This window comes from Salvia splendens, chromosome 22 (genome assembly GCF_004379255.2).
Source record: "Salvia splendens isolate huo1 chromosome 22, SspV2, whole genome shotgun sequence".
Taxonomy (NCBI): Eukaryota; Viridiplantae; Streptophyta; class Magnoliopsida; order Lamiales; family Lamiaceae; genus Salvia; species Salvia splendens.
Window position 1 is genome coordinate 21,694,646 of NC_056053.1, and position 139,282 is coordinate 21,833,927.

Sequence of the window (139,282 nt, forward strand, 5' to 3'; positions counted from 1 at the left end):
AGAGAAATCCTCACCCTCGGCCTCTTCGTCCGAAGACGAGATGTCGAACACGACGTCGCCCTTGACGAGCTCAGACTCCGTGTATTGTTTCCTAACTATGGGAATCTTGTTGAGCTCGTCATCGAGCTCGGCCAATGGTTCTAACCGAGGGTGAGGAATCACGGACTTCGGCCCTCTCCAGGGGAAGCCCGGAGCCGCTGTCCTATTATAAAAAAAGAAGCGGTTTTGCCATTTCGGCCACTTGGTTTTGCAGAATGCCCTAAAAGGCTGTAAAGGGATCAAGTAAAACCAAGATCCTTTTCTTTTAAACTGGAAAAAATTAAGGATTGCCCGCAGAGACAGATCTTTATCTAACCTACGGAGTTCGGCAGCAAAAGCCGATAAGTGCCTCCAAGAATTCGGAGTCACCTGACCTAAAGGGAGTTGAAAAAAATCAAGAAGCTCTACAAAAGGTGGGGGAAGAGGGAAACGAAGCCCGCATTCTAAGCAGGCTTCGTAAACGGTGGCATAACCCTCCGGCGGGTCGTTAGCCCTGTGATCACCGTCAGGTACCACCGCCTTCCCCCCAGGAAAAGAGTATTTTTCGTAAAGGGATATCACAGTATCCTTACTCAAGATACTGTGAAAATACTCTACGGTCTTCTCCCCGGATTCTTTCCGGCTAGAAGACCCCTTACCCCCTATTCTACCGCTACCAGACTCAGACGAAGAAGAAGCAGACATGGTTCTTACTCTTTGAAAGTTTGAAGAAATCCTGAGGAAATTTTTGAAAGCGGAAGGAAATTTTTCACGCAAAAGATAGAGAGTGCAGAAGAAGCCAATAGCAAAGGTGTTCAAATGATGAAGAAAGGCGGAATTTATCAGATTTGGAAAAGATTTCAAATCATCGCACCGTTTCATATCCCACCTTTTCAGGATTCGACGGCCGGATTTTACTGTCGCATTTAATGCCGCATTTAATGCAGTCACGCGCAGGGCACGTCCCCTGACTTCAGCCTCCCCCGTACCCTTTTCCAGAATGCCGAAGTGACTCGCTTCGCCGAAGTGATTCACTTCGCTTTTCGGGGGGGTAGTGATGGGGTGCGTACTAAACAAGCCCAACAGCAATGACGGCCCATCAGCCCAAAGCCCAAGCAGGAGTATGAGTTCGGCATTACCAAAGAGTTCGGCCTCAGCCTACAGCTCGGTAAAAGCCAACCTATCAAGCTCTGCTCTCAGGTCGGCATCAAGCTCTACTCTCAGATCGGCAACCAAAGCAGGAGTATGAGTTCGGCATTACCAAAGAGTTCGGCCTCAGCCTACAGCTCGGTAAAAGCCAACCAATCAAGCTCTGCTCTCAGGTCGGCATCAAGCTCTACTCTCAGATCGGCAACCAAAGCAGTTCGGTCTCAGTATTCGACCGAACAAGGAGTTAGTGGACCCATACAGGATGTCCAACACACCCACTACCACGTGGTGTCAACTCAGGCCACGATCGTAGGCCATGACCTACGCTACATCCACGATCTTAGGCCATGACCTACACGACATCCACGACTTAGGGTGGTGATGCAAGCCACGATCTTAGTTCAAGATATAAATAGAACTTAGATCAGATAGAAGAGGGTTAAGCTCTCTAGAGATAAAAGACCATATAGCAAATAGCAAGTTTGTATTTGTAAGCTGTAGAAAACAGATCAAGCAATACAACTCTGCCCCCTTTTCTTCCCGTGGACGTAGATTTACCTCAGTAAATCGAACCACGTAATTTCTTTGTGTCATAATCTTCATTCTCTACCAGCTTTTACTAACATCAGAAATTCGCGGAGCCATCAAAGATCTTGTTATATAATTATCATTTTGAATTACCACGTACGTGCACGTGAATCAAATTCGATCGGCTATTTATGAACCTAATTAAACCATTATAAATTAAAGAAAATTATGTACTACTCTTTTTATTTGGTGGAAACGTTTTAAAAAGTGTGTTGTAATTGCAAATTATAAAAACCGATGTGTTTTACAACAGTTGACAAATGAATTGGATACATATTAAAGTTCAGAAAGAAAAAAAAAATTGAAAATAGATTATCCGCTGTGTGATATTTTATTGATATATTTCATCATAAAAGTACTAGTATATAGTTTGGTTAGAATAAGACTAAAGTCAAAGATGAGTTAAATTTGTTGTGACCAAGTGATGAGTGTGGTGAGATCAGTGAAGAAGTGTTCAATTCAAATGAGAATTTTGTAGATAATGTTTTAAAACCATGTGTCATTCTTGGAGGCTTTCAAATAACTCTCTATTTTGGCTATTTCTTCCTTATTCTTCTATTTTATCGCATTTTCACACTATATCTTTCAACTAAATTATTTCAATATAGATAGGATGTGTTCTTTTATTAATATAAAGCGACGTATATAGTTTATTGTGTCGAATGTAATTCTTAAATAATTATATTTTGTGGGGCGTGTGTCGACCATTTTATAACATCTGAAACGCAATTGATATATATTGTTAAACCCTCTGACGCATACATTTTTAGCTATCTACATAATTGTTACGATAAATTATTGTCAAACCGTGTGACGTCAAATTTGGTACTATTGAAGAAGAACTAATATATACAACCATAAATAGCTTAGATTAATTTAAAATAATACTAACTGATCAATTAGTGTATATTTACAAGAAATTAATAATTGTGTGAAAATGCTTAACAACGCCTTAAGTCAAATTGACAAATAGGAGACAACCACATCATCATGCCACGTGGTGTGATGTGACTAGATCACTGAATATTTTCTCCTTTTTAATGGTAAAAACTTTCCAAATCCGAATGCAAGTAAAATAAGGCTTATATCTTCTTCAAGTGTATGCCATAATTATATTAATGTTTACACTTCTTTTAGTCTAATTTGTTCCGTGGAGAAATCATTCAAACGACAAAATCTTTCGATAACCAAGTTCAAATTTGAACTTATAATATTTTGATGATTAATATAGTGTAGCAGTAAAAAGTTTTATTATGACACGCCATTAAATAATTTTATAATGGACATTCTTTTTTTTTTCTTTGAGACAGAAAAACAGTAAGTTGAAAGGGATAGTACAGTGTGACAATGAAGCATATTTGTATATCTCATACTATGAATTAAAATGGGATTTGCGGTGCCCCGAATGTCAAGAAAGTAGGCCCATTGGGCTCAGCAGTACTACATGTGAGGCTGAGGGTACACCACGTGGACGCACATTTAATGTCCATTAACACGTAGACAAGAAGACAAATGGTTGGGCTAACATCTGTTGAAGGCCCACAAATAAAAAAAAGATTTATCTTAATTATTATGGGCCTTCTTGTAATTTAAGCATGGTTTCAATCAATTAAATAAAAATTGAATTAAATAAATTTTACGTCTGAATTCAAATAAATAGAAATTTGTGAGCTTTATGGTGAGAACCATTATAGATGCTAATGTTTAAAAATAAGTATCACAATATAAAGAAATTAATGAAGATTATTATATGGATATATAAATGGTATATGGATAGTAAAATCACTTTTCATAGTGTGAGACGTGTGCAAATGTATAATTCTTAACGGGTTTCAAGAAGTTAAGACATGTATTAGCACACTTGACACGTGTCGACTTAGTACTGATACTATCTTATTTGTATCTTCTAAGAAAACCCTTTCAGGTTCAAGTCAATGTTGATTTTTTTTTGTTGCACGTGTGGAAGTCCGATGTGCATTCCATCACCCAAACTGTCAAATTACATGAATTAAGGAGAGGAGATTAGGGAATCATTGATTTGATATCAATACCCTAAAATAGATTGATATGTAATTAATTGTTTTTCCTTAGTTAGGAATTATATTGTTCTATATATTGGGAGATTGTAATACATACAAATCAAGCAATAAGAATTACCGATTCATTCTCTCAAATATTTTCCTCTCTTCATTATGCGTTGCCACAACATCGCCTCTCTCGATTACCATCGATAAGATGGTATCAGAGCAGGTTTTGTCTGGTTTGAGACTCAGAAAATTATCATCATAGTCTCGACCTTTCCCGACCTTTTAGATCCTGCAAAACAACAAGGAGAAGAGGATGTCAGAATCCGATTCCGAGACCAATAGCCGTGTGAACTTCACACCCGAATTTGCGGCGCAATTCGCCGAATTCATGAGACTGAGTATGTCTCAAAAACCACCAAATCAACCACCAAATCAACCACCGTCAACCCAGCCAGAATCACTGGGCGACGTACATGTATCAACCAAGCTCGACGGAGATAATTACTCCCTGTGGGCGAAGCTAATGACACGGGCAATCACTGGGAAGGGTCTGAAGTCTCACATTACTGGAGTTTCAGACCCCCCAGCACCCACCGATCCAAACTACCCGAAGTGGGAGCAACGAGACAACTGCTGCTTCAACTGGATCATCAACAACATCCAGGCAAGCCTGGTGAACGAGGTTTCACAGTACGAGACTGCCAGAGACCTATGGGAAGGCCTAGCAATCACGTATGGAAGTGGAGCGGACTCATTCCAAATCTCAGATCTGCACAGACAAGCATATGGAATGAAACAAGGTAATATGACATTAGAAGCTCTATGGAATAAATTTCAAGATCTGTGGATTTCCATAGATAGCCGAGATCCAAATCCAATGGATTCACCGAGGAGCATCGAGAGATACAATCAGAATACCCAGAGGCACCGATTGTATCAATTTATATGGGCTCTCGATGAGAAATACGACAAGGTCAAGAGGGAAATCTTGAACATGGAGCCAATTCCAACAGCAAGGAAGGCGTACAGCCTGGTCAGACGAGAATCCGTGAACGAGAAATTGATGAATCCAGAGCCAACAGCCCCCACCGATATTGGAGTTGGATTAGGGGCTTTCGACCGAAATCGAGCACAGAACCCTCCACCGCCACCACCACCGTCCCGAAACTCAAATTATCGAAGGGATGAAGATAAAAGCAAGCTAGTGTGTACCCATTGTGGAGGCAAAAAGCATACGAAAGATACATGCTTTCATATTCACGGTTTTCCGGAGTGGTACGAGGATATGAAGAAGGCCTGACAGGCCCGGAATGCCAATCGGAACAGCAGTGGAGGTGGACGAGCAGCGGCGGCGACCACAGTCGGCAACCAAGCTACCTACACCGAAAGTCCGGCGGGCAGCAGAGGCCTACCGACCGCGAGCGGCGAGAATAGATCGGAGGACAAGGCTATAGCCTCGGTTTCGATGGCTAGGACATGGTCCGAAGGTGAGACAACGGAATCGAACACCACCGGCGACGATTTACCGATGGCGACGGTTCCCATGGCGGCGAGGGATTGTAGGATAGTGGAGGCGGCGGATGAATCCTCACCAAATGAGGGTTTACCTGTTATCAATCCTTCTATTCTTTGGAAATTTCAAACTAACCCCAAAAAACACCCCAAATCACCTAAAGCACCACAGCCCCAAAAAGCCTCCGATAAAACACCCCCAGACTCCAGAAAATTTCAAACCGACCCCTACCCTACCTACAAATCCGAAATTGGGCCCAAACTTCCCAAAAATAACCAAAACAGTCCCCAAACTGCTAAGACCTTGCAAATTGCACCCCATTATCCTATATCTTTCCAAACTCAGATCCCGACTCAAAATTCATTTGACGCCTTAGCCTGTTCATCCACTTCCACATCCGGACCAAAAGATCCACATTGGATTTTTGACTGTGGGGCTACAGACACAATGTCGTTCGACGCCTCTGATTTCATAACCATATCCAAATCAAATAAAACCTTTGTCCAAACCGCCGGTGGGGACCTCGCTCCAGTTCAGGGGGCAGGCACAATCAATATTTCGCCAACTCTGCGCCTATCTAACTGTCTTTTTGTTCCTTCATTATCCCATAAGCTTTTGTCCATTAGTCATGTAACCAAAGAGCTTAACTGTAAACTACTAATGCAACCCCAATTTTGCATGTTACAGGATATCAAGACGGGGACGATAGTTGGCCGTGGCACTGAGCGAAGCGGACTGTATTATGTGGACGAGATAGCCCAACAGAGTGTTGCGATGCTTTCTCACGGACTGGCAGACAGACAGGCTTGGCTTTGGCATCGTCGGTTAGGACATCCATCCATAGGATATTTTCGTCTTCTTTATCCTAAATTAGCTATATCTATGCAATCTTTTCATTGTGAGACTTGTTTACTGGCCAAAAGCCACAGACACTCTTTTAAGTTGAACAATACTCGTATGAAATCTCCTTTTGCTTTGATCCATTCTGATGTTTGGGGTCCTGCCCCGGTTACTGGGGGTCAGGGTTTTCGCTATTTTCTCCTATTCATTGATGATTATTCTCGTATGACTTGGGTTTATTTTTTGAAAAATAAGTCTGATGTTTTTGAAAAATTCACTGAATTTTATAGCCTAATCCAAACTCAGTATAATCACTCCATCCAAATTCTGAGGTCAGATAATGGGGGGGAATTTGTCAATACAAAAATGCAAGATTTCTTTCGGGATAAAGGCTTAGTTCACCAAACCTCTTGTGTCTACACTCCGGAGCAAAATGGGGTAGCAGAAAGGAAAAACAGGTATATCCTAGAAATAACCCGAGCCCTTCTAATTGAATCCAACGTACCAAAAACTTTTTGGCCTGAAGCTATAGCTACTGCAGTATACTTGATAAACCGATTACCCACTGGAATTCTTGAGTTTAAAACTCCTTTTGACGTTTTCTCCAAACATTTTGAACTGCCATCATCTTTGTCTCTTGAACCCAAGGTGTTTGGCTGTTCGGTCTTTGTCCACATCCCCAAACAGGAACGTACCAAATTTTCACCATGTGCCCTCAAATGTGTCTTTCTTGGCTATGGAAAAAACCAAAAAGGTTACAGATGTTATGATCCAGCCACTCTCCGTATGCATACCACCATGAACTGCGACTTTGTTGAGGGGGAGTACTTTTATAGCCAATCTAGTGCTCAGGGGGAGAACCAACCAGACAATAGTCCCGATAGTGAACTACTAAATTGGCTACCTTTACCCACTCAAGGGAGAAACCGGATAGGGGGAGAGCAGCCAGAGCCAATCCCTGTCATAGACGCTGGTCCTACAGAGGACGTTAGCAGCACCGCCGGGCCGTCAAACCCCACTAGTCAGAACGTGGAGTTAGGTGACACTAATCAACCGTCAACCCCGTCTTCGATTCCTGAGGTAAACATTTCCGATATGGATTTTGTACTTCCTGAGAATACTAATGAAACCAGGAACAATGGAGACGACGGTGAAACTAGCGGGAGAGATAGAGAGTCATATGACTTGCCCATGCGAAGCACTAGGGGAATTCCTCCCCGACGGTATTCACCGGATTGGAAGGGAAGAAAGGCCAAATATGCAATAACCAATGTTGCACAGGGACAACTCTCCGAAATGGCTAGGGCATTCGAAGCAGCACTGTATGAGGAAGAAGAAATCCCACAGAAGTTCAAGGAAGCTGTGAAACATAAACATTGGAGGGAAGCCATGAAGAAGGAGATAGATGCTCTCAAAAAAAATGGAACATGGGAGAAGTGTACATTGCCTCAAGGAAAAAAGACAGTAGGATGTCGATGGGTATTTACGATCAAAAGAAGAGCTGATGGTTCAATCGAGAGGTACAAGGCGAGACTTGTGGCCAAAGGATATTCACAAGTATATGGGGTAGACTATGAAGAAACTTTTTCACCAGTGGCAAAATTGGATACCGTTCGGACTTTACTGTCTGTAGCAGCATGCAAGGATTGGCCCCTACACCAGTTCGACGTTACAAATGCCTTCCTTCATGGAGAACTCGAGGCAGACAAAGAAGTATATATGGAAGTCCCTCCAGGATGTTCAGCTGAATTTGGAATCGGACAAGTATGCCGTTTGAGGAAGACGTTGTATGGGCTAAAACAGTCCCCAAGGATTTGGTTTGGAAGATTCTGCCAAGCAATGTTCAAACTAGGATTTAAGCAGAGTCTGTCAGATCACACACTCTTCACAAAGAAGAGAGATGATAAGGTGACATGTCTGATCATCTACGTTGATGACATGATCATCACTGGAGATGATGTTGAAGAAATCCAGAGTCTAAAAGAGAACTTGTTCAGAGAATTCGAGATGAAGGACCTAGGAGCACTGAAGTACTTCCTTGGAATTGAAGTGTTAAGGTCCCGACGCGGAATTTTCTTGAGGCAGAAAAAATATGTCTTGGACTTGTTGGCAGAAACAGGCTTATTGGAGTGTAAGCCCGCAGAAACTCCCATGATTTCAAACCATGGATTGAAAATAGAAGAAGGAGCTGACCTAGCTGACAGAGAAAGGTATCAACGACTAGTAGGGAGGCTTATCTACCTTTCACATACTCGGCCGGATATCACATATGCAGTTGGCGTGATTAGTCAGTTCATGCACAAGCCACAGGTCGATCATATGGAAGCTGCCTTAAGGATCGTTCGATATTTGAAAGGAACTGTGGGATATGGAGTGTTTCTAGAAAAAGGAGAAGATCTGGAGATCCATGGATACACTGATGCTGACTGGGCAAGCAATCCAGTCGATAGAAGGTCGACAGGGGGATATTTCACATTCGTTGGGGGTAACCTCGTTACTTGGAGGAGCAAGAAGCAAAAGGTAGTAGCTCTATCTAGTGCTGAAGCCGAGTTTCGAGGAATCAAGAGCGGACTCACGGAAATAATATGGTTGAGGAGATTATTGACAGAAATTGGCTTCCCACCTACACGGAAAAGTCGACTATTCTGTGACAACAAAGCAGCAATCAGCATTTCAGAGAATCCAGTACAACACGACAGAACCAAACACGTGGAAGTCGATCGCCACTTCATCAAAGAAAAACTCGAAATGGGTATCATAGAGTTCCCATTTGTTAGATCTGAAGAACAGTTGGCTGACATACTAACCAAAGCAGTCCATCCAAAGATTTTCAAGGGAATACTGAGCAAGTTGAATATCGGAGATACCGTTACTCAACTTGAGGGGGAGTGTCAAATTACATGAATTAAGGAGAGGAGATTAGGGAATCATTGATTTGATATCAATACCCTAAAATAGATTGATATGTAATTAATTGTTTTTCCTTAGTTAGGAATTATATTGTTCTATATATTGGGAGATTGTAATACATACAAATCAAGCAATAAGAATTACCGATTCATTCTCTCAAATATTTTCCTCTCTTCATTATGCGTTGCCACAACATCGCCTCTCTCGATTACCATCGATAAGACAAACATGCTAAAGCATGTTAAAACTTGCACTTTTGTCCCACATAAACTTGATAATGATTAATCTTGTATCTTATAAGTCCTGCTAGGAGAATAAATTACGCATTTCTACAATTAAGTATTTAAATGTTTTTATTTTAATAATATAGACGGTATATTAGTCATGAATACATCTCTCTCCATTCCATTATTGTGACACATTTCTTTTTGGCACGTCCAATAAAGTTGGTCCAATTTTTGTAGTAAGTGATCTTAATTGGGAAAAAAATTGATCATCTTCAATGCAATTGAGGTGTTTTCATTTTCCTAAAACACGTGCGAAAAAAATGTGTCGTATATAGTGAGAAAAATGAAATATATGAATTAGATTTATAGTAATCGACATACGCTACGGTGCAAGCAGGGGTTGACTTGGTCATTTAATCAATGTCGATAATTGTGTTTACAAAGTCAAACCCACTAAGTCCTCATGTTTGGTTTATTGTCGTTGTGAGTATAATTCTCCTGTTTTTTTAGTATATGTATTTAAGAGCAATAGCAAATAGGCCGGATTTTGGCAAACGAATAGGCGACACGTGTACATAGATCTTACATCAAATTTAAACATGCACACTTGTATAATTGATGAATGATTTTGATTGGGATTGGATGCCATTTATTTTTCCCATATATTCAATTGTATTCACTAAAGATGTCGCAACTGGCCATACAAGTGTCCATATTTGTATACTAATTTATTTGCCTAGAAATAAAATAACTATATGTAGTTGTACTTATATGAACATAATCGAGTCATATCAACACATATCACACAATGTAGACGCAGTAAAAAAGTTATAAATTAATAGTGATGGATTAAATAACTAATGTTGTGCTAACGAAATGAGCAATATTGATTAGAAACGTGCAAATATTCAAAAATTAAAAATAATACTACCACTATGAAGTGAACATATAGTAAAAAACAAATAAATAATGTCAAGAGTGGGATTTGAACCCACGCCCTTTCGGACCAGTACCTGAAACTGGCGCCTTAGACCGCTCGGCCATCTTGACTGATTGCTGTATTTTGTGAATAACTTCATTTTAACCTATGTTTTATTTCATATTCTGTCAACAGCCGAAAACTGAGAGTCTGAAACTAATGGCGCTATCAATCCAATTTCCCACCATCAACCACGAGAGATCATCATGCTCAGCAAGAAAATATCGTGTCTATTCCGCAAATACAGATCCTCCGCCGCTCTACTGGAAGGCCGGAACGTTAGTGGTCGAATCGAGCTTGACACTCGTCTCTTGCTCAGCAACCCAGCAAATTTGAAGGGCCTAACACTCGCACAAACCAAAGCAGCACACGCCCTTCTCTTCAAAACCAACGATTTATGCTCCAATATCTACGCCTCCAACAATCTGGTCATTTCCTACTCGGACTGCAGTCGCATGGACTGTGCATTCAAGCTGTTCGATGAAATTCCTCTGAGGAACTCGGTCACATGGAATATGATGATTTTGGGGTGTAATAAGAATTCTCTTTACGGTTATTCTTGGAGGCTTTTTTGTCAAATTCAAAACGTCGGAGCGGATATGGATGAGTTCACTTATGGCAGTGTTCTTTCTGCTTGTGGCTATGTGGGAAATGCAGCTTTTGGTTTACAGGTTTACGGCCTCGTTTGGAAAAACGGGTTCGTTGCTAACGGGTACGTGAGGGCTGCAACGATAGATTTGTTCGCCAAGTGTGGTTACATTGATGATGCTTTGAGGGTGTTACATGATGTTGATAACTGTGAGAATGTCGTTTGTTGGAATCATGTCATGTCTGGCGCAGTCAAGAGCAATGATCATTTGGTTGCGTTGGATGTTTTCGCGGAGATGTGTCGTTGTAGCAGTATTTCCCCGAACTCTTTTACGTTTTCAAGTGCTTTGACTGCTTGTGCTGCAGTAGAGGAGCTAGAGTTGGGGAAATGCATTCATGGATGCATAATCAAGAGTGGTGTTGGTGGTGATGTTTATGTTGGAACTGCCATTGTCGATCTTTATGCCAAATCCGGGGCTATGCTTGATGCTGTGAAGCAGTTTAAACTAATGAAAACGCTCAATGTAGTTTCTTGGAATGTGATCATCTCCGGCTTTGCTAAGCAGGGTGATTGCTTTTCTGCTTTTTCTGTCCTAAACGAAATGAGGAAATCGGGAAAGGAACTAAGCAGCTTCACTGTATCGAATGTGCTTTCAGCTTGTACAAAACCCGATATGTTTAAAGAAGCATTACAGATCCATTGTTGGACTTTTAAGGTTGGGCTGAATATCGATCCAATAGTCGAATCATCTCTTATAAATGCGTATTCGAGAATAGGAGCAGTTGATTTATCTGAGAAAGTTTTTGTGGAGAATGGGAAGATGAAGGAAGTAGGTGTTTGGGCTAACATGATATCTGTGTTTGTTCAAAGTGGGAGTTATGAAAAAGCAATCATTTTTTTTCAAGAGATGTTAGGAAATGGTATTAATCCTAATATGTACATTGTTTGTAACATCATGAGCATGATAGGTAGTTTAGCGTCGGGGAGACAAGTTCATTGTTATTCTTTAAAACTCGGAATGTTGTCTGAAATTAGCGTAGGCAGTTCGATTCTGACAATGTATTCGAAATGTGGCAAATTGGAGGACTCTCTAAAGGCTTTTGAGCAACTTGAGAGGAAAGATACTGTTTCGTGGACTTCTATGCTTGTCGGCCTAGCTGAAAATGGATGTGCAGATAAGGCTCTTTGGTTGTTTCGACAGATAGGATTCGAACCCGATGACAGGATTTTAGCTGCTGTTCTGAATTCATGCTCTGCTCTTCGTACGTTGAAGTTGGGTAGAGAAGTTCACGCCTTTGCTCTTCGGTTTTGGTCTGGTGGTGAGCAGGCCATCGTTGATTCTGCACTAGTGAACATGTACTCGAAATGTGGTGATCTCGATTCAGCTAGGATTGTTTTTGACCGGACGCTTATCAAAGATCAATCATTGTGGTTGTCCTTGATTTCAGGATACTCTCGTTGTGGACAAGTTGAGGAGGCTGTTGAGATTTTCTGCGACTTGCTTATGTCCGGTGTGAATACTGAGGCCTACACATGTTCGTTGATTTTGGGGGCTGTTGCTATTTCAAGTGAATTAGGCGAACAGCTTCACGGATATACCATTAAAGCTGGTTTTGAAACAGATGCATCCGTGGGAAGTTCACTTGTGATGATGTATTCAAAATCCGGGAGCATCAGCGACTGTCACAAGGTGTTTCAGCAGATTACAGACCTCGATTTGGTTAGCTGGACGACAATGATAGCAAGCTACGCTAACAATGGAAAAGGATCAGAGGCATTAGAGCTCTTTGAGCGTATGAAGAGATCAGGAGTAGAGCCCGATGGTGTCACCTTCATTGGTGTGCTTTCAGCTTGTAGCCACGCTGGTTTGGTAGACGAAGGGTATTTCCATCTGCTATCAATGATCAGAGACCACGGGATCAAGCCTGGTCAGAAGCATTACGCGTGCATGGTGGATCTTCTTGGCCGAGCAGGGAGGCTAGAAGAGGCCAAGAAGTTTATCGACAGCATGCCTGTGGAACCGGCTGTTTTAGTGTGGGAGACTTTGCTCGCTGCTTGCAAAGTGCACGGTGATCACGAGCTCGGGAAGGTGGCTGCTGAGAAGATTCTGGAATCACAGCCTAATAATGTCGGAACGTACATTTCAGTTTCGAACATCTATGCAGAGGCGGGCGAATGGGATCACGCGTTGAAGATTAGAGAAGCGACGGGAGTGAGGAGGAAGGAAGCCGGTTGGAGCTACGTGTGAAATATGCTCGTGATGTGATCGGGCGTGGATGGTTGAGACGGAGCGAATCTGAGAAGGAGCCGAGACATGCTCATGAAGCGAAGTATAGGCTACTGATCTTGTGCTTAAAAATTACTATTGGAATTGAAATATATAATTTTTTTTATTTGAAAAAGGTTAAATACAAAAATTAGTACTCCCGACTTCTTTTTTTCCCCATAATTTGATTAAAAAAAGTGATTAATACACTTCCGATTACAAATACAGATATCCAAACAAGCCCTTAGACCGTAAAACCCAGAGAAAAAAAGCTTCCCTTATTCGAGAGAGAGAGAGAGAGAGAGAGAGCGAGAGAGAGAGAGAGCGGAGAAAATGGGGGTGGAGACGTCGGGGCAGTGGTTGGAGAAGGCGTTGACGGAGCTGTGCCAGAAAATTGAGACCGGTATTCAATTAGATGGCGAAATCATATCAGGTCTCGTTTCCTACTGTGAGATGGCCCCTCCACTCGATGCAAAGGAATACCTTGATGTACGCCCAATTTCACTTCGATCATCGATCCTCATCTTTCCTTTTTCTGATTATGCTTACCAATTCCTGTGTTGATGCGGATTCTTCTTCTTTGTTGCTAGGGATTTAGTATTTTCTGATTTTTGTGTGATTATTTTCTCTTGGTTTCAGTAATATGGTGGCTGTGTAAGCGTATATAGATGTTTGATGAGTTCTATGCAAAATTGGATTGAAATAGTATTGGGCAATCAGATGTGTCCTATTGGTTCGTCTATTACTCCTTGATTATGCTAGTGGTAAACGTTGAATTATGTTGCTTTATGTAGATTTTGTCAAGAGGTTGCATTCAATTGCATAATTATATTTGTTTCTCCTTATTTAGATCATGCATCTTTACAGGCTATGTGCATTAGGTGTTCCATATGATGAGATTGAGAGTAGTGGTTGGATACTTGCAGAAGTGCCTAGTTTCATTTAATTTAGAATGATGCCATAGTGGCATGAGTACTACAGCTTTATCATCTATGGTGTCGTTCAGCTTGTTAGATAAGATACTAGTGAGATACAATATGTGGTAAACCCAAGACGGGGTTTGTCTAGGATTACATTAGTAACAGGGGTGGAGGTGAGATGAATAATCGTTAGATACAATGTAATCTTGGCACTGGGATGGCGGGAAGGTACAGGTTGAGCTATTGAGAAAAAGCCAACAGAACAAGAGATAAGAATAGACATGACAACCCGAACCGCCTTATGAATATCTGTTATCCTTGATTTCGATTCAAAGGGGTCGTGGTTTGAATATTACTATCCAGTACATGCTCCCTTACAACTACATTTGTTTATCAGAATAGTATAAATTGTTTGTTTTGCACCAGAGTAGTCGCTTTTACAATGTTTCCATTGTCTCTTATCACAATATAACCTTCATGTTTCCATTTGTTGCTTTCCAAGTTATAGTAGGAGTATTATTTTAATTGCTACATTCGTAGGCTGTAGCTGTAGTTCAACATTTTCGTAATCGATAATTTTTTTTGCAGAATATCATTGGAGAGGAAGCTGGGAAGAGTGTAACCGATGAGTACTTAAAACGAAGAGGTCACAAAAATGTGTACGATACAAGCAAAGACACTCCAACTTCCAGTTTACATGCCTATGTCAAACCACGTTCAGATGAAAGTCCATCTGTCACCTCTAAGAAAGTACAAAGAACACCAAAAGAGGTGAAGCCTTCCACAAGTCAGGACAATCAATCTAAATATGTGCCAGCGCAGTCCACAAATGAAAAACCTGTGAATCAAGGTAGTTCGAGAAAGAAAAAATCTGGAAAAGTTATTTCTCTGGCTGAGGCTGCGAAAGGATCTATTGTATTTCAGAAGGGGAAGCCATGCACATGCCAAGCCCGCCGTCATGGGTTGGTCAGCAATTGTATATCTTGCGGAAAGATAGTCTGTGAGCAGGAGGGCGAGGGGCCTTGCAATTTTTGTGGTGCCCTTGTGCTGAGGGAGGGAAGCACATATGCTGGTTTGGATGAAGGACTTATGGTTTTAACCGATGCTGAGGCAGCTGCAGAAGCATATGCTAAAAGGCTAGTTGAATATGACCGAAATGCAGCAGCTCGTACAACGGTAATAGATGACCAGAGTGACTACTACGAGATGGAAGGAAATACCTGGCTCTCGAATGAGGTTTCTATCTAGAGAATTTACCTAGAGACATATTGGAATGACTTAATTAATTTTAATTAACATTTTTAATGTTGTATGCTACTACTTTACTCTCAGGAGAAGGAACTTCTGAGAAAGAAAAGGGAGGAGATAGAAGAAGCTGAACGATCCAAGCGAAGTAAAGTAATCATGACCTTTGATCTGCTCGGTCGCAAGGTTTGCATATCCTTTATTTTTTATTGTGTTATCCATTCATGGTGCTGCATATCCATTAGCTCCTAAGCTCACATCAATACGAAAAACACAAAGCACACATGTTGAAGTGCAACTTCTTTGACTGCAGGTACTTATGAATGAAGATGAAGCTTCTGAAGAAATGCAAAACAGTATATTACTTCGGCCGCATGAAAAAGAAGATATCCGGATCAAACCAAATCCGCATCTCAAAGTTCAACCAATATTCATCGACCCAGGTCCTAGAAAAACTCCCAAGGAAAGAACTTTGAGCAAAGGCGTCAGCACCGGGTTGTGCTTGGAGATAAGTGGGAGGGTACAGCATGGACCAAATGAACTAAATGTTCTGTGAAGATCCGTGTTTCGTGGATATCGTGCTTTGGAAGAAATAGTCGAAGAGAAATTAGCTACAAGAAGCTATAGCTTTCTTTGCACTTGCTAGTTTCCCAAAGTGAACTGAAGAAAAAAGAAGGCATGTCCCCTGTTTTCTCTGAAATCAACTGCAATATTTTATTTAAAGATTTGAATATGTTTTGTCGATTTAGTTTGGTCTCCTTTCACACACACACACACACAATATCGTAGTATTAAGTGGAGGATTAGGTAGCGTCTGCATAATTAGTACAATTGGCTAATAACGAAATGCATCTACTTTTGCGATTTATGTATTAGCTTCGTATTTGGTGCATCACTCAATTACATTATGCAACAAGAATCAAACAAAGACGTGTGGAGTCACACGACACTAGCCATGAAAAATCAAATCAAGGACCATTTCACAGCTCCAATTAAATAAAGTATGGAATTATAGTTGGGTCTCGTAATCAATAACCCCAATCAATTATCGTATATGTGACAGTACTTTGATAGTCATAGTCGACAAGAATCGTCCCCACAATTTAATTAAGCCTCTTTAATAATACCCAATTCGAAAAAAATGAGAGTAAGAAAGTGACAAAGATAGTGAAAAGCTGAGTAAATATGAAGTGATGAAAGCATGTTGGGGTGCACGTGGATAGTTGAATAAATTAAGAATGATTGGATGTTTTGTTTTTTGTTAAGGAAATGACTCAACTTAATTGGAACATCCCAAAGAGTAATATGACTCAACTTAGTTGAGACGGAGGGAGTATTATATTATAAATATGAAAAACAGCAATCGTGCAAAAAAAAATCAATAACTATAAAAGGCATAAATATTTTATACATGAAACTAAACCAATGCATAAATTAAAATATTACAACGCAATAGCTATAGACGCAGACAAATAGCATGGAAAACAAATTCAGCTATTTAACTCAAACAGTTCAAACTCAAAGTTCAATAAAAAAAATTCTCTACTCCAAATATCTTAAACTCAAATGGAGTTGACAAAATTCAATTATTTTATCACAAAATCCTACATATATTTAACAATACAAACCGGTTTTTTTTCATATTTACAATTTCTCAACACAACGAATTGTAAACAAAAATTAAGATTTTGCATTATTGAACTAAAGAGAAAAGAATAATAAGTAGCGAAAACTTATCTTACGCATTAATACGCTGCAAAATAGACTAAGTTATTGAGATTCTTTTTAGAAAATTAAGTTATGAATTTAATTTTGCCGACGCAAATTACATGCCTCTATTAGTGCAGCACTTAATATAATCAATGCAATTCTATTTTGAAATAATAAAAGGGTCTTGGCACGCTTTTTAAAGTATAAATACTCCGCACTTTTGTGAGTATTTATAATATAATAATGTTATATAAGTAACATTTTCTAAGTCGTCTTCTTCCTGAGCAGCATGACAGTCATGGTTTTTTATTTTGCTCTGTAAATTTTTAATTTTAGCCCCTCTATTCATTCAACTTTTAGTAATTTGATCTTCAAAAGCAATCACGGGCTTCAAAAGCCAGATATGGAGTCGGCTCGTTTTCGTATCCCAACAACGTTGGTCGCGAACCCAAAAGGCCCATCGATCGTTGGAAGAAGAATGTTTTTCAGTTTCATTTGTTTCGACAAGAAAGCATCATCGGAGGAGAGTAGTGAGAAAGATGTAGAAGAATCCGGAAACTCCTTCCAAATTTATGCAACAACAACCAAGAAGGCCAAGGGAGAAACAGGCTGCAAGAATATGGAGAGGAAACTGCAGGCGATCCTAACGTGGGACGCCATGACGACGATGACGTGGCGAGTTATGCCACCTCGGATTTGTCCGAGATCGACAAAAACATCCCCCCACTGAATTTATACTCTCTTGAATTTACCAACTTCATATGCTTCATTTCTTTTTTTTATTTAATTGATTATAATAAGCTATATATATCCAGTGATTCGACCTCCACATCAACAACAATAAACTCGTTTGTCATTATGAATTGAGGGTGTAATTCACAACCAAGATTATACTAGTATATTATAAAACATTTAAATAGTACTATTTGGTTAGTTAAATTTGAATTTGTTCTATATCAAAACTTTAAATCTACGACTACTTCATTTTTATACTTTTGTTATTGTCTTTCTTGTAAGATTAGTACTATAAAGAAATTATATGATTTTCTATATTTTTGTTTTGATTTTGATTTAATAAGGAATATTGTTAAGATGAAATGTCTTCTTACACCCCCAACATAAATTGTCTAGCTTTGCCACTACTCTTATGGTTATAATAGTTAAGAGCTTGATAATAGAAAATTATTTTTCTAAGAAGTTCAATTCCGAAATATTGCTGTAATAAAGATAATCATAGTACATACAATAATATTATTGATGCATAGTTCCATGTACCGTAATACTTTAGTTATTAAGGTTAATAGTATTTGTTTTAAACGAGAGTAAATTCAAACATTGCATCGAAATGACGTATTAGTATTTATTCCCTCCTACTATAATTGATTAGATTTTGTAAATTTACTAAATAGAGTTGGGGTTCTGGATTTGTTTTCACATGTTAATTTTGCTTTGTGGCTTACGGATTTTGCTGTATGCTCAGATTATCTCATTAATGGAATTTATTTCCCTACGCAATTTCATTAATATAATAGAAAAGTAACCAAAACTGTACAATTACTAGCCCTAGATTTTATGATTGTTAAAAGAAATAAAACATAGTACAAGTAAAAAATTAAAAACAATGACATATAGAAAAATAAATAAAATATAACTACAGTAATTAACCCTCTAATTGTAATAAGGGAGTGGATCCCCTACTGTGTTTAAAAACACAGCATATTGTGCTGTGGATGATACGCAAGATTTTTGGCATCAAACGCAGCCATCCATTTCTCTCTCTTCTTTCTTTAATTGTTTTATATCTTCTCTTTCTTTCTCTATTTTTACTATTCAGCTATTCTCATTCTTTGTTTCTATATTATAAAATAGTAAAAAATATTGTATAATCTTAAAATATTAATTATAGTTTTCATTCTTGAGAATATTTAAAATGATAACTACTCAAATCATCAAATATATATTTAACAACGAAAGAAAGATATTATGGATGTGAAATGATAACTATCCAAATCATCAAAAGCATATAACATAGTTAAGGACAACATATTTCAGCTAATTTTTCTATTTCAAGAATGATAACTTTAATTTATTAATATTTTCAGATTTACAACATTTTTCAGTATGTTATAGTATAGTAGTATAAAGACAAAGAATGAAAATATTAATAGAAGGGAGAGAAATAGATGGCTGCGTTTCGTCAAATATTTATTTGATGATTTGAATAGTTATTATTTTAAATATTCTCAAGAATGAAAACTATAATTAATATTTTAAGATTATACAATATTTTTACTACTGTATACTTATATAGAAACAAATATTGAGAGAAAGAAAGAGAAGATATAAAACAATTAAAGAAAGAAGAGAGAGAAATAGATGGCTGCGTTTGATGCCTAAAATCTTGCGTATCATCCACAGCATAATATGCTGTGTTTTTAAGTACAGTAGGGGATCCATTCCCTTGTAATAAAGAACCCATCTTATAACCGAATCTTTTCCGAATGCTGTTTAACTAAAAAAACATAGTACAAGTAAAAAATTAAAAACAATGACATATAGAAAAATAAATAAAATATAACTACAGTAATTAACCCTCTTATAGTAATACAGAACCCATCTTATAACCGAATCTTTTCCGAATGCTGTTTAAATAAAAAAACATAAGAAGATAATCTTTAATATTGTAATTAGAGCATCCGCAATAGCGGACGTCCCGACGGACATCCCTTGCGGACGAGAGGTCGTCCGGGGGTGTGAGCGGACGTCCGTCGTGACGTCCGCTATTGCGGTGACACGACGGGCGTCCCATTTTTTGATTAAAAAAAAAACTCTATATATACGGCTCGTTGAACTTCATTTCATTCGCATCACTTGTATTAACGAGTTTCTCTCTCACTAATTTCATTTTTTGTGAAGATAAATGGAGAATGACAATGATTCTCCCGCCACGAGCACAAACGCCGACGTTCCCCGTTGGAGGTGGGGGAAACGCCGACGGAACTACAGGGATGCCCGGGTTGATGATGGCGGCGATGATGCCCCAAATGCCGGCGATGATAGGCGGGTACTATAATATGTGCCCTTGGATGGTGTCCCAAATGCCCGGGGGGAGTGGAGGGATGGTGCCCCAAATGATGCCCGGTATGATGCAGGACATGCCTGCTATTGCGGGGGGTGGTAGAGTGGGAGTCCCCCAATCACCTGAGGACAATGTGTATCGCCCCTACATGGATTTATTGTTTAGTGATTCCCAGAGTACTCTACTTGAGACTTAGTTCACCGGCATTGAGACTTTTTCTTTGGAGGAGTTGGGGATATCTCCGGTCAGGGAGTCTCCCACTGAGATACCATCGGTGGTAGTAAAGTCGAAGAAGAAGGGCAAAGGGCAAAGGGCACTAGTGAGTCCTCGCGTGTCCTCATCAACGAGGGGGGCGGAGGAGGCCAGCGAGGGAAAGAGGACCGTCTGGAGTGAGGCGGAGTGCGTCGCCCTGGCAAAGGCCTGGATGAGTATAGTCGAGGATTCCTACATCGGGGCTAACCAGACTATCGACAGGATGTGGTGGCGCATTAGCCAGAACTACATCAAATTCAGCCCAGCAAGTGGAAAGCCTCACAATGGAGAGCAATGCCGGAAACAGTGGGAGCGGCTGAAGAGATCGCTCACCTAATTTTTCGGCATCTACGAAAACAATGTTCGTACGGCAACCAGTGGCATGTCCATGGAGGATGTGAAGAGTTTGTCCATGCAGCAGTTCATCGACAAGAAGAAGAAGAAGTTCGACGTCTTCAAATATTGAGATGTCTATCTTGTGCTGCAGGATTCCGCCAAGTTTCGTGTGGGTGTTGAAGCTGGCTGGCCGAAGTGGACGAAGCTCAACGCCTCCGGCGAGTACAGCAGCAGTACTGGTTTTCACGACCTCCTCGAAGCCGCCGCAGAGATCCTGACCCCTTCATTGTTCTCCCGCCGCTGTCGTCCGGTTGGGCAAAAGACCGCGATGCGGACAGCTAGGGGAAGCGCCAGCGGGTCCCACGAGGTCCAATCGGCAGCTCCTAGCCAAGACAATGCCGAACTCACCAACCTCGCGTGCATGCAGCACAATCATACTTTACTCGACACCATAGAAAAGTGGCGGGAGGCGACTAACCCCTTATACAAGGAGATTTTGAAGGGTGTCATCGATAGTATGAGGCGCGAGTTGGGTCTCGCACCCCTGCCCGGGAGTGAGGCGGGGGCTAAGTGTGTCGAAGCTTTGGGATGTTTTTAAAATTTGAACTATGTATTTTTTTTAATTTAATTATGTATGTTTTTTTTTAAATAAAATGATTAAATTTTTCCCGTATTCGTGTCGAAATTTTAAATCCGTAAAATTGCATATTTGTGAATTTGTGAATTTTGATTATTGGGATGTCCGCTGGGATGTCCTTGGGGATATCCTTATGACGTGCCAGTGCTGTGGGATGTCCTTATAACGTGGCAGGAGGTGTTTTGGGATGTCCGTCGGGACATGCGTTGGATGCTCTTAGTTTTGTTATACCCCTAACTTCAATATTATTACACATCTTGGCCCCCAAACCCTAGGCAAATTGAGGCACAGCTTAACCCTTTTATTGCTGTGGGCAGCAGCGAAGGGTTTATTTAGGGTTTAAGCGAAGGTCCCATACAGCAGTCGAAAACACCGAAAAGATCAAATTTTGAGGTGTATTCCTCTGAATTTGAACAAAAATGGGAGCAGAGAAGGGAAAGAAGCAGAGATCGGGAGAGGTGGAGGAAGAAAGGAACGGGGTGGAGGTCATTGATGAAAAGCTCGTTCAATGTGTTGAAAAGCTTCAGTCAATTCAAGAGGATCTCGAAAAGGTATTTCTACTTTCTTTGATGTTTACTTCAAGTTGCAAATTTATTTTTCTGTTACTCATGCCTGAAAGTTGGAGTCCTTTATAGAATTTTTTACTCATTAAATTTTCTTGATTTACTCTTGAATTTTTCTTCGAAGGGCTCAAGAATTATATTCATGGGCTTAAGTAATTGTTTGAGAAGCGAAGAGAATGTAAATGTTTTTGACAGTTCAAAATTAAGTAATTGTAGTTGATGCAAATCCTTAACATATAATTTGATGAATTGTTCACTTAGTTTTAGATAATGAATGAATAAAATTGGCTTTGAACCTGCATTGTCTCTATATGTGTTTTTTCACAAATATTTAGCTACAAAGCATAGTTATTTGCTAATAATTAGGTTCACAAAGTAAGTTTTTTTATTTGCCTCTTGTTCTGTAAGTAACCTTGCACCCTTGTCATGATGAAAGTTGTATAGTGGGGCAGAGTGTTTGGTGGGGAATATTTCGCTCTTTCACGGTTGATCCAAAATGATAATAACGATTAGTGTACGATTAGAGCTGGATGTGATGCTAATGAAGCAAGTTTTTTTTTCCTGTTATTCTGCTTTCAGATTAATGAAGAAGCAAGTGAAAAGGTATTGGAGCTGGAGCAGCAGTTCAACGCCATTCGAAAACCTATCTATGATAAGCGAAATGATGTCATAAAGTCGATTCCTGATTTCTGGTTGACTGCAGTAAGTACTTATAACTTACTTGTATTAGCTAATTATCGTAGAGATTTTTAGTGGTACTAGCAGGCTTGCAGCTACTTACTTTTGATCTGACTTACGTTTATATCTTTCAGTTTATGAGTCATCCTGCCCTCACTGAACTCTTGACTGAAGAAGACCAAAAGGTTCCAATTTCTCTACCTTTGCTTTGTCGTTGAAGAAGATAGCATTATATTTATCCCCTGTCCACATCTAAATGTTTCACTCCATGTTTTGAGATTTCCCTGAATAATCTTACATTTCCTAAATTGGAATTTTTTTGAAAGCTCCTCTCGGTTTAAGCTTTAAACTCGACAACATATATTTATTCATTTAGAAATGTGATAAAGAAAAGCCATTTTTATTATGATTTGAACTCTGTCTCTATGGTGACTCAAACATGGATGAGATTGTCAATAGAGAAGATTGTTATTTCAACTTCCGATGTATTCTTCTTTCACAGGGGATATGTTTCTTAAGCATTAGCTATACTTAATAAATACAAATATTTGATATGATCTTTCTCACTGTTATGACCTATTGTGTTAGATTTTCAAATATCTGGATAATCTTGAAGTGGAAGACTTCAAAGATGTGAAATCTGGTTACTCCATCACATTCGTGAGCATTTCTTTTTTCTCCCACCTTAGAAGAGAGTTTAGTGTGGAAGCAAAGCTGAAATCTAATAAATAAATATGCTCAGATGTTCAAACCCAATCCACATTTTGAAGATACCAAGCTCACAAAGACCTTCAGTTTCCTAGAGGAGGGGGTGACGAAAATCACCGCAACTAATATAAAATGGAAAGAAGGCATGGTGAGTTTTACTCAATGGTTGTTTGAGGTAATTGTATTTCTGTATAGTGTGTTGAATATTCCCTATGCATGTCTGGATTTTTTAGGGCATGCCTAATGGTACTTCTGAGGAGAATAAAGGAAACAAGCGATCTCTTGCTGAGGAAAGGTTTGTTTCCCTCCGTCCCTCCACCCCTTCTCCCCTCTCTCACGTACAATATATATGGTAAACGAGCATGGTCTCTATTGCCACATATTTGATTAGTATTTTAGTTTGCACTTGACAAGGAGGCCAATGGTTGTGTATTACCTTACTGCCATGGGAAGGTGCTTTGCATCTTAGTTTAGCTCATTGCTTTTGCCATCTCAATAATGATACTGATACATACTCTTCTGTGAATAAGTTGCTCTTGTACTTTAGTCCTCGATTTAACTGTTGTAGGTTATAGAAGCAATTGTCTGGCATTATCTCTCACTGATCTATTGAAGCAATGATTACTTACTTCAGTTCTATTTAATGCAGCTTCTTTTCCTGGTTTACTGAGTCCGAGTTTAAAGGTGACATGTACGAAATAAGCGATGAGGTACATTATTCCAAAGCATGGTTAATGTTTAAATAAGTACTTCAACTTAAGGTTTTTTTTGTAAACCTGATAACCTTTTTTTTTACTTTGCTGTTCATAATAGGTGGCAGATATCATCAAGGATGATTTGTGGCCCAATCCTCTTGCATACTTTAATAATGTAAATTTTGCCACTGATTATCTGTTTTTTTCTCGCTTTCCATGTATTACTAGAAATTCAGTTTCCTATGATGTTGAAATGTAGACTATTACGAGTATTATTTTATTCATATATAAATATATAGTTATTCAATATTAGCTTATTTCTATTTTATGTAGGAGGCTGAAGAGGATCTTGAAATGGATGATGACGAAGATGATGAGGTAAATGAATGCATAAACTACTCCACATTTGTGTAAGCTTTTATTTTACAATGCAATGTGAGAAATTGAAACTTACTATAAAGTGATACCTCAATTACGGATAATTCTCTTGTTTGAGTAGAGTTTCATATAATTGAACCTTTTCTCATTCTAGAACAATCTTTGATATTCCTGCAGGGCAGTGATGGTTCTGAAGATGATGACGAAGAGGTAGATGCTGAACCCTGAGACAGTGTGGGGAGACGACAAAATTCAAGGCCATGGTAGTTTTTCTTGTTTCTATAATAGTTTCCCGAGTAGTAGATAGATAGTAGAAGTTCGGCTTTATCACCATACGTTTTCTGTTGGTACCTCGACAGTTCTTCCTTGTATAAGCTCGAAGTTATTTTATGTCGTTAGAGGTCGTCGACTATGGCATGATGTAGCCCTATGATTGGTGGATTTGGTTGCTGTTATTGACAATATGAAAATATAGCTAGTTTTTGTTGAAGTTTGAAGCTGTGCTGTGCTTTGTGTGTATGATGATTTAGTGTTTGCTTTTAAAAATAAATGTATGAATTTTATTTTAGAGAACTTATACAAATGAACTTTTATAAATTGCTTCAATAGATGCATATTTGAACATGATATGAATCAAACTAGCTCTAAGATCTTTGGTTCTTAGAGAAGAAACGCAGAACAATATAGAAAAGCACCCTATAAACAACAGCCCACCCTGCCATCCAATACACCTTCTGCCACTTCAAACCATCGTCGGTTTTGATCCCGAGCGACTTCAAGATCGTGTCACCGGGAATCCCACCGAATGCGTTGCTGGTCCGGTACTCGTTCATGAGCAGACCCTCGTAGGGGTATGTCATGGTGGAGACGTAGTGCATCCACTTCCAGTAGCCCGGGATGGCGTCGCTGTCGAGGAAGTAGCCACAGAAGAGGAAGAAGAGCGCCGTGAACGCGATGACGGCCGCGTACCCGAGGATGTAGTTTGGCACGACGGAGCTGACGAAGACGACGAACGAGTTGGTGGACAGCAGCGACATGTAGAGCACGAGGAGGAAGTAGACGAACTGACCGTCGAGCCTGAGTGGGAACCAGACGATGGCCGCGTAGACGCCGGCCTGCAGGGCGAGGAAGGGAAGGTAGGTGATGAGGCCGGCAACTGTGTAGGAGGAGGCACGGTAGGCGTTGTGGGAGCTCTCCCGGACGACGATGAAACGCTCCTGGATGAAGGCCGGGACTGCGTCGTTCGAGGAGAAGAAGAAGAGGCAGACAGTGAAGATGAAGAAGCTCAGGGTGTTGGTGATGCCCTGCTGGTCTTCCTTCGGTTTCCAGAACATCGTCGCCATCATGATCCCCATCACCGTCAGGACGACGAGCCGGGAAAGGAACAGCTCTGGCGTGCGACGGATGCTGATGAAGTTGCGCCGCATCAGTATCCACGTCTCCGGGATTAACGAGTTGGCGAACTTGGGGCCGAGGAGGGGGCCGCCCCCTCCTTGCCCTTCCGGGTGGATGCTACTGTGGGTTATGTAGTCGTCCTCGTTGACAGTGTAGTCGCTGCTGCGCGGCGTTGGTGTGCGTTGTAGGACGTCGCTCGAGCTCGTGTAGTATCCGCCCGGAGATGCACTGTGGTATTTTTGTTAGTCTCGTAAAATTTGAAAATGGAATATTAAATCACGAAGTTTACCTGGCTCGATTTCTATCAGCATAATTTCTGGTGGGTGTGTAAATCATTGATTGGCTATTACTCCATGATCTTGATGTGTTATTATTCCAAGGGCTATTCCAAGGGCTTCTCACACTATGATCAAAACTCTCATTTGTTCCTGTTTGCAAATGAAGGCGTTTGTTATTAGTCCTCTTTCCGTGCCCCTCGGACAGTGGCGGGGCCCGGGTCGTAGCTGGGGGCGCATAAGCTCCGTGCCCCCCGGAAAGTGGCGGCGGCTTAACTCCGGTAAGCGCGAACTCTGCCACGGCCTCGACACCAAAGGCCGACTGATCGTACTCCTGCACCACGTCGATGAAGCACTCGATGGGGTTTTCTCCCTTGGGGAGCTGGCGGTCCATCCGTTCGAGATGGAGCGCGACGTCTTTAGGCGGGCCCTGGTACACGAGCTGCCCTCGGGCCAGGATGATCATGTGGTCCAAGAAGAGCTGAATACGCGACGACGGCTGGTGGATTGTCAGGATCACAGTGCTCCCCGACCGCGCTATGTCGTGCACCTTCTCGATCACGCTATGCGCGCTCGTCGAGTCGAGCCCCGAAGTCGGCTCGTCCAGGAAAAGCAGAGAAGGCTTGTGGATGATGTCGACCCCGATCGAGACGCGCCGCCTCTCCCCGCCCGAAACCCCCCTCGTCCCCTCGTCGCCTATGTAGGTATTCCTCGACGACTGCACCAAAGCAAACATATCAATCAGTACAATAATAATACCATATATACTGTTGAGTCAGTTAAAGTTTCAGAAAAAGGTAATTACAGATAAACCAAGTTGTTGTATCAAATCTTCCACGCGCTGCCGCTTTACGTCTCGGGAAATGGACCCGAGGCGGAAGTCGGCAGCGAACATGAGCGTCTCGTAGACCGTGAGCATCGGGAAGAGGCGGTCCTCCTGCATGATGTAAGCAGACGTCCGCTTGATCAAGCTAGGGCTAACGTCGGCGCCATCCAACGAGACCCTCCCGATCAGGCTCCCGCTCGCGATCCTCCCGGCCAGGGCGTCGAGGAAGGTGGACTTACCGGCGCCGCTGGGGCCCATGACGGCGGTGATGCAGCCTTTGGGAGCGTAGCCGGTGATCTCGTGGAGGAGATCAACCTCCTTCGTCTCCCACTGGCCGGAGAGGTCCTTCGCCTTCTTGATCACCGTGTACGTAAGGGCGGAGAACTCCAGCCCGCCGGTGAGCTTCACCGGCTTCCCGATGTCGATCACCATGTCGGGACGGCGGCCGTCTCCGTTCCTCATCGGAGTTGAGTTAGAAAAGTTGGGTTTTTCCGAAAAGTTGAGGTGGTTTTCGGGAACTCCCATGGATGGTGGCCTGCAGCGGGAGTTAAAAAGGGAGTGGAGTTGCTTCCTAAGCTGCTGAGAAGCTCTTGCTGCATTGTACACTCCGTGATGCTTCGTCCATTCATGGTTGATTGTCTGGATTTTTTATGCCCAAACTGCGTCGTTTTGCGGTGTGAGTTTTGTTGTTTCAATCGATAATTACTCGGATTCCTTAAATTATTCGGATTCCATCGCGTCTCTTACGCAGCTGTTATTAATGTTTGTACTCATATGGAGTAGTTTGCAAATTATACAAGAACAAGTTTTATGAATTCATATCTGTTGTCACTTTGTTAGTGCATAGTGGCATTCTAAGTTTCTAATCCAAGACATAAATACAAAATAGAAAACATCTTTTTTAGTACATCAACTATCCCAAATGAGCAAATTTGGTCCGTAACATTTCATAATATCTTTTACGGTCCATCAACTATAAGTTAATATCAATTCAATACTTTTTAGCTATTTCCAATATTTTCATGACCAAAATACCCTTTAGGCCATTGAGGGCAATTCAATCTATTTACCCTCTCGTTTTCATTAAAGTATATAATTGGGATAGTTGATGTACCAAAAAATATATTCCCTCTTATTTTAATTTCAAAATAAAAATATCTTAATGATATTAATATTCTATTACTATTAATTATTTACATTTAGTTTTACTTATTCGTAATATTTTAAATCATTGTACTATATTTAATATTAATAGTGAAATAACTTAGATATAAATAAATGTAAACATTATACTTATACAATATGTGTATATAAAAGTAGTTCAATTTATTAGATGGAATATTAATTTTTCAATCTTAAAGCTATACATAAACTATGATATTTTTAAGTTCAATACAAAATTGATGATTAAAAATAAATTAAAATTTATTAACATACATAGAATCTTAAATAATTCAAAGAGCTAAGTTTTATTTTATCTACTCTTAAGTGGTAATTGTAGTCTAAAAAATGGTTGAAATTATCATCAATCAATTTAATAAAAAAGACAGTAACATTCTTAGTTGAATACATTATTAATTTAAATCTATGATTGTTTAATTAAATAAAAAATCAATAGTTGTTATCAATTGTTTAGTATCACAATGTCGCGTCTTAATATTATCATTAGGGCATTTACAACATCATAAAAATTGTTCATAGTTCTCTATTCCCTTGACTATTCATAAATCATATTTTTTTTACTTTATTAAATTTTTATAGTGTAGTATATATTACTATATATTATGATTAACTTAAATTTTCAGCTTAATAAAATTATGAGAATCATTAAAATAAAATATTTATCTTAGGTTTATCTAAATAATTGAGAATGTAACCATATAAAAGTATTAACTAGCACTAGAAAGGAGTAATGCTTATCATAATATTCAAATAATGTATGGTACATATTAATAATAACAGTATAAGATCTATTAAACTTAATCCCAAATAAATTAGAAGAAAGAAAAAAGTGGATGAATAAATAGATGAATTGCCCTTCATAGCCTTAAGGGTACTTTGGTCATGAAAATATTGGAAATAGTCAAAAAGTAGTTGAATTGATATTAACTTATAGTAAATGGACCTCAAAAGATATTATGAAATGTTACGTACCAAATTAGCTCATTTGAGATAATTGTTGTACTAAAAAAGAGGTTCTCTCGATACTAAACATACAAAAAGCACTCGTGATTCATTTGTTAATAGTACCTCACATCTAGTAAAACTTTTAAGTGTAAATTCACAAATAAATAAAGATAGATTAAATTCCGATCTATTTCACACTTTTTAAAAACTACAAAATCAATTACGAGGTTTAAGATTTTCGCAATTATCCTAACCTTTCATTTTCCGATGAATTGTAAGTTGATGTGGCAGCCAAAGCCAGTTTAAGATACGTAGGCAAAGCGTTGTTCGCTCTAATTGAGTTCGAAATGATATTTTGTCAATCTATTTAACCAGCTACCACATCAATACATATTTTTGCCAAAATAGAGACAGATGGAATAGTAAAAATTTTAAATTTTACTATTTATTTTTCAAACAAAAAGTGTGATCTGGATTAGAATTGAAGCTATCTTTCGCTATTCTTTTTTTTTTACAATTTATCCTTTTACGAATACAATTCAAGAATATCAAATTTCGTTGAATATGGAGTAATTTTTTGTGTTTTATTAACACACGTAATAATTGTAATTTATAGTAATATAAGTGTCGTAATCTTTGGTGAGGTGGGCAGTGAGCGACCTCCTCCCTCCTCCGTGGCTTGGCTTCCCACGGATAGATATGCCCAAGGTTTACTGAACCGGCAGTTAAAACCAAAACTTTCGTAACCGCCGGTTACGGTTCTGAACCGAAACCGTGAGAATTTATCCGAATCGAAACCGTCGATTTTTGAAAAGTTGTTCGGTTCAGGTTCAAAAATTTTTGAACCGAAACAGTGCCGGAACTGCCGGTTCCGAGCGGTTCCAAACCGGAACCGCGAAAAACCGTGAAACCAAGCCGGAACTGCAAAAACCGACGGTTTGGAACCATAAAAAACCCTCGAAAAACCGTCAGTTCGGAACAGAAACCGAAACCGACGATTTTGAAACCGTAACCGCGAAACACCCTGGCGGTTCGGTTCCGGTTCGACAATTTCCAAAACCTCAGAAAACGCCGATTCCGGAACCGTGGGTACCTCTACCCACAAACACTTGTCCATCGACTTTTGTCGCTCTCTCTTCACTCTTTAACTCACTTTATAATATTCTCTCTCTCTTTTAGGTGTTATTTCAGGCCCAACATTTCAATATTCAATACGCAACGAAGCTTCATCACCACACTCCCCTTTCCCAATCATCTTTTCTCTGTCGTTTCAGCTACATCAATGGGTGGATCTGGAGGATCTGGCGCCGCTAGCCTCTTCAAATTGTTCATCACTAATATCGACATCCTTGCTGGGTACCATCTTCTTCCCCAGTTTTATGCCTTTCCTTTTTTTCCATCTGTTTTTGGGTTTTTACTGTGTGTAGAAAAGGTGATTATTTGCGTGTTGATTCTCGATTTTAATCCGGTGGGTTTCGATTATGACAGTCGAATTTAAGTTTTTATTTATTGGAATAAATTAATATTTTTGTTTCTGATGATTTTGCAGGCCTGTGGTTACTCTGCTGTATCCTCTGTAAGTTGGCTTCTTTTTATTTAGTTAATTAATGTTGTTTGCTATTTCTGTAAAATGTTCATTTTTCTGTATTTTGGATTGTGTTTTATTTCGCATTGTGCTGATTAATTCTCGATTTTGAGCAGATATGCGTCTATTAGGGCAATTGAGACGAAATCGGCTATTGACGATCAACAATGGCTAACTTATTGGGTTCTTTACTCTATGATTACTCTTTTTGAGCTCACGTTTGCTAAAGTTATTGAATGGTGAGTCTTTTAAAACATGATTTAGTTTTCGTATGATTTCTAGGTTAGCTATATGTTGGCTTGGATCGACATAGCTTGACCTCCTACTGTTATTACGATATGCTCGTTTCGAAACTCCCTCTTTGAGATTATTGTGGAGGAAGTCAATGTCTTTTGATGGCCTAAATTAGATATGGGAGATCGTATTTCAAATGCTGTTGGAATAGTTTTAGCTCCGAGATTAATACTTTGAAGCTAGTTAAATGTGAGCTTGAGCTCTCTCAACGAATCATGTAGGTGTTTAATGTTTCCGCAGTGATGTGGAGGATGTCAATGTCTTTTGATTGTGTGAGATTACGATAGATGTTCATGGGAGATCGTATTTTGAATGCCGTTGGACTAGTTTTAGCTCCAAGATCAATAGTTAGATGTGAGCTTGAGGTCTGTCAACAAATCATGTAGAAGTATAATGTTTCCTGAGATAGTGAATAAGAAATTGCTATGTGCATTATCTCCATCGTCAATTTTCATCTTCCTAGTATTTGGACTAAAATCCGGTCCAGATGTGAATAGCTTTAGATTAGGTTAATACAGTGAAAGTGATGATAGAACCGTGGTTGCTTTTTCTAATCATCCGTGTTTGTTCATTCTAGGTTCCCATTCTGGTCATACGCAAAGCTAATCTTCACCTGCTGGCTGGTGATTCCCTACTTCAGCGGAGCTGCCTACGTATACGAACACTATGTAAGGCCTTACCTTGTCACTCGGCAGAAGTCAGTTAACATCTGGTACGTTCCAAGAAAGAAAGACGTCTTCAGCAAGCCCGATGACATCCTCACTGCAGCAGAGAAGTATATCAGTGAAAATGGATCCGATGCATTTGAAAAGATGATGCAAAAGGTATATGTGACTTCTACTCCATTTGCTTACATCTTTGTCTGTGATTACGAACATTCTTGGTCGTAAGTTTCCCAATTTTATGACATCACTCATGGTTTTCCGCTTTGGGGGCAGGCTAGGGAAACCACGCCAAGGACTAATAACTACGCTTTCCATAGCGAAAGCTACGAAGATGATTACAGGTACTGAGATGGCCGGGGTTGATAGTTTCGTTGTCTTGTTTTCCCGAGAGGAGGAGGAGATGGTTATTTTGTTATGGCTTGTGAAATACTATATCTGTAATATCCTGACTGTATGTTACTCTTCTAATGTAGCTACTTAGTTGTTGATAATTCAGAAGGCTCTGTTTTATTGTTGGTGTGTACTATAATTTGGTCTCTATTTTTAGTTTCTTAAGGATTTCCATAAATATGTTCATTCGTGTAGAAAAGTTGGTTGGAGTAAATAAGTAATTTTGATTATTTGATGCTATAATTATCGATTTGTATTGATAAATATATTTGATATTTGATATTTGATATTTGATATTTGATATTTGATATTTGATATTTGATATTTGATATTTGATATTTGATATTTGATATTTGATATTTGATATTTGATATTTGATGCTATAATTATTGATTTGTATTGATAAATATAGAGAGCAAAAATGGGCCATTCCGAGAATTGATACCACTAGACCAAATGCCCTTTTGATACAGACGAATACACAATTGTTTATTATTACTCTCCTTGAGAATTTTGGAACAAAAATTAGGAATTTAGGATTGTAAATGAATCCAAAAACTTTTACTCGATTTTAATTCGAAAAGATATTTTTATTAATTTAGTACAAAAATTTATGAAGTTATAGTATAAAATAGTTTATAGTATGTTTTATACAAAAATGACAATATTTTTTTTTAAAAGGCAGAAAATTTGAAAAATTAGACGATGAAATGTTAAATGTAGGTTAATTAGTAGTGATACTTTAGATCATCCAATAAGTCAAGGGTAAATGAGAAATCATTTTTGATTATTTTTTATAAAACCACTGCTTTTAACTAACAAGTCAAATTCCTCAACAAGTTGAACAATTTGCATATGAAATACACATTTGAATAATATTCCTAACAGTTGAATGTTATATTTTCTTTTTAAGTTTTTTTTAACAATCCTCCCAGATGTTTTAAGCGCAAATACATTGTAAGGGCATCCACTATAGCGGCGGCGCGCCGGCCGCCCCCATTCCGCCGTCGCCCCACAGGCTTATAGTGCAGGCAGCGTCCGCCCGAGGCGGACGCCATTTCTGGAGATGAAAGCCCTCCGGCGAGAAGAGTGCGAGGACGCGTCGGGCACGCCTCACCGCACCTATAGGCGCCGGTCATCGGCGCGCCGGCTGCCCCCGGAAATTATTATATAATTTTTTTTATTTTCGAAAATTGTATTATAAATACCACTCCTCCACCACCCATTTTACACCCATTTCAAACTCTCTCCATTAATTCACTCGGTACGTTTTCACTCTCAATACTTTTTTTACATTTTAGTATTACCTCGGTTTCTAATTATTTACATTCCGATATTTTAATTACAATTGATTTAAAATAAACGAAAAATGAAATAAAATGAAAAGTGACTAAAAAAGTGGCGGGGCTATTGGAAGCGTCCGGCTTATAGCTGCGGACACTTTTTATTGTGGACGCAGACAAATAAACTGGGGCTGTGGACAAAAAAGGTGGTGGGGCTATTGGAAGTGTCCGGCTTATAGTAAACACCCTAATTTTTGTAATATCATGTTTATAAGGTAAAATATTGCTTTTACTAGATTATTCTGTACCCATGTATTAAATTATATATTTATATGATATATGTACACCTACATTCAATTAAACTAATTAACTATGTACTTTAAATGAAAATTTTCTATTTATCTTTGTTACGATTCTACGATAAATATTTACATATACTATACAAAAACATAAAAGACTGCAATATATTTGGTTTTCCATATTTGCAATTAATTGATTCAATATTTTAAGGTACAAAAATGAAATATTCTCATGTAAAGTATAAAAATCTAAGTAGCAAGTATTGATTTAGCAAGACAAACTCTAGATTCTGAAGAGAGTTGCAGATGAGATATTGAGTTGGAAATGAGTGATCACTCAAAATCAATTTGCTGGTGATTGTTGATTGAATGGGACACAATTTGTTGAGCTTCAGCAAGGGCCGTATCGTTCTGATCCGCGGAATATAGTATCTTCTTCACCGCCACGACCATCTGCAACAGTTCATGTTCAAAACACTTGTCACAATCCACAACTTAAAACAAATTAAAAATCAAGTGATAGAAAAAAGTTCTTACTGGAAAATTATCCAACTCTGGTGTCTGGCAAAGCAATTCAATGTCCCTCAATTTCGCAAAGTAAAAATCCCTTTCCTTCTCCAACGAATCGACAGACAGCTTCAGATCTGTAACCTGGACATCATGCATGCATCAAACTACGTTCCAGCTCACAAGTAATGCTGCGTTTCTTAGAAATGTTACCTCGTTTTTCAATCTCTGAAGCTCTAATGAAGCATCAGCCGCACCACCCTGTTTCCCTTGTTTCGTGCCTGAAACTGAAAACGAGAAGAATGTCATGAAAACACTGCACAACTGAAGAAATGTTCGAAACGAGGAGGTCCAAAACATACCGGAAATCTTATTGCCAATCACTCCATTGGATGATGCAGGAGAACTCAGAGAATTATTTGTTTGCAAAGACTTGGAGTTCTTTTGAGAAGCCTTGGAATTTCTTTCCTTTCCGCCTTTGCTTCTGCGCTCTACCGGGTCATAATTCCTGCATGATTTGTGCGTTTATGATATAAAATTATACTACCAAGATACCAAAAAACAAATTAGTTCAGTTACCAAGTATGTAAAAGAGTATTTACTCATTCATCAGTCCACCGTTGATAGAATCACAGTAACGTTTTAGCCATTGCAGGCACTCCAAGTTGTCCAGCGGCCTCCCCTTGACAAGTTTGTTGACCTCGATATGCTGCGCCAACCATAGATGACCGTATTTTGATTTGTTTACAAAACTAAAAAACTCTCAAAGAAAACCATCTGAAACACATTTTTGTGGGGTTTATCCGGAATATTTGCAAGAACAGACAGCAACATCAAAGTAGCATTTTGGGCAAGCACATTTAAGTGGTGTAGGAGAGCATAATTTTAAAAGAGGCAAGTAAAATTTAGTTGGAATGGTATATCTCAGCATGCTAAAGAGATAGAAAGAATTGAATGTGATATGAAGATTCACCTTGGTAATTTTGAGTTTGTTAAAAACATCTTGAAGTACTTTGTAGTTTTGGATCATATCATATTCGGTCTTAGCATCAAAATTGACCTACAAAACACAGATGTTAGTAATGCAAGAATGATTACATTATTTAACAAGAAAATATGCACAGCTAAGTAATCACCACCTTGTGCATGGGAACTACTCCAGGATGTGCCATATCCATCATCTGACATTGCACCGCCCCAGATGCTGCCTATATTAAAAATGTCAACACAAATGAGCGAATCTGTAATGCCCAGGAAACAAAGAAAGGAATGAAATGACAGAGGGTGTGCGATGTTGGCCTTGAACAGCATAAAAAAATCATCACAAACAAGAAATGAAGCGAAACTGGAAAGAAAATGAAAACGAGAAGAGGGCAATCAAGTGGGGAACATACTACAGAAGCTAAATCCTCATGATCACTAAAATTACTGCCTGAAGAACTCAGGTTTACTTATCCGGACACAGATCACTCTTGGTTCTCGAGGAAACAAGAAGTTCACGAAAGCGTAAAAGGGGAGGAATGGAAGCACCAATTTACACCTTCCGGTAACTCCAACTCTTGCAGTCATGTTGCTCTAAACCCAATATCTGACACTACATCTTCATTGACTATTTTCACAAAATCAAAAGGCATCACTATTATATAATTTGTATTATCACCGATACAATTTCCCAGTTCCTATTCTAACAAATCATCAAATTCATTTGAACATTTGATATGCTAAAAGGTCCTTCTTCTCCACTTACAAGGTTTTTTTAACTCACCATCCACACATATAGCCACCCAGAAACTTACAATGAAGATCAAATAGTTATGATTTTTTTGGTATGCTACAAAACATAAGGAAACATCAGGAAAGTTTGACCTAAGCACTTCATACACATCAGCAGTTGAGTTCATATTTTCTTGAATTCTTTCTATCTTACAAAATTCAGAGGAAACTACCAGATAACTCGCTTCAGATAATTTTTCACAACGATCTCTCATTTCACGCATAAAAGATGAAATTCTCAGTTTATACTCTTCAAAAAGTTGAAGAATCACACAGAGCTAAGCATAAAACAAGAACACATGCAAGATTTTGAAATTCCAAAAGGGGGAAAAAGTTATCAAAATTGGATTAATTTTTTTTGTTACCTCTTCAACACGAGAGAGACTGAGGTGAAGCCTAGCGTTGATCCACGCAAGAATCTCATTCCTCCCCACGAAATATGCACCATCCATAATCCCAATACTCGTCGCCATCAAACTGCAACAAAATTGTCAAGAATCAAGACCGAATTCTCCGCCAATTGTTTCAAAATTTATGCCTCACTCACTTGTGTTGTTGATATCTGCGATAGCAAAAAGGCGTGAGAGGAATAGGAGAGAGTGAAGGAAAAAAAAACAATGGAGCGAAAAGCTTTCACCTTTGGCAATTCAAAATATTTTTATTTTGTCACTGTTTTGCTTAGTTGTCGAATTGAGGTCGCCAATTAATGGATGAATTATATAATTCTTATTCATAATTATTTCACCTGACAAATTAACACTCTTAAATTTTTGCAAAGATTCTTGCTTTATTTTCCACAAAACTTAATTCAAAGAGTTTCGGCAAGTCTTGTGAGTTTTTAATAATCTGACAAAAATAAAATACTAGCCCGATATAGAAATTTCAATATTAATTCGCATTATTTAAAGAAAGAAAGCGATCCTTGCAGTTATAATAAAATAATGAAAATGACGTTTTATTACAAAACAAATTTAGAAAATTAGGATAAGACAATAACAAGATAATGTAAAGCAGCTGGCTATGGCCAGCAGAGTGTGAAGCTTCTGTCCGTCGTTCTCCATGATTTGTTAATTCATACAGTTTACTTTCACATTGTTTTGTTTAATTATAAGAATCCCAGAAATACATATCACGTAGTAGATCGTATTCGTTTATATGTATAAAAATACGAGACAAAATATAATACTCCACATAAAAAATCATTAATAAATACGGTTTATTAAATGTTACACAAATGCTGGTTTGTTTGGATAGGAAATGTAAATAAAAAAGTAAGGTAAATTGTCGAAAAAATTAAGAATTTTGGTCACATTAATTAAGATTCTTCCTATAGCTATAAAAATTATGAAATTTTAAATTATTCTCAAATTTTTCTGACTTTTGAAATGAGAATATATATAATTTGATTTAAAATTTATGGGGTGAACCATTTAACCAAAATTCATAATGTCTATCTATTGAATCTGAAAAGTATTGGGTCGACCTTATCTATTAGTATCAATTTACCCTGAAAAAATACTAGCATCATTTCATCCTAAAAAGTACTGTACTAGTATTGCATTGATCTTATCTCTATTAGTATCAATTTACCTTAAAAAGTTTTGTATTGGCCTCATCTATTGCATTAGCCTTATCTATTTCTCCCATCTTTAAGATTGGATTGGAATCTATACACTTGTATGTTTGTGGTTGTTTTATGTTGAGAAGAGGAGTATTAGGACAGTACTTTTGTTCATTGTATACATATTTTCACCTCTTCCTATCAAATTCTGTTTATGTTTGTTTAATGTACATATTTTAAAAGAATCTTTTAATTGAAAATTGAATGTTTTCATTATTAATACAATATTAAAACCTACCGAATTATTTTGATGGGTTCAACTCATTGGCGAAGAATTACCTCAATAAAAATGAAATATCAAATGGATTTAAGGAATCCCAAAGCATTAATTTCTTTGCCATACCTCTGCGCATTCTCTTCGCTATTATGCTTCTTTTATTTCTCATTATAATTTTTCAAAAGCTTAAATAAATTTTGATTATAATGTTTTTTTTGAAATACTACTCCATATTATTCGTGCCATAATATAGTACAATACAAATTCATTTGCATATAAAATTCAAAATGTACGTGATGATCAGTGAATAAAAATACATTCACAAATGAAAATATAAAAAAGCAGGAAAAAGACGAATTGCCAGTGTCAATAAACGAATCAAGGCATCTTGAGGCCGAATTTCTGAAAAAGACTTGGTATATTGTTGAGAATCGCTAAGGTGTTGCTGATGTACTCCATAGTCCTCTGAACCTTCACTCTCCACTCCCCAACAGCCGTCGATCCCATCTCCGCTAGCTCATCAAGACACGTGTCGAGATCAGTTAACGACGCGCTAATCCACGTCTGCAAATCGCTTACCCTCATCTCCGTCAGCACCTCCTCCCCGGGCCCCACGCAGATCGAGTCGGCCGAGTTCCCGAGTTGACTCGCCGCGTCGTCGAACATCTCGGCGCAGACCTTCATCGCCGCCCCGGATTCAGGGAGCTGAGATTTGAGGCTCGTGACCTCGAGCAGGCTAGCGTGGAGGGAGAGATTGAAGAAGCGGAGGGGGTTGCTCGACGGCGGCGAATTGAGGGGAGAGAGCGAGGAGAGGCATGAGTCGGGGTAGCGAGTTACGGAGCAGACGGTTTTGAGGGAATCGGCCGAGTTGGAGGCGAGTTGTGAAGAGTTGGATTTGGAGGCAGAGCGGCGGATGAGGACGGTGGTGAGAGAGGCGATGAGGAGGGTGAGGAGGAGGAGGACGAGGGAGAGGGCGATGATGATGCGGCGGCCGCGGCGGTTTGGTGGGGGGATGGGGTTGGACTTGGATTCTTCTGTGGGGTTGACTTTGCCGTAGCCTTTGGCGAAGTTGATCGACTCCATGATTATGGTTTCGAGAGGAGAGGGAGAGGAGAGGAGAGTTCGTTTAAAGGCGGAGTTTTTGCAAATGGGGGATTTTTGAAGACGTGTTACCTGCTAAGTAATTTTGTTATGTATTAATAATTTAATATAGAAATTTTTACTAATTCAACAGGTTAATAATTTCATATGGAAATATAGAAATTAAACACTCGGATTTGTGATATCTACATAAACAATTGAACATTGTGATTTGATTCATAATTTCGATTGTGCATAAGGGATATCTATATATGTATGTTGTGTGATGAAGCGGCGAATTTTTGATGTTTGTAAATGCAGGAAATAAATGAAGATCAACACAGAGATTTTACGTGGTTCGATTTACTGAGGTAAATCTACGTCCACGGGGAGAAACGGGGGCAGGTTTGTATTGCTTGATCTGCGAATTACAGCTTACAACACTGGCCTGTTTTATGATATTCTCTCTAGAGAGCTTTTTAGAATTTAACCGAAGAAGAAGACCTTATCTATCTGACCTAGGTTCTATTTATACAGTGAACCAAGATCGTGGCATGCAGCATTTATTAGGTAGTGGATGTCGTGGAGATCGTGGCGACCTTGCATGGGTCCACTATCCTGCATGAGTTAATGACTGCTTGACACCACTAAATAGATCGTCGGTGTAGTGGAGGTGGAAATCTTGCATGAGTCCACTATCTCCTAGTTCGGTCGAATACTGAGACCGAACTGCTGAATTATTGCCGAGCAGCTTTTGCCGATCTGAGAGTAGAGCTTGATGCCGACCTGAGAGCAGAGCTTGATGAGTTTGGCTTTCACCGAGTTGTAGGCTGGGGCCGAACTCTTTGGTTGTGCCGAACTGAACTCTTTAGTCACGCCGGACTGATACTCTTTAGTCATGCCGAACTGATACTCTGTCTTGGGCTTTACTGCTGTTGGGCTTGTTTAGTACGTACTCCATCACTACCCCCCCCGAAAAGCGAAGTGAATCACTTCGGCATTCTGGATAAAAGTATGGGGTAAGTTGATGTTTGTCCACGGTCTCATGAAGTGAACTCTTCTTTGACCGGACTTGGTCTGTGTCCTAATTTGGCGAGTTTTATCGCTCGGATCGGACTTTCCGTTGTCCTAATTTGGGGATCGGACTTTCCCTTGTCCTAATTTGGGGATCGGACTTTCCCTTGTCCTAATTCGGCGAGTTTTATCGCGTGGATCGGACTTTCCCTAGTCCTAATTCAGGCAAGTTTTATCGCGAGAATTGGACTTTTGTTGCAGTTCGTTTCAGACGAAGTGCTTGTTTAAGCTGAATTGTGGTCTTGTATCCTCTTTAGAAGCTTTGACGCACAATCGTGGGCTTGTTGCAGCTCGTTTCGGACGAACTGCTTGTTTAAGCTGAATTGTGGTCTTGTATCTTCTGTAGAAGCTTTGACTCACAATCGTTTAGCTTGTATATGTTCTAAGAAGGGGATCAGCCTTCGAAGAACAAGATACCTCAGTTACATTTGTAAGAGACGACACTTACATAGACAGACACAACGCACGTAAGACAAACAAAAACGCACATAGGCAAAGAGAGCAAATAAAAAACAAGGAAAGCACATAAGACTGACTGACTGGACTGTCTCTTACAAATGGAACTTCTTGAGGTTGGAAATGTGCCATGTTCGGGGTACCTGTTCTCCTGACATGTGAGCCAATTTGTAAGACCCTTTGCCGAGGACTTCTGACACCCGATACGGACCTTCCCATGTGGGTTCGAGCTTGCCCAGCTTTTCTGCTCGGCTTACTTCGTTGTTTCTCAAGACGAGATCTCCCACTTGAAATTGCAGCTTCTTCACCCTTTGGTTGTAATACCGGGTTACTTGCTCCTTGTACTTGGCTGCTTTTATGCACGCCAATTCTCTTCTTTCTTCGGCTAGATCTAATTCGGCTCGCAGTCCATCATCATTCATTTCTAAGGAGAAATGTAGTGTTCGTGGACTGGGTACGCCGATCTCAACCGGAATCACGGCTTCAGTGCCGTACACCAGACTGTACGGAGTTTCACCGTTGGAGGTTGTGGGTGTAGTTCGGTAGGACCATAGGACTTGAGGGAGATTTTCTACCCATTGTCCTTTGGCTTGTTCTAACCGAGCTTTTAACCCTTTCACCAGGATACGATTTGTTACCTCCGTTTGTCCGTTTGCTTGTGGATGAGAGACCGAAGTGAACCGCTGTTGAATATTCAGCTCTTGGCACCAATTCTTGAACGTCTTATCGGTGAACTGAGTCCCGTTATCCGAGATGAGGATGTGGGGTATGCCAAATCGGCACACTATGTTCTTCCAGACGAAATCCAATGCCTTCGAGCTCGTTATCGTAGCTAATGGTTCAGCTTCCACCCACTTCGTAAAGTAGTCCACGGCAACGATTAGGAATTTCATTTGCCGAGGAGCTTGAGAAAGTGGTCCCACTATGTCTATGCCCCATTGCATGAAAGGCCAAGGGCTTTGCATAGTGGATAGATCGGTCTGCGGCATCCTTGGGATATTTGCATGGATTTGGCACTTCGGGCATGTCTTGACGAGCTGCACTGCTTCTTGTACCAAGGTTGGCCAATAATATCCCCATCTTAGAACTTTTTTAGCTAAAGCTCTAGCTCCGATGTGGCTGCCGCACGATCCTTCATGAACTTCTCTGAGGATGTAGTCCGTCTCTTCTGGTCCTACGCACCGCAATAACGGCTGGAGGTAAGACTTTCTAAAGAGGACTCCTTCATGAAGTTCATACCGAAGTGCTCGGCACGTGATTTTCCGAGCTTCTCTCTTATCCTCGGGCAATTGTCCCTGATCCAGATACTGCAAGATCGGCGTCATCCAGTTCGGCGAGTTAGATACTGAATGTACCTCGGCTTCATCAATGCTTCGATGCATTAATTCTTCCGCCTTTGAGCTCGGATCTGAGGCCAACTTACTTAAGGTATCTGCTCGGCTATTTTCCGCTCTGGGAACGCGGATTATCCGAAAATAGGAGAAACTTCGGCTGATGCTTTGCGCTTTGTCCAAATACTTCTTCATTCTCTCGTCACGGGCTTCACTTGTACCCAACATGTGATTCACTATGACTTGTGAATCACAATGGACTTTGAGAGATTTGACGAGCAGACTTTGCGCTAACTGGAGTCCGGCAAGGAGGGCTTCGTACTCGGCTTCATTATTAGTAGTGGGGAATAGGAACCGAAGTGAGTAGGTTACCTCGTGTCCGTCGGGATCGACGAGTAAAATACCAGCTCCACTTCCCATCTTGTTTGAAGCTCCATCTACGAATTCGCTCCAGCAGTCTGGCGGCTCTACTTCGGATTCCAAGGGCTGTGCTAGTTCGGCATCAGCAGACTTTTTCTGTTCGGCAATGACAGGGATTGCTTGATCGAACTTGGCCTCTGTAAGAAAATCTGCCAAGGCTTGTCCCTTGATGGCTTTCCGAGGTAGGTACTCGATCGAGTGTTCTCCCAGCTCTATGGCCCATTTGGCGATTCTGCCTGATGCTTCTGGCTTGGTCAAAACTTGCCGAAGAGGCAGATCGGTTAAGACGCATACCTTGTGAGCATAGAAGTATGGCCGCAGTCTCCTTGCTGCATTTACTAACGCCAGAGCAATTTTTTCCAGAGGTTGATACCTTGTTTCTGGACCTCTTAATGCTCGGCTTGTAAAGTAGATGGGAAACTGCTTTAGGCCTTCTTCTCGTACAAGCACCGCGCTGATGGTTTGATCTGAAGCCGCTAAGTATAAGAATATTACTTCGGCTTCGGTTGGAGCAGAGAGAATTGGAAGCTCGGCTAGATAACTTTTGAGCTCGTCAAAGGCCTTTTTCTGCTCGGCTCCCCACTCGAACTTTGGTGCTTTTTTCAACACTTTGAAGAACGGTAGTTGCTTTTCGGCTGCTTGGGAAAGGAATCGATTCAGTGCGGCTAGACATCCGGTTAGCCTTTGCACATCATGTATGGACTTCGGCATTGCCATGTTTTGAATGATTTGAACTTTTGAAGGGTTTGCCTTGAGTCCGTCCTTTGAAACCCAACAACCCAGAAATTTTCCTGAATCTACCAAAAAGGTACATTTTTGGGGGTTGAGTTTGAGGTTGGCTTTTCGGAGCACGTCGAGAGTGGATTTGAGGTTGTCTTCGTACTCCGAAGTGCTTTTGCTTTTGACAACTATGTCGTCGACATACACTTCAACCTGTTTCCCGATGAGGTGCCGAAAAAGCTTGTCTACCATCCTTTGATAAGTGGCTCCGGCATTCTTTAAACCGAATGGCATCTTTTTATAAGCGAAAATGCCGAAATCGGTGATGAAAGCTGTTTTCGGAGCGTCACTCTCATCCATCAACACTTGGTGATATCCTTTGTATAAATCAAGAAAACAGAAAATTTCGAAACCGATCAAAGCTTCTACTTTTTTATCTATATTCGGAAGGGGATAGCAATCTTTTGGACAGTGCTTGTTTAGATCGGTAAAATCTATGCACATCCGCCATCCTCCTCCTTTTTTCTTGATCATCACAGGATTGGCCACCCAAGAAGGATATTTCACCTCGAATAGTACATCCGCTTTTAGTAATTGGCGGACTTCGTCATGGATGACTTGGCTTCTTTCTGCCGCAAAGAGTCTTTGCTTCTGTTTTACCGGCCGGATTGAAGGATCAATATTTAACCGATGAGTGATTACCTCAGGGGGCACTCCGGTCATGTCCAACGGAGACCATGCAAAGACATCTTTGTACTCCTTGAGGAGCTGAATGGTCTTTTCCCGGAGTAGAGGCGTTCCGGCGAAGCCGACTTTGACCGTTTTGGATGGATCATCTTCGTATAACTGAACGGTCATTGAGTTCGGCCCTGAAGTGACTTCGGTCATCTCGCTAGCCTCCGACTCCGGTTGCTGTGATTGCTATGCTTGATGGTGCCGAACTGATTTCTCGGCACTTTTAAGCGCAATCTGCAGACATTCTTTTGCTCTTTTTTGATCACCTCGGATGACCGCTATCCCACCTTTAGTGGGGATCTTGATGGTGAGGTGATAAGTAGAGCAAACGGCCCGAACTGTGTTGAGCCAGTCCCTCCCCAGGATGATGTTGTACGGAGACCGAGCTTTCACCACAAAGAACTCGATCATCGTATTGGAGCTTGTAGGCGCTTTTCCCACCGTGATCGGAAGGCTGATAATACCTTCAGGGCGGGTGTCCTCCTGGGCGAAACTTTTCAGAGGAAGTGGAGCCGGACTGAGCCGAGCTGGATCCACTTCCATTTTATCGAAACATTCTTTAAAAAGAATGCTGACTGACGCTCCTGTATCCACAAATACTCTGTGGATCAGTTTGTTTGCCACTCCGGCTTGAATGACAATAGCGTCTTGGTGAGGAGAGATGGCTGGGACGGGATCGGCATCTGAAAATGTAATCACTTCGTCTTTCTTCAGCCTTTTGTGTGTTGGCTCCTCTTGATTGGAACCTCTGCGTTCTGCTTTTAGGGACGACTTAGTCTTCCCGGCAGGGAGAGCATCAATAGTCAGGATTACTCCATCGTATTGCGGCTCGTCGTCGTCTTCGGGATCCTCATGCCTTTTCGGATCCTGAGGATTACAGTTCGCACTTCTCTGCCTTTTGTTCTTTTTCGGCTGCTTGCTTTGGTATTTTTTTAACGTTCCTGTTTTCACAAGAACATCAATACCTGCAGCCAAATCTCGGCACTCCTCGGTATCATGACCGTGGGTTTGATGGAAGGAGCAATATTGATCCTGAGGTCGCCGCGCGGCTGATTTCGTCATCCGCTTTGGTCTTTCGAACATATCGGAATGTAGTTCGAAAATTTCCGCTCTTGACTTGTTCAGTGGTACGAACTGAGCGGGCGGCTTCTCAGGATTGAGACGTGGCCCCAATCTGCCTTGTACCGGTGCCCTTTGAATTCTTTCAAAAGGAGTTCGGCGAGGAAGCACCTGGTCGCTTTGATCGGGCTTCCTTTTGTCTCCTTGGGATGAGCTGTCTAACGACCGTTTTCGACGGTCTGCCTCATCCGCACGAGAAAACTGGTCCGCAATGTCCCACATTTCTTGAGCTGTTTGCGGACCGCACTCCACGAGCTTTCTGTAGAGAGCTCCGGGCAGGATTCCATTTTGGAATGCCGAGATGATAAGTAGATCATTGAGATTATCTACTTGTAGGCATTCCTTATGGAATCTCGTCAGGAAGTCGCTGATCTTTTCGTCGCGACCTTGACGTATAGAAAGCAGCTGAGCCGAAGTGATTCGGGCTTCCGCTTTCTGAAAGAACCTCCTGTGGAAAGCATCCATGAGATCTCGGTAGGATCTGATGCTGCCTTGAGGAAGGCTGTCGAACCACCTTCTGGCGTTCCCGATGAGCAGCTCGGGGAACAGCTTGCACATGTGGACCTCATTGAGACCCTGGTTCGCCATATTATATTGATAGCGTCCCAGGAAGTCATGAGGATCCTCCAGCCCGTCATAAGTCATTGACGGTGTCCGGTAGTTCCGCGGCAAAGGAGTTCGGGTGATATCGTCCGAGAACGGAGTCTTTAATGCTCCGTACATGGCGAACCCGACATCTCTTCGGTACGGAGGAGATGGAGTTCTCCTGTGGTTCCGGTACCGAGGAGGAGCAGGAGCATGTTGAGGTTGAGGATTCTTTCTCCTGGAAGACACGTCACTACTGCGGTAGTGACTTTCATGTCTGGATGAGGAGGGAGAATCCGCTGTTGTCTTCTCCGACTGTTGGCTCTTCTGCAGGAAGGTTAAGAACTCCTCCTGCTTCTCGGCCAAGAACAGCTTGACAGCCTCGTTCAAATCAGGCTGCTGGGAAGACTCGGTGTGTGGACCTTTTGAGCGGCTTGCTCCTTCTCCGTGAGAACTGGAAGTAGATTTTTCACGAGGCTGCTTTCCAGGCCTATGGGCTGCTGGATTAGCTTCCTCATGGTTATCACGGACGGAGGCACGGGTGTTATGTGATCTGGTATGCATTTTTTTGGTAGAAGAGGATCAAAAACTCGCTTTATCACAAATTTGGTTCTCTGTTTCCCACAGACGGCGCCAGTGATGAAGCGGCGAATTTTTGATGTTTGTAAATGCAGGAAATAAATGAAGATCAACACAGAGAATTTTACGTGGTTCGATTTACTGAGGTAAATCTACGTCCACGGGGAGAAACGGGGGCAGGTTTGTATTGCTTGATCTGCGAATTACAGCTTACAACACTGGCCTGTTTTATGATATTCTCTCTAGAGAGCTTTTTAGAATTTAACCGAAGAAGAAGACCTTATCTATCTGACCTAGGTTCTATTTATACAGTGAACCAAGATCGTGGCATGCAGCATTTATTAGGTAGTGGATGTCGTGGAGATCGTGGCGACCTTGCATGGGTCCACTATCCTGCATGAGTTAATGACTGCTTGACACCACTAAATAGATCGTCGGTGTAGTGGAGGTGGAAATCTTGCATGAGTCCACTATCTCCTAGTTCGGTCGAATACTGAGACCGAACTGCTGAATTATTGCCGAGCAGCTTTTGCCGATCTGAGAGTAGAGCTTGATGCCGACCTGAGAGCAGAGCTTGATGAGTTTGGCTTTCACCGAGTTGTAGGCTGGGGCCGAACTCTTTGGTTGTGCCGAACTGAACTCTTTAGTCACGCCGGACTGATACTCTTTAGTCATGCCGAACTGATACTCTGTCTTGGGCTTTACTGCTGTTGGGCTTGTTTAGTACGTACTCCATCATTGTGAGAAAATGAAATTTCAATTGTGTGCATAAGGAAGGGGGATATCATAGTTTTGCTTTGGTATTGGGGTGGATGTTGAGAAAGGTTGTAGGAAGGCTGGGATTGCTATGTCTAGCTTTTGTCAATTGAGTATCAAATTATTGATATTACTTGGTTAACCAGTCTCATTTAAATTGACTCATTTTTTTAAAATATAACACTTAAAATGATAGTAACATTTTTAAAAATAAAAACATCACATACATAAAATCTAAATGTCAAAAAAAAATTGTTTTATACAATACTCCATTTGATTTGGCTGCTTGAGATACCAATTAAATACACATCGAAGCGGCCATAGTCATTTTTCTAGTTTCTGCCTTATTTTTTATTTTACTTTATTCTTTCTTATTTTATTTTTTTATTATTTATTTATTTAACACACTAAATATTCATTTTTTAAAACTTCGTGTTAAGAAGAAGTGTTCAACTATGAAAGAAGAAAAGAAATATTCCCTCCGTCACATAAAAATCGACAACATTTGCTATTTTAGGATGTCCCCTAAAAATATACCAGTTCTATATAAGGAAACTTTTTATCTCTAATAAGGTGAGTCTCATTCTCTGCTTTCAATATTTCAATAATTTTTTTCTATCTCTCTTACTTTGCTAATCGTGCGTTAAAACCCGTGATGTTTCAAATGTCATCTATTTTTTAAGAGATGGATGCAGTATTAGTTTTGATATGTATTTGGACAATGGTAAGAAGGTGAAAAATAAAAAAGAAAAGTGATTGAAGTATTATCACTGAAAAATAAAATTAAAAATAAAATAGACTATTTTTATAGAATAGACAAAATTAGAATACTCCTTATGTCTCAATAAAAATGAAATGTTTTCCTTTTTGAATTGTCTCATTAAAAATAAAACATTTTCTAAAATAGAAATAACTATATTTATACTTTTTCATCTCTTACTTTACTTTCTATTATTAACTCAAAAAAATAACGCTAAAATTTCTAAATATTTCAGACTTAATGGATGGAGGAAGAATAATTTAGTAACCCTATAATTATAACATAAACAGAGTAACGCCGGTAAAAAGCGAAGGGCTTTTTCTCCAAAATCAAAATATACTCGTACAACGTGTATTCAAAGATCAGGGGGATTTAACTATAGTCCAATACAAGAAAAATATGAATAGCATCTGCAAACCACAAGCACACAAAACGATCATATTCTCCAGAATCACATCACCCACGCTTTTCCACAACCCCCTCCACATTTTGGCGCGGCGCCTCACGAGAAAATCGCCTCTGTCTCTCAGATCCGCCGCCGCTCTGATCAGCGCCGCCCTCACTTTGTCGTCCGATTGATCATCATCAAGGCACGAATCTATGCTTTCCTCAACCGCGACGATCCAATTCTCCATCTGAGCGCGCTGCTTTCCGCTCGGCTTCGGCGAAATCCGGATTGCCTCCCGGAGATTGAGCGTTCCGATCTTCAGCCTTTGGCGGCACGAGGCGGAATTGGTTAAGGAAGCGGCGCGTCCTAGCTGTTGAGCGGCGCTTTGGAGGCTGAGACTGAACGCTTCGGATTCGTTAGCGGCGATGGGATTGTAGATTTGATGTGAGGAGGAGGAGGAGGAGGAGGAGGACTCTGATTTGATTAAGTAGGTGATTATGGCGAGTGTGATTAGGGTTAGGGAGATGAAGAACAATTTGAATGCGAGGAGGAGTCTATTGTATCTATTGCGGTATGCTGCTAAGTCCAATTGCATTTGAGTGCTTTTCCCCGCTTCCATTGATGAGTGAGAGTGTGAGACTGAGAGAGAGAGAGAGTTGGGAAGAATGCATGAGAGAGAATGAGAGAAGTAACAAGGAGATGCGGATTTAAGAATTTTGTATGGTCATCATTCCTCGTCAACCATTAGGCCACCACCCGCAACGCGTCACGCGGGTGGCCCATATTCCGTCACTAAGGGACGAGACTCCGGCGTGACACGTTGCAGCGCCCCATCTCGTCCCCAGCCCGCTCCGCGTTCCGTCCCTCCATGTCGACGAATGACGAGATGTCTCGCCATGCGTGACGCCCACTCGCCGGCCAGCGAGTGGACATCGTCACGTTGACGCAATAAATTATTTTTTTTAAATTAGAATTAAATAAAAAATAAAAATAAAAAGTGAAAAACGGTGATATTACCGTTATATCACCGTTTTTCCTTTTTTTATTTTTTACTCTATAAATACTCCTAATTCATCCTCATTTCACACACAAATACACATCTATTCTTCTCAAATCATCTTCATTTCCTCTCCAATTTTCATCTAACCTCTCATCACAAAATGTCTGGCGACGGAAACGCTGGCGGTGGCGGCTCTGGCGGGTTCGACATCAACGCGTTCGGCGACTGGGGGCATGTACAATGTCCTAGGTGGTGGTTCCGGTTCGTCGACGCCGGGCACCCAGGGTTCGTCAACGCCGGGCACCCAGGGTTCGTCGACGCCGGGGGTACCAACCACCCCATTTTGATGTGGATGCATACGCCCGTCCCTCCGCCCCGAGGTATTCGCAGGGATTATCCCAGATTCAGGAGGATTATTCCATTGAACCCACTCCGAAAGAAGGCCGAGGCGTTGGAGGAGGCCGAGGCGGTGGAAGCTCCAGGGCGGAGGCAGACGAGGAGGAGGATCTAGGTCGGCATCCGTACGGCCCCAAAGAAACGCTGGCGGTGTACAACGCCTGGATCAGCGTATCGTACGATCCCATTGTCGGGAATCAACAACCCCGGAAGTGCTTCTAGGAAAAGGTCACTGAGGCCTACCACGAGATTAAGCCGAAGGGGTCCCGCCGCCGCACATATAAGATGCTCCGCGCTCACTTTGACTGAGTCGACGGAGAGGTCAAAAAATTCTACGTCATCTACAAGAATGAAACGGCTCATTACCAAAGCGGAGCCACGGGAGCCGACATTCTGTGGTCGGCTTTGCGAGTCTACTTTGACGACACCAAAAAACAATTCAAATATGTCGATGTTTGGGAGGTCGTCAAAGACGACGAAAGGTGGGCCGGCGGTGTGAGGTCCAGCTCGGGCTCGACCTCGAAGCGCATGAAGCACACGGCGGGTGGCCAATACTCGTCTAGGGAGGGCGGTTCGGGCAGCGTCGCAGGCGAGTTTGCCTCGCAGGAGGTTGAGGGCACGACAAACGATGCTGGGGGGTCCTCCCGTGGGCGCCGTCGGCAGCAAAGGAGAAATGTGACGAAGGCGGCTAGAGGGAGAAGAGGCCGAGCCGAATCAAGCCAGGCTGGCTCTGGCTCGGGGGCACCCTCGAACTCCGTAATGTCCATGTACATGACTGCCACAACGGCAGGCACTTCCCGCATGACGCCTCCCCAATACCAAGCCTATCTTGCCGGAATTGAGTTTATGGCAAGACAACTTGGTATTCCGCCTCCAGGTTGCTTCAGTGCACCTCCGCCGCCTTCGGGGGATGATTCGCTGACGGGGTAGTTTTTTTATTTTCTATAAAATTGTATTTTAAATTATGTAATTTTTATTTTTTTATGATTTTAATTATGTGTTTTTTATTTTTTTAAATTCTAAGTTGTATTTTTATTTTATGTTGTAATTTTATTTTATTTTTAATGAAATGTGTTTTTATTAATTGAATTTGTTGGAAATAAAAATAAAAAATAAAATTGAATGAATAGAATTTAAGGAACGGATAAGAGATGGAGGGTTGCAGGTTACGTCCCTTAGTTAAGAGATTGAGTAAAAAAGTACAGTTGGGCCCATGAATAGTAATTTAAGGACGGATAAGTGACATCGTTGCGAATGACCTTAGGATTTTTTATTGTATTTTGAATTCTCCATTTATAAAAATCTTTTTCAAATTTATACTTTGGATGTCTAATTTTATGTCTAAGGGCATCATTAACCCGTCCCCATTTCCGGCCCCAAGTCCCCTCCACGTCATCATTCCTCTATAGTTGCGGCCCAGGCCCCAACTGCTGTAACCCTGCAGGTTGCGGCCCGGGCCGCAACTAATAAATGACACTATTCACAACCCCAACCTATTTAACTCGTAAACGCAATTCGTTGAACAATTGAAACCGGGAAAATGCATTGTTCATTAGAAATTAACATTACATTACTAGACGAAGCAAATTTGAAATACAAGACGTTGTAATGTCGACGTTGCTACCGACTCCCGGACTAGGTTGTGTCTGCGATGGTTGCGACGACGGTAACGAACTCCTCCATCTCACGTTGATCGCTGTTGAACCAATCCATTGGCGCCGAAACAAAGTGTATAATAGAGTATTGAAATGGAACGCGGGATTGAAATGGATGGAACGCAAGCTCGTATTTATAGACATCGAATTAAAAAAAATTGGATTTGCGGCCCGGCCCGAAGAGAGTGTAACGCTGGGCCGGGCCGCGGGACATGCGGCCCGTCACCGTGGAACCCTGTCCCGGGCCGGGACGCGGGATGCTCACCAGGCCGGGAATGCGGCCCCGGGACCGGCCTGGGCCGTGACTCGCCTCCGTGTAACGCATGGGACGGGCCGGGACTAGCGATTTGCGGCCCAGCCCGACGCGTTACAGATGCTCTAATATATCACCATCACCATCACCATCACCATCACCATCTAATATAGAGACTGCACTGTTAATGTGGTATTTTTTCTGAAATTGGCACAAATTTATCTGTATCGTACTCTTCCCTATCTTTCTCCTCTCTTTCTCTTTCTCTTTCTCTTTCTCTTTCGTATGGTTTTCTCTCTTCTATTTTCCTATATGAATAGTTAATGCCGAGTATAACTTTTGTGGTAAGTATATTTTTTATATATTCATACGGAATACTCCACTATCTTATGGAGTAGTACTATAACTCAAAATATATTAAAAGAAAATATATTTGTAAAGTGGGTCAACGTCAACCATTTACCAATAACCAATTAATTAGGAATGCATAAAAGTCAAGTATTGCAGTGTGGACCCCGTCACTCAAAATTATACTGTCCCATTCACTTTGTTATTTTCATATTTTCCACAACTACGTGTATAAATGAGATAATGGGTTGACTGGGCCTTTTGGCTACATACTCTACTCTAACCCCAACGTCTGTTTACTTTGCAGGTTAGGTCAAGAAAAAAATTTAACATAGATTTTAAATGTGTTTATTTTGTAAATTACAATTTTTTATGAGTCTTTAAAATGACCTCATGTAGTAATAATAAAACGGCAAATCAAACAACCTATATAAAATTTGGTTATAAAACCTAACTCTATATTGACTTGTCGTATCTATCATCATTCATCAAAGTAAAAGAAATTTAAAATTCTAAAAATAGTTTTTTCAATGAAAAATTACAAAAGTTATTGAGCTATTTTAGCATTCCCTTAATTTCAGATTGAAATAACCTTTCTTTACACGAGTCAAGACACATATCTAATTTCCAACTGTACAATAGAGGCAAATACTCAGAGAATTTTCATTAATTGGAACTTACAGCCAGATCTGGTTACATATACTCCATTTTGGAATAATCTAGAATCTCTCCTTAATCTACATAGTACAAGACTAATCATACTTTAACAACATTAATCAAAACTAACTCTGACACACTCCCTTCTTCTTTAATCCACGCATCACCATGTCTCTCCAAATACAAATGTGGTCCTCCATCTTAGCTGTCTTGTTTGGCTTGTCCTCGGCTTCAGCTCGTGTGAGGTTAACCATTGGCTCTTCTCGCACAACACGTGCTTTAATCCTATTTGTCTAATTCACATCCAAGCAACGCACAGTGAGGCCCAGTGGCTTGAGACCATGATCCACAGCTTGATCAACTTGGCCATTACGGCCATGATCTACAGCTAGATCAACTTGGCCATTACGGCCATGATCCGCAGCTTGATCAACTTGGCCATTACGACTGTGATCCGCAGCTTGATCAACTTGGCGATTACTTCTAACACTGCCTCCTTTGGAAAAGCGAGATGTAATTTACCAAGAGCTTTCTTCCTTTCTCCACTCCCATTCTCACTTGCTCCACTCCATCAATTTCACTCAATGCCAATAAACATTCACCACTATTGTTCTTGATCACAATTTCAACTTCATCGGTGATCGCTAGGCGCTCCTCGTAAAGGAACGGTTCGAGCATATAGACCCGAACGAAGCATTGAGACGACTCAACGAGCTGCCTATCAGAGTTTGGCACGTGGAGAGCCCGGGGCCAGCCAGGGAAGCGTTGGATGCCTCCCGGGCTCTGGCTATGGAAGCGGCGGTGTGGTTGAGCTGGGTGGTGAGGGACGTGGCGAAGAGGAGGGCCGGGTCGGGTCGGGTCGGGCTGTGGCATTGGTGACGAAGGACATGGAGTCGTTGCATAGTTTGGGGTGGGGAGTGAGGTGGCAGTAGTAATCAGAGAGGCCCCAAGCATAAAGGCTGGGCGGTTCGGGTTTTTTCCGGTTCTTGCTGTAGGTGTAGTAGAGGATGAGGATGGCGAGGATGAGGATGGCGAGGATGCGTAAAAGGAAGAACATTTTGGCGAGTTATAGCATAGTAACGACAATATTACGTAATTCTAAAAAAGTTACTCTATGTTTAAAAATGAAATAGTCATCTTAATTATAGAAAATTTTCGAAATTATATTTAATTTAATTTTCGTAAGCATATTTAGGCAACATGTGTATGCGTTGACGAAGTCAAAGAGTATTTTCTCTAGTTTGTGCCAGCCTGGGGGTAGTTGTTAATTGAAAAATTTAATGTAACCAGGCACCAAAAATGGATCTTTAATCTTTATGAATAGAAAGGAATTAGGAGCTCACTTCCGAGATTAATTTAGTTGTATTGTCCCCCTATTATACAAGCACTAATCACTAGTTAGCATCTTAGTATGAAATTAAGCTCCTTGAAAAATGAAATGGACATGAACATTAACTAGAAAATAAGTACCCGTATAGTAGGAGTAATATTAATTTCTTCCCACCTCAAAAGCCACGACTTGAAGCTGACATGAATTGCTATTGCCAGAACAAGAAGTATAGCAACGCTATGAACAAGTACATGACGCTATACAAACCAACCAAAAACCCATAATCAATACCGTACCAGTAGAACCTATTATAACCAAAAAAGTAACTAAAAATAAAATTATAGCCCTCATCCTCGACATAAATCAAACGAGTGTAAAAATCATTAATGACAACCATTCTCTTATGGAAAAGCGAGATGAAGTTGTCGCACAGCTTCCTTCCTTGCTCCACTCCCAATTTCACTTCCTCCACTCCCTCAACCCCACGCAACGCCAATAAACACTTACCAATATTACTCCTCATCACGCCTTGGACTTCATCCTTGACCAATCCGTAAGAGAAAAAATCAAGCCCTGCCGATCCATTGAGTCGGCTCAGCGAGTCTCGTATCAGAGTCTCACACGTGGACAGGCCCGGCCCGGGTCGTGAAGCGTTGGCTATGGAAGCGGTGGTGTGGTTGAGCTGGGTGATGGCGAGTTGAAGGGACGTGGCGAAGAGGAGGGCCGGGTCGGGCTGGAGGGCCGTGGCATTGGTAACGGAGGACATGGAGGCGTTGCATAGTTTGGGGTGGGGAGTGAGGTGGCAGTAGTAATCGGAGAGGCCCGATTCGTAGGGGCTGAGGGGTTCGGGCCTTTTCCGGTTCTTGCTGTAGATGAAGTAGAGGATGAGGATGCCTGCGATTAGAACGATTAAGATGCGCAAAAGGAACACGATTTTGGCTTTGAGGTTCTTGATTTTGGGATATGGTTGTTGTGAATCTTGGGATGGATTGTTTTGGAGAAGAGGGGTTTCTTGTGTGGAGATGCTCAACCTTGTTTCATCAGTCATGTTTTTGGGGATAATTTTCTTTTTTTTCTTATTCAGGGTTCTTGTTTGGGTTTATAAATGGATTTTTTTTTTTGGTAAATCATGTGGAAAGTTTGTTTGGCTACTTTTAAGTCAACTGTCGGACGGTCGGACCCGCACCGCCAATAAATGTACGTATACAATAATTAATACTCCCTCCGTCCGTCCCAAGCTACTCGCACTTATTTCCTTTTTGGGCGTCCCAAGTTACTTGCACTCTTTCCATTTTTAGTAAAAAATTTCACCTACAGCCGTCATTTTTTACTTTCCTATACACGCATTCCTTAATCTCCGTGCCGAAAAGGAAAGGAGCGAGTAGCCCGGGACGGAGGGAGTAGTACAATTACTACCTCCATCTCACTTAAAGTGTCTTATTTTTGCCATTTTTTATATGTCCTATAATAATAGTTACGCTTTATTTTTAAAGTAGACCACACATTTCACCAACTAATTTCATTCACATTTTATTGTAAACTAATATATATAAGTGAGACTCATAACTCACTAACTTATTCAATTCATTTTTTTTTACATTTTTTAACATCTGCATCCATGTTAAATATGACCTTTAATGTGGCCTGGTAGTAGATTAGAAGACTTATGTAAGACGTTGGACTTGGAGGCAATTTCGTGTCACAAGGTATCATTTGATTGTCAAGAATGGCTGCCTGCTTCTGGACAATTTCTTTAATGCAGTTATTATTTTCAATTTAGAATAATGCTTATTCCATTAATTTTGCTGAGGACCGTGTTTGGTTGGAGTATTTCACAATAAGAATCCGTTTTTATTTTCATTATAAATGAGAAATAAGTCTCACATTATATTAAGTCATTAAATCAAATTTTATTAGTACAGGCTAAAATTAATATTCATATTTATTAATTATTTTTCCATCTACTTATTTTTATATTTCTTAAAATATGTGTTAAGTCAAATGAAGATCATATTTAAGAGCGAAGCGAGTATCTTTCAATCAAGTCTTGTAAGTGTCACTTTAACGCCACATAAATGGAAATGGGAGAGGCGAAGGTCTCGAACTCCCATGCAAGAAGAGTCTAGGTATACCATGGCATTATATATAGTCAACATTTAATTTGATAGATGAGATAATAATGAGATATTGTAATACATATTGCCTCTGCGAAGATGATCCATTTTCTTTCTTAGCTTGTCTCGTATGAGATGACTATTGCTAGAAATAAAACCCCTTATACAATATAATCTTGATATAATAGATACGAAATGTTTCAAATAAAAGATAAAATTAGTTCTATGTATGATTTATAATCACAAATATACTAATATATGATTTACTGACAGCAAGTTTTTAATAGTATAGTGCACATCCTTGACAACATGATTACGTATATATGCACTCTCCCTGCTTAATTTCCAAGAATTTGAAGAGAACAATTAAAATTCACATACTAAAACGAATTCACATTTCAAAATACTAAATACAATCAAAATTTTGGGCGAGGCTTAATTCTAAACAGAGCGCAAAACAATCCAACAACAAAAACCCACTGGATTACACCCAGAAACACATAATCATTCATGATTATCCTCCTCCACCGATCATCGTTATACGCCTCAAACATCTGCAATCGCGCGGCCGTCCGCACCGCCCTCGCGTAGTCGATCAGAAAATCTCCGGCGCCGTTCAAGTACACCTTCACCTTCACCAGCTCCGCCGCCTCTCCAATTTTCCCCAAATCATCCAGACACGTGTCCACATCCTCCTCCGCCGCCGCGATCCGCTTCATCATCTCCGCCCTCTGCTCGTCGGTCCTCGTCTGCACGAACGGATCGGCCTCGATCGCTGCCAGCGGGGACCGGATCTGGTCCAGCGCATCGCGCAGCGATTCGGAGCAGTTGTTGAACGCAATTGAACCGATCAAGCGCTGGAGATCGTCGGCTGCTGCTTGGAGAGAGAGACCGAAGATCTGATTCGGATCTGTGACTAATTTGTGGCGGATGAGGGGTTGAACGGCGCGAATACACGCCGGAGCGTCGGAGGAGTAGCAAAACGCTCTCAGCGCTTGATTGATGTGAGGCTTGTCGCGAGGGGAGGAACCGTTAGAGCATCCACTATAACACGCCCGGCCGCGTTTGGGGCGGAAGCGGGGCGCCTTATAGCGGCGGAGTTGTCCGCCCCGGAGGTGGACGCGGCGAGGGGGGAGGGAGGCGGCAGACGCGGGATAGCCGCGTGCGGGGCGAGGACGCGGCGATGGAGCTATAGCCGCGCCTATAGTGTAACGAGGAAGAAGCTGCGGCTATTCGGCGCGAAATTTTTATTTTTTTTTATATTTCAATTCACCTATAAATACACCTCACTCCATTCATTATTTTCACACCATTCAAACACAACATCTATACAAATTTCTCTCACTACAATTTGGGGTCGGAAATGAACAATTTGTGGAGAGACAACTGGAATGCTCTGATTCAACAGGTGCAACAGGATGTAGCGGCCCGTTTGGCGGAGGAGGCGGAGGATGCGGAGGATCCGATCCCTCGCACCATTACTCATCGGCGGACAATCCCACGAGACCACGTCGGTGCTCACCAACGTTTAATGTATGATTACTTCGTGGATAACCCCCGTTATCCACCCGAGATATTCCGCCGGAGATTCAGGATGTCGCAGCGGCTGTTCAACTATATAGCGACGAATTTGGCGGAGCGTTACTGGTGCTTCACCCTCCGGCGTGATGCGTTTGGCCGGATCGGGCTGTCCACACAACAGAAGTGCACCGCTGCAATCCGACAGCTTGCCTACGCTGGACCAGCGGACATGTTCGATGAATACCTACAGATGGGTGAGACGACTAGCCTCACGGTGCTTAGGCAGTTCTGTAAGGGGATCCGAGAAATTTTCGGTGGGGAGTTTCTACGGAAGCCCAACCCGGATGAGTGTCAGCGCCTACTTGATATGCACGGGTCGGTGCACGGCTTCCCCGGAATGTTAGGAAGCATCGATTGCATGCATTGGGAGTGGAGGAACTGCCCTGTGGCATGGAAAGGCCAGTTCACTACTGGATTCAAAAGCAAACATCCAACGATGATACTGGAAGTCGTGGCAGACTACCGTCTGAAGATCTGGCATGCGTATTTCGGCGTGGCAGGTTCGAACAACGACATCAATGTTCTTCAGTCGTCGCCTCTCTTCAACGAGGAGTGCCGGGGGAGGGGCCAGAAATCAGCTTCGTAGCCAACAGTACGCAGTATAGTAGGGGCTACTATTTGGCAGGTGGAATATATCCGCGGTGGCCCGTATTCGTGAAGACTGTCCGCCAACCGATAGGACCGAAGAAACAATATTTTGCGCGCAAACAAGAGAGTGCTAGGAAGGACGTTGAGCGGGCTTTTGGTGTCCTCCAATCGTGGTGGGCTATTATACGGTGTCCGGCACGAGTTTGGCACGAAGATGATGTCGCGAATATTATGTTAGCATGTATCATATTGCATAATATGATAATAGAAGATGAAGGATTTGCGGCAGAGCGATGGGCGCCGGAAGAGGGTGCAAGTACAAGTCACGGTGTCGCCTCCGCGCCGATCCAGATGGGCGTACCACGGAGCAATGAATATTTGATCCAACGCTTCGCTGATATGCGCAGGACCACATCACATAACACACTGCAGGCCGATTTGATTGAAGAAGTATGGGCACGTAGGGGAGGTAGTGGCGTTGTGTAAACTTGGTAGTGATTTGTACTAGATTCAATGTAGTGTGTGATTTTAATTTTAATTTAGTGTGTAATTCTAATTTTAATTTGTATTGTATTGTATTTGTATTTGTATTTTTATTTTTATTTTTATTTTTATTTTTAATTCGTATAGTCGGCCTTTCTTAATCCACTAATTAGAGCCCGATAAATTTGTTAATAATTACTTGATATATTATAAAATGAAAGTTGATTATAAAATTTTGGGGCTATTGGAGTTGTCCACTATAGTGGCGGAAATAGAATTTTGGGGCTATAGATAAAAAATTGGGGCTATGGACAAATAACTGGGGCGGGGCTATTGGGCGTGTCCACCGCCGCCCACCGCCCCCAAGACGCGGCTATAGCCGCGTCCTACTATAGTGGACGCTCTTAGGGCGCAGGCGCATGAGGTGGATGATTAAGGCGGATAAGGTTAGTGCTAATAAGATTATTAAGAAGAGCAGTGAGAGGATTAGAATCTTGTTTCTTCGGCGGAATGATAATATGTTTGCGTCTTCTTCATGCGAGATAAGGCTGCTCTTTGAATTTGAAGTGTTAGGGCTTGAGGATTCCATCGAAATCGATCACCTGCGATATACTAGTAATCTGTGAGTCTCCATATATGTAGGAGTATATACTAATCAGCTTGTTGACGCAGACTTTTTCCTTACACTTTCCATGAGCTATTCACAACTACTTTCACGCTAAAATATAGACCACACTTCTTCCTTTAAAATTGCCATTTTTATTTTTTAAAAGACGGAACATCTTTTCTCTTTTTACAGTACATTAACTATTATTATTAATATATACCATACCTTATTTGAATATTATGATATTACTTTCTAGTGCTAGTTAATACTTTTATATGGTTACATTCTCAATTATTTAGATAAAACTAAGATAAATATTTTATTTTAATGAATCTCATAATTTTATTAAACTGAAAATTTAAGTTAATCATAATTAATATATACTACATTGAAATAAAAATTTAATAAAATAGAAAAAATATGATTCACGAATAGTCAAGGGAATATATATGAGAACTATGAACAGTTTTCATGATGTTGTAAATGGTCTGATGATAATATTAAGACATACATTGTGATATTAAACAATTGATAGCAACCATTGATTTTTTATTTAAGTAAATAATCATAATTTAAATTAATCATATATTCAACTAAGATTGTCTTTTTTATTAAATTGATTATTGATAATTTCAACTAATTTTTTTAAGACTATAATTACTACATAAGAGTAGATAAAATAAAACTTAGCTCTTTGAATTATTTAAGATTCTATGTATGTTAATAAATTTTAATTTATTTTTAATCATCAATTTTGTATTGCACTTAAAAATAACATATTCTATGTATAGTTGTAAGATTGAAAAATTAATATTCCATCTAATAAATTGAACTCTTTTATATACAAATATTGTATAAGTATAATGTTTACATATATTTATATCTAAGTTATTTCACTATTAATATTAAATATAGTACAATGATTTAAAATATTACAAATAAGTAAAACTAAACATAAATAATTAATACCAATAAAATATTAATATCATTAAGATATTTTTATTTTGAAATTAAAATTAGAGGGAACATCTTTTTTGGTACATCAACTACCACAAATTACATACTTTAATGAAAATGAGAGGGTAAATATATTGAATTGCCCTTCATGGCCTTAAGGGTACTTTGGTCATGAAAATATTGGAAATAGCCAAAAAGTAGTTGAATTGATATTAACTTATAGTTGATGTACCTTAAAAGATATTATGAAATGTTAAGGACCAAATTTACTCATTTGAGATAGTTGATGTACTAAAAAAGATGTTCCCTCTTTTTAAAAAAATTATTGTTATGTTATACTCCCTCCATCCCCAATAAGAGTCCCGCCTTTCTATTCAATCCGTCCGTAAATATGATTTCCGATTCATTTGTACTATATAAACAATAAAATACATTTAAATAACGAAAACTATATAATTAAAGCCGACAAATGACATAGTCACATATGTGTGATATGGAGTACTCTATATTACTCTCTTCATCCAATAAAAATAAGGATTTTAGAGACGACACGAGTTTTAGTATAAGATTAGTAAAATATTTGAGAAAAAAAAGAGTAATGATAATATTGTTAGTAGAAGAGAATGTAGGAGAGAAAACCTTATAAAAAATAAAAGTGAACAAATTTTGTAGGATAGATCAAATAGAAAAAAATTTATTTTTATGGAACTGAAAATATTAATGCAGTTGAGTTCATACATGTGTTAAGTCAATTATGTGATTGAGTAGGTGTTAAGTATTTTCTGAAACAACGGGTGAAGATTAGGTTGGAGATATAAATTTAACTTGTTGACTCTCACACTGATAAGATTTTACGTGATTCAAAGAGCATGGTGAAATTGTGAGAATCAGAATCGGCCATTGGTATAGTAATAAGCATAAGAAAGAAATCATGAATGAAGGATATTATTCCCTTGGCCTTGGATCAATCAACCAAATGCTATTAATGGCCATAAATTTTCTTAGTTTCTACAATCATCGTAGTCATCAATCTCATCCAATCACAAGAATGTCATTGGATAGGATTCAACCAATGCAATGCTGGGATGAGAGATGATGTAAGAGGCCCAGCCCATTCTACACAGGCCCAACCATCTATGAGAAAAGCCCAATAATTATTTTCAAATTTCATTAATTTAAAATTACTTTTATGATTTCTTTCTGGATCTAAAGTAATAAAATAATGAAAAATAGAGCGAATTCGAATTAGTAGTACCGCCGCCGCCGCCTTCTGTAGTCGAATTTCAATTCCGTGCACCAGAAAAATGAACGTCAATGAACCTCAATCTATGGTAAATTCACACGCAGAAAATCTCCACACCTCACTTATTCTGAGCTATATACTATCTGAAATTGATATCTCGATGAGCAGGAAAAGGTGTACGATCATAGATTCCAGCGAACTGACCAGTGGAAGCCGGTTTACTCATGGCTGGAATCGCTCGACACAGATGAGCTGATTAAGTCCAAGGACGTCGTCGATTGGCTCACGGCGAACCCTGAAATCCGAGATGATTTGTACGCTAGGCATTCGCGCTACCATTTGATGCACTACATTAAGAAATGCCATGTCAAAATCCTCAAGCGCAACGAGAAACAGGTTACTATTTTTCTGCATTTCTTCTTTAAAATTATCAGTTTTCCCCAAGTGTAATTGTGCGATATGAGGTTTGTGGCTTATCTATGTAAAATTTGTGTAAATTGGTGAAGTATGCAGTTATAAATTGGATAAAACTCAATTTAAAGAGTTTTAAAAGTTTGCACAAATTAATTCATATGTAAATGGATGCTGTGAAAGTATAACCAAAAATAATTCTCAAGATAATCATTTCTTTGTATTTTAGTTCTACTGTTTGAATGGTTCTCTCATCTAGGGATAATTATTATTCATCGTCTTGAATGAAAGTTCCTATGTTTCTTATTCGATATTGTTAGGATTGGTTGTTACTTGTGCAAGGCTTGTCATTGTGGTTATCACCTGCACTCTGATGCTGTTATAGGATACTACATATAGGAAATAGAAATAAAGGCACTAAACTGAAGATCAAATGTAGGAGAAAAATCTATTGAATGGCTTAGCTGCATATTGTTGGTTCTACCACAACAGTTTAGTTCAAATTCTACATTGAGGATTAACATGCAAAGAGAGGCCTGGTTTAAGCAATGTTGAACTTTTCTTTCTCCTTGTTTGATTGTTTTTCCTAAAGACTCTGCTTTTGGCTGTATGTCACAGTAAGGATTGTGGTTAATGGAGCCTAACTGCATAGGCTAACAATGCCAGTTTAATGTTTGGATATTTCACAGTAAGGATTGTGGTTAATGTTACTGGAACACAAATTTGACCTGAGAAAGTTAGGCACTGTACTGAAGGATGATGCGTGTAGAATACTGTTGCGATGTATAGTTCTTTTAGAAGAAGTATATTGTATTTTGACACCAGTTGCCTGCTTTCTTTGCTTCAGATGATCATATGACTAACTCTTTGGATATCTGCTCTTGATCCTGATTTACGTTTTATTTGGTTTTCTTCTGAGATTCACTTGCTCAGCTGTATGAATCTATAAATAACAATATATCTGGAAGTGAGATTTACTCTTTGTTTAAAAAGCAGGGACTTATTGTTGCTAAACTACCTCCTTCAAATGTTGATCAGAATTCTGAATTCAAAACTCCTTCTTCACCTCATTTTACTGGTAATCTATTTACTTTACATTAAAAAAACAAACTTGTCATGAATTTATGCATTGATTTGTATAGCCAGCAGCCATTTAGGTAGATCTCTCATCATTGCTGTTATATAATACTCCCTCCGTCCCATAAAAATATGTGCACTTTCCATTTTCGTCCGTCCCACAAAAATATGTGCATTCCATTTTTGAAAAGTTATATCATTTAAATATGTAGGTCCCACTATCCACTAACTCTACTTTAACTACCATTCTCCTCTTCTCTCTTACTTTACCAATTTTATCTTAATTCCCGTGCCACACCCAATGCCCATATTTTTATGGGACGGAGGGAGTATTAGAACCTTTTAAACTCCGGTGCTCTACTTCCTTCCTACTTCAAGCAATCTGCTATAATTTTTGGGACCCATATCTTATGCTACTGCATTTGCCCAAGTTTGTACGTGATAATACATAGGTACCTTTTTTTACATGTTCACTTTCCTTCAGTTTAGCTTCGTGTGCTATTTACTCTTGGACATCTTATGCATTATCTATAATCTTTGTTTTTTTTGTTTGTTCATGATCCAATTCCACTTTTGTTTGTTCATAATCCAACTAATAACTTCCTCACATAGGTGCAGTTGATCTTTTTATTTCCTTGAATGATGTTCATGGTTGAAATGACATTCTAGTTTAACAGGAAATAACTTGAGCAATATTCCTAAAGACAGCGAGCTTTACAAAGCGAAACGCAGTGAGGCTCTCCACAAATATGAGATGTAAGTAAATCACCGAGTTCTTTACCTGGATATGGAACACGCTATCTTTTTCTGTTACTAACACCTATACTTGATTGCATGTGTTTCTGATTCAGTTTAATTGAGCTGGAGAAACAACTAATACCACTCTTTGGGAAACAAGAAAACCAGTAAGCATCTCACACTTATGGCTTTATGATGATGAACGCTTGTCTGTCTACCTACAACACAGATCCTGTTTTGCTGTTCATGACTTCGTGCTAATTCGTAGTAGTACTAGTTTAGGGTCTTAACAACTTCAATGCAGTTAGAGTTTGATCATAGGCTTCTAACTATAATCCATGGCTGCTTCTAGAATTAAGTAGTCTAAACTTTTTGCTTTTGAAGAAATGCAAATTATTGTAGTTGAGGGGTGATTTTTATTGTATAGTAGTATTCATTTATAAAGCTGTAGTCTCTGGAGTAAAAAAAAAATTCAATGGTCCAAAAATATAGTGTCTTACCAATGACAATTGTAGAAACAGAAAAAAATGAGAGAAGTGGTTTTTGCAACTGTGATTGGTTCGACACACCATCCTTCCATGAGACAATATGCCTGGGCCATTGAGTATTGCATTAATTGCTGATTATTGCTTATTAAAAAGACGATTTGAATATGTTTGGTCAGTTTATGAGAGGGGAGCCCCTCTCATTTCTTCCACGTACATCAGTTGCTTTTTTGGTATAATAAATATTCAGGCTTCTTTTGTCCTATGTTCAATCCGCCTGCAACTTTATGAAAGCCAAGAAAGCTTACCATTTGCTTTTAATCGTATTATAGTTATTTAACACTCATATTTATTTAATTCGGTACTAACAAGTTAAAAATATACTATCTATGTTACCATTGTCTTGCCAATTGAGTTGTGTTTGATCGTCAAATACGATACTATCATTGCATCCACATCATATCCAAGGCTACTACAAGTCTACAATAGTACTAGTATTATTTATTACTACTAGAAAGTAGTAGTTTTATCTATCAATCATAAAATTGCGAGTCTAGGAGTAGGAATATATATAGGTAAAATATTAATTTAAAAGATGATTAGAGTTGTAGAAGTGTGGCAATGAGTTCTGCATCAGCGGCATTGATATCTCCAGAAGCCAAACGTTTAGAAAGGACATCACTTAGATCATCCACCTCTTTCTGTAGTTTCTTTATATAAATGCATGTCCTTTCCAATATCTTTGATGCCGATCTCTGAAATTTCACCAAATCACTCCCAAACTAATATTAACATTAAATATATGCTCTGCATGCAGAGCTTATGTTTAAGTTAATTTGTGTCAAAATAGACCCACATCATGTTTATTACTCCCCATGTCCTTGTTAAGATGACCCCTTTCTTTTTCGTACGTGTTTTAGAAAAATGATAAGTAATAAATAGTTAAAGTGGAGAGAAAGTAAAGTAAGAGAGAGAATAATATAGAGGAGAGTCTCTTCTATATTATTATCTCTTATTTTAATTTCTCTTCAATTTTGAGGGCATAGTGCTCTTTTTTAGTTTACGTAAATACACATTGGTGCTGTGTGTGTATACAATGAGTGATTGGGTGTTTGTTGTATTGTAGTAGTATATGTATACAATGAGTGTGTATGTGCAGTGTGTGTTATGTATGCCAGTGGGTGTGTATTGTGTGTGCATGTAGTTTGTATTTTGTGTGCACAAGCGCAATGTGTGTATTAAGTGAGTATGTGCACGTGCACAATTCTTTAAATTCAATTTCATATTCATTTTACCAAATAAAGATTTGTACTAATTGATTTAGAATTTAAGTGAGTATGTCCCATTTTTATGCAAGACAAGATTTCAATGCGTCTTCCAAAGAGGAACAATGTTTTAAAGAAGTCCTACTTTTATATAAATTTCTGATAATAATAAAAATAAATCAAACAAACACAGAAACAACCAAATAGTGATACTAGTAGATAAGTAAACTCACCTTTTTATTAGATGTTGAGTTAGATTCATGTGGCAAAGATGCCTGTAGTTTGAAGATGAGGTCATTCACCTCATCTTCTGTGAGTTTTGAAGCACTTCCTCTTCTGCTCGACATCACTCTTTCTCACACATACAACACGCACTAAGTGTTACTGTTGAAGCTTGAGGAGAACACCACCTCCTTATATAGGAAACAAATTAATTAATTGGCTTTCAACAAAATAAATTACATAAAATTTATTAGCACCCGGGGCCCATCTCTCTAACTAACCATTGCTACAATGATTCATTGCATCCTTTTTTTGCCCCTCGACATAGAATTTTATTATTTTAATCATCAAACTAATTCTATACATGTATGTATTGGTAAATAAAAGAAAAATAAATACTCCGTATAACAATATTTCAGACTGATGCAAAGAAAGAATTGAAACTATTATATAAATCTCTTGTACTCTTCCTATTATCAATTGATTTTATGATTAAATCCTATAAATTTTTACCAGCTTGGTCAATTGACCCATATAAATTCGTTTTAGGGTTTGAGGCACATATAATTTGCACTATTTTTTAAAATTGAATAAAAGTTAGGTCAATTGACATCATTTGCATTTTTCTTTTAACTTGCAAAACATGCACTCTATAATTTTACTAGAAATATTAATGTTGTATTAAATGAAAACCCTAGGTTAAACTACAAAATTTGGGAGGGAGATGTAAGAGCATCTATAATAGGGACGGATGTCCCGGCGGACATCCCAAAACACCTCCTGCCACATCATAAGGGCATCCTACAGCACTGCCACGTCATAAGGACATCCCACTGCATAATAGCGGACATCCTCACGGACATCCACAATAATCAAAATTCACAAATATGCAATTTTACGGAATTAAAATTTTGACACGAATATGAGAAAAATGCAACCATTTTATTTAAAAAAAACATACATATTTAAATTAAAAAAATACATAGTTAAAAAAAAAACTCATCCCAAACCAAAAAACGATTCAAACAAAGTACATGTTATGCCTTGATATGTTTTTGTTTTTGGTCTTCATTTTCGACGATAATACATGCGTTAGAGTTTTAAAAAAAACCGTATATATAGAGTTTGCAACGAGCCGTATATATAGAGTTTTTTTAAAAAAAATCAAAAATTCGGACGTCCGCGGAAATCGACGGGCGACCTCTCGTCCGTCGCCGACGTCCACGTCCGTCGTTTTTGACGCAATAGCGGACATCTGCCCTGACGTCCGCTATTGCGGATGCTCTAAAATAAACGTGCACAAATTAGAAGAGGGGTGGGACACGTGCTGGCTTGTGGTTGGCTACATGGGATTAGCAGAAGAGGTTTCTAGTTTCTACTTGCCACCAGAAAGATACCATGTCCCTCATTTTCATTAGGCTGTTGGGAATTAATTGTCTGATTATGGGAAATGTGTTTTTGGAGTTGATCAGGTTGCCTCATATTAGTAGATTATTAATTGACATTTGAGTTTTGTCTACTTTAAATATGGTTATAATCTTCCAGTCAAGGGTATGAATAGAATAATATGCTCTCATCATCAAATTATTTGGATGTTTGTGATCACTATTGTGAAACATTGACGTACAAAATATTTAAGAAATCACTATGTTTGCATTGTAGTTGCATGTATTTTATGTGAAGTTTAGAGATAGGGGGAATAGGGGAGATTGATCCAAATAAGAATACATCTAAATCCAGAAATGCAACCCAAATCTTGGCCCCAGGATTATATGATTTAAAGGTCAACAATTAACCAAAACCACAGAAGGTCATTATTAAGCAGTTTTGGGTCATATTATAAAATTTGAGCTTGATGTCATGTTAAGACCATTTTATGTCATCCTTTGTTAGAATGACCTAAAAATAGATTAACAATGACCTAAAAATATCCTACGTATGATTTTGTTCTGCGTTTCTGTATTTAAATGTAGTTTTGCATAGATCAAAACCCGGTGGGGGAATATACTCAAATATTTGTAGAATTTTTTATTTTCTTGATTTCTAGCTAGAGTTTTCGAACAATGTATTGTTGTATTTATGATTTTGGGTGACGTTTAATTATGATCCATCTGAATATAAAAAAAACACTAAAAGCTTCAATTAATTTACAAATGAAAGGTAGATAATCTAATGCAGCATTAAGCCATTATAATCGCATGTAATTTGAGAAATTTATTACTATTATGTATGATTAGTTTAGACACACTATATAGCAATATATCCGAACCATTGGATTTTTATTTGTACAAAATTTGGAAGACTCAATAAAATTGCCAGCTGCGTAAATGAGAAGGAACGGCTGTGGTGTGGTGGAATGTATCAATCATGGTTTAATTACAAATACGTGAAAATGGCTGTGTACGTGTTGCATTTTTCTTCTTTTGGATTAGTACTGTAGAAGTTGACATAAATCGAATAACTATACCAACACTGTACCCTTTTAGAGGGAAATTGGAGATTCAATTTTTCAAGAAAAAGATGAAACGATAATGAAGCCAATAGATTTGAAAAAGAGTCGTGATATTTTACAACTAATTAGGTGCAACTACTTATGTAATCCCTCTAAAGTCATATAGTCATAAAGCCACTAATTAATTTGCGTAATTAATTTAATGTGTTGTTGTTAAGGGCCGACTCGTGGAAAATGAGTTAGAAGTGCTCTCTACGTCCCAGTGAAAATAACACTTTCCTTTTTAATTTGTCCCAATCAAGATGACTCATTACTAAAAATAAATACATCTGTATTTTCTTTATTCCATCATTCTTACTTTATTCTCCATACTCAAAATATAAGATTAAATTGCATAAAATTCTCATGTCGTCCAAAAAATGGGTCATCTTCCTTGGGAGAGTATTATTTATTTGTGGGAGCTGATATAAGTGATATGACTTGATACCGCCACATCTATTTCAACTATATTATGAGTATTTATTACTCCTTTCGTCCCATAATAGATGTCACACTTTCCTTTTTAATTTGTCTCATAAAAGATATCACACTTTCATTTTTAGAAAAAGTCAATTTTCATATTAATATAAAAAATATATTTTTTCACCATTTAACACACAAAATAAAACCTCTCAAAATCTAGTGTCGTCCCACAAGTGTGATATCTTTTGTAGGACAGAGGGGTACTCCATATTATTTCATTCATATTTGCACCAATCAAGAATCATTACCACTAAAACACGTGTGTTTTATTTGTTCTTTTTGCCAAGTTACATATATCTTAAATCATAAAATAATTTTAAAAAATAAAATATACATATACCTTATTTTTCTCTTAAGATGTTTTTTAATAATTAAAATATATACCAAATTATTTATGTCGTATTCCATTTTGAGTTGTCACAAGTTACTTAAATCATTTATTTTTTTAGTTAAAAATAAAACACCTAATCACACCTATTTTATTATTATTTTTACCTTACACTCTCTCTTATCTTCTCGTGAATTAAAATATACATTAACATTTTTATTTGTTAGAGATTGATCACATAATTAAATTGTAGTAAAAGAAAATTAATTTAAAATATACTATAAGGACAAAATTGGTTTAGTACTGTACCAGTTTTGATGCAAACACTTGTGATCGGTAACCTTTAATTTAACCCAAAAGGACAAAATGATAGTGACTATGTCTAAGAAATTAACCTTAAAAGGACTGAATGATAGTTGAGTGAGTGTAAGTTTAGCTATTAACCTTAAAAGGACCGAATGATAGTGACTATGTCTAAGAACATGACTATTCTATAGGGGTTTAGTTGGAATATTTTTTATGAGAAAACCCATCATCTTATTGTATGGATGGATAGCATAGCATAGCACACATTCCCATCAAAGAGTACTAAGCCATCCACAACGCTGTTCCTATACCGTTCCTATACCGTTCCATAAACCACTATTTGAGGGCCCCACTGTACTTTTTTACTCCATTCCTTAACTAAGGAACGGAACCTGCAACCCTTCGTTCCTTAACCGTTCCTTAAATTACTATTCATTCAATTTCATTTTTTTTTATTTCCAACCCAATTCAATTTAAATAAACACACTTTAATAAAAAACAAACACACTTTATTAAAAAACACACAACATTAAAAAAAAATTCAACTTAAACTTAAAAAAAATAAAAAAAAGCACACAATTAAAATCCTAAAAACATAAAAAACACAAAATAAAAAACACACAATTAAACGTGGGAAAATAAAAAAACTACTCCGCCGGCGAATCATCCTCCGGAGGCGGTCGAGGTTGAGGGGGAGTCGGAAGGCCAAGTTGTGATGCCATATACACAATTCCGTTCCACCAGGCCGTGAATTGGGCGTACGAGAAGCGGGAAGTGTCCGCCATTGTGGCGGTCATGTACGCCACCATAAGTGTGTCCGAGCCTCCCCGCGAGCCCGATCCCGAGGCCGACTGGCTTGATTCGCCTCGGCCCTTCCTCGCTTTAGCCGTCTTCGCCGCCTTCGTCCCTTGCGGCCGACGGTGCCCACGGCTGGATCCCCCGTATTCGTCGGGCATTGGATCCCCCGTACCCCCAAACACCTGCGGTGTACCCTCGCTGGCCTCACCGGTGTCACCAGACGAGTAGCGGCCGCTCGCCGTGTGCTTCGTGCGCTTTGAGGTTGAGCCCGAGCTCGAGCGGACACCGCCGGCCCACCTTTCCTCGTCCTTGACGAGCTGCCAAATATCAACATATTTGAACTGTAGGCCGGTGTCCTGGTAGAAGACGCGCAAAGCCGCCCTCAGAATGTCGGCGCCCGAAGCTCCGCTTTGGTAGTTCGCCGCTTCGGCCGCGTAGATGCCGCAAAATTTTTTTACCTGTGCGTCGACTCGGCCAAAGTGAGCACGGAGCATTGTATACTTGCACTTCCGGGCCCCTTTCGGCTTAGTCTGGTGGTAGACATCACGGACCTTTTCCCAGAAGCACTTGGCGGCTTGTTGGTTCCCGACGATGGGATCGTACGAGACGGTGAGCCAGGCGGTGTACACCGCCTTAGTTTCTTCGTTGTTGTACGGATGCCGGCCAAGATCCTCCAGTTCCTCCTCCTCCTCCTCCTCGGGTGCCTCAGACGCAGCCCTAGAGCTTCCACCGCCTCGGCTTCCTCCCTGGGTGGGTTCTATGGGGATATCCTCCCGAATCTGGGACAAACCCTGAGAAAGCCGCGAGCCGGGTGGTCGAGCGTAGGCATCCACATCGAAAGTGGGTGGTTGGTACCCACCCGGCGTCGCCGACCCCTGGGTGCCCGGCGTCGACGACCCGGAACCACCTAGTGTGTTGTACATGGTCTCCCAATCGCCGAACGCGTTGAGATCCCACCCACCGGAGCCGCCACCGCCGTAATTCCCGTCGCCGGACATTTTGTGAAGGAGATTGAAATAAAAAATTGGAGAGGAATTGATGTTGGTTTAGGAAGAGTAGATGTGTAGTTGTGTGTGAAATGTAATAAATTAGGTGTATTTATAGAATAAGAAAATAAAAATAAAAATTAAAAAAATTAAAAAAAGTTAAAAAAACGGTAATATGACCGTTTAAAAAAAAATTGTATAAAAATATATTTTTTTTAAAAAAAATTAATTATTGCGTCATCGCTGACGTGTCCCACTCGCGGGCCGGCGAGTGGGAAGCACGCACGAAGCGGGGAGCGCCACGTCGCCCGAGCGCGTGGCGGCACAAGCCGTGCCGCGTTCCGTGCCGTCGGCACGCGGAACTGAATGGGAACGGAATGAGAGCGGAACGGTGCGCCGCAACGCGTTCCGCGGCGAAACCGTTCCGGCGGAACGGCACGCGGAACGCCGGCGGCACGCGTTGCGGGTGCCCTTACAGCCAGGAGCAACAAATAAGAAAAGCAGATCTACAAATCTTTATTTAATTATAAGCTATTTTCAAAACCATATGCTAAAATAAAGAATCACAAATAAAATTACGCTCAACATGCTTGCATATCATTTATTATGTTCTTCCAATTGTTTTCTCAATTAACTGATTTCCACTGCATTTTTCAATGCCCAATAAACTCGTTTCTCAATTCCACAGAAATCAAAAAAATTGCTAGGAAATCCCAAGACACAGTGCTAAACTAAGGAGGAGGGATTAACCTGCATAATAATTTCTCACAATTTCTACTCTCGCCACTTCCTTGGCCAATGCTTGCAACTCTTCCTTGATTCTCCTCCATCTATAAACACAAATGAAAATTCATTACCTTACTGTTGCTTCTAACTGAAACAAACTGACTCTTGAATAGTACAGATTAGTTTAGGATGCTTTCTTTATTAGTTGCTATTTTAAAATTTCATTTCTTCTCTCTTCTCTCACGGTCTTTTATTTTCTCTCGTTTCTCTTAATCTCCTTCAATGGCGGTTTATTTTTAACACAACAGAAAATCAAAATATGTATTGATCGAGCTTGTGTTAATCACGTAAACAATCGATCGAATTTGATGGAGCTGAAAAGGGGGAAAAAACTTAAAAAGAGACAAGGTTCTTCTTCTTCTTCTTCTTCTTCTCCTCCTCCCTCCTATCATTTTTGCAGTTTGGTCCCTGTTTCATTAGTAATTGATTAAGAGGTCTTCTGCACATAGTTTAGATTTTAGATTAAGTGGTACTCTATTATACTTTTTTCTTAAAAAGAATAGAAATGACTCTATTAGGTTGTCAACTTCCCAAGAAAGAATATGATCTGCTTTTGTGCGGGATGGATGCTTATTCCATGAGAATTTAAAAAAGGATGCATATTGTTGTTCTTCAGTTTTGTCCCTCATTTTGAAAACCTAGATTCGGCATCATACCAATGCCGACCTTTTTTGTTGCACTTGACTCTCTCAATAGTAGTCGACAAATGAATAATAGGGATATCTAATGTTCCAGATTGAGCCGAGAGACGTGAAGCCAAAGGGTGTAGGTGAACGACCAGCGGAGGCGAGCCGACTGGTTGTTGTCTCAGTTGTGGCAATAGTGGGTTCGTGCATGTGTCACGTTGAGTTGAACCGGGCATTTTAGACCAATAGTACATTGAGCCCCTGGCTCCATGTGAATTAGAGCATCCGCAAAGGGGCGGACGATAGGCCGCCTGATGCCTCGGGCGTGCCATCGTCCACCCATTGTGGGTGCGCGGACGATGCCCGATGCATTGTCCGCGCCCTATAGATCGTCCGCGGACGATAGGGCATCGTCCGCCCACTGTGGGCGACGCGGACGATGCAACGCGTTTTTGTTTTTTTTATTTTATTTTTTAATTCCGAAAAATTTATTTATATAAATACTCCTACCCACCTTCATTTGTAACCTTTCCATTCACTTTTCCACACTCAAATTACACTATAAAATGGATTCCGGTGAATACCCAAGTCCGAATAGTCCGATGTTTGGGGGTGGTGCACGTTGGCCGGGTACAGACCCTGACGAATATCGGTCGTTCGACTCCAACACGCAGTACGATCCCGAATTCAGTACGGATTCGTACGGTCTGTCTGACATGGAGCCGTCTCCAACTCGCCCCGCCCCCGCCAGAAAGAAGCGAAACCGGCACCAGGCGTACAAGGTGCCACCTCCGGAAACGAATGAAGAGTACGCCCCCGAGAGGAGGAACTACCAACCGGATGAAACCCTCGTCTTGGCGAGGTGTTGGGTGGATATTTCGGAGGACCCTATATTCGCGAACAACCAAAAGCAGGTTGCGTACTGGGAGTGCACCGCCGAGCGCTACAATGAGGCGAAGCAGCCGAGCGCGTACAAGCGCCATAGGGAGCAGCTCCGCAAGCACTGTGATCAGTTGAAGAAGCAAGTCAACCTGTTCTCGGCGGAGTACGAGAAGTGCTCGAGGGAGCAGGGAAGCGTAGAGAGCTTGAGCGATGTGCGACATAGAGCGCTGTTGTTGTACCAGTCATTGTACGGCGACTTCAAGCATTTCAACATCTGGGCGCTCTTGAAGGACAAGCAGAAGTTTCAGGGCGGGATTCTGCCATCGGCTGCGCCAAAGAGGACGAGGACCACCGAAGCCGGTGCTTACACAAGCAGCGAAAGCGGCGCATATCCGGTGGACCTCAACCCGCGGAGAACATTCTATTGAATTCCGAAGTAGCTTCAGCTAGGCAGTCTGTCCTTACTTTAACCAACGAGTCTGCCATGCCTCCATTCATTCAGCTGAAGAGAATGGAAGAAAGAAGGGATCGCATTATATTATTGATTAGCGAGAGGCTCCTTTACCACGTCCGAGATTTCCGTAAGGAAACCGGGATCCGGATGATGTACGAGGAGGAGGAGAGTTCTGGCACATCGGTGTCTTCCTGACGTCCCATTGGCGTCAAGGCTGCGAAAAACAAGGGGAAGGCGAAGACAACATCCTCCTCGCAAGCCGCGGCCGCCACCCATCGCCGACCCCGACCTTGACCCCGGCGGCACTTGCCTATGCGGAGTTGGCAGCGGCCGCCAACCGGAGGACGTTGTTGGACACGCACACGCCCTCATGCAATGTCAGGACCCGGCCAAAGCCGAATACCTCCAGGGGATGATCGATGAGCTGCGCCGCAAGTTGGGACTTTTGTAGAGTAGTCAACTTTTTTTTCATTTCTAACTCGTGTAATACTTTTTTTAATCAATGTAGGATTTTCCGTTTTTAATTAATCGTGGTATTTTTTAATTATTTTGCATTGACATATTTGAAAATATTTAAATTAATTAACAAAACAATAGTGAAACCTATAGGGCGGCTTATAGGGCGCCTCATTGCAGGTGGAAGGGTAGGAGGATAAAATGCTGACGTGGCGATGCATAGGGCGGGCTTTAGGGTGTCCCTTAGGGCGCCCCACTAATGCTCTTAGTAGTAAAGTAAATTAAATTACTATTACCTTTATTTTTTTAGACTAGAAATCATTGTATAATGACATAGATTAAATTAATTTGTTTGACAGTTGTTTCTGAGTCTAAGAAACAATTAGCAAGTCTTACTCTTCATCTCAGCGTATCAGTTATGTTGAAGATCATAAAATTGAACTCATCACACAAAATGTGGAGGAAACTGAACTTTATTAATCACATAAAATCGCTCCAAATACAAGCTAAGAGCTACTATTTATACAAAGCCAAAACTAAGCTAGTAACAAACTTTCTAACGGCTAGTAACTAACTATCCATGTGTTCACACTTCGGTTGACGTGGAGCTGACGAGGATCCAGCTGTCGACAGGTAAGGTCAAGATATTTTGCCTCACACATCTTCACTTTCATGCATGTGAATGCTCCATCCTTTCATCCATGCAAACGAACAAACGAGCACTTCAACATGCCCCCTCAAGATGGACTATATAGACTAGTGAAGTTCATCTTGTCAAGTATGGATTGAAAGGCCGTTTCTCCCAATGGCTTGGTAAATATATCAGCAATTTGCAAGTTATTCCTGATGTGCAACGGTTTGATGATCCCTTGTATATACCTTTCTCTAACCGTGTGACAATCGATCTCTATATGCTTAGTTCTCTCATGAAAGACCGGGTTATAGAACATATGTGAATAGCCGATTGATTGTCACAATATAAAGGAACTGTTTTCTCTGTCTTCACACCAAAATCTTCAAGCAAAGCTTTGGCCCATACAACTTCACAAGTAGCTTGAGCCATGGCTCGGTACTCAGCCTCTGCAGAAGATCTGGATATTGTATTTTGTTTCTTGTCCTTCCATGAAATCAGAGAGTTTCCCAAGAATAAGCAATAGCCGGTCATGGATTTTCTTGTGTCAGGGCATGCTGCCCAATCCGCATCTGAAAAGATACTCAATGTAGGTTTGCTACTGCTTGAAAAGAAAAGTTCATAACCTGGAGTTTTCTTCAAGTATCTCAGCACTTTCTCAGCTGCATTCCAATGATCCACACACGGTTTTGAGACAAATTGACTCAATTTATGGATCCACAAGTACAAGAGTCTTCCAATCAACCTCCTGTACTTTGATGGATCCTCCATTAATGTTCCAGAATCCAATTGAAGTATCTTTGTGGAATCCATTGGTGTTGATGAAGGTTTGCAGCCTAGGAGACCAGCATCATTGACAAGATCCATAGCATATTTTCTTTGAGAGATTTGTATTCCCTTCTTGTTCCTAGCAATCTCAACTCCAAGGAAATATTTAGGTGCTCCTAAGTTTTTGAACTTGAAATGTTTTGACAGAAACTCTTTGAACTGTTCTGTCATTTGTGGATCTGTAGTGGCTACTAATATATCATCCACATATACTACTATGCCAAAGAAGCTAGTTGCTGTATCAGATTTGTAGAAGAATGAGTGTTCATATGTCGATTGTTGCAATCCAAATCCTCTCAAAACTTCTGATAGCTTAAGGTACCACTGTCTTGAAGCTTGTTTAACGCCATATAGAGATTTCTTTAGCCTACAGACCAATGTTGACTCAGGAGTGGCCCCCTCAACATTGAGTCTATCCACCTCAAGACCTGGTGAAATTATCATGTAAATTTCTTCTTCAAGATCTCCATAGAGAAAATCATTGTTGACATCTAAATGTGAGAGAGACCAGCCATAGATTGATGCCAAAGCTAGCATCATTTTGACAGTAGTAAGCTTAGCAACTGGAGAGAAAGTATCCAGAAAATCAATCCCCTCAAGCTGTGTAAATCCCTTAGCAACTAGCCTAGCTTTATATCTCTCCACAGTGGCATCAACATGATATTTCACTTTATAGAGTCACTTGCAATCAATTGGAATCTTGCCCGGAGGTAAAACCGTGATGTACCAAGTGTCAGTTTGGATGAATGCAGATAGCTCTTCTTACATTGCCAATTGCCACTCTTTGATTTCAGAGGCTTGTTTGTAAGTCTGAGGTTCTGGAATGGCTGACATGAGTATGATGTATTTGAGATAATCTGGGCTGAGTTTGGACAAGGTGAAGTTGGCTGATATAGGATGAAGAGTGGACGAAGCAACAGAGTTGCAGATGAAATCTGTTAAGTGTGATGGGGTCTTGGTTTGTCTGCCACTTCTGGTAACTGTGGGATTGTCAGGAGTGGTCTCAGGCGAGGTGGTGGAGAGTGTGTGGGATTGGAAGAATTGAAAGGAGCAGAAGATAAAAGAAAATTGGAAGAAGGTAGATGAGCTAAAGGGAATGTGTTCTCATGAAACACTACATGTCTGGAAATAATCTCCTGCATAGTGTCATGATTTAGGAGCTTATAGCCTTTGTATCCAGGTGGATATCCCAGAAATACACATCTGATAGCCCGGGGAGAGAATTTATCTCTGCCTCTATGTAAAGAAGAAGCATATAAGCAGCCTATGACTCTCAAATGTGCATAGGATGGGGCTTTCTTGAAAAGCATATGGAAGGGAGTAAGGTTATCAGGGATAACAGAGGAAGGGGTCCTGTTTATCAGATAAGATGCCCCAAGGATGCAATCTCCCCAAAATTGAATAGGCAAGTGTGATTGGAAAAGAAGGCTTCTAGCTACATTGAGGAGATGTTTGTGTTTTCTCTCAACTCGAGCATTTTGTTGAGGAGTCTCAACGCAAGAATGTTGCACAATTGTGCCAAAAGAGTTATATAAGGAAGGTATATTGAATTCAGGTGCATTATCAAATCTGATAGCTTTTATTTTTCTGGAGAATTGAGTAAGGACAGTGTTGAAAAACTGAACAACAATGGCTTGGACATCAGATTTGTTTTGCATAAGGAAAGTCCATACAAATCTGGAGTGATCATCAACAATGGTGAGGAAGTATTTATATCCATGATTTGTGTTTGGAAGAAAGGGACCCCACATATCACAGTGGATGAGATCAAAAGGTTCATTAGCAGCAGATTCAGATAAGTTGAAAGGCAAGTGTTGTTGTTTAGCAAGAGGACATATATCACACAATGAATGGCTTTTATTTGAGAAAGAAAGAGTCTCAGACATAGATTTCAACTTGCTAAAAGATAAATGTCCTAGCCTCTTATGCCACACATCAATGTGAATCACAGAATTGACATTAAGAGGCTGAGAAACAGATAAAGAGGATAAAGATTTGGTAGAACCTTGATTTACATTGCTCTCAGAACTGACATCTAGAGAGTATAGGTTTCCAAATCTTCTACCTCTCCCAATAACAATGCCCCGAGAAGCTACCTGAATTTCAATAGAATTATGATCAAAGGTTAAGGTACGAGAAAGTGAGCTTGTTAAAGAGCTCACAAAGATGAGATTATAAGAAAAAAGAGGGAACATATAAAACAGAATTGAGGATAAGAGAAGGTGTTAAGCAAACGGTTCCAATGTGAGTGATGGAAGCAGTTGCTCCATTTGGCAATTGAACAGAGGCATTGCCAATAGGAGAGCATGGGCTAAAAAGAGACTTATTGCAACAGACATGATGAGTAGCTCCCGTATCTAAGAGCCAAATAGTGGATTTTAAAGATATATTTGCAATGATAGGAAGATATAAGGTAGTACCTGTAAAAGGTGGAGATTGAGTGGGTGAATGAGTTTGTTGTGCGGCTGAATTGGAGGTAGAAGGAGTGTTGGTGGTAAGCTGGCTTTGCATAAGAGCTATCAACTGCTGACATTGATCAAAAGTAGGCATAGCAGGAGTAGAAGTTGCCTTATCAGTGGATTCTGCAGCAAAATCATCCACAAGGTTAACAGATTTAAGTAAACTGAAATCTCTTGAGTTTGAACTCGGTTTGAATTTTCCTCTTCCAAAACTTGGTGGAAATCCATGAAGTGTGTAGCATCTATCAACAGTGTGGTTTGTTTTACCACAATGAGAGCATAACCGTCCTCGATTAAACTGAGATGAAGCAGCATTGGTAGAGTAAGGATGTTCACTTAGACTCGGTGTAGATTGAGAATATTTCACAGATTCAGTGTTGCATCCAATAGTACGTTGCCTCTCATCTTGTAAAACTAATGAGAAGACTTTAGACAAGGTAGGAAGTGGTACCATAGATAATATGTGCGATCGGATTTGAGAGTATGAAGGATTCAATCCAATCAGAAACTGCATTACACATTTCTCTTCCTGGTGCTTGTGCCACTTCGCTGCACTTTGGCATCTACAATTCGTACAAACACACCATGAGATAGGTTGAGTGTGTTTATACTCATCCCAAACTATGCGGAGATTAGTAAAGTAGTAGTTTATATCATCATCTCCTTGAACAAGAGACATAATTTTCTGCTTGAGCTGATACACACGAGCAGAGTCACATTGAGAAAATCTGTCGCGTAGATCTGACCAGATCTCCTTCGCATCTTCCTTCGCATCATCTAGATACATGATTCTACAGCATATCTAAGGTGATAAGGAGTTCCTAATCCAGGAAACTACCATGATATTGCATCTAATCCACGTCGCATATAGCAGATCATCCTCAGTAGGCTTCAGCAAAACTCCATTGACAAAGAGGAGTTTATTCTTAGCTAAAAGAGCAGTAGACATAGATCGGCTCCAATTGATGTAATTGGAGCCAGTGAGAGGTTGAGACACCAATTGAAGGCCGGGATTATCACTCGGATGGAGATAGTAAGGGCTGGAGAAGTCTTCAGCCGGTGGTTGGATCTGAGGACCACCGCCGCGACGAGCCGCCATTGAAGAAGAAGAAGATTAGAAGAAACACTGCGGAAACAAATTTTTCACTGATACCATGTTGTAGATGATAAAATTGAACTCATCACACAAAATGGGGAGGAAACTGAACTTTATTAATCACATAAAATCGCTCCAAATACAAGCTAAGAACTGCTATTTATACAAAGCCAAAACTAAGATAGTAACAAACTTTCTAACGGCTAGTAACTAACTATCCATGTGTTCACACTTCGGCTGACTTGGAGCTGATGAGGATCCAGCTGTCGACAGCTAAGGTCAAGATATTTTGCCTCACACATCTTCACTTTCATGCATGTGAATGCTTCATTCTTTCATCCATGCAAACGAGCAAACGTTCACTTCAACAAGTTATCACGTTACTTATTCAGTTTTGGAGTAATATATAATTTGAATCGAGCGCATTCATCAACGCCACAAAACTAGGATAATTAGTTACCATAATTAAATCCTAATTATAATTATTAATACTTTTGACTCTGTAATCAACAGCAGTAAAAGTCGCCAACAGGAGTTTTTTTTTCATATATCTAATACATGCGTAATCTATTACAGAATTTGCAATTGTAATTCGATATCCATAATCACTTTACATACAAACACATTAATAAATAAAGTCTACTAAACAAAAGAGAAAAAAAGAGGAGATTTCAAGATAGCATCTAATCTAACCGGATAAGATTAAGCCTAATTTTTATCCCCCAAAAATAGCTTTATTATTTATTCAAAATAATTATCTCTCATAATTCTCCTTATAAAAATCTAGCTAGTATTCCGACGTAGCGTGTCTAACCCTTCATAATCAGATTCTGTAGAGTCTCGACTTATTGTATTGTCACGTGGTGTATTCAATCAATCACAATTAACATTTTGTTATATCTAACCAATTAGATTCTGTAATTATAATTGGATCGGAAACGCGGACCACTAAATTTTTATTCAGATGTAGAAAAAGGCAATAAAAAAGAATTCCTTTTTATAGTTTAAACTCTCAGCAAACAAGATTTCCCTCCTATAAATACCAGCATAACTTCTCCCCAAATCAAAGCTCTTTCATTAATCACAATCTAAGAGCAAAATCCTCCCTCAACCAACCGCCATGGATAACTGCTACGCCGACGACTACTGCGCCGCTTTCGAGGCCGAAAATCTGGAAATATCCGAAACAAACCCTAGCATCAACAAAGACGGCAGCGACCAATTCTTCATGACGTTTGAAGTGGAGACGACTTCCCCCATCGACGGCGACGAAGAGCAGTTTGTGCGAGTGGAGAGCACGGAGAGCTTCACGTTCTGGGCGAAGTGCCCGAGGTTCAAGGCGGGGAACTTGAGCAGGGAGAGGATCTCGATGATGCTTACGAGGGCGGGCGTGGCGCGTCACAAGCAAGGGGTCATGATCGACATCATCTCGGGCCGGGCCGACCAGATCGCCAACACGGCCCGGTACAGGGCGGAGAGGCTGCTGCCGATGCAGGTTTCGATCAGCGTTGTTGCGTGCGATTGCTATGAGGAGGAGGTTGAAGCGGTTTCATGAGAATTGTGTTTTTTAGTTTTATTCATGTGATCAGATCGATGATGCTGCTGGTATTTTTTTTGTGTTTTGAATAATATGCCAATAATACAATGGTTTGAATTGAAAAGTCGGTTTGGGGCGTATGAAATTTCCATCTTGAAATTTGACCTGATTTGATTCTTAATTTGTCAATCTTAATTGTGATATCGTCTACTTTCTAGTTTACAAATTGTCGAAAACCCTTTAATTTGTGTATCCTATGTTTCATTGCTTTTTCTCAAGCCAAATGCAACAAATCAAAAAGTGAATAATCATTTTTATACCCTTTGTCTATAAAATAATTGCACGAGTTTTAATATGAAATTGGTAGAGAGCATAAGAAAGAGAAAATGTGGATAAAGTAAAGTAATTTAGGATAAACCTTCCATTTTTGCTATCAGATTAACTTTGGTGGAAAAATGGAAAGATGAGACTATTTGTTTTGGACGGAGAGATCACATATAAATACTACTTTGTTTTCAAATTTATTTAACTTTCTTGATATATATCCTTCTCAATTTCTTAAATTTTCATCATATATTTATTTTCTCCTTCTAAACTGATTTCCTGGGTGAAGACGAAAATGATGGATGTGGATTCTCTATGGGGTATGGATGCTCTTTCCATGAGAATTTCGTTAAGGATGCAGATCCAACGCATCACTCTCATTTTTAAAATTTATGAATCCGTTATTAAAATATATCAACTCACTTGAGACAGAATGAGTAATTATATTGACAGGGTGTTTGAGACCGGCCATGGACTGCCTACAAGAATATATTCAGCCACTCCATGTAAATCTATAAATTGCGATATTAAATCAAACTACTTACATTTAACTTTTGAGACGAGAAATCACTGCACATACACATTGATAATAGATGAACTTAATGAGTGTGGTCGAGATTCGTTCATCTTTAACCAAATGGTCAGGGGATCGGATCGATCTCTGTGTTTGAGTATGGAGTATTTTTAAATCCTTAGGGCAAGTGGTCAGCTATCCCTACTCACTGAGTTCGCCGATGGATACACTTGGTCTAATAACCAAACAAAAGAGATGAACTTAATTCAGTTTACAAGTTAAGTCTACAAAATAAGTAGCTTGACCTAATATATGAAATGAGAAATTTCGGAATATGGATCTCATTTTTGCTGACCTTTCAGTATTTATGATTAAATTGCTAACCTTTCAGAATATAAGATCGGGCTATGCGAATCTATATTTTTTTATCTTCTTTTTCTTACTATTATTTAACTCACAAACTATACGATTTGACCAAACTATCCCAACTAAAATTTCTTCTTTCCCGTTAACTTTCTTCCCCTCTCTCTCTCAACTCTGCGCCATCCTTCTCTATCACACACTCACACACTTGGAATTACTCTTTGCTTCTAATGCTGATCTCTCTTATGTTTCTCTCTTACCCGTCACAATCAAATTCTATAAAGTCAATATATATATATAGAGATGTATTTGATGGGGTACGAACTAAACCCTAATGGCAAGCCCAATAACAGTGACGGCCCATCAGCCCAGAGCCCAAGAGTATCTGTTCGGCACCAAAGAGTTCGGCACGACCAAAGAGTTCGGACTCAGCCTACAGCTCGGTAAAAGCCGACCAGTCAAGCTCTCCTCTCAGATCGGCAAGAGCTGATCGGTAAAGTCCAGCAGTTCGGTCTCAGCATTCGACCGAACTAGGAGTTAGTGGACTCATGAAAGGCCTCCACGACCTCCGCTATACCCACGATCTATTTAGTGGTACGAAGCAGTTATTGAGCAGTTATTGCTCACCCACGATCTTGTTAGTGGGGCTGCAAACCACGACCTTAGTTCAATGTATAAATAGAACTTAGATCAGATAGAAAAGGGTTAAGCTCTCTAGAGATAAAATCGTATAGCAAGTCTGTGTTGTAAGCTGTAATCCCAGATCAAGCAATACAATCTTGCCCTCCCTTCTTCCCGTGGACGTAGATTTACCTCAGTAAATCGAACCACGTAAATTCACCGTGTCGTAATTTATTTTTACGAGCATTCATCATCATCAATAATTCGCGGAATCATCACTGGCGCCGTCTGTGGGAAGCAGAGAACAAAATTTGTGATAAAGCGAATTTTTGATCCATTTTTTCCACCCAAAAAATGCATACCAGATCGCAGAATACCCGTATTCCAGCCCGTGAGAACCAGGAGGAAGCCAATCCATCCCATAGGTCGGGAAAACAGCCTAGGGATAAATCCACCACCAGTTCTCATGGCGAAGGAACAAGCCGCTCCAAAAATCGTCCCACTGAGTCTTCCCAGCAGCCCGATTTGAATGAGGCTGTCAAGCAGTTTTTGGCTGAAAAGCAGGAGGAATTCTTAACCTTCCTGCGAAAAAGCCAAAAGCAGCCGGAGACGAAAACGACGGATTCTCCTTCTCCCTCCGCACAAGAAAGTCACTACCGCAGTAGTGTCGCATCTCCCAGGAGAAAGAATCCCCGTCCCCCACATATTCCAGCTCCTCCTCGGTACCGGAATCACAGGAGAACTCAATCTCCTCCATACCGACGAGATATCGGATTCGCCGTGTACGGAGCACTGAAGACTCCGTTCTCGGACGACATCACCCGAACTCCCCTACCACAGAACTACCGAACTCCGTCGATGACTTACGACGGGCTCGTGGACCCTCACGATTTCTTGGGGCGCTATCAATATAACATGGCGAACCAGGGTCTCAACGAGGTCCACATGTGCAAGCTGTTTCCCGAGCTGCTCATCGGGAACGCGAGAAGGTGGTTCGATAGCCTCCCCCAGGGCAGCATCAGATCTTACCGAGATCTAATGGATGCCTTCCACAGGAGGTTCTTTCAGAAAGCGGAAGCCCGAATCACTTCGGCTCAGCTGCTTTCCATTCGTCAAGGTCGCGACGAAAAAATCAGCGACTTTATGACAAGATTCCACAAGGAATGCCTGCAAGTAGACGATCTCAACGATCTGCTTGTCATCTCGGCATTCCAAAATGGAATCTTGCCCGGAGCTCTCTACAGGAAGCTCGTTGAGTGCGGTCCGCAGACAGCTCAGGAAATGTGGGACATTGCGGACCAGTACTCCCGGGCCGATGAGGCAGACCGTCGCAAACGGTCGTTAGACAGCTCATCGACCCGAGGAGACAGAAGGAAGCCCGATCATAGCGATCAGGGGCATCCTCGCCGGACTCCATTTGAAAGAATTCAAAGGGCTCCGGTGCAAGACAGATTGGGACCTCGTCTCAATCCCGAGAAGTCGCCCGCTCAGTTCGTACCGCTGAACAAGCCGAGAGCGGAAATTTTCGAACTGCACTCTGACCTGTTCGAAAAGCCAAAGCGGATGACGAAATCAGCCGCGCGCCGACCCCAGGATAACTACTGCTCCTACCATCAAGACCACGGTCACGATACCGAGGAGTGCAGAAACTTGGCTGCAGGTATCGATGTTCTTGTGAAGGCAGGGACATTGAAAAAATACCGAAGTAAGCAGCCAAAGAAGAATAAAAAGCAGAGTGGTGCGAACTGCGCTCCTCAGGATCCGAAAAGGCAGCCGGATCCCGAAGACGATGACGAGCCGCAATATGATGGAGTAATCCAGACTATTGACGCGCTCCCTGCCGGGAAGACCAAGTCGTCCCTAAAGTCAGAACGCAGAAGCTCCAATCGAGAGGAGCCAACGCATAAAAGGCTGAAGCAGGACGAAGTGATTACGTTCTCGGCTGCTGATCCCGTCCCGGCCATCTCTCCTCACCAAGACGCCATTGTCATCCAAGCCGGAGTGGCAAACAAACTGATCCACAGGGTGTTTGTGGATACAGGAGCGTCGGTTAGCATTCTTTTTAAAGAGTGCTTCGACAAACTGGAAGTGGACCCAGCTCGGCTCAGTCCGGCTCCGCTTCCCCTGAAGAGCTTCACTCAGGAGGACACCCGCCCTGAAGGTATTATCAGCCTTCCGATCACGGTGGGGAAAGCGCCTACTAGCTCCAGTACGATGATTGAGTTTTTCGTGGTGAAAGCTCGGTCCCCGTACAATGTCATCCTGGGAAGAGACTGGCTCAACACAGTTCGGGCCGTTTGCTCCACCTATCACCTCACCATCAAGATCCCTACTAAAGGAGGGATAGCGGTCATCCGAGGTGACCAAAAGAGAGCAAAGGAATGTCTGCAAATTGCGCTTAGAAGTGCCGAGCAGTCAGATCGGCACCACCAAGCATAGTAATCACAGCAGCCGGAGTCAGAGGCGATGACCGAAGTCATACCGGAGCCGAACTCGATGACAGTTCAGCTGTACGAAGACGATCCATCCAGAACGGTTAAGATCGGCTTCGCGGGAACGCCCCTACTTCGGGAAAAAACCATCCAGCTCCTCAAGGAGTATAAAGACGTCTTTGCATGGTCTCCGTTGGACATGACCGGAGTGCCCCCCGAGGTAATCACTCATCGGTTAAATATTGATCCTTCAGTCCGGCCGATAAAACAGAAGCAAAGACTCTTTGCGGCAGAACGAAGTCAAGTCATCCATGACGAAGTCCGTCAATTATTGAAGGCGGATGTGTTATTCGAAGTGAAGTATCCTTCGTGGGTGGCCAATCCTGTCATGATCAAGAAAAAGGAAGGAGGATGGCGGATGTGCATAGATTTCACCGATCTAAATAAGCACTGTCCCAAAGATTGCTATCCCCTTCCGAACATAGATAAAAAAGTAGAAGCTTTGATAGGCTTTGAAATTTTTTGTTTTCTTGATCTGTACAAAGGATACCATCAAGTTTTAATGGATGAGATTGACGCTTCAAAAACGGCCTTCATTACTGATTTCGGCATTTTCGCTTATAAAAAGATGCCATTCGGTTTAAAGAATGCCGGAGCCACTTATCAAAGGATGGTAGACAAGCTTTTTCGGCACCTGATTGGAAAGGAGGTCGAAGTGTATGTTGACGATATAGTCGTCAAAAGCAAAAGCACTTCGGAGTACGAGCACAACCTCAAGTCCACTCTCAACGTGCTCAAGAAAGCCAACCTCAAACTTAATCCCCAAAAGTGTACTTTTTTGGTAGATTCGGGAAAGTTTCTGGGTTGTTGGGTTTCAAAGGACGGACTCAAGGCAAACCCCTCAAAAGTTCAAGTCGTTCAGAACATGGCAATGCCGAAGTCCATACATGACGTGCAAAGGCTAACCGGATGTCTAGCCGCACTGAATCGATTCCTTTCCCAAGCAGCCGAAAAGCAACTGCCGTTCTTCAAGGTGTTGAAAAAGGCACCAAAGTTCGAGTGGGGAGCCGAGCAGAAAAAGGCCTTTGACGAGCTCAAAAGTTATCTAGCCGAGCTTCCTATGCTCTCTGCTCCAGCCGAAGCCGAAGTAATATTCTTATACTTAGCGGCATCGGATCAAACCATCAGCGCGGTGCTTGTACGAGAAGAAGGCCTAAAGCAGCTTCCCATCTACTTTACAAGCCGAGCATTAAGAGGTCCAGAAACAAGGTATCAACCACTGGAAAAGATTGCTCTGGCATTAGTAAATGCAGCAAGGAGACTGCGGCCATACTTCTATGCTCACAAGGTATGCGTCTTAACTGATCTGCCACTTCGGCAAGTGTTGACCAAACCAGAAGCATCAGGCAGAATCGCCAAGTGGGCTATAGAGCTGGGAGAGCACACAATTGAATATCTACCTCGGAAAGCCATCAAGGGACAAGCCTTGGCAGATTTTCTTGCAGAAGCAAAGTTCGATCAAGCAATTCCTGTTATTGCCGAACAGAAGAATTCTGCCAATGCCGAGCTAGCACAGCCCTTGGAATCCGAAGTAGAGCCGCCGGACTGCTGGAGCGGATTCGTAGATGGAGCTTCAAACAAGATGGGAAGTGGAGCTGGTATTTTACTTGTCGCTCCCGACGGACACGAGGTAACCTACTCACTTCGGTTCCTATTCCCCACTACTAATAATGAAGCCGAGTACGAAGCCCTCCTGGCCGGACTCCAGTTAGCGCAAAGTCTGCTCGTCAAATCTCTCAAAGTCCATTGTGATTCACAAGTCATAGTAAATCACATGTTGGGTGCAAGTGAAGCTCGTGACGAGAGAATGAAGAAGTATTTGGACAAAGCGCAAAGCATCAGCCGAAGTTTCTCCTATTTTCGGATAATCCGCATTCCCAGAGCGGAAAATAGCCGAGCAGATACCTTAAGCAAGTTGGCCTCAGATCCGAGCTCAAAGGCGGAAGAATTAATGCATCGAAGCATTGATGAAGCCGAGGTACATTCAGTATCCAGCTCGCCGAACTGGATGACGCCGACCTTGCAGTATCTGGATCAAGGACAATTGCCCGAGGATAAAAGAGAAGCTCGGAAGATCACATGCCGAGCACTTCGGTACGAACTTCATGAAGGAGTCCTCTTTAGAAAGTCTTACCTCCAGCCGTTATTGCGGTGCGTAGGACCAGAAGAGACGGACTACATCCTCAGAGAAGTTCATGAAGGATCGTGCGGTAGCCACATCGGAGCCAGAGCTTTAGCTAAAAAAGTTCTGAGATGGGGATATTATTGGCCAACCATGGTACAAGAGGCAGTGCAGCTCGTCAAGAAGTGTACGAAGTGCCAAATTCATGCAAATGTCCCAAGGATGCCGCAGACCGATCTATACACTATGCAAAGCCCTTGGCCTTTCATGCAATGGGGCATAGACATAGTGGGACCACTTCCTCAAGCTCCTCGGCAAATGAAATTCCTTATCGTTGCCGTGGACTACTTCACGAAGTGGGTGGAGGCTGAACCATTAGCTACGATAACGAGCTCAAAGGCATTGGACTTCGTCTGGAAGAACATAGTATGCCGATTTGGCATACCCCACATCCTCATCTCGGATAATGGGACTCAGTTCACCGACAAGACATTCAAGAATTGGTGCCAAGAGCTGAACATTCAACAGCGGTTCACTTCGGTCTCCCATCCCCAAGCAAACGGACAAACGGAAGTAACGAACCGGATTCTGGTGAAAGGGTTAAAAGCCCGGTTAGAACAAGCCAAAGGACAATGGGTAGAAAATCTCCCTCAAGTCCTGTGGTCCTACCGAACTACACCCAAAACCTCCAACGGTGAAACCCCGTATAGTCTGGTGTACGGCACTGAAGCCGTAATTCCGGTGGAGATCGGCGTACCCAGTCCCCGAACTCTAAATTTCTCCTCAGAAATGAATGACGACGGACTGAGAGCCGAACTAGATCTCGCCGAAGAAAGAAGAGAATTGGCGTGCATAAAAGCAGCCAAGTATAAGGAGCAAGTAGCCCGGTATTATAACCAAAGGGTGAAAAAGCTTCAATTTCAAGTGGGAGATCTCGTCTTGAGAAACAACGAAGTAAGCCGAGCAGAAAAGCTGGGCAAACTCGAACCCACATGGGAGGGTCCATATCGGGTGTCAGAAGTCCTCGGCAAAGGGTCTTATAAATTGACTCACATGTCAGGAGAACAAGTACCCCGAACATGGCACGTCTCCAACCTCAAGAAGTTCCACTTGTAAGAGACAAAGTCCGGTCAGTCTGTCTTGTGTCTAGTTCGGTCATAGGGGTACATGTTTTTATTTGTTTGTTTTTACTTGTACTTTTTACTTGTCGTTTTATAAAAAGTTTAAAGTTTTTTTCTTTCGTCTTTTTCATTTTTTCTCTATGTGTTTTGTCTCTATGTGCTAGTCGTCTCTTACAAATGGTACCAAGGTATATCGTTCTTTAAAGACTGATCCCCTTTTTAGATCGATTATTAAAGACTATTGTGAGTCCAAGCTTCTAAGGAGGATATAAGACCACAATTCAGCTTAACAAGCAGTCCGTCTGAAACGAACTGCAATAAGCCAACGATTGTGAGTCCAAGCTTCCAAGGAGGATACAAGACCGCAATTCAGCTTAACAAGCACTTCGTCTGAAACGAACTGCAATAAGGGAAAGTCCGATCCACGCGATAAACCTCGCCGAATTAGGACGACCAAGTTCGGTCAAAGAAGTTTACCTCATAAGACCGGGGACGACCATGTCTGGTCAAAGAGGTTTACTGCATAAGACCACTTCGGTTAACTGGGAAAGTCCGATCCACGCGATAAAACTCGCCGAATCAGGACAAGGGAAAGTTCGATCCCGGCGACAAAAATCGCCAAATTAGAACACAAACCAAGTCTGGTCAAAGATGTTTATTTCATCAGACCAAAGACGAGTCCGGTCAAAGATGTTTATTTCATCAGACCAAAGACGAGTCCGGTCAAAGATGTTTATTTCATCAGACCAAAGACGAGTCCGGTCAAAGATGTTTATTTCATCAGACCAAAGACGAGTCCGGTCAAAGATGTTTATTTCATCAGACCAAAGACGAGTCCGGTCAAAGATGTTTATTTCATCAGACCAAAGACGAGTCCGGTCAAAGATGTTTATTTCATCAGACCAAGGACCAAGTTCGGTCAAAGAAGTTTACTTCATAAGACCGAGGACAAGTACGATGAAATTTTTTCGCTAAGCTGTAAATACAGTGTTAGAAGCGAAAACAAAATTTCATTTTTCAAATCTTGTTCGGCATACAACTCAGCTACCCTACAAAATGGCGTTACGCTATTACAAAGGACTATTCTACTGTCCAGGGTTGCTGAAGTTAAGCCACCTATCTGCAAAATCCTCTGGAAGCCGAGTTCGGTTGTTCCGAGCAGATGAAGAATAAGCAGGTCGACGAGATGCTATCCTCGACCCAACGCCTCTTCCCCGAGCCCGAGAAGTCCTAACACCTCGGCGATGAAGAGTCTCTGCAATAATCATCTGCTGATCTTGCTCGCTCATAGTCACAACTCCTCGGCGAATGTCAGTCCGTCCCTGTCTTGACGATTCCGGTTGCTCCTGAGCCCGTTCTCGTCTTGACGTTTCCGGCTGTTCCGGAGTTCGTTGATGACTGGAAGTAGGATTTTGAACAAGGGAACCAGAGGCTTGATCTGGAGTGCGAGCATCTGTTGGCACGACATGCCGAAGGAATCTTTCTATGGAGGGGCGCCGAGAAAGAACAATGTCGTACCGAGAAGCCCAGCGCCGTAATGATTTCACAACTTGTTGGCAAGCCGAGCTCTCCAGCGCATTGTCCCTCCGGAGTACATGATATTCCTCCCACAGTTCGTCAACTCGACTCTGAACATCTGATATGGTCAAGCCCCCGCGCACACGGATGTAATCCTCGTACGCAGTCCTCTCAGCAATGGTCGTATTCAGCTCGGCCTCCAGATCCTTCTTATCGGACTCTAAGTCCTTATTATCGGCCTCCAGCTTCACTAAACGAGCCAGAAGCTCGTCATTCTTCGTCTGATCGGCTATAGCTCTTTTCTCAGCTTCGTCTAAAGCCGAAGAGTACAGCCGTTTCCAGTGAAGTATCTCCATCTCCTTGAGTACAAAGCAGCTATATTAGTTCGGCAGATGTACCGAGCAGATAGTAAAATACTACAGGAATAAAGGCGAGTACGAAAAGCTATACGAAGACAAGTGTAGAGAATTTTTCATTCACAAGGAAAATTTTTTACACTAGGGGGGCTTCAAGGCCATTTTACAAGGAAGAAACTAGACTAAGAGAAGGGAGACGAAATCATACTTCGCCAGCTTCGTCTCCGGCTCCTTGGTCTGGTTCAGCTTCTTTCTCCTGAACTACCTCAGCCCCGGCCTCGTCTCCTGCCGGCCTCGCCTCCGCCTCCTGATCGGCCTCCTTCTCCGGATGCCCGGCCCGCTCGACTTCGGCCTCCAGCTCCAGCGGCTCGGCCTCACCCTCTCCGTTGTAAGTCGAAGCGGGTGAAACGGGTCCCACGGAGGCAAAGATAGCCTCCAGGTTCTCGTCCCGATCAGCTCGACAACTCCGGACTCGGTCTGCAGAAAGCAGGACCGAGGATGAAGCGAGCTCCTCAAGGAGCGGCAGATTCTGAAGCCGAGCTGCTATCTCTCGGCTGTACAGAGGCAGCACGACGTCGGCCCCCTGCTCGCCCTTATCGGCAATTAGCCTTACCAGGCTACCGACAAAGGCCGAGAACTGGCTGCTCAAAAAGAGTTTCTCCGTGTAAACACGGAGAGCCTCCCCTTGGGCAACCACGGCAGCAGCATCGCTCCGCTTCGTCTGCTCTCGCTGGATGACGAGCTGGTTTTTGGCAAACTGAGCTTCATCCTGGGCCGAAATCCTAGCAGCTCTGGCCTTCTCAAAGTTAGCCTCAGCCTGTTCGGCCCGATGACAAGCAGCCGCCAACTTCCTCTGCATCTCGGCATAGTCATTGGACGCTTTGGAGAGTTCGACGGCGACGAGCTTGGAGAGCATATCGTTCCTCTGAAAATGGATAAAGAAAAAAGTCAACAAAGGGGCCACAAAAAATACAGAAAAAAAAAAAGCAAGGCCAGAAAATCAAGAAGAGAGTTCACCTCGGCGAAGTCCGTGGGCCATAAAAACGGCTCACAGATATGTTCCGAAGGAGGCGCCAAGACCACATCTTTCTCTGGCACTCTCGGGGGCTTCTGGGCCCTCCCCTTCCCCTTTGCCGAAGTCGACTCCGGCTTCTTCGGATCCGAAGAGGTTTTTTGCCTTTTCGGATTCCTCTCGGCATCAGACGCCGAGCTGGTCGTTTTCGGCCTCTCCGGCTCCTTGGACTCCGAAGATTTTCGGGTAGCCTTACTCAGCATGTACACTGCCAAAAAGCAAGAAAGCAAAGTCAGGTTTTCTTCGTTAAAGCAGTAGAGCATAAAGATAAAGAGAAATCCTCACCCTCGGCCTCTTCGTCCGAAGACGAGATGTCGAACACGACGTCGCCCTTGACGAGCTCAGACTCCGGGTATTGTTTCCTAACTATGGGAATCTTGTTGAGCTCGCCATCGAGCTCGTCCAACGGTTCAGGCCGAGGGTGACGGATAACGGACTCCGGCCCTCTCCAGGGAAAACTAGGAGCCGCGGTCCTATCATAGTAGAAGAAGCGATTTTGCCACTTCGGCCACTTCGTTTTACAAAAGGCTCTAAAGGGCTGTAAAGGGATCAAGTAAAACCAAGACCCCTTCCTCTTAAATTGAAAGAATTTAAGGATCGCCTTCAAAGACAAATCCCTTCCTAACCTACGGAGTTCGGCAGCGAAGGCCGACAAGTGCCTCCAAGAGTTCGGAGTCACTTGGCCTAAAGGAAGCTGAAAAAAATCTAGTAAATCTATAAAGGCAGAAGGGAGGGGGAAACGAAGCCCGCATTCTAAGCAGGCCTCGTACACGGTGGCGTACCCCTCCGGCGGGGAGTCAGCCCTATGATCACCGTCAGGTACCACCGCCTTCCCCCCAGGAAAAAAGTATTTTTCGGGTAGGGATATCACAGTATCCTTACTCAAAATACTAGGGAAATACTCTACGGTCTTCTCCCCGGACTCTTTCCGGCCAGAAGACCCCTTATCCCCTTTCCTACCGCTACCCGACTCCGAAGAAGAAGAAGACATTTTTCTTACTTTTTGAAGATGAAGAAAGTCTGAAGAAGCTCTTGAAAGCGGAAGAAAATTTCTCGAAAAAGAGAGAGTATAGAAGACGCAACAGCAAAAGTGTTCAAATGAGGAAAAAGGAGCATACTTATCAGATTCAGGAAAGATTTCGAGATCGTTGCGCCGTTTCGAATCCCACCTTTTCAGGATTCAACGGCCGGATTTTACTGTCGCATTTAATGCAGGCACGCGCAAGGCACGTCCCCTGACGTCAGCCTCCCCCTTACCATTATCCAGAATGCCGAAGTGACTCACTTCGCCGAAGTGATTCACTTCGCTTTTCGGGGGGGGGGTAGTGATGGGGTACGAACTAAACCCTAATGGCAAGCCCAATAACAGTGACGGCCCATCAGCCCAGAGCCCAAGAGTATCTGTTCGGCACCAAAGAGTTCGGCACGACCAAAGAGTTCGGACTCAGCCTACAGCTCGGTAAAAGCCGACCAGTCAAGCTCTCCTCTCAGATCGGCAAGAGCTGATCGGTAAAGTCCAGCAGTTCGGTCTCAGCATTCGACCGAACTAGGAGTTAGTGGACTCATGAAAGGCCTCCACGACCTCCGCTATACCCACGATCTATTTAGTGGTACGAAGCAGTTATTGAGCAGTTATTGCTCACCCACGATCTTGTTAGTGGGGCTGCAAACCACGACCTTAGTTCAATGTATAAATAGAACTTAGATCAGATAGAAAAGGGTTAAGCTCTCTAGAGATAAAATCGTATAGCAAGTCTGTGTTGTAAGCTGTAATCCCAGATCAAGCAATACAATCTTGCCCTCCCTTCTTCCCGTGGACGTAGATTTACCTCAGTAAATCGAACCACGTAAATTCACCGTGTCGTAATTTATTTTTACGAGCATTCATCATCATCAATAATTCGCGGATTCATCAGTATTCATTTCCTTTTTGTATCTTTTGTTCAATTGTTCTTTTTAATCTCAGCCCCACGATTTTGTCATCCGACGGTTAGATTGATGCCATGTGTAATTTAATAATGCAGATTTTCAGTTGAATAATGCACATCGACTAATAATGCATCATTATAGTGTAATAATGCAGATCATCACAACCATCCAATTCAAGGATCAGATTTTGTTGACACGTCTAACCATTTACGATTACAACCCGATAATGTAATTATAATTGAATTAACAACGGGCCACTAAATTTTTGTTCCCAAAGATAAGGCGCGTGTAGCAAAAGGCAATAAAAATAATTCCTATTTTAGTTTAAAAACAGATTTTCCTCTTAGGCTATATATACAAGCATTACTTCTCCCTGACCTAAACCAAAGCTCTCTCATTACGTTCTGGACCAAGTGCCCGAGATTCAAGGAGGGGAACTTGAGCGGGGAGAGGATCTCGATGATGCTTTCAAGCAAGGGTTCATGATCGACATCATCTCGGTTCACGCCGACCAGATCGCCAACGCGGCCAGCAACAAGGCCGATAGATTGCTGCTGATGTTCGTTTCGATCTGCATTTCTGCGTGTTCGTGTGATGAGGAGGTTGAAGCAGTTTCATGAGAACTATGCTGCTGGATTTTCGTTTAATTCATGTGATTAATCATACCATTTAACGATATTTTTCTCACATTTTGTGTATCGTTATGTTTCATTCATTTTATCAATATTTTCTCACCTTTTTTCCTTCAAGCCATGTGCAAATTCAGACAAAAATTCAAGCTCAATATGTATACAAGTAATGTAAAAAAAGAACAAATCTATTATAATTAAATAATCATTTTTATTATTAATTAATTATATCAACAATCGTTCTTATGGTATTAAAATTAAATCGAATTGACAAAACAAAAAACTAATGTCAACGTGGACTAAATATGAACATAACTAACTAATAATGATTATGTAATTAAGTCATAACATTCATCTCTCTATGGTGGCTTTAAGTTCGTTAAACTAGATAATAATGAGAGATAAGCCAAAAGAGTGTTTGTCTAAGATTAAATTAGTTGTAGGGATAGAGGGTAAGATGGTTAATGAGATACAATCTTGACATTGTGAAGACGAGTCAAGTTGTCACGGACCAAATTTTTGAGAAAAAGGCAACCGAACAAGAGATAAAACTAGACATGATATTTTAGACACAGTCACAGAAGTAAACATGACAAATCCAACTACCTTTATATAGTTTCAATATAATAAGAAGCCCTTTTTATTTGTGTATCATAACATCAAAACAACACAAATCTTCAACATGAGAGCATGATACTGATATAACTAGCTGTAAGTCTATACACCACAACATGTAAAATAGGGATGATTAACAAAATCAGGATATCCTCCAGGAAAAATGATCATTACAAAAATTGATCTCAATACAAAATCCAGACTAAATCCTGACCATGAGATTGCTAAATCTAATGGTCAATATTTAAACAAAAAGGAGGGTCATTATAAAGCAGTTTTAGGTCATATTATAACATTCGAGTTTGAGGTCATGTTAAGATCATTTTATATCATCCTCGCTATAATGCCATAAAAATAAGCTTATGATGACCTAACAATGACCTTCGTATGCTTGATTCTACATAATTGTATTAAAAATGAGTTTTGCATAGATCAAAACCCCCTCTATCCTCCAGTCTCCAAAACTATATCTTCTATAAACAACCCCATTTTCCCCCACAGTATCACCCAGACATATTGCTAGTATAAAACTGCGTCTGCATCCCAATTTGATTAGTCCACACCTCCATCTTCCTCCCCGACTCCTCACCAAGCACGACAGCCGCCTCCGTGCCCCCATGCACCCTGTCCAAGAAATAGTTGATATCATGTCCACCGTCCACCTCATCCAACCTTCTGTCCGTTGCTCGAGGCTGGAGGAAGTCACAGAGCGTTCCCCTGACAGAGGAGATCGTCTGGCATCCAAGGGCGTGATCTTGGAAGCGAGGAGCTGGATCTTGTGAGACAGGATGTTGCCATTTGCATGGCCACCAAGATTCCAGTATGTGTGGGTGGCTTGATTAATTAGGGCGATTGGCATTTTGAGTGGCTTGGCTTCCAAGCCTTCCATCATTATCACGAGCTTGTTTGATCCCATGAAGAGTTAAGTCACCCTTACAGATACTTCACATGGAAAACCTGTTTCAACATATATGATCAAATGTTAGCTTGGAAATTACTGCATATTTATGTTATTTTCCTTATAAATAAGCATATGAATGGGAGATATTTGTATGTTTTGGACACTTTTCTTAAACACATGAAATAAATGAAGCATATCAAACACATGGTACCATTAAATTGAAGCCCACTTGCAAGGGAGAGTGGGCATCAAGCCTAGCCCCAAGTCACACCGCGTAGGCGGGGCACGTGGTCCTTCGAGAGAGCGCATTCTGACATCCAAATCGATATGGTAGTCTTATCTTTCCATTTATCCACTAAAGTTAGTCTTATATTAAAATGAAAAATCTATCTTAATTTATTACTCATTTTTTTAGCTTTCTTTTCTAATTTATTCATATTTTCTCTTTTTATCTCTTCTATCAATTTCACATTAAAACTCGTATTATCCACTAATGAAACCTTTTTTGATGGACTGATGGAGTATTTAGTTCTTCCATCACAATCTGACCATCAATAAACCAAGTGCGTTATTCCAACAAAAAAATTGCAAGTACCGTAAATTTTGTGGTTGCAGAACTAAAAATAATTCCCCGTCCCTATAATAAATAAGTGTTCTTATTTGAACCATTTAATTCTATATAAATGGATATTAGTATAATCGAACATTATGACCGATGAATTAAAAATTAAACAAGCTAACATTTCCTTTGATGTTAATATTATAGGAGTATTAAGGTCAGGCATGGCACATAAGTCTTGGTTTACAGCTTGAGACAGAATGTATCAATAGTTGAATTTCTGCGTTTTACAGAAAAAATGTTTTTGATATCATATGAACAATTATTTTTCTCATATGAATGCAGATAAAATGGAACTACCCTTAACTTTGTTTTCTGATTGCATACGCAAAGCATTTTTGTTGCAAATGAGCTGAACACACCACATCTTATGATGTGATTGTATGCAGGCACAGAGCTGCAAATAATGGGAAAGAGTTGAGTCTATCTGTTGACATAATGAAGAAGGAGAGTCAAAAGCTGAAAGAGATATGAAACGTGGCCTTTCTGATGTACATTAACTATGCATACACAAATGAACTTTGATGTTCAACTTGATATGCTGGTACTCAGATTCAAGGATTTGTAGATCAGTTTATAAGGCACAAACAGAAGCTGCGGTGCGGGTAAAACCTATTCTTCTTATTGGCTCTCATTGCTTTTCATAATCCCCCACTCTTATTCTCTCTATAGTATGCCTGCCTGCCTGGAAATCGAGGAGAATAAGAGCCGACTTTCCTTTCTCATCATTAAATTTCATATTTGTTATGATACATTTCAAAACTGTGGTGGATAGATTTTGAGACTGATACAAAAACAGTAATAAAACAAAGGTGATGATTGATAGACCTGGAGTATCACTAGATTGATGAAGCCCATCCTTGAAATCTATAAGTTTCAGTTGAGCAAATCAACTTTGGTTGTGCTTACATTGTCCATTGCATAGGATTGTGATCAAAGTAAAACCAATCTTTTGCTTGTTTAAACTTGTTTGATCACTTCTCTCTATTTAATTTATAAATCATTTTACATGGGACTTGCATGCTCATCTTTTCCGATTTCTGTGTTGTCCTATATTTACTGCTCAGATTTGATGGACTTGTTGCAAGAAATACCTGGAGGGAGGCTTTGAAGCTACGGGCAGACGTAAGTTCATGAAATCCTAACAAGTTATTAATACAATTGTCTGGTTGAGGAATACACATTCGTATTTATGTGTTGGTGTATTGTGTCTGAACTAGGTTGCCTCAATGGCATATCACATCTGCGGCAGCAAAGATCAGCAATTGATAAGAAGATAGTAAAGTTTTCTGAATGAGGAGTTCCTGTGTAGAACAACATTGAGTGCCAAGTCCACCTTGTCAATTTCAAAATGATGGAGATTTTGCGACTCTGTTTCGTGATGAGATATTTCCTTTAGATTGCATTTGGCAATAACTGTTCTGTGGGATGATTTATGTAACTCTTTCTTTCTGTATAGGGGTTGTCCAAATAAGCAAGAATACTATTTCGCCATAAAACCTCATTGATCGGTATATCAATTAGTATACCTGGAATGGATGATTTAAGAGCTTACAAAATGTATAGTATCATATTTCCAAGAAAGTCTACAAAAAAGGGATAGTGGATGAGAGTTGTTCCATCATTCTCTCCCATTTACTGATACAAACTATTTCCTCATCTTTGTGAAAAGTTCAGAGGGAGGTCTTCCCGTTCCCGAACCTCAGCTGCCAAAGCCACCACTACCAGCCTGATTGCTGAAAGCTCCAAATCCACCACCTTTACGTTTTGAACAACACAATTCAGTTATATCCATGCCTATTCACTGAATATTCTGCAATAAGATCTTATATAGCAACCTATTCGAATAATAACTCCCACAGAGAAAGCATCTTTTTTTATAAACATCATTAAATATAGCAAAATAACAAAAGTTTGAACTACATAGCATTTACCTGAACCTGTCAACATAAACCCGCCTCCAGCATTAGCACTACCAGCAGCCGCAGCAAATCCTCCACCTGTGGCTGCGGCAAGCCTTCACCACCACCTGTGGCTGGTGCAGCAAAACCTCCACCACATCCAGAAGCAGCCGCTGCAAATCAACCCCTAAAATCACCACCAGCATTGCCAAAGCCAGCAGTGCTTCCAGGTAGACCAGTCCCAAGCTGCCGAGACTGTCCAAAAGAGCCTAGACATTGTTGGCCAGCTCCTACGTTTGCAAGTTGCCCGAATCCAGCTGCAGGTGAACCTTGACCAGAAACTTCAGAACTAAATCCTCCAGAAAAGTTAGCAGTTGTTGGCTGCAGAGTTTATGATGGGTTGAGGCCGAAAGACGCAAGACGAAACAACTCGCCACTGGGTGCAGGAGACATCATAAATGGGGAGGTAGCAGCGGTTGAACCCGTGTTAAGGGCTGCTACACTGAATGGATTTGCTTTTGGAGTGGTTGAGTTTTGAGTTGCCCCAAACCCACCAAGGTTTGCAAATGTGCTATTAGTTGCCTGATCCGTCTCGGGAGCCTCTTCCTCCATTTCTTCCTCATGGGAAAAAATTGAAATAGTACTTTGCATGCTTCTAATAATCACTTCGCTTGATTGTGCAACTTCAGAAACAGATAGAGTTGCGGAAGGAACTGTCATAGCTGACGTAGCAGAAGAATTATCTGATGTGCCACCCATATCATTTTGACTCCCAGACTTGGAATTGCTCAATAAAACAGTTGAAGCCTGTGGCGTAGCACCAGTTTCAGCATTTGATGGAATAGTATTAACCTTAGTCTGTACCTCCGTCTTTGATCCAAATAATGGCAAAGAAAGTTCAGATTTGAAAATGTTCGAAGATGATACAGATGCAGAACCACTCCCGTCAATAAAAGAAGGCACTGTAGAAGGTAAAGTTACTGCAGAAGAAACAGATGTCTGCCGCTGTGACACAGCCTCTTTGGCTTCAGAACGGAAAGGAGTTGCAGGAAATAATGTTGATGAACTTGGTTTTGCCACGGACAAGGGCGCTGGATAACTGTTACTCAAAGGTGATGATGGATCCAAAACCGTTTGCAGTGGGCTAGAAGCTGACGGACCATCATTAGGACTACTTGACCTTTCCAAACTTTTACTGGACACACTCTTCTCTGGTTGATTAGGGGCAAAGCTAAAAGCAGAAAAGAAAGTTGCTGGAAATTTAGTATCTGATGTCTCAGCACCAGATTAGTGTTCTTCTGATCCTTGGTTGTTACCTTTAAGTTTTCTAAATTTCCAGTCGAGCCAGAGACTGCTCAGGCATTGATGTTAACGGCCGGAAGCTTGTGGCAGGCTGCTGGGGAAATTTAGACTGGCTTGTAACAAAAGGGAATTTTGTCACAGTAGTATGTGGGCTACTCTTTGTTTTGTAATCTTCTAGCCATGCAGAAGGATCCTTGTTGATGATCCTTGAATACATTTTTGAAATAGACTAGTTTGTGAGTTTATTTTTATCAAAACCAAGAGACCTAATAATATACTATTTCAGTTAAACCTTCATCATACCTTTGCTTTTGTGATGGTTTGGAAAAGCTCCATAGGTATTCGAAAGTTCTGAATGAGAAACCTCAGATTTCTTCCGAGGACTGAGATATTGTGTATTTATGTTTAGCAATGGCCGATTCGGACTTCCCTTCTCATAATCTTCTTTTAGCACCCTCTTTACTGTTGACTTTGGAGGGTCAAAACTCACCCAGCTCTGCATTTAGTTGTGAAAGAAATGCATCATGATTTAGTTATCGAATAATAACACTCCCAAAGTGAGAAGACAAAACAAAAGTAATATAGACTTCAAAACAAATAGCCACAGTGCGTAGTAACCAATATTTGAGCAAATAATAGACATTTTAAAAGTAAACTGACAATGGCACACTGGGATAGTAATTAGCAAGAAATATTACATGATAAAGAGAGTCACAGTGCCTCCTCGCAGTTTGTGGTTCACTGCCCTTGGGATAGCCAGATTGGTTCCTTCTAGACTGTTCTTTTGAATCAATAGAGCGTGAAGCGGTAGATAATTCTCTGTTTACAGGAACAGTGGGTGTCCTATTCCTAGCTGGGGATCTTTCACTATCACCAACATATGTGAGGCCAATGGATTCAAAAAGCTGCTTTTTGACATCATGTTTTCCAGAAGATTCAATACACAAAGAAGCCATTTGTTTCAAGAGACACTACTCAGCAGCAGATAGTTGTGCAGTTATTGTATTGCGTACACTGTGCAAGGATTGAATTTGCCTGCAACAGAGACAATTTTTGTTTGAATGTTGTGTAGACGCATAATATATGTGTCTATCCTTTTATATAAAGGACGTCAGTCTGCAATACCTTGAACGTCCTTGCCTATTCTGCAAAGCTCTCCAATCCCTTTGGGTTCCTTCATTTTAACGGAACTTATTAAACTCCAGAGAGTTGAAATGTCTCTCAAATTCAATCAACTTATTGGTTAACTCCTGGCTTGAGGAAAAAAGAGAACTAGTCTGAGTGGGATAGAATCCAATATGATTGCCTCCAGTACTCCAGTCAACTATATAGAAAAAAAATATATGAGACATAAATTTATATGATTACCCAATTTTATGCAAGGAGCTCATAGAGTTTTGAAAAGAAGATGAGATGGGAAGCAGTACAGGACAGCAACTGAAGAAAAACGGTTACATCAAGAAATTGAAAACCATTTCCAGGCAGAAAAAGATTATGATAGGTATTCTATCTGTAAAGTGAAACAATGATGTGATGTTTTTAAAGATTCTCTGGTAATAATTCTTAAAACATGGGATACAGCAAGGGTTGAGACATACCAGAATCAACACCTTCCATCAAACAAGTACAGGGACCTTGACCGGATCCATGGTACAGTTTTCCACTGGTTCTGGAGGACGGCCACTAACTGCACCAGGATTTAGCCACGTTATACACAAATTATCCATGACAGAATTTAGTCTTCACTTTAAACATATTGGTCGAATTCCTTAAATTCTAGTATTACTGAGACAAATCACGGCTTCAAGGACTGAGCTGAATGAGTATACAACAAAAGCCCTACGCCAATTGAATTTATAAACATAGGGAATTTTTTGTATTTCACATATTTTGCTCTACCTTCTAGCATAATATTCTCCACTTCCATTTTCATGTCCATTCAAAACTTTTTGTGTGTGTGAGAAAGAGAGATATTTAATTGTATTTTGTGAATGCAGAGACAAGACTGTGATGATGGAGCTCTTTTTTCTTGATTAAGATTTCAAATATTTTGCTCTCCCTTCTAGCATAATATTCTCCACTTCCATTTTCATGTCCATTCAAAACTTTTTGTGTGTGTGAGAAAGAGACGGAGAGATTTACTTGTATTTTGTGAATGTAGAAACAAGACTGTGATGATGGAGCTCTTTTTATTGATTAAGATTAGTCTTTTTTTTTCTTTTTAAGTCCAAACCAGAATCAAAACATTTTAGTCTGATTACACATTACATCGACAAAATAATACTCCTATTGCTCGCCTCTAATAATATTTATGATTAAGATCAGGCTGTGGACTATGAAATGATTGCAAGAGGCTTTCTGATTTGGCAAATGTTCTCAAAATTTTAAGCTTTCTATGCTATGCTATTCTCCTGTGGTATGTGTGTGTGTTTATTAGATATTTATTGATTGGCATATACAAATAATAAAAGTGGTTACTCATCCTTTTGAATAATGCAGAATATCAATGCCGCAACTGATCAATCGAAGTCGAAATTTTTTCAAAGCTATGGTGGGATCAATTCATCGTCTGAATATCGATATATTCGGTAGTGTACGTTTAGACCACATTTACAAGGACGCGGGTCCAGAGGAGATGCGTTTCTCACTATGTTTTCTATTTTCTGTTCGTGGAATGCACGTGCTCGATCCAAATCTCCATATACATGATATATAGTGCCCTGATAAGATATTTAAGAAGGATTTTGATCAGCTTACATATGAGGAAAAGATGGAACGAATCATGGAAATGGAGGAACTTCTTCAAAGAATGAATCTGAAGAAGGTAATCTTATTAAGCATATTTACATTAAATTGTTAGAATTTTAGTATATCTGACCTATATAACTAATTCTATTTACATTATAGATGCTTATAATATACAAGAAAGAAATCTTGGAATATTGGCCCAATGTGACCTACATACCTATTGCTAAAGACATAAAAAAGCATGGTGGTTATGAAGAAGTAGGATTGGACGCAGCATTGAAGTTTGTTATATCGAAGTGGCAAAAACACGGGATGCGGTCAGGATCGACGCGGCCAATTTACATATTCTACGGTCTCGCGATTAGAGCAGCTATATCAAAGAGTAAGTTATACAAAACAATATTAGTTCCACATAAATTAGAGATTTAGTACTTACTTATATCAATATTTGTTCAGGCTTCGATATTACATTAGAAATCCTTTTTGAGGCTAAAGTTGTGTCTAAGTGTGGACGGAATGTTAAGAAAAATTTAGTAGTTTTTGGAGAGCACATCGGAGAAGATGTATCTTTTGAAATACATACCAAAGCGTCGAATGTTTTCAACGCATTCATAATAGCTGAAATAAGACCACAATTCGAGAGAGTTTATATATATGGGAAAGCTAAACTGAGAGTTTCTAAAGAACAGAAGAAACAGTATTCAGGAGCAGCCCGTAACTCATCCGATTAAATAAATTGTGCCTACTGTGTACATGTGCAAATGTGTTGATACATACCATAGAAACTTGAAACATTCCGTTCATCATTATTTCTCTTAGTTTATTTTTATATTTTTTTATAAAATTATAGTATATAAAATTAAAATTTATATTTTATTAAAATAGTCTTCTTTTTATTTTGATTCGTATCACAAAATTAGCCCTTTCAATTTTCGATAAAAAAAATTTTGTTTTCTTAAGATGAGCATCATTTTGTCCGTTAATAATATTTCAATTCTTGAATAAAATGAATATTGGTTGTGGGACATGGGAGAGTACAAAATTAGGCACAATCACTAAATCGGATGAGTTACGAGCTGCTCTTGAATAATGTTTATTCTGTTTTTTAGAAACTCTAAGTTTAGCTTTTCATCTATATAAACTCTCTCGAATCGTGGTCTTATTTCAGCTATTAAGAATGCGTTGAGAACTTTGTACGTTTTGGTATGTATTTCAGGAGATACATCTTCTCCGATGTGCTCTCCAAAAACTACTAAATTTTTCATAACATTCCGTCCACACTGAGACACAACTTTAGCTTCAAAAAGGATTCCTATAGTAATATCGAAGCCTGAACAAATATTGATATAAGTATTAAATTACTAATTTATGTGGAACTAATGTTGATTTGTATAACTTACTCTTTGACATAGCTGCTCTAATCGCGAGACCGTAGAATAGGTACATTAGCCGCATCAATCCTGTCCGCACCCCGTGTTTTTGCCACTCCGATATAACAAACTTCAATGCTGCATCCGATCTTACTTCTTCATAACCACCATGCTTTTTTATGTCTTTAGCAATAGGTATGTAGGTCACATTGGGTCAATACTCCAAGATTTCTTTCTTATATATTATAAGCATTTATAATGTAAATAGAATTAGTTATATAGGTCAGACATACTAAAATTCTAATAATTTAATGTAAATATGCTTAATAAGATTACCTTCTTCAGATTCATCCTTTGAAGAAGTTCCTCCCTTTCCATGATTCGTTCTATCTTTTCCTCATATGTAAGCTTATCAAAATCCTTCTTAAATATCTTATCAGGGTAACATATACCATGTATATGGAGATTTTGATCGAGCACGTGCGTTCCACGAACATAGAATGGAAAACATAGTGAGAGACGCATCTCCTCTGGACCCGCATCCTTGTAAATGTGGTCTAAACGTACACTATCGAATATATCGATATTCAGACGACGAATTGAACCCACCATAACTTTAAAATAATTTCGACTTCAGTTGATCAGTTGCGCCATTGATAGTCTGCATTATTCAAAAGGATGATTAACACCTTTTATTATATGTATATGTCAATCAATAAATACCTAATAAACGCACACACATACCACAAGAGAATAGCATTGCACATAAAGCTTAAAATTTTGAGAACATTTGTCAAATCCAAATCAGTAAGCCTCTTGCAATCATTTCATAGTCTACAGACTGATCTTAATCATAAATATTTTAGAGGCGAGCAATAGGAGTATTATTTTGTTGATGTAATGTGTAATCAGATTAAAATGTTTTGATTCTGGTATGGACTTAAAAGGAAAAAAAAAGACTAATCTTAATCAAGAAAAAGAGCTCCATCATCACAGTCTTGTTTCTACATTCACAAAATACAAGTAAATCTCTATGTCTCTTTCTTACACACAAAAAGTTTTGAATAGACATGAAAATGGAAGTGAAGAATATTATGTTAGAAGGGAGAACAAAATATTTGAAATCTTAATCAAGAAAAAAGAGCTCTATCATCATAGTATTGTCTCTGCATTCACAAAATACAAGTAAATATCTCTCTTTCTCACACACACAAAAAGTTTTGAATGGAAATGAAAATAGAAGTGGAGAATATTATGCTAGAAGGGAGAGCAAAATATGTGAAATACACAAAATTTAAAAACTAAAGCTCAAGAACACAACCATGATAATAAACAAGGGTCTCAGGCTTAGGCTTAGGGTAGATGTCAAGTTGTAAGCATGATGATGTACATTTTATCTCGTACACGCTCAAAGCAAGATCAGGTGGCCAATGGTAAGCTGCACAACAAAAATGGAAACATTTTAAGAGAAAATTTGTTCTTGTAATGAACAAATATAATATATGAGAATTGATGATTAGGAATGGAATGGAGTGATGTAGGTAATGAGGAGATTAATGATGAACTCTAACAAGAGTTTATATTCTAATTTCAAGAGTTCATATTCTAATTTTAAATTTGTTAATGAATTCCATTAGTTAAGAATAGAGTGAGTAATTGAGTTTAATATTCAGAAATACCTGGGGGTTTAGCCAATTCACGTTTAATATCCCAAGGTTTCAACTGACGGGGATCAATCTCTTCTAAGTTTCTAACATAAATTAGAAATTTCTCACGGTTAGACAAATGCAAACAAGTCAGAATAGTAAGTATATTATTTTTTTAATAGAACCTGCGGACGAATCGAGCTTCGGCCGCTGAAACATAAACGGAAGATCGAACACCTCTGCGGAGAGAAAGGCAGCGAATGGCGGAGGTAGCCAAGCGGGAAGTCATGCTTCCTGTCAGCTGATAACCAAATCAGATTTGAGAGAAACAAGGAATCAAAAAATATACTCTATCTCTGCAGCTAATCTAAATAAATAAGTAATTTATTTCAGAGAAGGGAGAGAACTACCGCAGTGAAGAAGAAGAAGAGCGGGGCATGGGCGGCGGCTCTGATCTGATTTTAGGGTTGAGTTTGAGGGTTTTCTTAGTTTTTTTTTAAGTCAATATTGAGTATTTATTTATTTGGATAAATAAAAAAATTCTTCATTATTCGGACATTTTAAAAATTTCTTCATTATCATGGTTCACGTGGGAGGGAATACTAACCTTTATTTTATCATTTCTAACAGTACTTTTTGGAATGATGTTCGGATTTGATTTCTTTTTGAACAGCAGTTTCGCAATTGTCTTCCTCTTGTTTTACCTTTTCCAATTGAGTATGGTAGGTTTCATCATCCCAATCCTTTTGCCTTTTAAACAGGTCGTAGAGAAATTAATAGGAGAGGTGAAACTTACTGAATCAGCTAAAGTCAGAGCCGATAGCTATAGTGGGGGAATGAGGCGCCGTCTTAGTGTTGCCATGGCCCTAATTGGTGAACCAAAGTTGCTTATTATGGATGAGCCGGTGTGTTGAGAATTTTTTTCCAATCCTCAAATCTATACTTATATCCACATAAATCTCTCAAAGATAATTTGATAAAAAGTCATTTGGAACTGACAGACCACATGGATAGATCCAATAACCAGGAGGCATGTCTGGGATGTCATCGAAGGGGCTAAGAGGGGACGTGCGATTATTCTAACAACTCATTCAATGGTGTCAAGAAGGAAAGATTGTGGAGAATCATCTATTCCAGAAAGGGGGCACAATTAGCGATTAATTGATTTGTAATTGATCCTACTAGGAATAGATTTATTCTCTACCATATTTACATCATCTCTCTACCTATAAGATGGTGAAAACTTTGTACAAATTATACACTGAAATAAGAAACATGATACCTTCCTCCTACAATGCCTCTCTTCTCGATTAATCCCTCCATTTCAAGATGGTATCAGAGCGGGTTCCATACTCCATGGGACTCAGAAACAAAGTCATCATCGCCCCTAATCATTCTCGGCCTTTAGCCTAATCTTCTCCAAACCAAAACCTGCAAATCAGCAACCCAATATAAGCTTTGTGGAGGGTTTTAGTAACTCCCAACATGTAGCTGTGAAAGAGTTGTTCAAATCTGTAAGAGTCTAGTTAAAAAGTTTTACTGACAGAGTATAAATTAATATATAACTCTGTGATTTGTTATTGCAGCATTTGTGATTTGTTATTGCAGCATTTGGATGTTACACCTAAAGAGGAGAGCAAGTCGTTGGTTATCCCCCACGAAAAGGAGAAGCTGTTGAAGGTACACAACAACACATTTTCAATCTCACTGATCTTCTTAGCAACTGGTGATCAAAATAGTTGTCCCAATATCCAGAGCTTCTTCACTGAGCTTCAGGAGAGAGAGAAGGAGTTGGGCATAGCTGACATCCAACTCGGGCTAACAACTCTCGAAGAAGTATTTTTGAATATAGCAAAACAGGCGGAGATGGAAAGTGCTGCGGCTGAGGGCACCTTTGCCACTCTCATGCTTGACTCCGGGGTTTCTCTTCAAGTATGCTACTGCACACTTCTTATAAACAATAAGCGTAGAGTTAACGACACAGTCCTTGAAAAATGCAGGTTCCGATAGGAGCAAGGTTTATCGGTATTCTAGGAACAGAATCGGCCGAAAATGGTAGGGAGTGTACCGGCAGCAAGATGAATCTGGATCACTATGCATCTCTGGTTTCTCTGAGGAGATGCCTATACCGTCTCGTGTGCAGCTCCAAACTGTTTCTTCTGCTTCTCGAAGACCGAAGCAAATTCATGGAATGGTGATTGATCCTTCACAGATTACAGACTCAGATTAGTGACTGTTTGTTATGATCAGTTAGCAAATTTATGTACATTGACACTAACGGACTCAGGGGGCGGTCGCTCCCTCATGGCCGTTCTGAGAGTCTAAGATGTCCCTTCGAGTTGAATCGAAAATAACATAATCGATCCCTCCCTCTAGTATAGAAATATATTTGTTTGCAACACATGTCATAATATTTAATAGATATTGTTTTCTTACCTGTTTCTCCATATCATCCCACATTTTTGAACTCTAGTACACAAACTCTTCTTTTGTTCTTCTTCATTTTTTGATTCGAAAAAAGAAAAAACAAAAGAAAACGTTAACTTAACAGTGAAATTATAAGAGGAGCGGTTCCAGTGATAATTAGAATGAGACTGTGGGTTTACATTTTTTGAAAATATTTTCAATTTAATTTGAATACTATTTTTAGATGTTCTTTGTTAAGAAACTTTAAGTAATGAATTATTCAATTATACATGGATAAGTTATTCAATTACTTCATTAGGTAAACAAAGTAAGTCCAATCATACATGGATAAGTTATTCAATTACTTCATTAGGTAATGAATTTTCATTTAAGTAATGACATGGGTGGGTAGGTACGATATACCTTATCGAAACCATCATACCGTATACCTTACCGTAAATTCGGTATGCGAAAAAATTATATCTTTACCTTACCAAAATTTTCGGTATACCGAACTTCGATATATCTTATTTTCAGTATGTCGAATTTCTATACCGATACCACATCTCATTTTCAGTATACCGTACTGAAATTTGGTATACCGTACTTTTGCAGTATACCTGACTTTCAACATCAATAAAAATAGAATATTTGAGTTTTTAGAATATTATATTTTATAATTTAAAAAATATATTAATTATATTTTATTCATATTTATATTTCACAATAGATTTTATAATTTAAAAATATATAAAATATATTTTATATATAATTATATTTATATTTCACGTTATATACCTTAATTAACGGTATATACCGAATATTCAGTATTTTTTCGATATGATAAGGACGGTATTTCAATATTTCGGTATATTTCGCAGGCCTAATGACATATTAGCATATTAAATCAAGACTTTTCTTAAGATAACCATTAACCAATTAAATTAGGACAGACCGACCGAGAGATTAATCGCAACTATGTTTACAGAATCATATGCAATGCTGACTTCAAAATAAATAAATAACCGCTGAACTATTTTCAATTTAATGTTTTCATTCCTTTTTAGATTAGTCCAATTACACCAAAATCAGTTGGTTAATGCCAGCAAATACTCCCAATCTTTACACTAAATCATACTTATTCGAAATTTGAAATTCAAAAATGCATGGCCCCTCCAGAAGCCGTTCCTCACATTGCTCGCCTTTTCTCTCTCAATTATTTAATTTTTTCCTTTTAAATTTATACATTTTTTCCCGCTCATCAAATCTTCTCCAATATATAAACACAAAACAACCTCTCATTTCCTCAATTACTCCATCTCAATCTTCATCAATCTCACAAAATTTTCGGCGTTTTCCTCTTTTCATCAGTTTCAGTCAGAAGAAATGTCTGCTGCTATGGAGGATTCTGCTGCGAAAGACCAAGGTTTTTTTCCCCTCACATAAATATTTTTTTCAAACATTTTTGAAATTTTTAGAAATTATGCGGTTTATTTCGATAGCAGTAAGATCGGCCTCGAGGCTTCTCCGGTATCCGCTCCGATCTGCTACGAGAATTAAGGAGGTGAAACCGCCGCTCGCTGACTCCACGAATTCCCACTCTGCCACTAAAAGGTGTGCCTTCTCGAACATTATAATTAGAAGTTATTCACCGATCGCTTTATTTTTTGTTGTATTACTGAACCGGATCTGGAAATTCTCGTTGGAAATATGTTTGATTATGCTCTCATCAAAAAAATTCACATAATGTAATTGTCTGTTGTTTTGTTGTCGCGTTTTACCGGAATTTAACCGAATTCAGTAATTTGTATTGAAAATAACGGAATGGAGAATTCAGATTTGAAGTATGCATAGATTATTGTTAGCGATCCAAAAATCTCTCGCTGTTTCGTTTGATACTGTTTATGGTATCTCTGGTTATTGATTTGCGTTTTTGATATGTTGTGCCTGTCAATTTTTAGGGGAAGGCTTGCTTCAAGTGTGACTAAGAGTGTGAGTGTTCTCGATCTCTCCGGCAAGGAGAAGTCTGCCAGGCCTCCTAGACGCCTCTCCGTTCCTTCAAAGCCCAATGCCAGCTCTGCTTCCAAGTCTTTCGGCAACATCACGCCCATCTCTGAGGCTAGATCAAAGAGAACTGGTGTCAACCAAGGACCGAGTGACACACCTCTATCCGATGTATCAAAGTCATCCAATCGGAAGAAATTCAACGTGCTAGCATCAGCATCTTACTGGCTGACTCAAATTAAGCACTCTGAATCTGTTGGAAAGCACTCCATCTCTCTTGGCTTCTTCAAGCTTGCTTTGGAGGCTGGATGTGAGGTATAAATTGCTATTTGGAATGCTAAATGTTTCGTTTTCATTCTGTGGAATGCCCTAAAGTTTGGATGTAGTATAGAATGTTGATGTTGCACATTAGATATGCTTGCTAATGGTTAGATGTGTGTGTGTGTAGCCTATGCAGAAGATGAGTGACGAGCTGAAATCATATGCGCGCACTCACGAACTCTCTGGACTTAAAGAATCTGTCAAAGAACTATTTGAGGGCTACAAGATTTCAGAAAACTATGAGCCTTCGGTTGCATCTCTAACCGGCTCTCAAGTACCTGCTGAACCTAATCAGTCGTCTGAAGATGATGCTCGTAGTTCATCATCTTCTATTACGGATGCTGAGAAGGTGAAGCCAAAGTCACTGGACATAGCTTCTGAAGAGATTGAGCAAGCGAAGCAATCCAAGAATGAAGTTACTCAGAAGGATGAGTCGGTGAAGAAGACCAGAAGATCAGTTCCTGCAAGCTCGAAGCCTGTTTCTGAAGCCAGGAGACGTAGCATTCAAAGGAAACCCTCGAAACCGGTGAAGCAAGAACCTGCCAAAGTCGATAACAAGGTGAAGAAGCAGGGCAAGAAGCCTGCACAAGGTGGTGATGACGATAGCTCTAGATAAAAGATTGGTTAGTTTTACAATGTCGATCGTCGTATTTATGCTCATGATTTGGTTATTTCACTGCAGTTGTGGAGCCAGTAGACTCTCAGCCAGAGTCTCTTCAAGAAGACAAAGAAAACATGGTGAGTTATTCTTTTCAGTTAAATTTTATTTATGTATGAATTCAAGTTTAAGACACTCTAAAATAGAAAGTTGCAATGTTTTCTACTGTCTAGGCTGAATCACAGACAGAGGAGGTGGCTTCAGCAGTTTAGAGAATATACTATTGCTCAGCAATGGCTGAGTGTGGATTGGATTTTGAAATATAGAAGCTTATTTTCCTAATGTATATTGCTACAGAAATGGTATGGTGGGCTATTATGAAAATCTGGTGTGGTGTGTGAAATTTGTAATTTTTGTACCCTTGCTGCTCTGGATTGTCTGTCTTTCTATTAGTACATAAATATACTTAACGATATCTTCTCCATATTATTTCATTTGCTAGTTTGAAATATTGATGTTGTTCATGGTGGCACTTTGTCACTGACTCTCATGCCGAATGATTAATCATAATTCAACGAGTTATCTGCAACTAAAACATACATGTGGATTAAAATTGTTTCAAAAGATACAATTTAAATTGAGCATGATTACGCCAAGGCCAAGATAAAATGAAGAGTAAGAGCCAAAAATGGTCCTAAGCATATGTGGAGTTTATGATTTTATATCTTTTGAATTATTATGTCCCGAACAAATGAAAATGAATCTGATTTGGTCTACCTCTCACTTCACTTCCCCTCGCCTCTTCTCCTCCACCTCTCCGCGCACATCAGCAGCACCATAGCACGTGTTTCAATTTCCCCTCATTGTACCACAAGCTATTATCCCTATAGTCAGCACTCTACCTCAACATAACAAATCTTTCTCAGCGACGGCTGAGCAAACGGAATTTGATCCATGTACTTCATTAGCTAATCTCCACACCAATTGTGATCGTAATTCAATTTGGAGTGTGAGGTTTCGGATCTAAGAATTGCACGAAGTGTGAGCATTTAAAAGTTGGAATTATCATTTACCATAAAATATTAAATAGAGTATATTAATTAGAAATACTAATCTAGTCAAATGCCATTTAATTGGAGTTGACGGTAAAAAAATAAACGGTTCCATAAAAAATGGACCAAATCCGGTCTGTTTTCATTTGTTCGGGACTCAATAATTCAAAAGATGATGTTCAGGACAAAATCGTCCAATTTTCATAAGTTTAGCACCACTTTTGGCTCTTAGTCTAAAATGAAAGATACTCCTTAATACTTATAAGGGAAGCCAACAGACGAAAGCCCTATTCGGCATACTTGATATCCCCTGCTTAGAAAGTATTCGTTGAAGCCAAGTCTACTCATATATCGCCACAAACAGAAGTGAAGACGAGAGAGGGAATTCCTCCAAAAATCAAATACTAATAATTTGAGAAAACAAATCATATTAAGCTTTGAATCACTTGGTTTGAAATCGGTCGATCATGTTTTAGTGAAAATGACAAAATATGTACTTGAATTAGGTTGTGGACTTTTAGTGTTAATTGTGCGGATCATATGAGGAAAAATACCGATATATTGGACTTGTCATATCAAAAATACGAAATATTCAGTCGATAGATAAATTTTCATATACCGTTGTATACCGTAATATACAGAAATTTTGATACATAAAATAAATTACGATATGTACATATCGTAATTTATCATATATCGTGTATATAATATCAATATATATTGAGTATATTGAATACATTAATACATATTATGTATATTTATAATATGGAGTATAATACTATTACCTCCGTCTCTTAAAAATATAAACTATTTCCATTTTTGTCCCTTAAAAATAAAATTTTTCTAAATTTTCTATATTAAGAAGTGGACTCCACAATCCACTAATTATATTTATAATACGGAGTATAATACTATTATCTTTGTCTCTGAAAAATATAAACTATTTCCATTTTTGAAATGAGTGGTAGTTATGATTTTAAAGAATCTAATGATATTATATTAATTTATTATAATACTACTAGTTAAATTATTAAATAATTCTGATTTCATTACTAACGGTGGGTTGACGTGGATAGTATAATTGCAATATTAATTTAAATAATTGATCAAATCAGTTGTGGATACTACTACTGCTTAAAATTTAAAGGATAAAAGTCTTTAAACTTAATTAGGATAAAAGGCTGGAGTAAAACGACGACGTATGCCCTGCTGTGTTCCCATCAAAGCAGGGGATCCACCCCATTGTTAGTCACTAGTGCATAAATGCTAAGCCGGTATGAAGGCTGAAGTATAACGACATTGTATGCCCTGCCTGCCGTGTTCTAACCACAACCGGGGATCCACCCCATTATTAGCCACATATGCAGAAATGTCATGGCGGTAATGAGTAACAATATTTATTTAAAATTGGTTAATATCAGCTATTTATACATCATAACTTCTATAGACGTATATGGTAGTAATATTATTATTATCAATTCAATCTCATATTTCTTCATTAGACGTATGTAGTAGTAATATGTTTCTCGTTATTATGTATATCAACGTAAATTATTTTCAACATAAAGTCTTCAGTAGTTTTTGCTACATACATTTCAACTAAGAATACAAAATGATACAAAACTCCCATATATATTTATATATAGGCATTCTTCCTATATTCTAGAATCTTCTACTCTACCTTTTACTTTTCATATATTTATATTTTTCTGTATAAAAATCTAAATATTTTTTTACATAATATCTATATCTAGAGAATTCTCTATTATTCTATATCTAAATAATTTTACTATAAATCATCTAACAATTCTACTACTATTACATAATTTTTGCATTTAGATAATATCTAAATATTTTTACTATAAAAATCAAATTTAATTTCTACATTTATGTGATGCGCTGATTCCGATATTGAATCATAATAGATTTTATACGCTGATTCTTGCATAGCCATCCACGATCCTCTCTTGAACAAATAAGTATCTTATCATATAAATATCATCCTATTGTATATAATTTGCATTATAGCTAATATCGACAACTTAATGACTGAAAATTGATGCAGATATTTATAGATTCTATAATGTATCAAACCATGATTTTGTCCACTTCGATACATGGTAAGTGGTAACGCATCTGATTTGTCATCAATATGATTTCAATTCATAGAAAATAAATTAATAATAATAACAAAAATCAGAGAAGAAAAAATGAAGCAGGTATTGGTAATACTTATTCATCCAACTGTGTCATCACCAGTAATCACCATCTATATCTACAATTTTCTTCACCTTACATAATCCATTCACAAAAAAAATCGACAAAAAAAAGACAAAATCCATTCAAAATTTGCATCATGACCAAACTCCGCCACACAAATTGAACAAAAATACCGTCTAAAATCCGAAAAAAACCTTAAAATAACACTATACGTGATCCCTGTTATCAGCCGGTGAGTTAGACTTGCTCTTATTCGAGCTCGAAAACAGAAAAGGAGGCGAAAGAAGCGTCAAACCAGGCTGCTGAGAGCTCGACGAGGACGAAGACTTGTTCATAAAATGCGGTGCGCATTTGTTCGAATTTGAATTTGGCGGGAAGCTAGATAGAATAGGGAAAGCATCACCGCCGCTCGATTTCTCGGCTGCGTTGTGGTTGCCGCCGATGATGGAGGTTAGAGCGGCGGCTAGGACAGTTTGAAAGCTAGGATCCGATGTAATTGCCTTTGTTGCAGCTGCAATGGTGTCTGGCCCTAAATTCTGTTGATTAGGGTTAGGGTTTGGGTTTGACATAGTTTTCTGCAAGTAGGATTGGTATAGGTTTTCGTAGGGTTGCGAACCGAAGCTCAGAGAAGCTGCATTTTGGTTTCGGTTGATTTGTTGTTGTTGGCCATAGTTTAAAGTTGCATTGTTGTAAGAGACTGGGAGAGGGTTTGATTCTAAAGAGCTGAAGTTGAGGTTTGTGGTCGAGTATCGTGGAACGAAGTTGTTGTTGTTGACACTGCTGCCTAGGCGATTTAGATGGGACGAAGCGGAGGAGGAGGACGAGGAGGTGAGATCGAGGGTGATGGTGGGATATGAGGGGGAGATTGAGGAGTTTGGGAGGTAGAAGGCCGGCTTCGTTCTTGAATTGTCGGAGAGGTAGAAGTTTAGGCCGTGGAGGTTGGCCGTGGTGGTGATGGAGGAGGACGAGCTCGGCCCGGTTCCTGAGGTTGAGGAGCCGGACATGAGCATTGAGGCCGCGGCAGAAGTGGTGGAGGCCATGGCGGTGGCTGAGATCGGGAGTGGATGGTTGTGCGTGCCTTCGTATGTTGTGATTAGGATTGACATATCCTCTGCACACCTTTGTACCTTGATGTCGAAAATTAATAGATTTTAGCCTCATAATAATGTTATGCTCACACGTCTTGTCTAATTGGTGGTGAACACGAATTTTTTTAATGTGAAATTAATAAAATAAGAAAGAAAGAGATAAAGTGGATAGAGTAAGAGAGAGACGAAAAGTGGATAATAAACTGAGAGAAAATTTCCATTTTAGTATGAGACTAATTTTGGTGAATGGACTGAAATAAAAGCATGAGACTTTTTTTATAGACGATAGAAATATTGATTTGAATGTCATTATCGAGATCGAAGTGTACCTGTTTTCTAACTGGGCAGGATGGCGCCACCGTGCAACGATAGTACGCACGAGGGCATGGATTCCCCTTGGAGATTTTTTGTCCGTACTTCCGCCATTGACAACCATCATTCATCTAAAACCAAAATCAATTAATTCCAACCTCCATATTCACACAAAAGTAATTCCAATAGCACAAAATCAAATAATCTCACCGTTGGTGTGTCACATCTAACCCTCACTGAAACCCTAGCTCGTTTAGTAGGGTTTTGTTGTGAAATCTCATCTTCTCCACCGCCATCTCTCCCATTCTTAACACCTTTAGGCGGCCACGTCTCCCCGGCTTCCTCCTTCACTTCCTCCATGCTATGTTCAAGGACCGGGGATTTCTCTGGCAAGTCGAATTTGCAATCAAGTCCTAGCGACAACCCTTGCTTATCGTCTCCAATTTCATTATCGTTGATTTTTGGCGTTTTATGCAATTCGACTTTTCTGTCCATGGAGCTCATTGCCAAGCTGAGATCAATGACCTCATGATCAGCCGGTGCTTCTGTGAGATCATGATCGCTTCGATGAGGAGATTTCGCCATTGCCTCTCGCTGCACCACGTCTCTGTATTGCATTTGTAGGGTTCGGTAATCTTGGAGAATTCGATCTAAATACATCTTAAGCCGTTGATTTTCCTCCATCACTTCATCCATTTCTGCTTTTGTTGTTCCAAGTTGTTCATCCAACTACAATCATATATATGCATCTCAATCAATTAAATATTTAAAATAAATTCAATATGTTTTTGAATGAATTAATTCTAATTAATTACTAAATTTACCTGTTCCTTTTTAGTAGATGAAGATGATCTGGATTCAGACTCACGAGATGGTCTTTCCATGTTTGTTACAGCCAACCCCTATCAAAAAATTTCTATTATAATTTAGATCAAATTGACTGATTAAAACATAATCAATTTTCACCAAATGTGAGCTTTCAATAAAGATAAATTCGTTGATTGTAAAAAACGAAACCATATTTAATCAACTCAATAATTAAACTATATATCTAAGTCTAACAAAGAGAGCCAACTTGAATTAATTTTTTGTCCCTGCTCTAAAAAAATCAACAACTTGCATCTCTCTTAGCTCATTACATATGGTCAATGCTTTGGATTGGCAGCTAAGATTAATTAATATAAATAAATATATACATACATAGCTTCAATCACCACATGTTTCAGATTTTTTTAGTTCTATTTCATATACATGAATTTGACAATGAATACAATGAAACTAATCTTCATAAATTCATCTTGAAATAAAAATAAAAATATATGATTAATTCTTACCTGGTTGCTGCAATTCGAATTCTTCTGATTATCATTATCTTGGGCTCCTTTTCCAGCACCAAACTGAGAAAGACCAATAATCAAGTATAACTGTTGAGTTTTGTTTTCTATTTTTTTTTCTTTACCTGATATAATCAATAGTAGAAATTTCAGATTCGACACGAGATTATTACCTGATGAAGAACGATCTCTTCGACACAACTTTCTTCATCGCCGTTAGATTCAGAAGGCTTGCTCTCGTCTCCAAGAACAGATTTATGCAAAGAAATATCCATGATACCTCTCTATCTCTCTCTCTCTATCTTTGGTCTAACTTTTTTTTCTTCTCTTTGTGTGATCTGAAAGAGCAATAGTCTTGTTGTTTATAAAGTGATGCAGCAGTATTTGACTTGCTTAAACAAATTCAAAATAAATGGCTTCATCCAGCACACTAAAACAAAATGTCAATTGCCCAATGCACTCTACTTATATCTATATTTAAAATATGATATTAAAGAAATACGTTCACTGTCATACTCATAAATACAAAAGAAAACTGATGATTCCGCGAATTTTTGATGATGATAAATGCTCGTAAAAATAAATTACGACACAGAGAATTTTACGTGGTTCGATTTACTGAGGTAAATCTACGTCCACGGGGAGAAATGGGGGCAGGTTTGTATTGCTTGATCTGCGAATTACAGCTTACAACACAGACTTGCTATATGATTATTTCTCTAGAGAGATTCTAACCCTTTTCTACCAGATCTAAGTTCTATTTATACATTGAACTAAGATCGTGGCTTACATCATCACTCTAGGTCGTGGATGTCGTGTAGGTCATGGCCTAAGATCGTGGCCTGAGTTGACGCCACGTGGTAGTGGGTGTGTTGGAAGTTGTGGAAATCCTGCATGGGTCCACTAACTCCTTGTTCGGTCGAATACTGAGACCGAACTGCTTTGGTTGCCGATCTGAGAGTAGAGCTTGATGCCGACCTGAGAGCAGAGCTTGATTGGTTGGCTTTTACCGAGCTGTAGGCTGAGGCCGAACTCTTTGGTAATGCCGAACTCATCCGAACTCTTTGGTCATGCCGAACTCATACTCTTCCTTGGGCTTCGGGCTGATGGGCCGTCATTGCTGTTGGGCTTGTTTAGTCCGTACCCCATCACTACCCCCCCCCGAAAGACGAAGCGAATCACTTCGGCGAAGCGAGTCACTTCGGCATTCTGGATAAAGGTACGGGGGAGGCTGACGTCAGGGGACGTGCCTTGCATGTGACTGCATTAAATGCGACAGTAAAATCCGGCCGTTGAATCCTGAAAAGGTGGGATTCGAAACGGTGCGACGATTTTGAAATCTTCGCCGAATCTGATAAATATGCTCTTTCTTCCTCATTTGAACACCTTTGCTGTTGCGTCTTCTATACTCTCTCTTTCTCGAGAAATTTTCTTCCGCTTTCAAGAGCTTCTTCAGACTTTCTTCACTTTCAAAAAGTAAGAAAAATGTCTTCTTCTTCTTCTTCGGTGTCGGGTAGCGGTAGGAAAGGGGATAAGGGGTCTTCTAGCCGGAAAGAATCCGGGGAGAAGACCGTAGAGTATTTTCACAGTATCTTGAGTAAGGATACTGTGATATCCCTTCACGAGAAATATTTTTTACCTGGGGGGAAGGCGGTGGTTCCCGACGATGATCATAGGGCTAACGACCCGCCGGAGGGTTATGCCACCGTTTACGAAGCCTGCTTAGAATGCGGGCTTCGTTTTCCTCTTCCCCCACCTTTTGTAGAGCTTCTTGATTTTTTTCAACTCCCTTTAGGTCAGGTGACTCCGAACTCTTGGAGGCACTTATCGGCTTTTGCTGCCGAACTGCGTAGGCTAGATAAGGATCTGTCTCTGAGGGCAATCCTTAATTTTTTCCAGTTTAAAAGGAAGGGATCTTGGTTCTACTTGATCCCCTTACAGCCTTTTAGGGCCTTCTGCCGAACCAAGTGGCCGAAATGGCAAAACCGTTTCTTTTTTTATAATAGGACTTCGGCTCCGGGCTTTCCTTGGAGAAGGCCGAAGTCCGTGATTCCCCATCCTCGGTTAGAACCGTTGGCCGAGCTCGAGGGCGAGCTCAATAAGATTCCTATGATTAGGAAACAGTATTCGGAAACTGAGCTCGTCAAGGGCGACCTCGTGTTCAATATCTCGTCTTCGGACGAAGAGGCCGAGGGTGAGGATTTCTCTTTATCTTTATGCTCTACTGCTTTAACGAAGAAAACTAACCTTGTTTTCTTGCTTTTTGGCAGTGTTCATGCTGAATAAGGCTATCCGAAAGTCCTCCGAGCTTAAGGAGCCGGAGAAAGAGAAGGCTACCAGCTCGGCGCCTGATGCCGAGAAGAATCCGAAGAGGCAAAAGACCTCTTCGGGTCCAAAGAAGCCGGAGTCGACTTCGGCAAGTAGGAAGGGGAGGACCCAGAAGCCCCCGAGAGCGCCAGAGAGAGATGTGGTCTTGGCGCCTCCTTCGGAGCATATCTGTGAGCCATTTTTATGGCCCACGGACTTCGCCGAGGTGAATTGTCTTCTTGATTCTTTGGCTTGGCTTCTGTCCTGTATTTTTGGTGCCCTCTGTTGACTTTTTTCCTTATCCATTTTCAGAGGAACGATATGCTCTCCAAGCTCGTCGCCGTCGAACTCTCCAAAGCGTCCAATGACTATGCCGAGATGCAGAGGAAGTTGGCGGCTGCTTGTCATCGGGCCGAACAGGCTGAGGCTAAATTTGAGAAGGCCAGAGCTGCTAGGATTTCGGCCCAGGATGAAGCTCAGTTTGCCAAAAACCAGCTCGTCATCCAGCGAGAGCAGGCGAAGCGGAGCGATGCTGCTGCCGTGGTTGCCCAAGGGGAGGCTCTCCGTGTTTACACGGAGAAACTCTTTTTGAGCAGCCAGTTCTCGGCCTTTGTCGGTAGCCTGGTAAGGCTAATTGCCGATAAGGGCGAGCAGGGGGCCGATGTCGTGCTGCCTCTGTACAGCCGAGAGATAGCAGCTCGGCTTCAGAATCTGCCGCTCCTTGAGGAGCTCGCTTCATCCTCGGTCCTGCTTTCTGCAGACCGAGTCCGGAGTTGTCGAGCTGATCGGGACGAGAACCTGGAGGCTATCTTTGCCTCCGTGGGACCCGTTTCACCCGCTTCGACTTACAACGGAGAGGGTGAGGCCGAGCCGCTGGAGCGGGAGGCCGAAGTCGAGCGAGCCGGGCATCCGGAGAAGGAAGCCGATCAGGAGACGCAGCAGATCGGCTACGGTGGCGCCGAGCAGGCTGAGGAGAGCAAGGAGGCAGAGGCTGAAGCTGAAGCAGATGAGAAGGAAGCTGAACCTCACCGAGAAGGTGGAGACGAAGCTAGCGAAGTATGATTTCGTCTCCCTTCTCTTAGTTTAGTTTCTTCCTTTATGTAAAATGGCCTTGAAGCCCTCCTTGTATAAAAAAATTTTTTTCTTATGAATGAAAAAATTCTTCTTTCTGCTCTTGTGTCTTCGTATAGCCTTTCGTACTCTCTTACTCCTGTTGTGGTTTACTACCTGCTCGGTAAGCTGAAATGCCGAACTGACGTAGCTGCTTTGTATTCTTAACTCTCAAGGAGCTGGAGGTACTTCACTGGAAGCGGCTGTACTCTTCGGCTTTAGACGAAGCTGAGAAAAGAGCTATAGCCGATCAGACGAAGAATGACGAGCTTCTGGCTCGTTTAGTGAAGCTGGATGCCGATAATAAGGACTTAGAGTCCGATAAGAATGATCTGGAGGCCGAGCTGAACACGACCATTGCTGAGAGGACTGCGTACGAGGATTACATCCGTGTGCGCGGGGGAATGACCATATCAGATGTTCAGAGTCGAGTTGACGAACTGTGGGAGGAATATAATGTACTCCGGAGGAACAATGCGCTGGAGAGCTCGGCTTGCCAACAAGTCGTGACATCATTGCGGCGCTGGGCTTCTCGGTACAACATTGTTCTTTCTCGGCGCCCCTCCATAGAAAGATTCCTTCGGCATATCGTGCCAACAGATGCTCGCACTCCAGATCAAACCTTTGATTCACTTGCTCAAAACCGTACTCCAAGTCAGCAACGAACTCTGGAACAGCCGGAAACGTCAAGACGAGAACAGGCTGAAGTTCGTAGAGGAGCTGTGATTATGAGTGAGCAAGATCGACAAATGCTTCGTGAAGAGACTCTTCGCCGCCGAGGTGCTAGGGCTTCCCGGGCTCAGAGAAGAGGTGGCAGGTCGATTAGAGCATCTCGTCGACCTGCTTATTCTGCAGCTGCCTGGAACGCCCGAACTCAGCTTCACGAGGATTTTGTGAATAGATGGCTCAACTTTAGCAACCCTGGACAGTAGAATAGTCCTTTGTAATAGCGTAACGCCATCTTGTAGGGTAGCGGAGTTGTGTGCCGAACAAGATTTGAAAATGAAATTTTGTTTTTGTTTTCGCTTCTAACACTGTGTATTTACAGCTTAGCGAAAAAATTTCATCGTACTTGTCCTCGGTCTTATGAAGTAAACTTCTTTGACCGGACTTGTCTTTGGTCTGATGAAATAAACATCTTTGACCGGACTCGTCTTTGGTCTGATGAAATAAACATCTTTGACCGGACTCGTCTTTGGTCTGATGAAATAAACATCTTTGACCGGACTCGTCTTTGGTCTGATGAAATAAACATCTTTGACCGGACTCGTCTTTGGTCTGATGAAATAAACATCTTTGACCGGACTCGTCTTTGGTCTGATGAAATAAACATCTTTGACCGGACTCGTCTTTGGTCTGATGAAATAAACATCTTTGACCGGACTCGTCTTTGGTCTGATGAAATAAACATCTTTGACCGGACTCGTCTTTGGTCTGATGAAATAAACATCTTTGACCGGACTCGTCTTTGGTCTGATGAAATAAACATCTTTGACCGGACTCGTCTTTGGTCTGATGAAATAAACATCTTTGACCGGACTCGTCTTTGGTCTGATGAAATAAACATCTTTGACCGGACTCGTCTTTGTGTTCTAATTTGGCGATTTTCGTCGCCGGGATCGAACTTTCCCTTGTCCTAATTCGGCGAGTTTTATCGCGTGGATCGGACTTTCCCAGTTAACCGAAGTGGTCTTATGCAGTAAACCTCTTTGACTAGACATGGTCGTCCTCGGTCTTATGAGGTAAACTGCTTTGACCGAACTTGGTCGTCCTAATTCGGCGAGTTTTATCGCGTGGATTGGACTTTCCCTTGTCCTAATTCAGGCAAGTTTTATCGCGAGAATCGGACTTTTGTTGCAGTTCGTTTCAGACGAAGTGCTTGATTCTTAAGCAGAATTGTGGTCTTGTATCCTCTTTAGAAGCTTTGACACACAATCGTGGGCTTGTTGCAGCTCGTTTCAGACGAACTGCTTGTTTAAGCTGAATTGTGGTCTTGTATCCTCTTTAGAAGCTTTGACGCACAATCGTGGGCTTGTTGCAGCTCGTTTCGGACGAACCGCTTGTTTAAGCTGAATTGTGGTCTTGTATCTTCTGTAGAAGCTTTGACTCACAATCGTTTAGCTTGTATATGTTCTAAGAAGGGGATCAGCCTTCGAAGAACAAGATACCTCAGTAACATTTGTAAGAGACGACACGCACATAGACAGACAAGACGCATATAGACAAATAAAAAGCACATAGAGACGAACAAAAACCAAGCAAACCAAAGAAAGCACATTGACCGGACTGTCTCTTACAAATGGAACTTTTTGAGGTTGGAAACGTACCATGTTCGGGGTACTTGTGCTCTTGACACGTGAGTCAATTTGTAAGACCCTTTGCCGAGGACTTCTGACACCCGATATGGAACTTCCCATGTGGGTTCGAGTTCGCCCAGCTTTTCTGCTCGGCTTACTTCGTTGTTTCTCAAGATGAGATCTCCCACTTGAAATTGCAGCTTTTTCACCCTTTGGTTATAATACCGGGCTACTTGCTCCTTGTACTTGGCTGCTTTTATGCAGGCCAATTCTCTTCTTTCTTCGGCCAGATGTAGTTCGGCTCTTAGTCCGTCACCATTCATTTCTGAGGAGAAATTGAGTTCGGGGACTGGATATGCCGATCTCAACCGGAATCACGGCTTCAGTGCCGTACACCATCGAGTTCGGCTCCGGTGTGACTTCGGTCATTTCGCCGGCCTCTGATTCCGGCTGCTGTGATTGCTATGCTTGATGGTGCCGAACTGATTGCTCGGCACTTTTAAGCGCAATCTGCGAACACACTTGCTCTTTTTCGATCACCTCGGATGACCGCTATCTCTCCTTTAGTGGAGAAGGTGTTCGGCGAGGATGCCTCTGATCGCTATGACCGGGCTTCTTTTTGTCTTCTCTAGATGAGCTGTCTAAAGACCGTTTTCGACGGTCTGCCTCATCGGCACGAGAAAACTTGTCCGCAATGTCCCACATCTCTTGAGCTGTTTGCGGACCGCACTCCACGAGCTTTCTGTAGAGAGCTCCGGGCAGGATTCCATTTTGGAATGCCGAAATGACAAGTAGATCATTGAGATTATCTACTTGTAGGCATTCCTTGTGGAATCTCGTCATAAAATCGCTGATCTTTTCGTCGCGACCTTGACGTATAGAAAGCAGCTGAGCCGAAGTGCTTCTGGCTTCCGCTTTCTGAAAGAACCTCCTGTGGAAAGCATCCATTAGATCTCGGTAGGATCTAATGCTGCCTTGAGGGAGGCTATCGAACCACCTTCTTGCGTTCCCGATTAGCAGCTCGGGAAACAGCTTGCACATGTGGACCTCGTTGAGACCCTGGTTCGCCATGTTATATTGATAGCGTCCCAAGAAATCATGAGGATCCACGAGTCCGTCATAGGTCATCGACGGAGTTCGGTAGTTCTGTGGTAGGGAAGTTCGGGTAATATCGTCCGAGAACGGAGTCCTCAATGCTCCGTACATGGCGAACCCGACATTTCTTCGGTATGGAGGAGATGGAGTTCTCCTGTGATTCCGGTACCGAGGATTCTTTCTTCTGGAAGACATGATACTACTGCGGTAGTGACTGTCTCGTATGGAGGGAGAGAGAGAATCCGCCGTTTTCGCCTCCGGCTGCTTTTGGCTTCTCTGCAGGAAGGTTAAGAATTCCTCCTGCTTTTCCGCCAAAAACAGCTTGACAGCCTCGTTCAAATCGGGCTGCTGGGAAGACTCGGTGTGACGGCTTTTGGAGCGGCTTGTTCCTCCACCATGAGAACTGGTGGTGGATTTATCCCTAGGCTGTTTTCCCGACCTATGGGATGGATTGGCTTCCTCCTGGTTCTCACGGGCAGGAATACGGGTACTCTGCGACCTGGTATGCATTTTTTGGGTTGAAAAAATGGTCAAAAATTCGCTTTATCACAAATTTGGTTCTCTGTTTCCCACGGACGGCGCCAGTGATGATTCCGCGAATTTTTGATGATGATAAATGCTCGTAAAAATAAATTACGACACAGAGAATTTTACGTGGTTCGATTTACTGAGGTAAATCTACGTCCACGGGGAGAAATGGGGGCAGGTTTGTATTGCTTGATCTGCGAATTACAGCTTACAACACAGACTTGCTATATGATTATTTCTCTAGAGAGATTCTAACCCTTTTCTACCAGATCTAAGTTCTATTTATACATTGAACTAAGATCGTGGCTTACATCATCACTCTAGGTCGTGGATGTCGTGTAGGTCATGGCCTAAGATCGTGGCCTGAGTTGACGCCACGTGGTAGTGGGTGTGTTGGAAGTTGTGGAAATCCTGCATGGGTCCACTAACTCCTTGTTCGGTCGAATACTGAGACCGAACTGCTTTGGTTGCCGATCTGAGAGTAGAGCTTGATGCCGACCTGAGAGCAGAGCTTGATTGGTTGGCTTTTACCGAGCTGTAGGCTGAGGCCGAACTCTTTGGTAATGCCGAACTCATCCGAACTCTTTGGTCATGCCGAACTCATACTCTTCCTTGGGCTTCGGGCTGATGGGCCGTCATTGCTGTTGGGCTTGTTTAGTCCGTACCCCATCAGAAAACAGAACTGGAAGAATTCAACTTCAACGTTTAAGTCTTTGAGGCAACATGTGTGTACAGAGAGAGAGAAAGAGGGCTTCTAGTTAGCCGTGTAATAAGTCGTGCCTATACACACATATTAACGTATATGGGTGAGAAATTTCTTCCCACGTATATAGCATAATAAAGAAATATTGAGATCTAATATAAATAACTTAATAATGTAGATCATCATTTGATTAATGTAGTTTTAGCATTTTAATTTTCATTTTTTACTTAATAAATTGTTGTATTTTATAGTTTTATATAATTTTCATTATTATAAAATTTTCTAGACTAAATTATAAAGAATATTGGCTTGGTTTGGCGCATAACCAATTATTTTATTACATGGACCCCTTATTAATTGAGTCGTTTTAGGATGCTAATATCATTATATACGTATATGATTGATGTATACACTTGATGGGGCGATTTCAAAAAACTTTGACATGGTATTCAAACATAGACAATTTCATCAAATTTCATTATAATTATATAATAGTGTAAACCTTTCAAGTATATATTCAACAAAGTGAATTGCGATAGGAGAAAATTGCTCGAAAAATCCATAAAATTTGGTGAAAAACCTAGTTTAAGTATTTAACCCAACTAGTATGTTTTTTTATGAGTATACACCCATATTCATTAATCGACGAAATCGTCCACTTATGATTTCTCAGTTGTCATATAGATATAATTTTCACTACAAAAATTGCAGCGGGGTTATTGCAAATGATCAAAACTTCATGATTTTTTGAACTGTTTTTAAAATTTGCATTAATCAATCGGAAGTTGACCAAACTTTATGATATTTTCGGCAATTTGTTCGTTGCAAAAGTCATGAATCCAGATGGGCAATCGGTCAAAGCTGTCCCACCTCATGGTTGATTTTGACGAGGGAGAAAAAAAAATGATCGGTGGTGATTTTGTCTTTTATCAAGTCAAAGTTTGGCTCATAAATAACCCCACACCCCACATATATAGGGATCGAAAACGTTGAAAGCTAATAATTGGTCTCCTGTAATATTAAAATGACTTGAATAACTGGGTGATTTCTTTACTTCAAAATTAGAACAATTAAATATTTATATTATTGGAAAATCAAATCCACATTTATTTTTTTCGGTAAATAGAAAGAAACAAAAACTAAGAGGAAGAACTATCGAACCATATATTATACTTTTTACCACATACTTATCTCTTATTTCATTATTATGAGACTATTTTTATATAATAGTAGTATTAATTTTATAATAAAATGTAGTGAAAAGTAAGTAAAATTTTAGATTTGTTAGTGCTAATTATAGTAAAATAAAAGTGCACTGAAATTCCTAATCACGGATGGATGAAAAAACAAATCGAAACTCAGACAAAAATTTATTTTATTTGTGATAGTAACTTAGAAAATCATCGTATAGAACTAGTTGTTAAATCTAATTTCTATTAGAAAACGACAAATCAATCTTGCGTTTATGTTTTTGAGTAAAATTAATCTCATTTTGGAGTAGTATACTCCAGCATCCATATTGTTTTCTATAAAATATATATAGTACTTATATTATAATCAATACACATAATTGCTCACGATCAATACACATATATAATTGCTCACTATCGATACAAAAGCCTAGTCACCCAAATCTTAGTAGTACTCCCTCCGTACGTCATTAGGAGTCTCATTTTTTAGCGGTACGAATTTTAAGAAATGTTAAAAAAAAGTTGGTGGAAAGAGTTAGCGGAATAGGAGTTCCACTTGCATATAAAGTATTAGTTTTAAATGAAATGTGAGTGGAATGCGTTAGTAGAATGTGAGACCATATTACCATTTATGGTAAAAGTGAACCGGGACTCCTATTCGCGGACGGATTAGAATGGAAAAATGGAACTCCTATTCGCGGACGGAGGAAGTATTATTTTTAGAAGAAGTAGAACGACATCGTTTCGAGATTTTCAAAGCCTATTTTATAAAATTGCAATTTATTAAAGTAAAAAATAAAAATATATTCCTTTCTCGTATGTTTATTTCTATTGATTCCGGTCTCTCCAAAATTGATAAATATCCACCACCGATTTAGATAATTGGTAACTTCCTCGACGTACGGTACATAGTTTACTTTAGGAAATTGTATTATTAAAATATTCAACGTTTCAAAGCTTAGAGCATCCGCAGCGGTGGCGGTTGGCGCCACCGCCGTCCGTGCCAGCGGCAAGGCGAAGGACCGCCACCGCTGCAACCGCGCCGCTGGCACGGCGCTGCTCGATGTATCGAGCACGTCCGTGCCAGCGGACGCACACGTGGCGGTCTCCCATTCGCCAACGGCATAGCCGTTGGTTTCAAACATTTTTTTATTTTTATTTTTTAAAAATCGGATTTTTATTAAAAAAATCGATAAAAAAAAAAAAAATTTCACTTCCCCAAAAAATTATATCCGTTTATAACCGTTTTTCCCCACTTTTTAATTTTTTTTTATTTTTTTACCCCAAAAATACACACTTTCATCTATAAATACCCCCAATTTCACTCCAAAAAATTCACACTTTCACTACACAATTCTCATCATCAATCTCTCATATCCATTTTCATCTTCCTCTCACACCCTACAACACCACTATGTCCGGTAACGACGACAACCCAAGCGGCTCTCACGGTTGGAACCCCGAATGGTTCGGTTCGCAACCGTTTCATAGTCCGGAAACGGAATATTCGGCCCCTCCTCTCACCCAAGATTCGGGCGTTCCGAGTGGCTACCGGCCATACCCAATCGACGATCAAGGTGCCTCCGATGGGCGCTACGGGTGGACACCGGAGCCTAGGCCTCGCGCCCCTTCCCAAATGCCGAATCCTCCATCTCGCGCCGGTGTCCGCACACCGTACTCACCGGCGGAGATGGAAAGATTGTTCAAGGCGTACTTGGAAATCTCCGAAGATGCGGTGGTTGGAACGAACCAATCCGGCGATCACTTTTGGTGGCGCGTCTCTAGCCGGTACAATGCACACCGGCCGCCGGGAACGATCGAGCGCAACGAGAGTATGGTGCGCAACTGCATCGGCCGAGCCAACGAAGAAATTGGCAAGTTCAACGGCTATTTCATCCAGGAGTCCCGGAATGCCGGGAGCGGCCGAAGCGAGGTCGACATCATCACCGCCTCGCTGAGCACCTACCAATCCATGAACGGTAAGTCGTTCAAATATCTTAACGTTTGGCAGGAGACGCGGACGCACCCGAAGTATAAGGGAGGCATAACATCCTCCTCTAGCGGCTCCTCCAAACGCTCACGGTCGGCATCCCTATCCGACGCCGGCGAAGAAGTGGCTAGCCAACTCGCCGAAGCTAACTTGGGTAGCCCCGATGCCCAACCAAGCGGTTCCCGACGCCGACCGCAAGGTAGGAAGAAGGCGGCGGCCGAACGACGTCGCGCCGCGACTCCATCTGCCCCTGCTCCCGAACCCGCACCCTATGTTCCACCTCCACCCCCGAACAACTCGTTGTGGGCCATTTTGGCCCAACTCAATATGGCCGATAGGTCAACTATGACCCCCACGCAACTTCAAACGCACGAGTCCATGATATTGGGTTTCCAAAAACAATTGGGGTTGGTGCCGCCGGATGCGTAGTCTTCCTCGGGTTATATTAGCCAATAATTATGTAATTTTTAATTTTTAGGAGTTTAATTATGTAATTTTTAATTTTTAGTATTTTAATTATGTAATTTTTAATTTTTAGGATTTTAATTATGTCTTTTTATTTTATTTGTAATTTGTTATTTTTATTGTGGTTTTTTTAATGAATTTTAGTATTATGAAAATGTTTTTGTGTAATTGAATTTTATATTAATTGTGATCGTCCTTGCGGAAGAGCACAGTTGTGGGTGTTGTGCTCTTGCCAGAGAGCAGGCATGAATAGTACCGCCCGGGCCCACAACCGTGCCGCTGGCAAGAGCACGGTTGTGGATGCTTACGCTCATAGCTTTGGACTTAGTTATGGTCCCATTTAACCAGTCCAGCTTTTGGCCTAATTACGTAGCCTATGTTGTTAATAATATTAGCCTCGATCATTGACTTTTTAAATAAAATGCTTTGATTACTGTTACGGTACTATATCGGGAGTGGATCCTCTACTATTTGAGATTTTTCTTCTCTTATTATTTGTTCTTTTATTTATATTTTGCCTTTATTCTCTCACTCATATAACTTGCCGATTGTCTTATCAATGAGAGGTACTATTTATTTTCCAAATTGAAGAATATAGATGACTCATTATAACTGATAAGCTCATGAATTATTTACCGTATAAGCTCATAAATTACCTAATCGTGCAAAATACTATAAATAATTCTATCACTTAATTACATTCATAAATTATTTAATTATCAATAGAATTATATTTTAAATAACATAAAATTGTCACATTATTCAAGATTATATTGTAAATGATACTCCCTCCGTCCCTGAAGAGTATGCACTATTTCTTTTTTCGTTTGTACCCAAAGAATATGAACATTCCAATTTTGGAAACTCTCTTCTCTCTAATGAGATAGGATCCATTCTACACTAACAATACTTAAAAAACTTTCTCTATCTATCTCTCTCTTACGTTACCAATAATGCATTAAAACTCGTGTCGAACCCAAATTTCGTACTCTTTGGGGACGGAAGGATTATAAATTATCACTTAAAATTTTACACTAATGATCACATTGTACAATCTAGTGATAATCTTATTTAGGACTACTAGCATATAATACTCCCTTCGTCCATCAATACAAGGGGAGTTTTGACCCGACACGAGTTTTAATAAATGTAGTAAAAAGTTGGTTGAAAAGATTAGGGGAAGATGGATCATACTTTTATATATTATTGCTAGTTTTATAGTAATAAAATGTGAGTGAGATGAAATTGGTGGAATGTGAGATCCATTACCTAAAGTAGTAATAAGCAAATTGAAAATTTACTAATAGACAGAAGAAAATGGCAAAATGGGAAGTTTATTGGTGGACAGAAAGATTATATGAACTCTAAGATTAGTTAAATCGGATATCAGGATAAAATTATTTTTAACAAACTTGCGAGATTAGTCCAACATTAAGCGAAAATTATATGTTACTCTTCAATTCATAAACATTACAATAATTTTGAATATTGTGATTTTAACTCCAACTCTACGCCAGTATAATAAATAATTTCTGAGCTTATACAATAATAATGAGTTATATTTTATCACCACATTTTTAAGCTGAAAATAAAAAGTAGTAGCACCCTTATTGATAACAAAATCGCAAGTTAAATTATGTGAAAGAAAGAAAGCAAAAACATGAAAGAATAAATAAAAAAATTAAAAGATTGAAACACTAAAATCCATACTAATAGTTGTATGAAATTTAACAACAGAAGGATCTAAAATAAACCAGCTCACGTTTGAACTAAATGACTAAATCGGTGAGTTATAATGAGTGAAAGAATAAAGGCAAAAAATAAATAAAAGAAAAAATAACAAAAGAAGCAAAATCACAAATAGTAGAAAGAAGAAAAACATAACAGCTCATATATTGACTAAAACTGCGTCGTATTATTCCACAACACCCTCTGCTGTATTTTAGCCACAGCAGAGGATCTACTCCCTACTTTATCTAAGCTTTCTGATTTAAATACAGATGAAGACTAGCTAAATTTCTTTTTTTTAATAAAAAAAATGAAAATTAGTTGTCTTGTGCGTGCTTGCGTGTGTATTATTAGAACAAGTAAGTTCTAGTTTATCCATGTTACTATAAAAAAAATGATTGAATTGACTTTTGGAGAGTTACTAAAATTCATTTAAACTGTATGTACCAATGAACTTTATCACAGTCAACAATAAAAGCATTGGAGTTGAAAACACTAATTAAATAGTTTTTCGCATTAATTCTTCAATTGTCTTCTCTCCCTTCACTTTCCCGAAATTATGACCACATGCATTTTGAAGCCTTAACATTATTAAGAGAACAAAATTGAATGACTGTAAATTAATTTTAGAAATGTTCACGTAATCATAAATTTAAATATCATGTTTCAAATCTTGATAATATAATCTAATAATTAATTACTGTACCGTAAAAATAGATATATACTTTAAAAAGTTACCCCCTCATAGCAAGCATCCCGGGTGAAAACAAAACAAAATTGTAGTATATAGTAAAATATTTAGTGATTATTTAATTACAAAGTCGATTTCGTGAATTGATCATTTATCATAGTTAAGTTGAATACTAGAGTCGTTGTACATCACTGACTTTATTTTCTAAATTTTAGATAGGTAACTAGAAACAAATGCTTCTTTCCTTCGTGATTTAAAGATCTGTTTATTTAACTTTGTGAAGAAAAAAAATAACAAAGTAGTCGTTATTTTATAGACATAAGTAATTTTCAGTGTGGCGGCGAATGGGGAAGATGAAGAGGTGAGAAAAAAATGAAGGTAAGATGGAGTGGATGTTCATACATAAATTTGGGCAACATGTTAGAATTAATTAATTGTACCATGTGAATGATAGATTGAGCTACAAATTTCAACTTTCTTGTCAATTTATTATAGTACAAGTTGAAGATGAAGGTTACAGGTGCATCATCCATTGACACTCTATACTATGTGTATTTTTATTGATATAATCACCAAACCATTTATACTATGTGATTCAGTCCTTATAAGATATATGGAGAGTCATTAACGTAAGACTCGAGCTAGATTCTTGGCAATTTAATCCCACTAGTGCACTTGTATTATATTCAACAAGGTCAACGGTTTCATTTGAATTAGATGAAAATTTTATGTATAATTTGAGTTAAGGTTATTTAACTATAAGTAGGGATGGATGGATGGATGGATGGATGCAGAAAATAATAGTAGGACTAATATTTTTAATTTTATGAAAAATTATATTTTTCAGATTATTAATAGAGGTTTTTATAAATTTGAAATTTTTATTTAATAACTATAAATACAAGCCCCTTGCTTCCCTTCTTGGTGTCTATTAGTGCAGTACATCAATTTTCAGAATTTTCAAATTTTCTGATTTTTTGTTTGACCGAAAATTAAGCTAACAAATTAAAACTTAGTATTTAACAATCAAAATAACATCATTTTGATTTTAATAAATTTGGGAGAAAATAAAAAAAATACTAGTGAAAGTTTGTGTATTATCGACAAATAAATCATTGATTTTTGAGAAATGAGAATGTTGACTAAATGACAAGTATTGCTCATGAGGTCTCGCAAGTATTTAAGAGCATACCAAACTTTGTATAGTGAATATGTATTGCACATTTTGTATCCACATGTGTTCATAATGTTAGTCTGGTCCTAGCTTTCGAGGTATGTTGAAATTAAAAATAAAAATGTAATTAGTTGATATTGTTTTCCTTTATTAGTTAGTGTTTAGCATTTCATTTGTTTGTATTTGTGTCTATATATATAAGGCCTTCTTTGTATTTTGCAATTAACTTCTTTCAAAATGTAGTCCATAATCAAAATTTCTCTTTTTCTTCTCCACTCTGTCTATCGAAAGTTTTCTCCAATTTTGGCAGTTACTTCATCCTCCTTCAATGGAGGGAGGTTTCTCAATCCAAACGAATTCACCATTTTCAACAAGGTAGAAGACAAATTTGAAAATTAAAGAAAACTACACAACAATGAATACCAAAAATAATGGTCGCAAATGATGTGCACATAGGGTAAAATTACTTTAGTTACTTTGTTATTATTCTACAAAAATAGAAAATATACATACCAAAAAATTAAGTGGCGATAATAATTGAAGCCAACATGATTATTTTGATAAAGATTGATAATTAACGAAAAGAGAAAAAACTCAAATGTCAAATGATGTGTCACAGCCAAACTTTCATAGTTGAGCATTAAAAGACAACCTATCACGATTCATCATGTCTCCAAGAAAATAGTATAAGGAGTATTATTTAAAAATTTAATTGAAAACAATTTGCTGTTATTCATGTGTACCTCTCATAATAATCAATATAAATATACCACTACTATATAGTAAACGGAGATGCTTAATATGAATACTTGTACAATTTTGTATTTATGTTATAAAAAAATTTGATCCTGAAATTTTTACTAATAATTTAGAGTTGCAATTTAGTAAAGTTGGTAGTTTATTCTATTCTAAATCAACCTTAGTTTTTTATTTGAAATATAATACACGCATGAGATCATTTGGATATGAACTTATGGAAAAACACATAAAATATTGGATTATACAAATTGATGTAAAAATTATGAAAATACGTTAAAATAGTGTGAAAAATTACTGAATAAATTGTAAATAAGACAATTGATCATAAACTTTGACTTAATAACATGAAATTTAATTACTTGTACTGATTTTCAGAGTTGGGCTTATATCTGTAACAAACAAAAATGTTGGATTTTTTGTTTGTATTCAATTGGGCCGAGCCCAACTTACATATTCAAAGGATTCATCTTTAATTTCGCAGAGCTGGTAAAATCAACAGAATTGAATTGAATGATTGATCAACAAACTTCAATATTTAATGCGTGTGAACCTCAAATACTGATTTCCTCGTCACAACCAAAGATACGCAGCCACCACATTACGCTGAGTAAAAAATAGACTGAACGAATCATGTACGGCTCATTTGTCTCGAGGAATCTGAGGAACAAAGCTGCTTCAATCTACTGGTTTAGCAACTCCAATCTCTCGAGGTAACTCAAAAAACTGGTGGATTTGTATATTGGCTGTGGCGTTTTATTCGAGAAGTTGTGTTTTTTGAAGGATTTTGTTAGTTCTTGAAATTGGAAGGTTGATAAAAATTGAATCTTGATTGATTTGGTTGTGAATTGTGGTGTTATTTTGTGTGTATGGGAAAGAAGAGTATCAGATTTATTTATTTTATTTTTAGCTTTATGTTGTCACATGTTATGAAGAAAAATGCCAATTTTTCTGTTGGCATGTGATGACTGAATTCGAAAATGAAATTTGCCATTTGATGAGTGCTATTAAGAATTGTCTGGTTGCAGATGTGTTCATTCACTACCATTTGCGACTGTGAAAGCCGAGGAAGTATCAGCCTCTCAGCCAGCTGAAGTGCTCAATTTAGGTACATAATTTGGGAAGTGATTTAGTTGAAAATTCAGTTTGAATGTAGTCTAGTTCTTTCTTCACTGATAATTCTCTTATTCACCTTTAGTGTTACTGTAATCAGAAATAAAGATGTGGTTGTGTTGATGAAATATGTAGTGTTGCTGTTATCAGAAATGAAATGCATTTTATGTACTGAAATGTAATGTTACTATTATCTGAAAAAATATAGTTTAGTTATCACTTTACTGAATAACCAGTGCAAGGAAAATGGACAAGTTCTTCTACTTGGAATACCATCCCGGATCCTCTGAATGGCGAATCTTTCATTAAAGTTGCTGAAGTGAATCAGAATGAAATAAAGGTAGCCTTACTACCTCCTTTGTCTTGTAACTTTTGTATCTTGCATTCAACAAGTGAGGCATTAGTGTGGTGAAGTTGGCTTCGGATCCTACTAATCTTACGTTGTCGAAGTATCTCCCCTGAAGATGTTCTTACCATTGATGATTTTTTGCAGCCTTTTGTGGACAGCTTGGCGCAGTGCCCAAAACATGGTTTACACAACCCATTCAAAGCACCAGAAAGGTTATTGCTGATTTATCTCTTTGTCCCTTTGAATTTGGTCTTTTTTTCCTGTGTTTTATTCATATTCTTCCTATCTTTGCCTTTTAGTAGATGACAGTTTTGTTTCCCATGCAACTCGGTTTCATTTACCAAAATTGAAAATAAAAAACTTATGCCTCAGGTACCTCATGCTCGGAGACGTAACGACAAAAGCAGCTCAGAAGCTGGCCTTACCTGAGGTTAACTCCTAACTCAAAGAAAACTAGGGAGTTATACCAGAAAACTGATGACTTCTAATTAAATTCGAAAGAACATTTGCATTTTGTTTCTAGGTTTCTGACTTCTTCGCCAAGCTGATACAAAGGGTGTCTCCAAAGAGCTACCAGCAAGCTTTTATGGAAGTTTTCGTTACACAGAAGTTTTTGGAGAACTTTTGTGGTGATCAGGTACTGCAGTTATCCCGTTCAGTTTTGCATTCGACCTTACCAGAGATCCCAAAATTATTGCTTCATATTATGAACTGTGCGATTCATTTGAAACTGGCAGGTTCGGTTCCTGGCTAGGTCGTTTGGAGTACCTGGGAATCATCTAGGTCAGCAGAGTCACGGTTTTAGGTGGCCATATGGCCCGGTGAGTCCTATTTTTTTCCTTGTTAAATCACAATAAATATGTTATTTTCATTAACTGAACGTTATGCTAAATGATTTTTGTAGGTTGCAATTATCACTCCTTTCAATTTCCCATTGGAGATTCCGCTTCTTCAGTTGATGGGAGCACTTTATATGGGGAATAAGCCACTTCTTAAAGTTGATAGCAAGGTAAGGGGTCATATATATTTTGAAAAAGAAAATTATGTTACTCGGTTTGCATATATATCAATTTTAGAGCGATTGAATATATTCAACTTTTGATGATTTGATGATTTTTTATGTATGTAGGTCGCTATTGTTATGGAGCAAATGCTACGTTTGCTCCATGATTGTGGGTTGCCTGCGGAGGACGTTGACTTCATAAACTCGGATGGAGTTACTATGAACAGAGTTCTCATGGAGGTATATGCTAGGGAGACAACTACAAGAAGTTCTCTTATGCATTCGATCAATGAACATTTATACTCCATTGTTGGTTATTGAGAATGTCAAAGCTTTTGCGAGAGAAATAATTGTTTCCATTGTTATGTCATATGCTTTTTCAATAGACTTTACATTAGCAACAGAGTTTTTCTTTAACATTTCTTATCATTAGGGAAAACCGCGTATGACTCTCTTCACTGGTAGCTCGAGAGTAGCAGAGAAATTAGCTCTTGATCTTGGTGGGCGTATTAGACTTGAAGATGCTGGTTTCGACTGGAAGATTCTTGGGCCTGACGTACAAGAGGTTCAAAACTACATTTCTATGCTTCCAAACTTTGCACTTAACCATGCAACTTTTAGTGTTTTTAATCATTTTGAATTTCTTTTCTTTATTCTTTAGGAGAACTATGTTGCTTGGGTGTGCGATCAAGACGCATACGCATGTAGTGGGCAGAAGTGCTCAGCACAGTCGATTCTATTCATGCATGAAGTAAGCTACAACGAGTCTTATGCTGATAACTTTTGCTGAAATGTGCACTTTTTAAAAAAAAATAAAAATTCATTGACACTTAAACTTCAATATCACTTATTTTTTCCCTTGAAATCATCTTTCAACTATTCATGTCTTCAACAGAATTGGGGTAAAAGTTCGGTCTTGGAGAAACTGAGCGGTCTTGCTGCTAGAAGGAAGTTGGAGGATCTTACAATTGGCCCTGTTCTTACTGTAAGTACTCGTCTTCCCCATTCATCCCTTGTTTCACTATATACTGCCGGCTATATTTAGTTATACGATTAAGAGTGAAAAGAATTAGTAGATCTTGCTCGAATTTCAATACTATAACAATATAGCTTCAAAGTTCACTTTCTTACAAGTATGTGTTGTTTTCTGTATCGGTAACGTGTATGTGTTTCTGCTTGTAGGTAACAACTGAAGCGATGCTCGATCACTTGAACAAACTACTCAAGATAAAGGGATCAAAGCTTCTTTTTGGTGGCGAGCCTTTACAAAACCATTCTATCCCAGCAGTATACGGTGCCATTAAACCTACTGCTGTCTTTGTTCCACTTGAAGAAATATTAAAAGACGTGAACTATGATCTCGTAACAAAAGAAATCTTCGGTCCATTCCAGGTATGATAACCAGGAAAAAGCTTTAAATGGTGATGTGCATTTAGTGCTTCAACTCTTATTTATATGTATCACTATTACAGGTTGTCACGGAGTACAAACAAAACGAGGTTCCATTGATACTAAAAGCACTTGAAAGGATGCACGCGCATTTAACAGCCGCGGTTGTTTCGAATGATCCTTTGTTCATACAAGTAAGATTAAAATATCTTATTTTTTCGTGTATCATATTGGAGTATTATATAAATATTTATTTCTTATATTATTTTTTGTAGAATATCATTGGAAATTCGGTGAATGGAACTACATATGTCGGATTGAGAGCAAGAACAACGGGAGCTCCACAAAATCATTGGTATAACACATTTTGTTGTTCAGATTTTATTCCTGAATAGTTAGTTATACTTATTCTTATATTGCTATAGGTTCGGCCCCGCTGGAGATCCTAGAGGAGCTGGAATCGGAACTCCAGAAGCAATACGACTCGTTTGGTCGTGCCATAGAGAGGTCATTTACGACAATGGCCCAGTCCCACAAAATTGGAGCACTCCACAACCAACTTGAAACAAACTATCATCTTTGTTATTCCCTAGAATTGATTTCTAGACTATAACTGCAATTTTCTAAAACCCCTGTGTACTATGTTGATTTATCGATTCAGATAACATCACTAGAAACTAATTTTATTAGATTGTAGTTTGTTTTCAGCTACTATATATTCTGCTAAGATATTTGCAAATACTCTGGTACCGTTGGGGATGGGGGGTGGCATCGAATGCGTCCAAACCGTGCATTGTGAGGCTCGGGCCATAAAAATAAGTAGGGGTGTGGTAGATTTTTTTTATCAAATTTTCAAATCTATATATACCAACAAATTGCACTTCCATCTCATCTTCTGCCAACTACAATAAAAAAGAAAATGAATCCCAACCTTCTCGGGTTCAATCTTGGTCCAAGAATTCGATAATTTTGCAGGGTTTTCGAAGCTTCAAAGTATTCGTCATCGATCTAAATACAATGATGGAGGAAACTTTCAACTTCGTCTCTTCAAAAAACACACAACAAAATCTACTTAATTAACACACAAAAAAACATTGCATTGCATTGCATGTATAATTTGATCCAGTGGGTTTTTTCTTTACAAATGGTTATATAAAATACTTTAAATTTCCTAATGAAATACTACTATTACTAATTTTGATAGCCCAATAATAACAGCCCACGGCCCATTAACATGAAACCTTAGTCACACATCGCGGTTCCTCCCTATGTGTAGACAGTAAACTGCTTTTTCCGAAGCTTAAATCACCGCCGCCGCCTTCTATCGTCGCCGTTTCCCCTTCGCCTCAACCGCTGGCAATTTTCCACCGCCACCAATAAGGAACTACTGCAACGAACTTTATTTTCAGTCACTTGTCTAAAGTTCCTCTATCTCTCTTCAAAATGACTTTGTTGGAAGTGATAACAAAAGCTTCGTCTTCAATTCCAACTCGACCCGACGAAGAAACCGATTACCCGATTTTGCTAAATCCGGAGCCTGTTCTCCTCAAGCTGAAGCCCGAGTCCGACGCCCAGCAAGCTCAAAACTCTGTGAAAAAGGTTACCGGCTGGGAAATTTCACAAACAGATAATGAGCTTATCGAATTAGGTCACAAATTCTGCAAGGACCTGAGGAGGAAACTGAAAAACACCAATTCCTTTGGTAAATCCAAGTTCGTGGGAATGGTAACTTCGCATTTGGAGAATCTCGCAAATAAAGTTGGGGTTTCTGTTGCTGCTGATAAAACAGAAGGTGTGTATGTCGGTAAATTGGTGGAGAAATTGGGGCTTTTTATGGGTAGGGATGTTAAGGGCTTGATTTTGGAGGGCTGTATTAGTTTGGAGGTTTGGGATGTGTTGGGGAGTCTAATAGCTAATGGGGTTGTTGAACATGCTTCTACGTCGAACTTGGTTCACAAGTTGATCGAGAAAAGGAGGTCGGATTTGGTTGTTTTGTGCGTGAAACACTTGTTGGACCTTCAGGCTTATGACTTGATGTGCATTTTGAAGTATTTCTTGATGCTGCCTGGTGATGGGTATAGAAGCCTGTCGAGTGTGAGGGAGGATTGGGAGAGGCAAGCGTCGTTGGCGATTGAGAAGGCGAGTGGTAAGGGCGTTAGTGGGCAAAATAAGAGCTTGGCGAAGGATGCTGCGGTCTTGATCATGTTGGGACATGATGGATTCTCGGTGTCTGAGCTGTGCTTGCATTATATTCTCGCGTCTGCAAATCTTGATGAGGTTATTTTCGCAGCTTGTGCGAGTAAGTTGAATGGTGAGGAGTTGAAGGCTTTGATTCAGTACTTTGGGAAGTGGCTGAGGAAGTATGAGAGGTTTCCTCAAGCTGGTCCTTGTCCTGGATCATCTGCATTGGGTTTAACGGTTTGTGATTGGATTCCGAGTCTTGGAAGCGTTGTCAAATATTTTGGTTTTGTTGTGGATGAGCATTTTTCGTCTTTGGTTTTGCATTCTGAGTTCCATGAGCTGAGATCGTTAGAAGAAGTTGTTGGTTCCTTAGCTATTGAGGCCAGGCTTTGTGGTACTTTTGGCAAATTTGAGTGAGAGGTTGATCATCGAGCGCCAAGGTATGGATTCATTTATATGTTGTGATTTTCTATGTATGCTGCTTATTTTGTAGTCTCCAAATGAAGTCTCACATGACCTACATGTCAATCTGCTTGTGTAAACCTTGCTAATACAGTGTGCTGTTTATGTTTATCTGAAAATTTTACCACTCTCTGATTTCAAGTGTAGGTACTATTTAATGATGGCTGTCATTTAATATTCCCTTTTCGATAGAAATTGTTGGGTCTTTGTTTCTAGGATCTACACATTATACAAACTTTTTAGTATGAAGACTATATGAACTACTAAGTGAGAACCCTCATGTGCACATTACTCAGAGAAGATATGACTCTAAACCATCAGATCATGGATGTCTTCAGGTAAGTTAGAATTGGTAATTAAGTGAGGAATTTGTGATATCACTAAATGAGTTGTGTATAGCTTATTTATTGGATTAAAGATAATTTAGGCAGTTTGAGACTTGAGAGAGAATATGCAGGATATAATATGTGGATGTTCTCTGCTTAAGGGTTCTGTTAATTATGGAGAATATCTGGGTCTTGAGATTAGTCTTATCTTGAATCTTGGATTCTTGATACAGAAAATTGTTTTATATTTTGCTTCTCATGCTTTTTCTGCAAGTGGTATTATTATCCTTCAATAACAGTAGAACTAATCATATTTTCTCATTAGAAATACGCCCCATATCGAACTTCCATTAACATGACCGAAGTAAGATAACCCCACCTATGGAAGTTATTCTCTTTTGCTTCAGTTTACTTTCCCATGATCTTGTTTCTTCATAATCCCTTTCAATGGGCAGCTTTTTGATTAATTGCTTTTGCTTCAGTTTACTTTCCCATGTTTGTATCTGGTTATGTGCAGCAATATCATCTTTTGCTATCAAACGAACTTGCTTACTAAAAGGAATCTCTTTTGCAGCATACGACAATGATTCTTTGGGGAATTTTGCATTTTGAAGACGTTTCAAGGGATTTCGGTTTTGGCATTGCATAGAGCTGTGGAGCAATCCTTTTACCTCTCCCTTTATGGAGAAGATTTTAATTCCTTATATCATACGGATCTCCTTGTAGTAGTATTTTTTTGGCTTCATTTGATTTCCAATCAATTAGAAAAAAACTATTCGAACGAGACACCTATGTAATGGAGT

At 39.9% G+C, this 139,282-nt stretch overlaps 16 protein-coding genes, 2 long non-coding RNA genes and 1 other non-coding gene across 27 annotated transcripts in view; 10 read left to right on the forward strand and 9 right to left on the reverse strand.

Moving 5' to 3' along the window:
• Positions 1-10,242: 10,242 nt before the first annotated feature.
• Positions 10,243-10,322, reverse strand: TRNAL-CAG. Its single transcript has one exon. It is a non-coding gene; the product is annotated as a tRNA-Leu (tRNA).
• Positions 10,323-10,391: 69 nt separating this feature from the next.
• Positions 10,392-13,399, forward strand: LOC121785894 (pentatricopeptide repeat-containing protein At1g74600, chloroplastic-like). Of its 2 annotated transcripts, none has more exons than XM_042184367.1 (2): positions 10,392-13,170; positions 13,335-13,399. In XM_042184367.1, the coding sequence occupies exon 1, from the start codon at positions 10,458-10,460 to the stop codon at positions 13,086-13,088; it is 2,631 nt and encodes an 876-aa protein (XP_042040301.1). In that variant the 5' UTR covers positions 10,392-10,457; the 3' UTR covers positions 13,089-13,170; positions 13,335-13,399. The 2 variants fall into 2 exon arrangements, with proteins under 2 accessions (XP_042040301.1, XP_042040300.1); XM_042184366.1 differs by having other exon boundaries at positions 10,392-13,243; positions 13,335-13,378.
• A 40-nt stretch (positions 13,400-13,439) lies between these two features.
• Positions 13,440-15,827, forward strand: LOC121786914 (activating signal cointegrator 1-like). The gene is made up of 5 exons (XM_042185511.1): positions 13,440-13,595; positions 13,957-14,034; positions 14,615-15,262; positions 15,359-15,457; positions 15,585-15,827. The coding sequence occupies exons 1-5, from the start codon at positions 13,440-13,442 to the stop codon at positions 15,825-15,827; spliced, it is 1,224 nt and encodes a 407-aa protein (XP_042041445.1).
• A 5,721-nt stretch (positions 15,828-21,548) lies between these two features.
• Positions 21,549-24,797, forward strand: LOC121787958 (NAP1-related protein 2-like). Its single transcript, XM_042186805.1, has 10 exons — positions 21,549-21,836; positions 22,428-22,550; positions 22,661-22,711; positions 23,115-23,186; positions 23,269-23,382; positions 23,468-23,529; positions 23,884-23,944; positions 24,048-24,104; positions 24,263-24,307; positions 24,485-24,797. Exons 1-10 carry the CDS (start codon positions 21,705-21,707, stop codon positions 24,533-24,535), a joined length of 768 nt encoding a protein of 255 aa, XP_042042739.1. The 5' UTR covers positions 21,549-21,704; the 3' UTR covers positions 24,536-24,797.
• A 154-nt stretch (positions 24,798-24,951) lies between these two features.
• On the reverse strand, positions 24,952-27,265 carry LOC121787052 (ABC transporter G family member STR2-like). Its single transcript, XM_042185661.1, has 3 exons — positions 26,783-27,265; positions 25,992-26,695; positions 24,952-25,930 (listed from the first exon to the last, which is right to left on the reverse strand). The coding sequence occupies exons 1-3, from the start codon at positions 27,263-27,265 to the stop codon at positions 24,952-24,954; spliced, it is 2,166 nt and encodes a 721-aa protein (XP_042041595.1).
• A 2,830-nt stretch (positions 27,266-30,095) lies between these two features.
• Positions 30,096-31,984, forward strand: LOC121785707 (HVA22-like protein a). The gene is made up of 5 exons (XM_042184117.1): positions 30,096-30,286; positions 30,480-30,506; positions 30,632-30,754; positions 31,387-31,633; positions 31,748-31,984. The coding sequence occupies exons 1-5, from the start codon at positions 30,213-30,215 to the stop codon at positions 31,820-31,822; spliced, it is 546 nt and encodes a 181-aa protein (XP_042040051.1). The 5' UTR covers positions 30,096-30,212; the 3' UTR covers positions 31,823-31,984.
• A 1,598-nt stretch (positions 31,985-33,582) lies between these two features.
• Positions 33,583-36,411, reverse strand: LOC121788049 (microtubule-associated protein RP/EB family member 1B-like). 5 transcript variants are annotated; one of them, XM_042186903.1, is made up of 9 exons: positions 36,364-36,411; positions 36,274-36,288; positions 36,092-36,203; positions 35,093-35,161; positions 34,927-35,013; positions 34,556-34,662; positions 34,167-34,461; positions 33,984-34,097; positions 33,583-33,899 (listed from the first exon to the last, which is right to left on the reverse strand). In XM_042186903.1, the coding sequence occupies exons 3-9, from the start codon at positions 36,197-36,199 to the stop codon at positions 33,780-33,782; spliced, it is 900 nt and encodes a 299-aa protein (XP_042042837.1). In that variant the 5' UTR covers positions 36,200-36,203; positions 36,274-36,288; positions 36,364-36,411; the 3' UTR covers positions 33,583-33,779. The 5 variants fall into 5 exon arrangements, with proteins under 5 accessions (XP_042042837.1, XP_042042839.1, XP_042042836.1 ...); XM_042186905.1 differs by having other exon boundaries at positions 34,167-34,240; positions 34,316-34,461; positions 36,274-36,410; XM_042186902.1 differs by having other exon boundaries at positions 36,274-36,411.
• Positions 36,412-37,942: 1,531 nt separating this feature from the next.
• LOC121786915 (pectinesterase 3-like) lies at positions 37,943-38,647 on the reverse strand. The gene has a single exon (XM_042185512.1). The coding sequence runs from the start codon at positions 38,645-38,647 to the stop codon at positions 37,943-37,945; it is 705 nt and encodes a 234-aa protein (XP_042041446.1).
• A 17,045-nt stretch (positions 38,648-55,692) lies between these two features.
• Positions 55,693-58,682, reverse strand: LOC121786115. Of its 2 annotated transcripts, none has more exons than XM_042184651.1 (2): positions 58,381-58,682; positions 55,693-56,356 (listed from the first exon to the last, which is right to left on the reverse strand). In XM_042184651.1, the coding sequence occupies exons 1-2, from the start codon at positions 58,559-58,561 to the stop codon at positions 55,737-55,739; spliced, it is 801 nt and encodes a 266-aa protein (XP_042040585.1). In that variant the 5' UTR covers positions 58,562-58,682; the 3' UTR covers positions 55,693-55,736. The 2 variants fall into 2 exon arrangements, with proteins under 2 accessions (XP_042040585.1, XP_042040586.1); XM_042184652.1 differs by having other exon boundaries at positions 55,693-56,352; positions 58,377-58,682.
• Positions 58,683-60,769: 2,087 nt separating this feature from the next.
• On the forward strand, positions 60,770-63,554 carry LOC121786116. Its single transcript, XM_042184653.1, has 5 exons — positions 60,770-60,867; positions 60,948-61,175; positions 62,187-62,268; positions 62,945-63,023; positions 63,119-63,554. The coding sequence occupies exons 1-5, from the start codon at positions 60,841-60,843 to the stop codon at positions 63,174-63,176; spliced, it is 474 nt and encodes a 157-aa protein (XP_042040587.1). The 5' UTR covers positions 60,770-60,840; the 3' UTR covers positions 63,177-63,554.
• A 413-nt stretch (positions 63,555-63,967) lies between these two features.
• Positions 63,968-65,128, reverse strand: LOC121786117 (transcription factor ILI3-like). Its single transcript, XM_042184654.1, has 2 exons — positions 64,989-65,128; positions 63,968-64,245 (listed from the first exon to the last, which is right to left on the reverse strand). Exons 1-2 carry the CDS (start codon positions 65,100-65,102, stop codon positions 64,090-64,092), a joined length of 270 nt encoding a protein of 89 aa, XP_042040588.1. The 5' UTR covers positions 65,103-65,128; the 3' UTR covers positions 63,968-64,089.
• Positions 65,129-74,480: 9,352 nt separating this feature from the next.
• On the reverse strand, positions 74,481-75,572 carry LOC121786917 (uncharacterized mitochondrial protein AtMg00810-like). The gene has a single exon (XM_042185513.1). The coding sequence runs from the start codon at positions 75,570-75,572 to the stop codon at positions 74,481-74,483; it is 1,092 nt and encodes a 363-aa protein (XP_042041447.1).
• Positions 75,573-103,769: 28,197 nt separating this feature from the next.
• On the reverse strand, positions 103,770-104,781 carry LOC121787928. The gene is made up of 4 exons (XM_042186773.1): positions 104,698-104,781; positions 104,473-104,588; positions 104,321-104,391; positions 103,770-104,079 (listed from the first exon to the last, which is right to left on the reverse strand). The coding sequence occupies exons 2-4, from the start codon at positions 104,574-104,576 to the stop codon at positions 103,943-103,945; spliced, it is 312 nt and encodes a 103-aa protein (XP_042042707.1). The 5' UTR covers positions 104,577-104,588; positions 104,698-104,781; the 3' UTR covers positions 103,770-103,942.
• A 752-nt stretch (positions 104,782-105,533) lies between these two features.
• Positions 105,534-106,643, forward strand: LOC121787929. The gene is made up of 4 exons (XR_006047542.1): positions 105,534-105,801; positions 105,874-105,967; positions 106,043-106,219; positions 106,288-106,643. It is a non-coding gene; the product is annotated as an uncharacterized LOC121787929 (long non-coding RNA).
• Positions 106,644-107,891: 1,248 nt separating this feature from the next.
• LOC121785974 lies at positions 107,892-110,091 on the forward strand. Of its 2 annotated transcripts, none has more exons than XM_042184470.1 (6): positions 107,892-108,119; positions 108,196-108,307; positions 108,655-109,012; positions 109,146-109,608; positions 109,701-109,756; positions 109,850-110,091. In XM_042184470.1, exons 1-6 carry the CDS (start codon positions 108,080-108,082, stop codon positions 109,886-109,888), a joined length of 1,068 nt encoding a protein of 355 aa, XP_042040404.1. In that variant the 5' UTR covers positions 107,892-108,079; the 3' UTR covers positions 109,889-110,091. The 2 variants fall into 2 exon arrangements, with proteins under 2 accessions (XP_042040404.1, XP_042040405.1); XM_042184471.1 differs by having other exon boundaries at positions 107,895-108,119; positions 108,199-108,307.
• Positions 110,092-112,985: 2,894 nt separating this feature from the next.
• On the reverse strand, positions 112,986-115,988 carry LOC121787248 (WRKY transcription factor 72A-like). 2 transcript variants are annotated; one of them, XM_042185929.1, is made up of 6 exons: positions 115,796-115,988; positions 115,623-115,685; positions 115,113-115,190; positions 114,499-115,017; positions 114,306-114,419; positions 112,986-114,015 (listed from the first exon to the last, which is right to left on the reverse strand). In XM_042185929.1, the coding sequence occupies exons 1-6, from the start codon at positions 115,895-115,897 to the stop codon at positions 113,095-113,097; spliced, it is 1,797 nt and encodes a 598-aa protein (XP_042041863.1). In that variant the 5' UTR covers positions 115,898-115,988; the 3' UTR covers positions 112,986-113,094. The 2 variants fall into 2 exon arrangements, with proteins under 2 accessions (XP_042041863.1, XP_042041864.1); XM_042185930.1 differs by having other exon boundaries at positions 115,113-115,204; positions 115,796-115,849.
• Positions 115,989-132,183: 16,195 nt separating this feature from the next.
• LOC121787251 (delta-1-pyrroline-5-carboxylate dehydrogenase 12A1, mitochondrial-like) lies at positions 132,184-136,199 on the forward strand. The gene is made up of 16 exons (XM_042185931.1): positions 132,184-132,369; positions 132,685-132,764; positions 133,006-133,109; positions 133,263-133,330; positions 133,491-133,548; positions 133,642-133,755; positions 133,856-133,939; positions 134,023-134,127; positions 134,248-134,361; positions 134,555-134,686; positions 134,783-134,872; positions 135,017-135,106; positions 135,304-135,513; positions 135,594-135,704; positions 135,786-135,865; positions 135,936-136,199. The coding sequence occupies exons 1-16, from the start codon at positions 132,290-132,292 to the stop codon at positions 136,072-136,074; spliced, it is 1,659 nt and encodes a 552-aa protein (XP_042041865.1). The 5' UTR covers positions 132,184-132,289; the 3' UTR covers positions 136,075-136,199.
• A 754-nt stretch (positions 136,200-136,953) lies between these two features.
• LOC121786918 lies at positions 136,954-138,064 on the forward strand. The gene is made up of 2 exons (XM_042185514.1): positions 136,954-137,928; positions 138,044-138,064. The coding sequence occupies exons 1-2, from the start codon at positions 136,954-136,956 to the stop codon at positions 138,062-138,064; spliced, it is 996 nt and encodes a 331-aa protein (XP_042041448.1).
• A 21-nt stretch (positions 138,065-138,085) lies between these two features.
• Positions 138,086-139,282, forward strand: part of LOC121787253 — a 1,291-nt gene continuing 94 nt past the window's right edge. Inside the window, exons 1-2 of the long non-coding RNA XR_006047305.1 lie at positions 138,086-138,131; positions 139,054-139,282. The exon at positions 139,054-139,282 is cut by the window's right edge and continues 94 nt beyond it. This is a non-coding gene — a long non-coding RNA (uncharacterized LOC121787253). The remainder of the gene's footprint in view (positions 138,132-139,053) is intronic.

Bases quoted from the DNA above. Each gene is read 5' to 3' on its own strand.
- LOC121786917 (XM_042185513.1), bottom strand. From the start codon at position 75,572: ATGATGCTAGCTTTGGCATCAATCTATGGCTGGTCTCTCTCACATTTA.
- LOC121786116 (XM_042184653.1), top strand. From the start codon at position 60,841: ATGAACGTCAATGAACCTCAATCTATG. The intron at 60,868-60,947 runs GTAAATTCACAC...CTCGATGAGCAG, and splicing joins TCAATGAACCTCAATCTATG to GAAAAGGTGTACGATCATAG. The intron at 61,176-62,186 runs GTTACTATTTTT...TTTAAAAAGCAG, and splicing joins TCAAGCGCAACGAGAAACAG to GGACTTATTGTTGCTAAACT.
- LOC121785707 (XM_042184117.1), top strand. From the start codon at position 30,213: ATGGGTGGATCTGGAGGATCTGGCGCCGCTAGCCTCTTCAAATTGTTC. The intron at 30,287-30,479 runs GTACCATCTTCT...ATGATTTTGCAG, and splicing joins AATATCGACATCCTTGCTGG to GCCTGTGGTTACTCTGCTGT. The intron at 31,634-31,747 runs GTATATGTGACT...CTTTGGGGGCAG, and splicing joins TTGAAAAGATGATGCAAAAG to GCTAGGGAAACCACGCCAAG.
- LOC121786915 (XM_042185512.1), bottom strand. From the start codon at position 38,647: ATGGAGTCGATCAACTTCGCCAAAGGCTACGGCAAAGTCAACCCCACA.
- LOC121787958 (XM_042186805.1), top strand. From the start codon at position 21,705: ATGGGAGCAGAGAAGGGAAAGAAGCAGAGATCGGGAGAGGTGGAGGAA. The intron at 22,712-23,114 runs GTTCCAATTTCT...CTATTGTGTTAG, and splicing joins TGACTGAAGAAGACCAAAAG to ATTTTCAAATATCTGGATAA. The intron at 23,945-24,047 runs GTACATTATTCC...TGTTCATAATAG, and splicing joins TGTACGAAATAAGCGATGAG to GTGGCAGATATCATCAAGGA.
- LOC121785974 (XM_042184470.1), top strand. From the start codon at position 108,080: ATGTCTGCTGCTATGGAGGATTCTGCTGCGAAAGACCAAG. The intron at 108,308-108,654 runs GTGTGCCTTCTC...GTCAATTTTTAG, and splicing joins TCCCACTCTGCCACTAAAAG to GGGAAGGCTTGCTTCAAGTG. The intron at 109,757-109,849 runs GTGAGTTATTCT...TCTACTGTCTAG, and splicing joins AAGAAGACAAAGAAAACATG to GCTGAATCACAGACAGAGGA.
- LOC121786117 (XM_042184654.1), bottom strand. From the start codon at position 65,102: ATGTCGAGCAGAAGAGGAAGTGCTTCAAAACTCACAGAAGATGAGGTG. The intron at 64,246-64,988 runs GTGAGTTTACTT...GTGAAATTTCAG, and splicing joins ACTCAACATCTAATAAAAAG to AGATCGGCATCAAAGATATT.
- LOC121786918 (XM_042185514.1), top strand. From the start codon at position 136,954: ATGACTTTGTTGGAAGTGATAACAAAAGCTTCGTCTTCAATTCCAACT. The intron at 137,929-138,043 runs GTTTGTGATTGG...TGAGATCGTTAG, and splicing joins CATCTGCATTGGGTTTAACG to AAGAAGTTGTTGGTTCCTTA.
- LOC121787251 (XM_042185931.1), top strand. From the start codon at position 132,290: ATGTACGGCTCATTTGTCTCGAGGAATCTGAGGAACAAAGCTGCTTCA. The intron at 133,549-133,641 runs GTTAACTCCTAA...TTTTGTTTCTAG, and splicing joins AGAAGCTGGCCTTACCTGAG to GTTTCTGACTTCTTCGCCAA. The intron at 133,940-134,022 runs GTGAGTCCTATT...TGATTTTTGTAG, and splicing joins TTAGGTGGCCATATGGCCCG to GTTGCAATTATCACTCCTTT.
- LOC121787052 (XM_042185661.1), bottom strand. From the start codon at position 27,265: ATGAGGAACGGAGACGGCCGCCGTCCCGACATGGTGATCGACATCGGG. The intron at 26,696-26,782 runs GTAATTACCTTT...GCTTTGGTGCAG, and splicing joins TACAACAACTTGGTTTATCT to TCGTCGAGGAATACCTACAT. The intron at 25,931-25,991 runs GTAAACTTCGTG...AAAATACCACAG, and splicing joins GCTGATAGAAATCGAGCCAG to TGCATCTCCGGGCGGATACT.
- LOC121786914 (XM_042185511.1), top strand. From the start codon at position 13,440: ATGGGGGTGGAGACGTCGGGGCAGTGGTTGGAGAAGGCGTTGACGGAG. The intron at 15,263-15,358 runs GTTTCTATCTAG...CTTTACTCTCAG, and splicing joins ATACCTGGCTCTCGAATGAG to GAGAAGGAACTTCTGAGAAA. The intron at 15,458-15,584 runs GTTTGCATATCC...CTTTGACTGCAG, and splicing joins TTGATCTGCTCGGTCGCAAG to GTACTTATGAATGAAGATGA.
- LOC121787248 (XM_042185929.1), bottom strand. From the start codon at position 115,897: ATGGATATTTCTTTGCATAAATCTGTTCTTGGAGACGAGAGCAAGCCT. The intron at 115,191-115,622 runs GTAAGAATTAAT...ATTTTTTGATAG, and splicing joins ATTCGAATTGCAGCAACCAG to GGGTTGGCTGTAACAAACAT. The intron at 114,420-114,498 runs GTGAGATTATTT...TTTTGGTTTTAG, and splicing joins TTAGATGTGACACACCAACG to ATGAATGATGGTTGTCAATG.
- LOC121787928 (XM_042186773.1), bottom strand. From the start codon at position 104,576: ATGACTTCCCGCTTGGCTACCTCCGCCATTCGCTGCCTTTCTCTCCGC. The intron at 104,392-104,472 runs GTTCTATTAAAA...AATTTATGTTAG, and splicing joins GAAGCTCGATTCGTCCGCAG to AAACTTAGAAGAGATTGATC. The intron at 104,080-104,320 runs GTATTTCTGAAT...TTTGTTGTGCAG, and splicing joins TGAATTGGCTAAACCCCCAG to CTTACCATTGGCCACCTGAT.
- LOC121786115 (XM_042184651.1), bottom strand. From the start codon at position 58,561: ATGGAATCCTCAAGCCCTAACACTTCAAATTCAAAGAGCAGCCTTATC. The intron at 56,357-58,380 runs CTAAGAGCGTCC...ATAGTGGATGCT, and splicing joins CCACCTCATGCGCCTGCGCC to CTAACGGTTCCTCCCCTCGC.
- LOC121788049 (XM_042186903.1), bottom strand. From the start codon at position 36,199: ATGGCGACGAGTATTGGGATTATGGATGGTGCATATTTCGTGGGGAGG. The intron at 35,162-36,091 runs GTAACAAAAAAA...TTTTTAATATAG, and splicing joins GTCTCTCTCGTGTTGAAGAG to GCAGCATCTGGGGCGGTGCA. The intron at 34,663-34,926 runs GTGAATCTTCAT...TGGTTGGCGCAG, and splicing joins ACAAACTCAAAATTACCAAG to CATATCGAGGTCAACAAACT.
- LOC121785894 (XM_042184367.1), top strand. From the start codon at position 10,458: ATGCTCAGCAAGAAAATATCGTGTCTATTCCGCAAATACAGATCCTCC.